We start from the raw sequence: 104,289 nt of genomic DNA, 5'->3' as shown, positions 1-104,289 counted from the left end.
AGCCAGTCAAGGGGATTCCTGTCCTCTTAAGGGGCTCACACACACATCTTCCTCCTCTCCAGTCCTGTACGTGGCAGGGGGGTTGCAGAGGAGGTGAAGGGGCTGTCCCTCAACTGCTCAGCTCTCTGCCCCTCTTTCTTTATGCCTCAAGTGGTACAGCCACCCCTATGTCCCTGGCTGCCTACTCAACCCATCCCAGCCAGAGAAGGAATACTTTGCAGAGGTCTTGTGTCCCTGGCCTTGGTGTCTGTCAATCCTCAAGCCCTTCCACCCTCACTGCAGTCGCAGTTCAACCCCTTGCCTTCCACAGTATGAGAGAGAGAAAGTCAGAGACAGAGACAGACGGAGCCTGGAGGACTTGAATCCCTGTAGGGGAAGGCAGTTGGTGATGATTTATTAGCCAGACAAGAATCAACAAACAAGTTTAACATCTGTTCTCACCAAACCATTCCTCAGACAACAGCAGCATTGGACCAGGGCCCAGACTCAAAGGCTCAGAGGGCCAAGGAAATTAGACTCCAGGAGGAGAAACCAGGACAGTGGGAGCCAGCAGGGCCCTCCTTGCACACTTTGCTGTCTTAGATCATCAAGGACTGAGCCATTGGATTCTTGGGATCTCTTAGGAGGGAGAGGCTCCACATTTGCTTCTCTGACCTCCAGGCTTCTTTGTTGGGGGTCAGGCCGGACCTGTCAGAGGGACAGAGTTAAGCCAGGATCCATAGGAGGGGACCCAGCAAGCACCCAGGCCTCCATGCAGTAGAACTCTGGAAAGTGGCCAGACTTCCTGTTTGAGGAAATCTCTGATGTTTCCTATGGACTGGAGTTTGTGGACGTGTGGTAAGGAACAGAGTACTAAATGGGGAATCAGGAAGCCTGGGTTCTAGTCCTTGATTTTGGCCAAGTCACTGTCCCTCTCAGGCTGTTTTCTTTTCTGCATAGTGAGGGAGTTGAATATGATCAGTAAGGACAAATGTAATGCTGCGCATCCTCCCGCCCTTACCCATGCCAGACATCACTAATCAATCATGTGATTTTTTTCTGCTGAGTTCAGATATAACCTTAACATCCTTTCCAATGCAGCACTCTAGGCAGCCACGACCAATGGATTGGAGTTGGCGTGCAAGATGACACCTCTTTGCCATCCTTGCAATTGATGATGGCTGAGGTCCTTTCCAGCTTTGATCAACTATGGTTTATTCCATCCACATTTCCTGAGAAGGGTGCCAGGTGTGTGTGAAGGTCTCTGGACCTTATACTCCAAGTTATCCTCACCAAGCTCAGACTTACCACCTACTGAGGAGGCCCAAGGGGGAGCCATGCCTGTCCTCTGTCCTGAAGCACCTGTCTAGAAAGATTGTGGGGGAGGGTGTGTCTCCAGGCGGGTGGGGGCTGGTGGGGCAGGGGAGGGCCTTGCCCAATCACAGAGTTCTCAGAATGCAGCTGGGAGCCACCTGTATTCTACAGAGAGAAGGACAGTTCTAGGTCACACCCTCTACCCTCTGCCTCCTAGGTGTACCTGCAGTCTCAAGACATCTGATCTGAACAGACTTTGGCTTCCAGAGAGGGTGTATAAACTCCTGTCATTCATTAATTCAACAAACATTTCCTGAGCACCTGCTCTGTGCCAGGCACTGGGCTGGGTGCTTTGGAAACAGATGGGTAAGTCCCAGCCGTCCCTTCAGGGAGCTCACACTCTAAACTAGGGAAGGGACAGAGAGAAGGAGATGGGAAGAGATAGGTGTTTCATGTGATCAGTCATGGCAGGTGTGTGTAAGGCACAGGGGGTGGCCTCTGTGGCCTCTGAGAAGGGAAAGCTGGTCTTGAAGGATGATTAGAAAATTGCCAGGCAGTGGGAGGATGAGCTTGCAGGAAGTCACTATAGGCAGAGATACTGGTGGGTGCAAACCCCAGGAGGCTTGAAACCACTTGGTTTAGAGAAATATGAATCATTCTAGGAGAATGAGAGCGGCTGGTGGTAACGCTAAGGAGGTGAGACCCCCCTCACCCAAGTGTAGAGTACATCACGGGCCAGGCAGCTGCTTCAGCAAGACCATTCTGGCTTTTTTGGTGCAGAGTGGATCAGAAGTGGCAAGTATGGTGGTTAGGAAACCAGTTAAGAAGCCCTCGGGAGCCAGGTGAGGTGGTTTGAGCCTATAATCTCAGCTGAGGCGGGAGGATCACTTGTACCCAGGAGTTCAGGTTTGCAGTGAGCTATGATTGTGCCACTACACTCCAGCCTGGGTGACAAAGCCAGACCCCAATGATGGAGGCTGGAGCTGGGGAAAGGAAAAATATACTTAGGAAGAGATCCAGCATGAATGAGTGGCTTACTGGGGGAGTGAAGAAGGAGCAGTGCTGAGGGAGCCCTGGGACTCTGACTTGGCTAGCTGGGTGGCTAGAGAGTTAGCAATCAGGACAGGAAACATGGGACCGAGCTGTGTCGAGGGTAAGGGTGAGAGTGGTGTTGGCTGTGTTGAGTTTGAAGGGCTGAGGGATGCTGGGGGGAACTCACCAGAAGCTTGGAGAGAAGTTTGGATGGAGATATGGACAGGTGACGTCAGCTCTAGGACAGCAGGCGTTGGCAGGGGTGTGGGTGAGGACAAGCAGGCTCAGGCTGAGCAGGGAGCCTGGGGCACCAGCAGGGAGGGAGGGTGGGGAAGGGTCTGAGGAGAGAGGCTGGGGAAGGGCTTTGGGAGGGCCGCAGAGGCCAAGGGAGAGGGTGGGATGGCTGCTGGGGCTAACCCATGGCATGAGGTACTGACTTGAAGGGTAGGCAAGCAGACTTAGGTCTGAGGAGAAGAAAGAGGGAGACAGGGAGTACACAGAAGGAGCTGGGAGAGCAGAGTCCCCCTCCTCTGAGTTTACTGAGATGACATAAGGGACCCCAAGTGCTCTTTTTCTCCAGGACAGCAGGGCCGTGAAGGCCAAGGGAGAGAGCCAGAGAGGCACGGGGTGGGGTCAGCCCCAGGTGCATCCGAAGAGGGTCTGCAGGACAAGATGGACACAGATCAAAAAAGCCTCGATGGGGGAGGTGAAGGGGCACCCTGCCTGGGGGGCCTCTGTTTTCTCTGTGAGGTAGGAGGGCATGGGGGCTTGACAAAGATGAGGTCTGAGTGACTCCGGGGAGAAGAGGGGGCAGTCTCTGGGCTGGAGAAGGCAGGCTGGCACCTGGATCATTCTGTCCTTCCCACATCACCTCACACCTCTGCCCCTCACCCTGCCCCAGGCATCCACTCTGAACACCTTCTTCACCTTCCCCCATCTACCTGCAGGGAGACCTTCTCGAACCCACCTTTCCCTGCACATCAGTTTACCTGGCCTCCTGGGACAGGCCTGGACCAGCTCTTCCGTAGGACAGGGTGCCCAAGGGTGGTGGGTGGGCCCTCATCTTCCACCTCCACATAGATGTTGCTGGGGGCTTCCCCAGGGCTGCCCCGGCCCATGGCGTAGAAGGCTATGGGTTCATCAGGCTCGTTGTAGATAGGATTGGAGGGCTTGGGGGGTGGGGCCGGGAGGCCTCGTGAAACAGGGCTTGTGTAAACTTCTGGGGGCAGCTGAGGTTTGGCAGGGATGGGAGGCTTGGGCCTGAGTGGCTGGGAGGACTGGGAGAGAAGGTGAGGCCAGGGAGGAGTGGGGTGAGGGAGGCAGGGTTAAAGCCCCATGGTAACTCCCAGCCTGAGCCTCTGCCCCAGCTAGGCCCCTCCTCCTCCCCGCTGCCTGCACCCCCTCGCAGGCCTGTCCTCCAGCTCCCTCATCCCCTCCAACCCAATACCTCCTTCTCCCCGGCCGCTTCTTTCTGCACTGGGACTGTGGCTTGCCCCTGTTTGATGACTGGGCTGTACTCGGGGTTTGGGTCCTGGCTTTTGCTTCCAGAGTTTGATTCTTCGGTCCTCAGGGGAAGTCCTGCAGGCTCAGGAGTCTGCTGGGAAAGAATGAGGTCTGAGGGACTTGGTGGAGCATTGGGGAGGGGGAGGGGGAGGTGATCAGGAGGACAAAATAATCCAGTCTAAGTGGAGGATGGGGGAAGGGGGAGGGGCACAGAAATTTGGCCTGGGCTGGGTTCCCTGGATGAGGAAGAGGGTATGGCGACAGCAAGGAGACCCAGGGTCGGATGGAGGCAGTGGTAAGCTCTGGTCACAGGCCATGTCTAGCATTAAAGTTTTTCTTTTTTGAGATAGAGTCTCGCTCTGTTGCCCAGGCTGAAGTGTAGTGGTGCAGTCTCAGCTCGCTGCAGCCTTGATCTCCTGGGCTCAAGATATCCTCTTGCCTCAGCCTCCCAAGTAGCTGGGACTACAGGCATGCGCCACCACCCCGGCTAACTGTGTTTTCATTTTCTGTAGAGATGGGGTCTCAGTATATTGCCCAGGCTTGGTCTTGAACTCCTGGGCTCAAATGATCCTCCCACCTCAGCCTTCCTGAGTTTTAGGATTACAGGTGTGAGCCACCACACTTGGCTGCATTAAACTTAATTTCATCTGGATCACAGGGCAAGGCCAGATTCCATTTGTGCCTGTGGTCGTGAAAATGCAATATAGCTTTACACATCTTTAGCTGAAAAATTAATGGCATGGGGACCAATCTCCATGACAGCTGTGCTTGTGTTTAATTTTGTACCGCTGGTTAATTTATGGAGATATAACCTGAAGTTTTTTGTTGTTGTTGTTTTTTTTTTTAGACCAAGTCTCATTCTGTCATCCCGGCTGGAGTGCAGTAGCACAATCTCGGCTCACTGTAACCTCCACAAGAGGTTAAGAGATTCTCCTGCCTCAGCCTCCCAAGTAGCTGGGATTACAGGCACCCACCACCACACCCAGCTAATGTTTGTATTTTTCAGTAGAGATGGGGTTTTGTCACGTTGGCCGGACTGGTCTCGAACTCTTGACCTCAGGTGATCCTCCACCTTGGCCTCCCAAAGTGCTGGGATTACAGATGTGAGCCACTGCGCCTGGCCATAAGCTAAAATTTTTAAGGGCAGAGACCACCTCAGGAGAGAGGAGCCCCATGTGGGATGGTTCCATCTCACAGACGGTGTGCTTTTAGTTCAGTGTTAGCCCTTGGTCCATGAACGCTGTCCCCATGCCTGCTGCCAGTGTAGGCTAAGGTCACAGGGCTTTTCTTGTGCTCCTGCAATCCACCAAGTGTACGTCTCCATTGGGAGGTGTACTGCAGGTGTACTATGGAATCCAAAGAATTCCTTTTCCTGCCCTAACCCCCTCCTCTGTCAGCATCTCCTTCCTGAATAAAAAGTAGCACCTCCACCCTGCTGCCGAAACGGCACCTTAGGAGTCAGCCTTGATGCCTCCACCTCCTCCCTCTCGACATGAAATCAAACACAAGTCCTGCTCCTTCCACTGTCTAAATATTGTTCACATCTGAGTACTTTTCTCCATGCACACGGCCAGCACCCTAGTTGAGGCCTCCTGACTCCTCCCCCTGCATTGTCTTGCCCTTCCAACCCACTCTCCAGTCTTCGAGCAGAGCAATCTTACAGAAACTCCCCTAGCAATCCTTGGGTGGTTACCTATTGCCCCAGGATAAGTCAGAATCCTGAGAGCTTGAGTGACAAGACTCTGTGTGACTTCAGACTTCTACAGCTCTGCCTTCAGCCTTCTCAGGTCAGCCTGGCTCCTCCTCACCCCCAGACTTCCCCATGCTCTATGAATCTCAGGTCTCTGCCTGTTCCTCACAAAACAGGCAGTGACCACAGGCACTGTCCCCACTTGTTTTAACTGACCCAAATCAAGTTCTGTGAAACTCTTCTTGTCTAGGTCACCAATGACCTTATCTGTGTCAAACCCAGTGTCCATTGCACCCTCTGCCCTCACCCGCCTTCACTCACTTTCTTCACTTGGCTTCCAGAGCATCACACTCTTCTGGCTTTTCTCCTCTCTTTCTGAGTGCTCTGTTCAATTTTCTCTGTCAATTCACCCTCATTTCTGCAACCTCTAAATGCTGGAGACTTGGGCTTCATTTCCTTCCCCCTCTACACTGACTTCTGAGTGAGATTTCACCCCTCCTAGAGGTTTTAGGGTCCCTCTGAGTGCTGGTGACTCTCAATATTTGTCTGCAGCCCATCCCTTTGTCCCGGTCCCCAGACTCTGAATTCCAGCTGCCTACTTGACATCTCCATGCTGAACTGCATGTGTAGAAAACAGAACTCCTGACCCTCCCCTCCTGCCCGGACATGTTCCTCCTAGAACTTTCCTCGTCTCAGTCAATGACAAGTCCATCTTTTCACACTCCTTATCCAATCCCGCAAAAACCCAGCAGCTCCACCTTCTAAGGAGACCCAGCCTTCACCCTCCTCATGCCTCCTGGAGGCACCCACCTCTGCTACCCTGACCCAGGCTGCCATCATTTCATGTGAAATATTGCCTCTCCTGAAACTTGCCAGGCCATGTCACCCCTCAGCTTGTAACTCTCCAGTGCCATCTCGTCTCGCTCAGAATAAAACTCCAAATGCATACAAGAGTCTACAGGGCCCCCCTCCCTCACCCCTCTGATCTCATCTCCTACTTCTCTATCCTTCAGTCACTTGATCCACCCATGCTAGCTTCCTCTCTGCTCCCATCATTCCTCAGACACAGCAAGTCTCCTCCTGCCTCAGGGCCTTTGCACCTGCTGTGCCCGCTGCTGAGAATGCCTTTCCTCCAGTTGTCTGCATGGCTCTTCTCCTATTTCATACAGGCCTCTATTCAGATGTCCGCTTACCAGAGTGACCTTCCCTGACACCCTGTGTAGAACAGCCCCAACCCTGTCATTCTTCAACAATATTTCACATGAAATGATGGCAGCCTGGGCCAGGGTATCAGAGGTGGGTGCCTCCAGGAGGCATGAGGAGGCTGGAGGCTGGGTCTGCCTAGAAGGTGGAGCTGCTGGTGGAGCTGTTTGGTTTTCTTGTCAGTGTGTACTTAACCATTACTAGACAGACTCTGTCTTCTTTGCTTGTTTTCTGTATTACTCACTTGTCTGCTTCCTCCTTCTAGAATGGAAGCTCTTGAAGGCGGAGATATTCCAGTCCTTTAAGTTCACTGCTGTTTTTCCAGTGCCCAGAAGGTTGCGTGGCACCCAGTGGTCCCTTAGCACTGCCTGAACTTGTGCACTGCTGCCTGCTAGGCTAAATGGTACCCTGTATTTCCTTCTGAATCACATTCTCCACACTGGATTTCTATTACTTGTCCATTTTTACTGCTGGAAAGTAGGCTTTGTGAGTTTGAGACCCATCTGTCTGTCTTCTTCATGGGTCTATTTTCAGGGCCTGCCAGCAGTTGGTAGGCCCTAAGTACTCCGTAAATATCTCTTTTATTAAAAACAAAAGACTAGGCTGGGCGCAGTGGCTCATGCCTGTAATCCCAGCTACTCAGGGGTCCCATTCAGGAGACCCCTGCATCCTCCCTTGGCCTCATCCTGGAAGACCAGTCTGCAGGGGCTGCTACTGCAGCAACAGGGATGGGAAAGTAGTTGGACTTCCAGATTTCAGAAGTCAAAGCTGAAAATACCAGATGGAAAATACCAGTATTCGAAGCCTTAGGGACAGAAGGATAATGGGGCCTAGAGAGGGGAAGCTGACTTAGGAGGCTGAGGCAGGAGAATCACTTGAACCCGGGAGGTGGAGTTTGCAGTGAGAAAAGATAGCGCCACTGCACTCCAGCCTGCGCGACAGATGGAGACTCTGTCTAAAACAAAACAAAACAAAAAACAAAACCCCAAATGACTCTGTGTGCCCCTGGTCTCTCCTTGCCCCTCTATCTCCCTATGGCTGGACTGGTCTCTTAAGGAGGGACCCCCCAGCACTCATATTTCTCGAAGGGCTTGCCACCCTCTCACGAAGATGAAGATGCCTGGGTAAGGGAGGCATGCCCAGGTGGTGTTTTGGGATGAGAAAGTGCCTGGTGCCACGTCCTGCGCCTGGGCTCTGAGTCGGGGGGCGGGGAGGGGCGCTGGCCTGAGACCCTGGGCTCTCTGGTCAGGGCCCGGGGCGCCTACCTGGCGGGCGAGCGGCTCGGTGAGCGTCTCCCCGTAGGGGCTGAGCGGGTGCGCCGTGTAGTGCCGCAGCAGGTCCTGCAGCCGTTCGTGGGCGCTGTCCTCGCCCAGCACCACGTGGCGCCCGTCCCCGAGCTGGGCCAGCAGGAAGTGGCGGCAGCAAGTCCGGCTCCTGGAGGGCGCCGTTAGGCATCAGACTATCTCCCACTCCTCGGCCAGGGCCACCAGCGCGAGGCGTGACCCCCACTTTCAGCAGCCCGGGGACTGAGCTAAAAGCTCGGCTCCTTCTGGGATCAGACCCAAGCCCTGCCCCTCCCGAGCCCCGCCTTCTGTCGTCTGGCACGGGGCCTCGCCCCTCACCTGTAAGTCAGCACGAAGGTCACCGCGCTCTCGCTGAACCGCACCAAGTAGCATCCCTGAGGCTTGGGCTCCAGCAGCCTCTCTGCCTCCCTGTGGGTGACGGAGAGAGGGGGCCGAAACCTACTCTGACACTTCCAGCCTCGCCTCTGTCTCCCCAGCTCTCACGAGGAACCCTTACCCCCAAGCAAGCATGCTGGAACGGCTAGAGAAAGGCTAGGGTTGAGATGGGGAGAGAGAGCATGTGGGAGCTGTTCTCCCGCTGCAGGGACTAGGTGTGGACAGGGGCCAGGGGTCCCATTCAGGAGACCCCTGTTTCCTCCCCTGGCCTCATCCTGGAAGGTAGCCTGCAGGGGCTGCTACTGCAGCAACAGAGATAGGAAAGTAGTTGGACTTCCAGATTTCAGAAGCCAAAACTGAACTGAGGAGGTGAACAAACAGGGAGAAATGAGGCTGAGAAATGGAGGAGGGAGGATCTGCAAGGGTGGAAGAAAAGAGGGCTGGGAGATAAAGATGGAGTAAGCCTGGAGGGAGAGAGAGGTGGAAAATACCAGCATTCGAGGCCTTAGGGACAGGAGGATAATGGGGCCTAGAGAGGGGAAGCTGAGGCACAGAGAGGCCTGGACTGGAGCCTCTCCAATGATCTCCCCTGGAGAGATGCCTCAGTGAAAGGCCTGGAAAACTCTGGGAGTGGGAGCCTGGAGTGGGCACCTCCATCTGCTCCAGACTGGTAGAAGTGGGAGCCTTCATCTATTCCTGGCAGGTGGCAGGACCCAGACCCAGGACTTGCCCTGCCCCTGTCTGGGCCAATTTCCTCCTCCATGACTCACCTCCGGGTGATGAAGCCATGGAACCAGGCAGGGGCTGCCCCATGCTGCAGGAGCCAGTGGGCCTGGGTCTTCTGGAACCAAGCCCGGGTCTCGGCCTGCAGGGACAGGCTTCCTTCTCCAGGCACCTCCTCTGCCCTCTCAGCATTCCCTGGGATGGAGGCAGTCTCCAGGGCCTGGGGAGATGCCTGGATCAGGGAAGAGTTCAAGGAGGGGGAAGCAGCATGATGGGTGGGCCTTCTCCTGACTTTAATCCACCTGCCACCTTCTTTTCCTCATACCTAGCCTCTCCTGTCTATTTTAGGGTACAAGTGCCCAGAAAGTCCTTCCTAAAGTCTAATTTAAATCCCTTCTTTAGCTCCAGCTGTTCTGGCTTCCAGAGACTCTCTTTCCTCTGCCCTCTGGGTCCTGAGGGCTTTTAATCCAGCAGCAGTGAGCTGTCACACTGTGATCTAGGAGGGACGGGAAAGGCAGCACAGCCTTCCAGATGGACAGAGTCATTCCCTGGCCTGGAGGATGAAGGAACATGATGCCGGAAGTCACGCTAAAGGCCAGAATGAGGGAGGGCTTACTCCACAATATGAGGGACTGAGCTAGTTCACAGAGAAAATTCTTGAGTGGGCGGGAGGGAAGGGCTGAGATGTGGAATGCACCGGGTGAATGAAGGTCACTGACACAGAGGGCAGATGCCTGCTTCCGGGACTCAATGCGCTGCATCCTGGTCACCTGCGGACTCTGCCTGAGCTTCCGGAGGGCCTAGGAGCAGCACGGGAGTGAGTGGGCAACTCAGTGCATGAAGGAGGTACTCCCCGTTTTCGTTCTCTCCCTCTGTGCCCCAGCCCGTTGGCAGACCCGGATCATTCCTGCCTTCTCTCAGCCTGGCCTTTGTCCATCTGCAAGTCCTTCCCCATGGGAGGGTGGGAGAGATGAGGGAGCTGCACCCCGCTGCCGCCCCAGGTTTCTACTCACCGCAGTGTAGCCCAGGTTCCGGCAGCTCCTGTGGGTCGTGTCCGTGGTCTGGAAGGTGCTGAAGGTTGGGATGGGGGCTTCATGACTCCCTGTGAGCACAAAGAGGGCTGCTGGGGTTTCTCAGAGGGGGACTCTGCCTCCCACCCCTCCTCCCAGGTTCAGGGGATCTGTGGGGCTGGGGCAGTCTTAATGACAGCAAAAACGCAGAAGGGCAGCAGGGGAGTTTCTCAGGCATGAGGATAAGTAGCCAAGGTGGCATGAGGGGGGCTCATGCTGCCAGAGGAGATTGTCAGGGACACCAGGTGCCTAGAAGGAGAAGATGGGAGCCAGGCTGGCCTTCGGATGGCCAGGGAGGCAGATCACTTCAGGGCAGGCCCTTCTTCTGGTCCAGGATCTTCTGCCTCCTCCTCCCTTCATCCTCCGGCTCCCTCCTCTCTCCTCTCTGAGAAGCACTCAAAAAACCCTGTCACCTTTATCCTCAGGGATGAGTGGACATGGAGCCCCAGGCAGGGTTGTGGTCGCCCAGCCTCTCAGCTTTGCCAGCTCTGGCTTAGAGTGGGGCCCCTCATCCCTGAAGTGGGAGCTCAAGCCCAGGAGGGAAGGCAGGGGGATGGGGGTCTTGGTGCCCCCTCCCACCCATATCCTCCAACTTCACACTTACCTTGGGGACATATCTGGGCCAGGGGGAACTCCATGGGGGCAGCCTGACAAGGGATCCCAGAGCAGGGTGTGTGTATGTGCTCTGGAAAGGTGTGCACACTCAGCAACTCATCATCTCTTCTTTCACCCTGGCCCCAGGGGCAGGAAATGTCGCCTTACCCACAGCCTTAGTTCTGGCAGAGGACCCACGTCATGGAAAGCCTTAAGACGATTGTCCCACCCCCGGAAGCCACGCAGCTGTAGATAGCGGTGGTATAGCAGTGAGGGGTATCTGGGTCACTCTGTGTTGAGGTGTTAGGAAGTCCTTACTGCTACCTGACCTTCATCCCTCCAGATTCTTTCTCTGCTCCCTCACCCCAAACTAGAACTTCCCTTTCTCTCTCTCTCATCTCTCTTGGCTTCTATTTCTTTCTCTCTGGAAAATCTCCCACTCTGCCTCTGGGCCTGTTCTAAGCAGTGGGAATGGGGATGTCAGCCTCAAGGATAAGCCACACAAGATGCTTATGGGTCATGCTTTGAGGAGACATGAGGAAGGGAGGGGGCAGGGCTGCAACAGGAAGGATGTGGGTTAGACTTCTGGAAGGACTTTTTGAGGACATATGAAATCTATGAGTCTGGGCATGGTGTCTCACACCTGTAATCCCAGTACTTTGGGAGGCTCAGGCGAGAGGATCGCTTAAGCCCAGGAGTTCATGATCAGCCCTGGGCAACACAGTGAGACCCCATCTCTATTTTTAAAAATTAATAATAAAAAAAGAAATTTATGAGACAAGGGGTTAGAGAGGAGGGGACTGGATTCCATCATTCGGCAGATAATGGAACTGAGTTAGAGCAAAACCAGGCAATCCTGGAGGAAGGAAGGAGAATTCCTCCAGCTAAGCTGGTCATAATTAGTATCAACACTATCAGCAGTTGCTGTTAATAACATCACTGTTGATGTCTTTTTTTTTTTTTAGACAGAGTCTAGCAGGACTACAGTGACATAATCTCAGCTCACTGCAACTTCCGCCTCCCAGGTTCAAGGGATTCTTGTGCCTCAGCCTCCCGAGTGGCTGGGATTACAGGCTTGCACCACCACGCCTGGCTAATTTTTGTATTTTTAGTAGAGACAGTGTTTCACCATGTTGGCCAGGCTGGTCTTGAACTCCTGACCTCAAGTGATCCACCCACCTTGACCTCCACAGGCGTGAGCCACTGCATTGGCCGGTGCTGATGTCTTAAACTTTCAATGTGCTTAGACTTCCCACCATACCAAAGGACCGATTCCATTTCTCTCTGAATTGATCTTCACAAACTAAGAAGGGGACAGGAACATGATCCCCATTTACCAGAAGCTCAGAGGAGTGCCTTGGCCAGGGTCTTTCAGTGGCTAAGAAGTTGGTATGAATGCTGGGACTAGAAGCTAGACTTCCTTTCACTAATTTCACTGTGATTTAGGCCAAAGGTTCATGACTATGTGCTGTGCACTGTTCTTGGCACTGAGAACTCAGAGAGGAAAAAAAATTTTGTCTCAAGACGTCAGGTGGGGGAGATGTACTTGCCAAGACTTACTGTTTTTCAAAATATTATGTACTATTTTCTTACTTTTAAAAACATGTTCTAAATTTTTAACAGTTTTTGGGGTTCAGTTGGGTTTTGGTTACACGGATAAGTTATCTGGTGGTGATTTCTGAGATTTTCATGCACCTGTCACCCAAGCAGTGTACACTGTCCCCAATGTGTAGTCTTTTATTCTTCACCCCACCTTCCCCCCAAGTCCCCAAATTCCCTTATATGACTCTCATGCCTTCGTGTCCTCATAGCTTAGCTCCCACTTATAAGTGAGAACATATGACATTTGGTTTTCCATTCCTGAGTTACTCCACTTAGAATAATGGTCTCCAGCTCCAACCAAGTTGCTGCAAAAGACATTATTTCATTCCTTTTAATGGCTGAGTAGTATTCCATGATGCAGATATACCACATTTTCTTTATCCACTCATTGGTTGATGGGCACTTAGGTTGGTTTCATATCTTTGCAGTTGCAAATTGTGCTGCTATAAACATGTGTGTGCATGTGTCTTTTTTATAGAAGGACTTCTTTTCCTTTGAATAGACACCCAGTAGTGGGATTGCTAGAAATAATGGTATTTCTACTTTTGTTTTTTAAGGAATATCCATACTATTTTTCATAGTGGTTGTACTAATTTGCATTCCCACCAGCAATGTAAAACTGTTCCCTTTTCACCACATCCATGCCAACATATTTGTGTGTGTGTGTGTCTGTGTGTCTGTGTGTCTGTGTCTGAGATGAAGTCTCACTCTGTCACCCAGGCTGAAGTACAGTGGTGCGATCTCAGCTCACTGCAACCTCTGCCTCCCAGGTTCAAGTGATTCTCCTGCCTCAGCCTCCTGAGTAGCTGGGACCACAGGTGAATGCCACCATGCCTGGCTAATTTTTGTATTTTTAGTAGAAAAAATGGGGTTTCACCATGTTGGCCGGGCTGGTCTCGAACTCCTGATCTCAGGTGATCTCCCTGCCTCAGCCTCCCAAAGTGCTGGGATCACAGGCATAAGCCACTGCACCTTGCCACATCTATTGTTTTTTGACGTTTTTAATTATGGCCATTCTTGCAGAAATAAGGTGGTGTCTCATTGTGGTTTTAATTTGCATTTCCTTGATGATTAGTGATGTTGAGCATTTTTTCATATGTTTGTTGGCTGTTTGTATACTTTCTTTTGAGAAATGTCTATTCATGTCCTTTGCTCACTTTTTAATGGGATTATTATTATTATTATTATTATTTTTTTGAGACGGAGTCTCACTCTGTCGCCCAGGCTGGAGTGCAGTGGCTGGATCTCAGCTCACTGCAAGCTCCGCCTCCCGGGTTTACGCCATTCTCCTGCCTCAGCCTCCTGAGTAGCTGGGACTATAGGTGCCCGCCACCTCGCCCTACTAATTTTTTGTATTTTTTAGTAGAGACGGGGTTTCACCGTGTTCGCCAGGATGGTCTTGATCTCCTGACCTCGTGATCTGCCCGTCTCGGCCTCCCAAAGTGCTGGGATTACAGGCTTGAGCCACCGCGCCCGGCCGGGATTATTATTTTTTATTTTTATTTAGATGGCGTTTCACTCTTGTTGCCCATGCTGGAGTACAATGGCTGGAGTACGATCTTGGCTCACTACAACCTCCGCTTCCCAGGTTCAAGTGATTCTCCTGCCTCAGCCTCCTAAGTAGCTGGGATTACAGGCATACGCCACCACGCCTGGCTAATTTTGTGTTTTTAGTAGAGATGGGGTTTCTCCATGTTGGTCAGGCTGGTCTCGAACTCCTGACTTCAGGTGATCTACCCACCTCAACCTCCCAAAGTTCTGGGATTACAGGTATGAGCCACCATGCCTGGCTTATTTGTTTTTTTTCTTGCTGATTTGAGTTCCTTGAGATTCTGGGCACTAGTCTTTGTTGGATGCAGTTTGAGAATGTTTTCTCCCACTCTGTGGGTTGTCTATTTACTCTGCTGATTACTTTTTTTGCTATTCAGAAGCTTTTTAGTTTAATTAGTTCCCCATCTATTTATTTTTGTTTCTGTTGAATTTGCTTTTGGGATCTTAGTCATGAATTATTTGCCTAAGTCAACGTTCAGAAGAGTTTTTTGGATGTTATCTTCTAGAATTTTTATGGTTTCAGGCCTTAGATTTAAGTCTTTAATCCATCTTGAGTTGATTTTATTATAAGGTGAGAAACGGGGAACCAGTTTCATTCTTCTACATGTGGCTTGCCAGTTTACTCAGAACCTTTTATTGAATAGGGTGTCCTTCCCCAATCTATTTATTTGTTTATTTTTTGAAATAGGGTCTCACTCTGTCACTCAAGCTGGAAAGCAGTGGCACGATCTCGGCTCACTGCAGCCTCAACCTCCTGGGCTCAAGCGATCCTCCCACCTTAGTCTCCCAAGTAGTTGGGACTACAGGCATGCACCACCACATAAGGCTAATTTTTGTACTTTTTGTAGAGATGGGGTTTTGCCATGTTGCCCAGGCTGGTCTCGAACTCCTGGGCTCAAGCCATCTGCCTGCCTTGGCCTCCCAAAATGCTGAGATTATAGGCACGAGCCACCACATCCAGCGCCCCCAATTTATGTTTTTGTACACTTTGTCAAAGATCAATTGACAGTATGTATTTGGCTTTATTTCTGGGTTCTCTATTCTCTTCCATTGGTCTACATGCCTATTTTTATACCAGTACCATGCAGTTTTGATAACTATAGCCTTGTAGTATAATTCGAAGTTGGATAATGTGATGCCTCCAGATTTGTTCTTTTTGCTTAGTATTGCTTTTGCTATACAGGCTTTTTTTTGGTTCCATGTGAATTTTAGGATTGTTTTTTCTAGTTCTGTGAAGAATGATGAAGGTATTTTGATGGAAATTGCATTGAATCTGTAGATTGCTTTGGGCAGTATGGTCATTTTCACAATATTGGTTTCTTACCATCCATGAGCATGGGATGTGTTTCCATTTGTTTGTGTCATCTCTGATTTCTTTCAGCAGTGTTTTCCTTATAGAGTTCCTTGTAGAGTTTTCCTTGTAGAGTTCCTTGTAGTTTTCCTTATAGAGATCTTTAACCTCCTTGGTTAAGTACATTCCTAAGTTTTTTGTTTGTTTGTTTGTTTTCACAGCTGTTGTAAAAGAGATTGAGTTCTTGATTTGATTCTTAGGTTGGTCGTTGTTGGTGTATAGCAGTGTTACTGACTTATGTACATTGATTTTGTATCCTGAGACTTTACTGAATGTATCATATCTAGGATCTTTATGGTTGAGTCTTTAGGGTTTTCTAGGTGTACCATCATATTATTGGCAAATAGCACTAGTTTGACTTCCAGTTTGATTTCCAATTTGGATGCCGTTTATTTCTTTCGCTTGTCTGATTGCTTTGGCAGGATTTTCCTAGCAGATACTTATTAAAGCTTGTAGTGGGTTAGTGGTGTAGGCTGGTGCTAAGGGAACCCTCCCCCCCAGAAGCCCCTAATTTAGCCTGGGGTGTGTGTGTGTGTGTGCGCGCGCAGGGGGTTGAGATGTCAGAAGACTTGAGATTTAGCTGAGTTGTGGAGGATGAGTAGGGTCGAAGAAGGCGGGGAAAGGTATTTCTAGAAGAGGGAGACGAAGCTCAGACTGGTGAGGAAAGGAGAAGTGCAGCAAAAAACAGATGCAAACAATGTTACTGCATTGGCTTCTTCAAAATGAGCTGCAAAGTGCAGTGACCAGTTCCTTGGCAAGCATTTCACTTGGCAAGGAGGACTTTCTTCAGACAGGGTGCAAGGTGAAATCACATGTTGGAGTAATCCACAGAAGGGAGAAAGGAGGAGCAATTTATCTGCCCGACTCCCTAGTGCTTCCCATTTCCCATTGGTCAAGGTTATCCTATAGGAACTGACATAGAGGTTTCATCCTTTGGACCTTGGTGTCCACTTGGGAAGCCAGATGCCATGGCCCATGTGTGATGTTTGATTTTAATCAGAAATAGAGGAATGACTCAGAGAGACAGCCTCAACATGTGAGTGTGAAGACCATGCATCCCTAGGACTACAGCTTTGACTCCAGGCAGCTCTGGCCACAAAAAAGGGCTCTGATAGAGATGGTGGTAGTTTGGGAGGCAGGCAGTCCTTTTGGAAATAAAGAGTCAATTAAAAGAATCTAAGGAAGCATACACAATTTGTGTCCAACACGGTCCACCCCCTGTGCCCTCTTATTATGTTCAGCTCCCAGATGATAATATTGGGCTTCAACGTGTTCTGTGCAACATTCCTAGTTCCTTACTTATTCCTCAAGAAGGGTCCCGCCAGTCACAGGGTCCCCTTCAAGGTAATAGTCAAGAGTGTTTTTCTCTCGATTGAAGCCAGGAGTTGGAGACCAGCCTGGGTAACAAAGCAAGATCCCGTCTCTACAACAAATAAAGAAAAAAAACAGCCAGGTATGGTGGTGTGCTACTTGTAGTCCCAGCTACTTGAGAGGCTGAGGTGGAAGAATCGCTTGAGCTCAAGGGTTGAAGGCTGCAGTGAGCTGTGATCCCACCATTGCACTCCAGTCTGGGTGACAGAGCAAGAGCCCATCGCTGAGGAAAAAAAGTGTTTTTCTCAAAGACCAAGGTGAAAAGATTATTTAAAAAAAAAAAAAAAAAGCTATAGCTTTCTTAGTTGTAGCTAGTGCAGAGGCTCTAATTGATATTCATCATTTCCCTCCTCCATTCCAGATGCTCCACCTTCACTTAGCACTTCATCTAGTTTGAGTTGTTTTCCTGGTAGGGTGATCCAGACCTTCACTGCCAATAGGTGTAGATCTCTAGTTGCCCTGTCCTTGTTGGTTGTGGTAGCAGCCCATTCACAGTCATCACTAGACACATGAAACTATTCAGAGATGTCCCAGAGAGTTCCTGGGTACAAGACATTCTCCCTGACTCATGGTGTGGCAGCTAATTTGCTCCTCATGGTAACCATGATTGATGATCCCAGTCGGTATAGGAACTTCCTTCCTTTGCCTGTTGGTCCACTGCATGAGGATCCCCAAGTGAAAAGGTGGTAGTTGCTGCTGCCAGTTCAATGGAATTCTTACTGTGTCAACTGGTACAATTCTTCTACCTCTGTTAACTAAGACCTCTACCCTGGAGGATCCCAAGATGATGGTGAAGGGAAGCACACATTCACAAATAAGTTGCTGGATGTAATAGTGAGAGGAGCCATTTCTGATTCCAGTCCTTGATATCCAGATCTGTGTATTCTGATCATAGGGGACACAGTACAATATTGTGCACACACCACCACATCCAGTTCAGTTTCAAGCTCCATCTTGGAGGAGAGGGCTCCAACCCCACAAAGGGTTGTTCCCCAGATGGTGCCTTCCTGAGCCTTCAACAGGCCACCCCATCATTCCATCAAGCTGACTAATTACAGGTGATGGGGAAGTACCAGTCCACCCTGTGATCGCGAGCCTGTTGTTGTGCCTCTTTGCTGTGAAATGGGTTCCTTGGTCTGAGGCACTGTGATGTGGATACCATGCTGAGAGATCAGGCATTCTGTAAGCACTTGGAGGGTGCTGCTGGAGTTTGTAATCATTCTGGTAAGGACACACGACTGCTCCCTCAAAAGAGGAAGGGGTCTGATGTCATCAACCTGTTACCTTATGGCTGGATGTTTTCTCTCCCTGCTAAGGAATAGTACCAGGTATAGGGCTCAGTGTCAATCTGCTGCCAGCAAGTTTGGTGCTTGGCTGTAGCTCTGCACCTTAGTGAGTAGGTGTTCATGATTTTGAGACCAAGAAAAGCCACCAAGTCCACTATGTTGATCAGCCCATTGTGCCAGCACTGGGGGTACAGGTGGCTGAAGGGAAAGGCTGGCTAACATCTACAGGATGAGTTATCCTGCCCAGTGGGTTGTTCACTGCCTCCCCAGTGATAGATGCTCTTTGGTGGGCATTAATGTGAGTCCCAGAGATCTGCACCCTGTGCGCCCACTTCCATAGGCCCATCTGCCACGGCTGGGCCTGGATGAGGCAAGTAGGTTCCTAGGGAGGCACTCATCCTTAGGATTGTGCAAATGCTCCCTAGTCCTGGCCCTGCCATACCCTATGTCTTTCTCAGACTTTCTTTTCTCCAGTCTTTCCATTTTATTGCTTTCAGAGCCCTGCCCAGCTGGCCAGGCCAGGTGCCACTTCCCCATAGTCAGTGTATATTCTTACCCTGGACTATCGCTTCCCATATGCAAAGTGGATGACCAGCTACATGCTTGCAGCTCTGATCCCTGGAAGGATTCTCCTTCACTATTGTTCTTCAGGGACCTCCTGAGTGGCGCCACAGTGCTGTTAGCACCAGCATATCATCCTGGCACATTTATCAGTTGGTTATATGGATCCCCACCCACCCCTGCCCAGAGGACATACATGTGGACTGAAGAAGTAGTGAAATAGAGGCAGGTGATTTAGGAGTCTGGGCCACCACCTGCTCATGCAATTTACTTATGTGTTCTGAACTAGCTTGAGCCTGGTTTGAATGTATTGCTCCCATCACGTAATGGATTGCTGCCTTAGATGTCCAATCTTATGACCCATCATTCAGCTTAGAATGGCCATCTCAGGCTGAATGGTCACTTGGTGCCCATTGGTCAGGCACTTAGTCTCTGCTAGGACTCAACAGCACACTATAGCTATTTTTCAGAGTGTAATTCTTTGTCAGAGAGAGCATGACATCTTTGTCAGAGATGATATGGGAGGGTTATTCTAGAACTCTAGGGTGTGTGCTGCAGTTCTCCCTGGGAGCTCACCAAAGACTCCATCCTTATCCACCATGGTGATTCCAGCACCACTGGACATGCTGGATCACATAACCCAGGAGGCAGAGCAGCTTGTGCCACAGCCTGAATGGTGGTAGGGACCTTTCTTTCTGTTTTCCTTTTTGAGACAGAGTTTCTCTCTTGTTGCCCAGGCTTGAGTACAATGGCGCCTCTCGGTTCACTGCAACCTCCGCCTCCCGGGTTCAAGCGATTCTCCTGCCTCAGCCTCCTGAGTAGCTGGGATTACAGGCATGTGCCACTATGCCCGGCTAATTTTGTATTTTTAGTAAAGACAGGGTTTCTCCATGTTGGCCAGGCTGGTCTCGAACTCCTGGCCTCAGGTGATCCACCTGCCTTGGCCTCCCAAAGTGGTGGGATTACAGGTATGAGCCCCTGCACCCAGCCCAGTAGGGACCTTTCTTATCCTGGGACTCGCTTGAATCAGCTGCTTGAATTCTGGCTCACCCAATAACTAGGTTGAATGAGATTCTCAAGTGCAGCATATCTTGCCTCCAAAATCCAAAGAGGCCAAATAAATGCCTTGCCCCTTTCTCAGTGCTAGGAAGCGCAGGGTGCAACATCTTGTCCTTTATAGCAAGTTCTAGGATGAAGCTTTTGGAAAGAATATGGTGATTGAGGGAATCTGAGGAGGTCTGTGTTCAATATAGCAAGAAGAATATGCACAGTGGATCATACAGATAGAGTTCTTCACTTTTTAAATCCTACTGTCTGCTTTCAGGGAACAAAACTGATGAGTTTTAATTTTTACCATCCTGCCCTTTGTGTCCAGACCTTAACAACGGCCCATCATTACCTTGTATACTCAGTTATTATTTGAGAAATAACTGCCAAGGCCTGGTCTTGCCTTATTTAAGGATTACCTGGTGCCATTTTACAGGTGAGAAAACTGAGATCATGGTCAAGAGACAAAGCTTCAGTCACACAATAAGAACATTAATCTGAACCTGGGGCTTCCAGTTTGGAACTTGTAGACCATAGAGGTGGAGAGAGATGTGCTGTCATGTCCTGCTTGCCACGGGCAAACGCTGTGCTAAGCGCTTTACCGGTCTGAACTCACCTGCCCTTATACCTGGTCCATGAAGTGGGTGCTATTATTATTCTCCCCACTTTACAGACAGGAAGTCTGAGACTTGGGGATGTTAAATGACTTGCCCAGGGTCACACAGAAAAGAAGTGGGGATTAGAACAAGATGACCTGGTGTCAGATTTTGGGTTCTCAATCAATAGCCAGTATAGCTGCCAAAGAGTTACGGACGCAACCCTCCACGGATGGGTGGGCCCTGCCAACTGCTTTTCCACGGAATGAGTTCATGGTAAAGACACCTGAGGAGAAAGGAAAAGGAGCAGGACTTTCCAAAGCCTTGAACTATTACTAGAGCAAAAGAGCTCTGCATGGAGTTGCCCTGAGAAGACCCGTTTCAAGCTTTTTTTGGTTTGTTGTTTTAAGAGCTGGGGTTTTGCTATGTTGTCCAGGTTAGACTTGAACTCTAAGTAGCTGGGGCCAGAGGCACACACCCCTGCTTCCAGTTGAGTTTCAAGCTTTAAGAAACTGGAATCCAGGATGTTTTTCTAACCACCAGCCCAAACCCTACCCTTGCAGGAACGTATGCTTTGCAGCCTTTTAAACCCAAAACATGCACTCATTTGCAGAACCATAGTATCTTTTTGCAAGTAGTTTTTCTTTCAGCAGAATGTGCTTTGCCAACATCATGAGCAATCATAACATACTCCCACAACACTACTGAAAGGAGCAGTGGGATATCTTAGATTTCGCATAATGCCTTTTCTCTGAACAGTTCTAAGCATTTGTAGAGCCAAAGCATTACTTTATAGTTACTCTTCCTGTATTTATTTAGTCAACTCAGATTCTATGCCTACAGTTCACCAAACATGCAAAAGTAAATAAAAACTCAGCTCCCTGTTTTGGAGTTCACTTCTGGGGGAAAAAAATAACTATTGCATGTTAACTTTTGCTTTATTTATTTTTTTGAGACAGGATCTCTCTCTGTCACTCAGGCTGGAGTACAGTGGCACAATCACAGCTCACTGCAGCCTTGAACCCCCAGACTCAAGCAATCCTTCCACTTCAGCTTCCCAAGGAGCTGGGACCACAGGTGCACACCACCACACCCGGTTAATTTTTATTTTTTAATTTAATTTTTTTTTTTTTTTTGAGACAGAATCTCCCTTTTTCACCCATGCTGGAGTGCAGTGGTGCTATCTTGGCTCACTGCAACCTCCACCTCCTGGGTTCTAAGGGATTCTCCTGCCTCAGCCTCCTGAGTAGCTGGGATTGCAGGTATGCACCACCATGCCTAGCTAATTTTGTATTTTTAGTAGAGATGGAGTTTCACCATGTTGGCAAGTCTAGTCTTGAACTCCTGACCTCAGGTGATCCACATGCCTTGGCCTCCCAAGGTGCTGAGATGACAGGCGTGAGCCACTGCATCTGGCCTGTTTTTTAATTTTTTTGTAGAGATGGGTCTCCCTATGTTGCCCAGGCTGGTCTTGAACTCCTGGGCTCAATTGATCCTGCCTCAGTCTTCCAAAGTGCTGGGATTAAAGGCACGAGCCACTCTGCCTGGCTGCATATTAGTGCCTCTTACTTCTAACTGAAAAATTAGGTAACAAGTGGCCGGGCTCGGTGGCTCACACCTGTAATCCCAGCACTGTGGGAGGCCAAGGCAGGTGGATCACGAGGTCAGGAGATCGAGACTATCCTGGCTAACATGGTGAAACCCCGTCTCTACTAAAAATACAAAAAATTAGCCGGGTGTAGTGGCAGGTGCCTGTAGTCCCAGCTACTCGGGAGGCTGAGGCAGGAGAATGGTGTGAACCTGGGAGGAGGAGCTTGCAGTGAGCTCAGATTGCGCCACTGCACTCCAGCCTGGGCAACAGAGCGAGACTGTCTCAAAAAAAAAAAAAAAAAAGAAAAATTAGGTAACAAAAGAAGTGAAATGGAAGCGAGAGACTATGAACCTGAAATGGTCAGCTTCTGGCCCTGACTTCAACAGCTACTTTTTCTCTGTGGGTCTGCCATGTGTCTGACTGGGTTTCTAAATCAGGCTTTATTGTAGAATTAGTGCATGAATTTATAATGAGCCAGGCCTAGTAAAATCATTCCTTGTTCTTATGAAGGTATGAAAAAAACTTATTTCACAAAATGTTATATAGTATATTAATATATCTTTTTTTTTTTTTTGAGGTGGGGGTCTATGTTGCCCAGGCTGGCCTCAAACTCCTGGGCTCAAGCGATCCTCCTGCCTCAGGCTCCCAAAGTGTTGGGATTCCAGGCATGAGCCATCACATCCAGCCTATAATATATCCAATGTTTGAAAATTATAAGGCCACTTGCAATTGTAATATTATTATTTATATTGATAAATTAGATCATTTGCTTGGTTTTTAATATATTATAGTGGGCTCAAAGATCAACTGACTTACTTGAAGAGACAATAAATCAATGACAGAAGTGATAGGTTTCGAGTTTATTTTCTTCATTTCCACTCTGAGGTGGTAACCTTGTCTTATTTATGTTGAATTCTCAGTGCCTGGTAAAATGCTGGCATGCAGGATATGCTGAATAACTATATATTGACATTTTCAGGAAAAAAAGCAAAGAAAGGAATAAAAGGAAAAAAAAAAGCAAAGAAAGGAAGAAAAAGGAAGAAAAGGAAGAAAAGGTTTAGAGGATAACAGCCCTTCCAGGGAGAGACGGCTTGTGCTGACTCCTCTTCCATGCTCCCGGCTGGGCTGCCTCACAGGCTGCCTCCATGCTTCTCTCCATGCACAGACGTGGGTCAGCCTCTGTGTGTGGCAGATAATTCTTCACTCACACGCCTGTGTATGCCACGCATGGACGAGGATGATGAGGAAGAAGGAGCTGTGGTTTACCCTTCCCTGTACGGATGACTGTGAGGCTATGGAAGGAGAGTGGTGGGAGTCAGGGTCTTTTTGAGTCTCTGCTCTGCCACCAGAAAGGCTGTGTGGCTTGTGGCAAATCCTAGAGGCCCTCTGAGCCTCAGTTTCCCCATATGTAAAATGGGAATAACCCAGACTAAGTCATTGTACGTAGGAAATGACCAGTGACTCAGTGCATTGCTTTGTCAACTGTAAAAGGCTGCTGCGGTCAGGTTGGAATTATTATCATTGTTCTATTTATCATATCCTTAGAGGAGTAATAAGAAGTGGAAGTCCATCCAGTCAGCTCATTCAAGAGTGGAGCCCTCCCTTGATGTAGCTGGCAGTGCCAGGCCCTGGGGATATAGCAGCAAACAAGATGTGCACAGCCTCGCTCTCTGGGAGCCTTTATTCTGGTAGGGGAGAGAGAAATAAACTTATGAACAAATAGGAAAAGTGATTTCAGCTCACAATAGGAGCGAATAGGAGGTATGAGGATGACAGTGTAGGGTGTTAGATGTAGGGCAGGTGATGCTTTTGGAAGGCTTCTCCATGAGGTGACAGGTGAGAAGCCAGCCATTCAAGCTCTAGGGAGAGTGTCCCAACAGGGGACAGTGGGTGCCACCACCTGGAGCACATAGCACAGCCACAGAACAAGGCTCCCCGCATCCCTTATGCCCCTCTTCAGTTCTGGGGTGGAGCAGTGCAGGACCGAAGATGGGGAGGAACTAAAAAGGCAGTGGGGAGGGCTGTGGAGTGGCTGCACAGGTCCCTCTAGCCCAGAAGTCTGCCTCCCCAGCCCAGGTTCTGCAGAGAGTTCCAGAGTCCTGGCCACCTTCAGGATCCGGCCTTTTGGACAGGGAGGCCCTTAGGGATGGACGGTCTCTCACTGGGCCCAGCTCTGGGTAGGATGACACTTTAAGGAGTAGGACTGCTTGCGCCCAAGTATCGACCCCCAGACTCAAACCAGTTGTCTTTTTCGTTTTTCCTTTTTTTGAAACAGAGTTTTGCTTTGTCACCCAGGCTGGAGTGCAGTGGCACAATCTCAGCTCACGCAACCTCCGCCTCCCAGGTTCTAAGGAATTCTCCTACCTCAGCCTCCGGAGTAGCTGGGATTACAGGTGCCCGCCACCACACCTGGCTAATTTTGTATTTTTAGTAGAGATGTGGGTTTCACCGTGTTGGCCAGGCTGGTCTTGAACTACTGACCTCAGGTGATCTACCAGCCTCGACCTCCCAAAGTGCTGGGATTGCAGGTGTGAACCACTGCGCTTGGCCCAGTTGTCTTTTTCTATCTGAAAAGGGCCAAACAAGGAGAGCAGTGAGTCTGATTGTTAGCATTCAAACACCTGATTGCCATTGTCTCCGAAGCCTGCTATCTAAGCATTCATTGCTCTTCAGGCAACAGGGCAGTCTCAGCAAAGCCCATCTGTGGCTCCGCGCCGCGTGGCCTGAACTCTGCTTTGCACAGCCCACTTCTGGAAACGTGCTTACCACTTTGATACACATTGTAATCACTGCAATACCTTTAAAATGGAATCAGTTACTCTGTGTGTGGAAGCCTGGGCCCAGGACAGCAGCTCTGTCCAACAGAGGGGGCTGTCTTGGACACTGGAACAGCTGAGCCCTCCATGACAGCATTGTCTACATGCAGCCCAGGTTACGAGACTGACAGGAATTTCCGGTGTGCCTCAACATTTCACTGGGATAGAGTTAGCTGGGAAATAGTCTCCCTTATTGTGTCTTCACCCCTCCTCCACCCTTGTGCCCAGGTGAACCTGGGCAAGTTACTTGATCTCTCCAAGCTTCAGTCGCTGTCTGGTAAATGGGGGAAGAAGACCTTTCTAGAAGAAAGTTGGGATTCTTTTTTTTTTTTTGAGACAGAGTCTTGCTCTGTTACCCAGGCTGGAGCGCAGTGGCGTGATCTCTGCTCACTGCAACCTCTGCCTCCTGGTTCAAGTGATTCTCCTGCCTTAACCTCCCGAGTAGCTGGGATTACAGGCATGTACCACCAGGTCCGGCCAATTTTTGTACTTTTAGTAGAGATGGCGTTTCGCCATGTTGGTCAGGCTGGTCTCGAACTCCTGACCTCAGGTGATCCGGCCACTTTGGCCTCCCAAAGTGCTGGGATTACAGGCGTGAGCCACTGTGCCCAGCAAGGTTCTGGGATTTTATCAGCAAATGGATGTGCCAGCCATCAGAGGCTTGGGTATTTTCTTCCTTTCTTTTCTACCAGCCCCCAGAATCCTGAAGGGAGCATTTAGCAACCTTCTTGTTCTTGCTGACTAGGGCTGAGGGTCAGACCTCAGGTCTCCTCTCTGGTTTTATCTCTCCCTTCAACCCTGCATGCTGCAGGGCCCTGAAAGGGCTCCCAAATGTCATCCTTTCTCCTCGAGGGGCTTACATCCTAGAGAGAAGGGGAGGAAACTCAAGAGAGTGCATTCTGGGGGCATTTGGGCTGGGCCTTGAGAGCTAAGCAGAATCCCAATAAGAAGTCATGGGTGGAGAGGGTGTCCCGAGCATAGGGAAGGGCTTTAGCAAGGATGTGGAGGCACGGGGGTCACTTGAAACTGTGGCAGGAGCACGCTGGGTCAGATCAGCTTGCCTTTCCCACTTCTCTCCTTCTCTCTCCTGCTGTGTGTACTTTGCTTCCAGAAGTTTCCTGAGGCTGAATTTGCAGTTAGACTGAATTGCAATGAACTGACTGGGGCAACGGTGACAGGAGGGCAGGGGGAGGAGCCCTGCAGCAGCTGTAGTCCTGTGTCAGGTGGCTGTGTGTCCAGATGGTTCTGGGTCAGAGCTGGCAGTACCTGGAGGGGGTGGAGAGGGATGGTGAAGAGAATGAGAGAGCCTGGGAATCTGGAGAGACTGGCAGAGAGAGTGCTTGGCGACTTGACAGCCAAGTTCCAGGACTGCTTGGCAGTCATCAGGGAGGGAAACTGCTTGGTATCCTGGTGGTCTCAAGGATACCAAGAGATACCCAAGAGAACCCAAGGAGGCTCCAGATGTTCTGAGCGACCCATGAAACTGAAGGTATCACAGGAACTAGAGGATGTGATGGTTAGGGCAGAAAGATGTTAGAGAGAATTGAGGATCTCACAGACTCTGAGCGCTGGAACTAGAGGGCTAGAGGGGAGGGGAGATTGAAGGGTTTTGCTCTTCCCTCCTCTGTCATGGCTGAGTGTAGACTTGGTGGCTGAGGAGGAGTCATGGCAGTCAGGCCTCCAGACTTCCTAGTGTAGCCCCAGGGACTGAGGTCCTCACATCTGGTCCCAACATCATCCCTGAGCACCTGAGGGAAGAGGCAGCTGGTCTAGCTGATACTTTGGCTCAGGGATCATGTGTCCTGAGGTACGTGGTAGATTTTCCATTTGACAGGCGACTTAACCTGAGGATTAAAGTAAATTACCAATAACTTTGCTGGAGCAAACTAAACTTAACTAGTTTTAGTTAAGTATGTTGAACCAAGATTCAGTTCAAGTCTGGCTCTCAAGGTAGTATATTTTTTCCTTTCTGTACTCTCTGCCCCTAGTTGGTTTGTTGTCATTAATTCATCAAGCATCTATTTGAAGCCTAGAATGTGCTGGAGTTTGTTATAGTTTCAAGGGATACAAAGATAAATGAGGCATGAGGGCAAGAAAGATATATAGGCAAACAAATCCAGGTCATTCGGAGTTTCACTTTGAAGCAAGGATTTGGTGGAAGGGGTGTAAGAAGGAGTGGTCTATTCTGCCTAGGATGAGATTGCAAGGGGAAGAGAAATCAGTAAGGGCTTCAGAGAGGAGGCAGCAGTTGAAAGAGCTGATTTAAAGGGGGAGTAGGTGATCCTCAAGATATATGGGAAAGGAGAGGTGGAGGAGAGTGGAAGATGCTGAGTAGCAGGAGCAAAGTGAATGAGGGCATGCAGGCTTAGAGTTGCAAAGCCTTCTGGAGGATGGTATGGATGTGAAGGGGCAGGAGGCTTGAGAAACGAAGCCTAGAGGTAGGCCTGCCTGCAAGCTATGTACTTACCTCATCAGCACTGGGGAGTCATTGAAGGATTTTCAGCAGGGAAGCATCGAGATATGAGTTTCATCATCCTCATTCCTTCATTTATGGTGCGCTCGTAGCATTTGGTTCTTGCACAGCTCTGTGAGGGTTTACCATGGTGTACTGCAATTGTTTGTCTACATATCTTCTCTCCCAGCAGACAGCACGCCCCTCAGGGCAGGGGCTTGTTCTTGCCCATCTTTGTGAGACTTCTTCACCCACTGCAGGACCTGCTATGAGTGGGTATTCAACACATCACTATTTGCTAAAGACATGTTGGTGCTGGGGCCATACAGACACCATCCTGCTCATAAGGACTTATGTCCACCCATCTCCAAAGCCCTCTTGGTCCAGAGTGGTGCATCATGTAGGCAGCGTGATATAGTGGAAAATATGTGTACCGATCTGACTTTGAATCTCAGCTCTGCTATTTATTAGTTGTGGGACTTTGAGCAAGTTATTTGGCTTCTGTAAGGCTCAGTTTCCTCATCTGTAAATGTCAGCAATAGTGTGAACTTACCAGATTGTTTTGTATGTTAAAGTGTATGTCAAGGCTGGGCATGGTGGCTCATGCCTGTAACACCCAGCACTTTGGGAGGCCGAGGCGGGGGCATCACCTGAGGTCAGGAGTTTGACACCAGTCTGGCCAACATGGTGAAACCCTGTCTCTACTAAAAATACCAAAATTAGCTGGGCATGATGGCGTACACTTGTAATCCCAGCTACTCGGGAGGCTGAGGCAGGAGAATTGCTTGACCCTGGGAGGAGGATGTTGCAGTGAGCTGAAATCGCAATACTACACTCCAGCCTGGGCAACAAGAGCAAGACTCTGTCTCAAAAAAAAGAAAAAAAAAAAAAGTATATCAAGCATAGACATGTGGTAGGTGCTCAATATATTTTAGGTATAAGAAAAATAATAGCTACCACTATGCTGGTCACTTGCTTATTGTTTCTTGGCTCTAAACCCTCCCTTCTATACTCTGCTCTGTGAGGCTGGAGCTGAAACTCTGCCAACCACACTTCCCAGACTCCTTTGCCCGCTCTGTTAGGTTCTGCCAGTAGTGGGTACTGCAGGGAGACAGGGGAGGACTCACTTCTTTCTGTTTGTTTCCTTTCAGTATTGCTGGGGTACCAGCTGGGCAGCACCACCTCCTCCTCTGAGAGACCCCACCTCTATAGGGTCCCTTTGCATTTTTAGACTCTCACAACCTCAACCTCACCTCTTTGTTCCCCCAGCCTAGGGGAGTTAGCTTCTTCCTGCAGTTATCTCTGTGTTACTTAGTGTTCTCTTTTCGCTTCTCAACGCTTTCACACCAGTAAAGTCAATCCCTTATATTCAATACTCTCTCTCTGTGGAAATACCTAGAGTGGTTTCTGTTTTCCTAAGGGGACCCCTAACACTCACACCATAGGGGACCCCTAACACTCACACCATAGCTGTGTATGGTAATAGGTATTTAGTGCCCTGTGGGCGGTATAGAGATCAGAAAGGGCATCACGGGGAAGCCACAGAGACCAAGGATGCAGAGGAGGGAATGGGGACAGATGTGAAGGCCAGTCTCAGAAGATGCAAGTCCCAGGCTTGGTGGTAGGTGACACGGTACAAGCTGTCAGGGAAGAGTCTAAACTGATTGAAACTTGGGCTTTGTATTAGGCTGGGGCATATCATGATGCTGAAAAGGCAGGTTGCAGCTAGAAGTAGAAGGCTTAAATGCCACAGCCTAGGGACAGGGAAGATGCAATTTATAACTATAGACAGAGACTGAAGGCCAAGAGAGGAAAATGCAGCTGTATTCTCAGTCCTCAAGGCAGATTGGGGTAGTGGATGTGGGCTGGACCTCCAGTAACTGGCTATGTGATCTTAGGTGAGTCATTTTGCTTCTCAGATCATTGATGCTGCCCTCTCTAAAGTAGATTTTAAAAAATCTAATTTGGAAATAGAAAACTCTTTGCCAGTGTAAGGAGTTACTGATGTTAAATGTTATTCTGACTGCCTGGGTGATAGAGACCCTGTCTCAAAAAAAAAAAAAAAACCAAAAAACCAAAAACAAACAAACAAACATAAAACACGAAACAGAACAAAAACTATTCTGGGTAGGTGGGGATGAGTGGCTCTTGGGGAGGAGATTCAGGAGTGGAGCAGGTGGTGGCGGGAAGGTTGTATTTTTAGGTTGGGAAAGAGAGAAGAGTGGGATCTCGGTGAGGAAGAATTTGAAGAAGGCCTCAAGGGGTGTGATGGTCCACACTCAGACGGGGAGGAAAGGGTGGGCAGAGAATGAGGGAAAGAATGGAAAAAGGAGGCATGCCTGGGCGATGGGCATGGAATGTGTGAGAAATGGAAGGGTGTGGGAACCCAGACTTAGGAGTTTGAGCCACTGTAGGCAGAGGCCAACCCCACAGGGTTGGGAGGGGAAGGTGCCCTCACTTTTTGTGGCCCCAAAGATCCTGTAAGCAGAGAGCTATTGGCCTCCCTTGGGGTAAGCCTAGGGTTGCTCGGAATCTCTGAGAAGTGTCTGCTTTTCTCTACTCCCCACCTGTTTTATGTCTCCTGGGGTGGAAGACATGGTAGGGCTACAAAAACATGCTGCCAATCCTGAATTCAAGAACATGGACTTTGGCACAGCCTAAAACATGGAGGAAAAAATTCTTCTTGGAGAGTATGTACGAGACAGCCTGTGATACACACCCAGGTAGTGAGGGGGCAGAGCGGGGGGCCTATAAGGCTCTGTTCACTCATCCTGAGCCCAGACCTCTGGGCAGGAAGCCTCGTTCTTTTCAAAGCAAACTGCTTGTTTTTCCCTGCATGAATAACGTATGTTCCTTAAAAAACACAAAGAGAAAATACAGAGAAGCAAAAAGAAGATATAAATCATCCACAACTCATCACCCAGATGCATATTTATGCTTCCAGATATTTTTTCTGAATCTGTACATGGAAATGTAAAAAATGGCATCATTTATATTATTTGTAACCTGCTCTTTTCACGCCACAGTTCATCGTGGCCATCTTTCCATGTCACTAAATGTACTTCTGTAATATCTTTGTAAATGATATCACAACCAGATAACAATGACAATAATTTGTATCGTGCTTTATAGCTTACAAAGCACTGGGCATCCATTATCTTATTTCAGCTCTTGGCCTTCCAGCATGAAGGTCTCTCCCCTAGGAAATTCTGCTTCCAAAAGAGGCACCCCTGCCTCCTTCACACCTGTGCCTCCCATGCCCCGGAAGTCGCCTCCATCTAGGGAGGGATGCTGGCCAGGCCCCTTCTCCCTCTTCGCTTCTTGTCTGACCCTGCTGTCAACTTCTGTCCTTTTTGTCTCATTTTCTTGAGAATCCTTCTTCATAGTCTCAGAATTTCCTCCTGGCTGCCACCCTCGTCTTCTCTGCTTCATCTATCCTCCCCTGTCTCCTCCTGCGTGTCTGCCCACCCCGCTTCTCCTGTCCAGCTCTGCTTAAGACACAGCGTGACACACCTGGGAAGCTGGGAGCCAGAGCGGGCCCCCAGGATGGGACCTGTCTCATCTCTGGAAATGACTGAGCAGAAAGTCCCCCTGTTGTTCACAAGTAGGGAGGGTTGGGGGACAGACCCACAGATATCAAAGGGGCAGGGCTGGGTAATATGTCCCGGGGTGTCCTCAGAGCTTCTACAGCTGTGCATAGGGACGTTTCTGAGTTCCTGTCTCCCTACCGCTGCCTCTCTCTTCCACACCCCACTCTGTTTCTTTCTCTCCTCATGAGCTACCTGGCATCTCCATTCTTTCTTGTCCTCCTTCTTACATCTAGAGGCCTTGGTGTTTGACAGCTACCTCCCTCTGTGTGGAAGGAGAAGGTTGGGAGAGAGACAAGAAGGAATGCCCTCTGTCCCTGAACTAGCCTCACTTTTTGGCCCTGGAACTTCAGTCCTACCTTCATCCTGTGAGTGCCTCCCTTATGCCCCTCCCTCCTCCCTCCTCTTTCATGGTGGGAGTGATGAAGCTGGGGAGAAGCTAGACTCTGCCTGCAACTCTGGGCCTGCTAAGTAGGGGAGGCCAAACCATTCAGATGTGCTGCCTTCACAGGACTGAATGAGGAGCATATTTCACAGGGCTGAATGAAGAGCATATCTAAGCTGGGGCTGGACAAGCTATGCAATTAGCCAAGATCCTGGGCAGGGGTCTAGATCTCCTGGCTTTGGAGAAGGGCAAATACTTCAGAGTTAGGGAAATCCAGATATCCACACCCAGGGATCACCCCACCCCTCACCACACCCACTCTGAACAGTTGCCCCATGGCCCGTCAGGCCACTTTTCAACAGCAAGGACATCATAACTCTGAGCCATGTGGCCCCTTTAAAGAGCGTGCTTCAGCCAGGCATCAGCTGCAGCTGAGGACTTGATCTCCAGCTCCTATCTCACCAAGTGCCCTTCCCGTCAGACTGTGCATCCGGGGCTCACCAAGCACCTTGGGCTTCAACTGTGTACCAGGGACTCACCAGGTACCTTTTGTACTATGTGCCAGGGCTCCCCAAGCACCCTTCACTTCAGCTTTGCATCCAGGGTCCAGGGGCTCACTGAGTATCATCTGCTCTAAACCCATCCCAAGCTCCGCCCACCTGGATTCCTTATTTGGCACACATTCAAGAGGATGCTACATTCCCCACCCTCTCCAGCAGTGGATGGTGCCACTCTAGTGATGACTTACTAGTGGGCCCTTGGACGAGTAACCCAGAAGGGCTCAATTTCATGGTGGATGACCAGGAGATGACCCAGGTGGTTCTAGCTCTCTGCCTCCTGTGCAAAGAAAAGGGGTGGGCAGGGAGTGTCAGCTCTTTGTCAGTTGACCTCACAGGGCTGGGAGGAGACCAAAACTTCAGTCCTACCCCTGGGAGCAGATGGTGTTGGCCTGAGGAGTTGTGCATGGGAGCCTCTGGCTGGAAGCAGGAAGACCTTCGCTGTGGGTTGGCAGTCACATACTAACATCCCATTTATCCTTAGCCCTCAACAGAAAGCGGGAGAGGATGTCAAACAGCTAATGGACCAGGGGAGGAGCTTCCACAGTGTGTCGACACTGGGCCAAGGGCAAGGTCCAAAGTGTCTGCTCCAGGACTGCCCCTTGGCTGGGCGGCTAAGACCTGGCACTCTGCTATCCAAGTTCCCGGGACTTGGAGCTTGGTATTACAGGGCGGGATAAAAGGCGTTGGTAAAATCAGGTGTCAGAAGCTGAGCTCTCATGTCCTTGTACCCCATTCTTCTTCCTACTTGGTGACAGCCAGGAACAACTCTCTGCTCCATAGCCAGAGCCTAGAGGAAGAATAACTGTGAGCCCAGAGGAAGAGGAACCTCATCTCGCTGCCACCGAGGACTGGCTCAGTGGCACAGCTCACCTGACTTCAGACCATTTCCACCTCCTCCCCCAGGCCTCTGGGCCTCTCTCCCCAGAGAACTCCAACCTGTTCTCCCTGCCCCTACAAAGATGCATCAGTTGTTCCTGAGCTTAGAGGGGGTAGGGTATGAGATCCATAGTCCCCATGGGTGGAGGATCTGCCACAGGCCACAGGGACAGTTTTGAGAGATGGATGGTAAACATGCCATTCTTTTATGCTCACCTGTCTTCTCCCAGCCAGCTACAGGTTTTTTTTTTTTTTTTTTTTTTTTTCTGGAGTTCTGTCTGAATCTGGGGAAGAGGAGGGGGACCAAGATGGGTGTTTCTGGATTTTAGTCGCTGCATTTACTGTTCTGCCTCTGTGGTAGGTGTCCATCCTTCCTTCTCCAGGTCAACCTGTTGTCTGTCTGCAACTATCTCTCAGATAGGAGACATGTCTTCCCTCCTCAAAGCTTCCCTGTAGCATTGGGAAGTCCCTCCTGAAGTCCAGCCTCCATCTATCTTGCTACCTAGTTAAATCCACTTCTTTTCTAGGACTTGGACAGTGATAGAGCTTGTTTCCTAGCATCCCTACATCCTTCCCCCAGAAGTATTTCTGGACCAGCCACCACCTGCCCATCTTTGCAGATGCAGCCCCGACAACATATTAATGAAGCCCTCTTTTCTTCGACTTCTAATCCCTTCCTTAAGCATTTCCACATCCAGACGACCAGCACTGTGAGGGTTAGGGGGCATAGGTGGTGGGGAGAGGGGTTGACCCCACTGCTGCCCTGTGGGCGTTTACAAATGCAGGCGTGCCTGTGTGCTCTGTGTGAGTGTGCAGGTCTCAGAGCCAGGGCTTGCGTGGAGTCTCTCCACCCTTCCACCCTCCTGGAGGCCTCTCAGAGACCCAGCAACAGAAGGCAGGGAAGCCCAAACTCCCCAACTTTCTCCCTTAGCTGTGGTTCTGCTGGTAACCATTAGGGGTCACTGTTGCTTCAGTCACCAACACGGGGCAGGGGAGGGGTGGGGCTCCACACAGGTGGTCCTTGCTGCCCACCCTGACCCTGTGGGTATAACAGGGTAGTTGCTGTCATAGAGACGGCCTCACGCAGACTCGTGCCCACTCCACTCTGGTATGAGGGAGCTGTGGTTTGCAGGACAGCTGCTGGCGGGCGTGAGCAAGGGTGCACAGAAGGGCTCATCTTGCCAGACCCAGAGCACGTGGCATGTGTGTGGCACAGCAGCTATACCCCAAGCCCTTGGGTGCAGGAAGCTAAAGAGTTCTGAGCCATGGGCAGCCCCTCCTGCTGCCACCCCCTTCGTCAAGGTTTGACGTCATTCTTTTGCAACCCTTCCCTCTCAAATGCCCTCATGGCACTGGCAGAAAAACCTGGGAACTGACTCTCCTGTGCAACATCCACATGCCTCAATGGTGTCTCAGATGAACACTGAGATTCTGGCCTCCCAGGATAACCACAGGGTGCCAGACGCACAGACCCTGCTCTGCTGTGTGTCCCCTGGCTTGGGTGGGGGCATCTGGCATGAACAGGTGATGTCATCAGGGCCTCTCCCCTGCCCCATGTCTGACCACTTAAAGTGTGTCCTATGACACTCCAGAAAATACCTATCCAGTGGACCGATATAATAGACATAACAAGGGATGAAATTAAGATGAGATGTTGGGGACAGGTTGGTTCTGCTTGGAGGCCAGACACAAAGGTTCCCTGCCGGGCTCAACCACTTCTGGTCCTGAGCAGGAGATAATTGCAAATTGTTCTGCCTCACTGCCATGGCAACCCTGGCTGCTCGGGTCCTCATGGAGGTGGTGTTTGACAGCAGTGTATTTATCCTGTGTCTCTGCCTTAGGGTCACCACCTCCATTCCCAGAGGAGGCAGAAAGGAAGTTCATCTAGTGTTAACACCATGTAGATGGAGAGATAATGGCTGCCTGGGACCAGGGTACAAACAGGCCTCGGCATTTATTGTGCCTTCTCCAGTCTTCCCATGAGAGGCAGGGGTGGGGGCGGGGCTGGGCGAGGGGAGGGAGGAAGACCAGGCTCTGAAAGCCTTAAGCATCAAGGGCTAATCATTGAGGGGAGGGACTGGAGAAAGGGTGACTATACTCCAAGGGATGCCCCTGGAAGAAAGGAGGAAGGAGCACCAAGCTTGGGGAGCCCTGGGCGGGGCAAGAGGAGAGGAGGAGGTGAGGGCAGGCAGGCTGGGAACCACTTCCCAGGCCCTTGGGTTCTCCCCATGCCACCTGGTCAGTGGAGCTAAGGGGAGGAGTTGAAAAGCAGCGGCAAGCAAGGGAGTCATGTGGACCCCCCACCCCGCTTCCCACACATGCATGGAGAGTGCCCCAGGCCTGCTTCTGATTGCTCATCTAATTTCAAACATGTCGATGGCCTTACCTGTCCACAGGAGACCCCAAACTGAGGGGCAGGACCTCTAGGGTGGGTGGGCCCCCTCTTCCTAGTCTGAGTGGGGTCCCTTTCTCTGAGGGCAGGACGTCTGTCCCTGGCCTGATCTCTACTCCTCCGGCTTTGACCCTGCTTGCTTTCTCCCGAGGGACTCAGAGTCTGAGAAGCTTCTATGGTGAGACCCCTCTGTCCACCCCCACAGCCTTCCCTGCTCCTGTTCTCTGCCCCACCCTCAGCCACCCCTTGCCATGGGTGGGGGTGGGGGTGAACATTCAGATATCTCAGCCACAGAGGTCGGGTCCCTTCCTCTCTCCCCATGGGAGGCCAGCCAGGGAATGGGGTGCCCCTCATTGCCCTGGACCCCCATTTTGAGGGCTGCAGTCTGATGAAGCCCCTCTTGGGGTGGGTGAGGAGTCAGGCTCTGCATCGGTGGGAGGCAGGGAGCCCCGGGCCCCCTGGCACTCCGAGCTGTAGTAGAAGGAGAGGAGGCGGAAGGAGGGCTGAAGCTCCTCCTGTATGCTGTCCAGAATGCGTGTGAAAGATGGGCGCAGGCGTGGGTTCGGCTGCCAGCAGCGGCTCATCAGCTCCTGCCTGGTGGGTGTGGGGAGCAGGGTCAGAGGCATCCGGGAGCCCCTGCCGCACTCTCAGCCTCCTGCACTGAGGGTCAGTTGGTAGGAGTGGGGATCGTGGGCCATTATGCCTGGGAGAGTGAGAAGGGATTAAATGGGAGTCGTGGGGGTTTGGAACGGGGGGCGCTAATAACTGAGGGTCAGTAGATGTCAAAGCATCAGAGGAGGTGAGCCAGAATCGTGGGGCCAGGTGGGGGAGGGTTGTAGGTAGATCAGCAATGAGGAAGGGGCAGGGGAGGTGACTCACAGCTGAAGGGGACAGCCCTCCAGCTCCTCCAGGACCCCGCCATCCATGACAAACTTGAGCACCTGCTCATTGGACAGGCCCTGGTAGGGTTGTTCAGCCAGGGTCACAATCTCCCAGAGTACCACACCGAAGGACCTGGAGGGCATGCAGGAGCGCCTGAGCCCAGCACCCTTCGTGCTGCTTGGTGCACTCCAAGGGACGGGGGTGTTCCAGGCCCCTCCCCAGATCCCACCTCCACATCCCTGGAGCCCTGTGCTCCAGCTCGGCCCCACCAGACATCCGAGTGGGTGGTGAAGATCCCATCTTTGAGGGACTCAGGGGCCATCCAGCGCACGGGCAGCAGCCCCTTCCCACCCTTGCGGTAATAGTCTGTCTCATACACGTCCCGAGTCATCCCGAAGTCTGGAAAGTGAGGGTGAGGGTGGAGGAGGTGTGGGGCATAAGAGCCACACATTTGCTCCCGCCCCTGGAATACCTCTCCCAATCTTCTCATCCTCCAGAGTCACCAAGAACCCTGGAAAGTAGGGGCTCAATGGACCTTAGAGCTCATCCCATCCAAACCCCTCTGCCCTCAGACAAGAGACTAAGATCCAGGGTGAGGGTGACTTGCCAAGGGTCTCACAGGCTGTCAGGACCAGGGCTGTGGGTTTCCTGATGCCTAGCTTAAGGGAGTCTCTCTACTTTTCAGGCTGCCCTCATCTGCCTGGCACCCTCTGTACCCCCGATCTTGACGGTGAAGTCCTGGGACACCATGCAGTTGCGGGCTGCTAGATCTCGGTGCACAAACTTGTTGGCAGCAAGGTAGGCCATGCCGTCTGCAATCTCACCAGCCATCTGGATCATTTGCCCCAATGCTGGCTGTGGGAGCCCGGGGTTGTTCTAGAGTCAAGATTGGGGGCTGGTGAGGAAGGAACCCAGAGGCTGGTCTCCTGTCCAGAGCTGGCCCCCACCTCCCACACTGTGCCCAGCCCTTCTTTCACTCCCCAGCCCCTGGGCTCAGGGTCTTCCTGTTCCCTACCTCTGCCTCAGGCCGCAAAGATCGAAGATGGCTCTTGAGGTCCCCATGGGTCATTAACTCCATGATGACCAGAGTTGGCTGGCCCTGAGACACCACACCCAGGAGACGCACCTGAGACAGACAAAGGTCCTAGCAAACCCCCTAGCTCCCATTGACCCATTTGGCCAAAAGCCTGATCTGCTATGACCACAGTCTGACTCAGACACCAAATCTGACACTAACCCCAACCATGACTATAACCTGACTCCTGACCTAACAATGACCCTGACCCTAACCCATGACCTTCATCCTATCTGATGATCATCACAATCATGAACTTGGCCCAACTTTGGCCTTGAGCCAAATCAGGACTCTAATAATGATCTGGACACCCAATATTGAGTCCCAATCATGACTGATCTCAGCCCTAGCCATGACTCTACCATGACCCTGTTTGACTCTAACCCTAACCATGACCTTCACCCCAATTAGGATCCTAACCATGGTCCCAATCTTGACCTTAATTGTGCACTAACCTCATCTCTGACCCTTTCTTTCTTACCACATGACTTTTACACTAATTATGACCCTGACAATGCCCCTGGCTCTCCCTTACCACATGGTGACACTTGAAGGCTTTCATGACAGAAGCTTCCTTGAGGAACTCAATGCGCTCCCGTGGGCTGGCCAGCTCATTCACCGTCTTCAGGGCCACAGGTGTCAACTTCTCTCCAGCCTCAAGTCCTCGTGCCAGGCCCTCATATACCATCCCAAAAGAGCCCTGGCCCAGTTCCCGGATTATCGAGATCTGCTCCCGAGGCACCTCCCACTCATCAGGGACGTACACTGCAAAGAGTTGGAGGGTCGCAAAGCAAAGATGCGCTCTCTGCCACACCTCACCCCCCAACTTCTCTTCTCCTCTTCTGAACGGTTCCGGTCCCAAGGCTATCTTCTGCAAGAAGGTCTCCTGGAAGTCTGTCTCTGCTCCTCTCCTGTTTCCCTTTCCCATACCACCTGTCCACCCACTCCCAGACCTACTATCGGAGGCGCTGAAGTACTCCGGATTCACAGAAGCATACAGGGTTCTGTTTCTGCAACGGGAGGTGAGGGTGTCAGGCTGGAAGGGTGCTCAGGAAGGAATGAGCAACATCAGAAGAAGGAAGAAGGACATTTCAAGGAGGAGGGAAGTTACTGACCACACCCCCAGCCTTGGTCAGGGTGACTGCTGGGGATCCCTAAGTACCCTCCAAGCTGGCCTTGGCCCTATTCCTGGTTCTGACAGGGAATAGGGAGGATACAAGAGTAAAGGGGCTTCCACCCTGTCAGCTAGTCCCTACAGCCAAGCTGATCAAGGTCCAGCCCCATTTTCCTCTTGCAGTCAGCCTTGGAAGGATCTGACATCAGGCATTCTGGAACACATCCCCAGGCCTCCTGCTTCTCCTCCTAATAAGGGACCAGCTTTATTATTTCTCAGCTTGCGCTGAGATTGTGGTGACCAACAATCCCAGTGTGGCTGGAATGAGGGGTTTCCTAGGATGCAGAACTTTTACTGATAAAACCAGGAAAATCCCAGGCTAACCCGGATAAGTTGGTCACCCTAGCTGAGAGGTATGTTTCCTCCATGCCACCGCAGGGGAAGAGTTACTGTCTGTATGGAAGACCTGTCTTTCTACTGTCTCATCTACCTCCCTTTGACAGACTTTATGATGAGGGCTCAGGGAGAAAAGGGGGTGGGGACTGGTGGGACTTATCATCACCTCTTCTTGCCGTAGAAGAAACCAAGGGCAGCTAGAACGATGAGCAGCGTGAGCCCCACAGGGGTGGCAGTGAGGAGGACATGCAGCCCCCCAGCATCCTCCTCCTCTGGCAGTCAGAGGGCAGCAGAGGGTAGAGTCAAAGATGTAGAAGTCAGAGAGAAGGCCATGCTTCTCTTTCCATGCTGGGAGGTGAGGATGGGGAAGGATGCAGGGGAGGGGCCTGTGGTGGGCTGGGGACCAGGTGGGGCTTTTCGGTGTTACAGGTCTGTGACAGAGGCTGCATATACCTGGGCCAAGGATGTAGAAGGCAACACTGTCTGTCCAAGAGCCATTGCCAGCCAGTGAGGTTGCCCTAACCCTGGCAGAGTAGTTTCCAGGGGGCAGCAGGGCCAGGTGGACTCCCCCAAACTTCGCATATCGAAGACGGGACACACAAAGCACTGTGGCCTCCTGAGAGTAACGCAGAACAGCTGGCTGGGAAGGCGATGTAGGCACAAAACAGGGCTGGGATGGGGATCCCACAGGCACCTACCTCTCCCAAGCGGCGGTACTTGATTTCATACTTGAGGATGAGTCCGTTGGGGTCCGGTGGCTCGAGCCAGCGCAGGAGGACACTGTTCTTGCTGGAGGCCTCCCAGGCCACCTTTCCTGGAATACCATCAGCCTCTCCTGCGGGAAGGGGCATCCAGCAGCCGGGCCAAAAGTGGTTCATCTCACTTTAGGTTCAAACCCAAGCTAAACTGGGCTGAGCTGGGAGGTGGGGAAAGCTTTGGGATTATGGAAACTGAGAGGAGCAAGCAAGGCGAGGCTCCGGGGTTAGCAAGAAGTCAAACCCCAAACCCTTGCATAGGGTCCTCGGGCTCGGTGACAGGGATAGAAGGTGTGTGTGGGGGTCACCTACTGTGGGGCATGGTGCGTGCAAAGACGAAGGTGGCGGCGCTGCAGCCCACGGTGTGCGCCGCGTGATTGCAGGCATGGATGTCGATTCGGTATTCTGTGAAGTGGCGCAGGCCGCTCAGTACCGCTCGCTCACGGGGTACCTTGTCCTCCTGGATCTCGAAATCCGAGCTGTTGCCCCCCAGCCGGAGGGGCCCAGTGGCCCGGCGGTGCCGCACGGAGTCCCTGGGGAGAGCGAGTCAGAGCCAAGGCCCAGCCCCAAAAGCCACGCCCCTCAGCACCGGCCCTAGTCCTGCTCACCTTTGGGGGCTCTTGTTGATGGACGTCACCTTCCAGGGGGATCTGGGGAGGCCAGGGGTAGCCCTATCAGGCCTGTCTGGATGCACCCCTATGCCCTCTGCAGCGCGCACTGCCTCCAAAAGCACCCACAACCCGGGCCCCGCCCACACAAGCAAGACCCCGCCCACAAACCTCACCCCTCCAGCAAGACCCGCCCCTCACAGGCCCCACCCATCAGACCGGCCCAGGCCGCGAGCGCTCTTCGCACTTGGGGATGGTGATCGCGTTGTGTAGAAAGTTTTCAAACTTCTTTTGGAACGAGGCCTCTTGCGCCTCCAGCGGGGGCAGAACCTGACCAGGAGGTGGGTGCTGGCAAGGGCAGCAGCCGGACTCCATCTCCGCCTCAGGATCTCCGTCTTCGCGGTCGAAGCGCGGGTCATTGTTGCTGGTGGGCAGCCGCAAGCCTGGCGCCGCAACGGGAAGACACTAGTAAGACAGGCGGTCTCCCTGCCCCTGATTCCCCCATCTGCCCCGGCCCTGCGCCTCCATCTCCCCTTCCCCACCCGCCCCGCGGCCGGCCTGCGCGTAGTCTCTGCCCACCGCGGTGGCAGTAGTCATTGAGATAGAGGTCGCTGTCCTCTGCCAGCCGCTGCCACAGCACCAGGTAGTAGGTGAGGTTCCCATTGCGCTGGGTCGGTGGCTTCCAGCGCACCCGGAGGTGGGAGGAGGAGTTGGACGTGGAGATGACGTCCTGGGGCACCGTGGGAGCTAGGAGTGCAAGAAGGATGCAACTCAGGGGTTGTGGGGCTTCCTCTTGAATACCGTCTAGTAATGAGCCCCTCTCTCTGGGGGTCCAACAGCCCTGTTCTCACGAAGAATAGGTGATCCTCATCTCTGCCTTCCTAGAACTCAGTGTTTTGTTTCTGTCCTCCCCTTCTCTGCCATACGCCCTTCAGTTCCCTCAGCTATTGACTCTGGACTGTTCCAATCCCAGCCCCGGAAGGACCTAGGCAGATGCCCCCTCTTCTTTCTAGGACTCAAGCATCTGGCCTCCCAGCCTCTGTGGGCCAGGTGTTCAGTGCCGCGGCTTCTCTATTTCTGATGCCTATGCTCCCCTGTTCTCATGGATGCAGGCGTCTGACTGACTCTTGCGCCCTCCAAATGCCTACCTGCAGGCAGCGTTCGGAGGTAGACGATGGGACTCTGGGCTCCTTGATGGGGGCTGTCCTCATCAGTGGTTAGCGTGATGGCCCGCACAAACACTGCGTACTGTGTCCAAGGCTTGAGGGAGGCTAGGGTCACCCCTGGCTCCTGGGTGCGGCTTAGGGGCAGCTCCACATCCAGCAGGTTCCAGCTCTGGGTTCCACAAGCATCTGGACCCACGTGCTCTGTGGCATTCTGGAATGGGCTGAACACCCATCCCCGGAGCTGAGGGGTCATTCAACCCCACCCCCAAGTTCTGGCACCTCCCCGACCCCCTCCCCCGCACTGAATCACTCCAGGACTATCATCGTCCTTCTTCCAGTACATGTGAGGGCAAAGCCATGACTCCAGCCACCTATTAGACCCTGGCAAAGGTGGGGAGGGGACGGCCTTTGATATCTGTGTCAGTGAAATTTGTAATGATGTATCTCCTCATCCTTAGCAGGGAATATCGAGCTCTAGTTTCAATGAATATTGAAAAAATCTTGCATTGTATAAATAAAACAAGAAAGTGTGTGTGAAAGAGTCCCCTCTCCTAGAAACAGCAAGCAATAAGGTTATCCTAATTCCCCTAAGTGTAACTGCTTGGAACCAGGACCTGGAGACTGCTCCCTTCCCAGTATCTTCACTTAGGCCTTTGAATTGACTTTGGAGGTTTATGAGCCTCCCAAACTATAGGGAAAGTTTTGTGCATGTGTGGTTTTCTAGAGGGTTCCTAGCTTCAACAGCTCCCAAACATGTCCATGACCCTAAAAGGCCAAGACCCATTGCCACAGGGAAATTAAGGGGCCAGAGGCAACTAGTGCTGGCTGCCCGAAGGCCAGTTTCGGGGCAGGGCTTGGGGAAGCATCACTGGCTTTAGGGTAGAAGAGGGCTCCCTGGGGGAGATGAAAGTGGGCCCCACACGGGAGATAGCAGAATAGACCACGGGAGACAATGGAACATCACACTGATGTTCATGATATTTGTTTCTTTGGTTTGGGAAGGGGGTGATGGAATTCATGTTGAGCCAGGGACAAAACTTGAGGGAGGTCAAATTGGGTGGTGATTGGGGAACTTGTGGCCCAGCTGGAAGTGCCTGCCTTTGTTGGGACCTATAAGCAGGATAGTCCAGGAGCAGCTTGGGGAGGGGTGCGTGGGGGCTCATAGTGGGTGCCATGGGAGCAGGTGTCCTGTGAGGCATGACACACTGAGCAGGTCTGGGTCTGTTTGGAGTCAGGGTTGGGCAGGATCTGCAGTGTGTGTCTCTGAGGTAGCATAGCTGCAGCCACACTGCAAGGCAGTGATGTTAGGGAAGCTTCTTGAAGGGCTCCCAAGGTTCTCTGCTCTTTGAGCCCAGAGACAGCTGTGTATAGTTGTGCAGATTGTGAAGTGCCCAAGCCAGGGAGCCAGGGGAGATTCACATTGTAGTCAGGCCAGTGCTCCATAGAGTGCAGTCCACAAACCAGCAGCTTCAGCATCTCCTAGGAGCTTATTAGACATGTGGATTCTTGGGCCCTGCTCAGGATTAACTGAATCAGAATTAGTGAGGGTGAGGCCCAGGAATTTGTATTTAACAAACTCTCCAGCTGCCCATGCTAGAGACCTTCACCTACCACTGAGACCTAGGAGAGTCTTGGCCATTTGAGTGGGTCTCCTACAACTGACTTCCTTCCTCTGTCCTCCCAAGCCAGACTCTGAGCTGGTGGTCAGCTAAGTCCTCTCCATTTTAATTCACAGGAAATGCTTCTAAGCCAGGTGGCCTCCATCTTCTATAATATCTATCAGAGAGAGAGCATGAACTCCTTACTCCTGCCCTCCCAGTCTGCATCCGAAATCCATCTCCCTCCTCTAAGGATGTCTCCTTTTGATTCCTAGCTGTGTTTTTGGAGAAGTCCTTCCTGTGGTCTAACCACTATCCTTCCTGTTAGGGTCAGTTGACTTTCGCCAAAGAAAAGAGCAGTGTGGTCCCTGGCGGCCCCTGCTCCCTCCCTTCCTAAGGCTTAAATGAAATGCTGGCAGAGCTGCTCTTAAAACTGGCCAAATTAGTGGGTGCTCCCCAAACCGCTGCTGGGGCAGGAGCTGTGGTCACTGTAGAACATTAGCATAATGAATTGAAGTTTAATGATCCAAGCCTTCCCAGCACGATGGCTCTCCTGGGCTCTCAGAAGCCCTGTCTTCTCCATTTCACTTGGTGAGGGGAAACCGAGGCACGGAGGCGTGAAGAAGGTGAGGGAAGAGAGCCAGACCTGGACCCTACCACGGAGTACAACTTGGGGGTCCTGGCTTCCTGGGTCTTCCTAGCCTCGCTGAGCTCCGCCCTCACCTGCCTGTGGTCCCTAAGAAATTGGTCTCGTCCGGCCCCGCCCCCGCTCCGGCCCCGCGCCCGGCACTCACGACTCCTTGTAGTACACGATGAAGCTGAGCAGGTCGCGGGCCTCCAGTGGCTCGTAGCGCTCCCAGCGTAGCAGGATGCGGTCTGCCTCCGTCACGTTGGACACGAAGCGCAGGGTGCGAGTCTGGCCTGGGTGGGAAGAGGGGCCTGCTTTCAACCACGCCTGACAGCTGCTTGAGCGCCCACCCTGACCCCGCGGCATCCCATTCCCAGTGAGACCGCGAAGAGAACTTCTCAGGCTGTCCCCTCAAGCACCCCTTCCCCGGGTGCGCGTGTCTAGTGTGTGGCCGCTTGTCCACGGGCACTGGGGTTGGGGTCTCACAGGCGGCGCGGTCTCCGTTGGTGCGGGGGTTGATCTCAGCTTTGTTCTGCCGACCTCGTGTGCCGGTCACCTCCTCCAGTCGGTAGATGTGCTCCAAGCAGAGGCGCGGGTTGAAAGCAAAGTAGATCTTGCCCACGGGAATGGTAAGCCCGGCGGCCACCCAGGACCCTAGCTGCTGTAGGTTCTGGTTGTCCAGCACGTAGAGAGTGTAATTCCTGGGGGAGGCCAGGAGACCTCGCTTTGCGGGGAGGTGGGGGCAGGGGGTAGGAAAGGGGATGGCTTATGGGTTCCTCCTGGAGGGGTTTTGCTGAGCCCAGGGAGGGGGGCACTCAGTGGCCGGCTCACACCAGCACACCGGGGGCATTCGTGCATACCCACTCTGTGCCACTGACCAGGAGTATGATGTCTGCCAAGTGACCCTATCTTTTGGTTTTCCTCATCAGTGAAATGGGGTCCACAGCTTCCCTGCCCCCATCCTTCCCTTGATTCTCTTTAAACTGAGCACCGGCTATGTGCCAGACTCTGGAGGCTTCCGAGACAGGAGGAGGAGTGGTGCTCAGCCTGGGCCATTCCTCTCCAGCTGAGGTGTGGACAACTCTGGGGTACATGCAATGTGTCTGGAGACATGAGAAGCCACAGGGAGCCACTAGACTAGATGGTAACTTTGTTTTTTTTCCTCACTCTGTCACCGAGGCCAGAGTGCAGTGGCCCAATTGCGGCCCACTGCCGCCTTGACCTCCCAGGCTCAGGTGATCCTCCCACCTCAGCCTCCTCAGTAGCTGAGACTACAGGCATGCACCACCACGGTTGGCTAATTTTGTATTTTTTATAGAGACTGGGTTTCACCATGTTGCCCAGGCTGGTCTCTAACTCCTGGGTTCAAGTGATCCTCCCACCTCGGCCTGCCAAAGTGCTAGGATTACAGGCGTGAGCCACCACATCTGGTCTAGATGGTTATTTATTTATGTATGTTTTGAGCCAGAGTCTCCCTCTGTCATCCAGGCTGGAGTGTGGTGGTGCGATCTCAGCTCACTGTAACCCCTGTCTCCCAGGTTCAAGCGATTCTCCTGCCTCAGCCTCCTGAGTAGCTGGGACTACAGGTGCCCACCACCACACCTGGCTAATTTTTGTATTTTTAGTAGAGATGGGGTTTCTCCATGTTGGCCAGGCTGGTCTTGAACTCCTGACGGCGTGTGATCCCCCTGCCTCACCCTCCCAAAGTGCTGGGATTATAGGCAGGAGCCACTGCGCCCGGCCTGGATGATAATTTAAAACATTCTTTTTTTTTTTTTTTTAAGATGGAGTCTCTCTCTGTAACTTAGGCCCTAGGCTGGAGTGCAGTGGCACGATTTCGGCTCACTGTAATCTCCACCTTCTGGGTTCAAGCAATTCTCCTGCCTCAGTCTCCCAAGTAGCTGGGATTAAAGTCACATGCCACCACGCCCTTCTACTTCTTTTGTATTTTTAGTAGAGATGGGGTTTCACCATGTTGGCCAGGCTGGTCTTGAATTCCTGACCTTGAGTGATCCACCTGCCTCGGCCTCCCAAGGTGCAGGGATTACAGGTGTGAGCCACCGCACCCAGCTCATTCTTTTTATTTTAAAAAATCCTGGCTACATTTTAGGTAGGTCTTGACTGGCAGGTGATAGGAATGGGTTTCAAACCCAGGCAGTCTTGCTCTGCAGTTGACAGGACCAGATGATGACAATTATAGCCAACCGTTATAGAGTTATATGTGACTGTAATTTATATTGTATATACTGTGTTCCAGGCATTGTTTTATGTGCTTTACACATAACAACTTGAGTAATATTCAAAACAGCCCTAAGAAGTAAGTAATGTTATATTAACCCTATTTTACAGATTAGAAAACTGAAGACCAGAGAAGTTAAACTACTCAGAGTCACACGGCTAGTGAGTAGCAAAATTGGTTCCAGAGCCCATTCTCTTCACCACTGTTCTGGGAGTGTTGGAGGAAGGAGTGTAATAGAAAGAGCTGGTCAGAGGCCTAACCCTTACCCATCCACCATGGCGTCTCCCCGGATTAGTTTGAGGTTCTTGAAAAAGCCCAGGGACACGAGGGCAAAGGAGTGCTTGATTTTGAGGAAGCCAGTAATGGTTTCTACCAGCCCCAGGCTGTGCTGCAGCTGCGGCTCCAGGTTGTCTAGGGATGGGAAGACAGGGCTGGAGCAGGGAAGGTGATGGGTCCGTAGGGCAAGGGGGCTGAATGGTGGACCCGCAGGACTGGGACCCAGGATGATGGAAAATCGTGCTGAGTTGGGTCATTGTAAGGGGTGTGTCTGGGAGGAAGGGTATGACCAGGAGGAGGAATGTGGCCCCAAAGTAGGTACTGACAGCCCTGGCGAAGGTTGAGGATGAGGCTTCCCTCCACATGTGTGCAGCCCACCAGATCCTGTGCCGCCTGGATGGAGTCGATGGTCTTGGTGCCTACCTTGCACTCTTTAGGGCACAGCCCCTCGCACTTGTGGCAGAATATGCTAGCAGGAGCAAGCAGATGTCCTGAGCCTTGGACCAGTTTGGGCCTCCTCAGGCCTCCTCACTGCTCCCAGGGTGCCCTCCACCCTCCCTACACTCACCTGCTGCTATTACGGGTGAAGCCAGAAGGGCACTGGGCCAGGCAACTGCCCTCATGTATGCCGAAGGTATAGGCGCGGCCGGGCACAGAGCGCAGGCTGGCACAGCGCTCAGCTGTGACACAGCGCCAGGACTCATACTGGTAGGTGCCTGGCGGGCAGGCCCACAGGCAGGCACCCTGGAAGTAGAGGTGGCGGCAAGCTACACAGGCACGAGGGTCTTCCGGCTGGCTGCAGCCCCCCAGGCATTCAGTGTGGCAGCACTCGCCCCTCGCTGTGCAAGCCAGCCCATGGGGGCAGGGGCACACTGTGGGGAGAGTGGTGTGTTAGACCTTGGCCATGCCCCCTCAGTCCTGGCTGTCCTTCCAATGCTGGCCCCACCCTGTTTCTCTTGGGATGACACTCAATCTGCACCCAGGTCCCTCCCATTCAGATGACACTGGTTGCCGACTCTGTTCCGCTCCGATGGGATTCTTGAGGACAAGGACTGTGGCCCTGTCTGTGGCTCCCCAGCTCCCACAGTGCCTAGTCGGGGGTGTCAGAGCTCAGGATAGAGCAGTGACCTTGTCCATCAGGGTTGTTGCTCTCCAGCCTGCTGTCCTGTCTATCCTGTCTAGGCCTGGTGCCCAGATCATGGCTGGGCATGGTGCCAGGGTGAGCGGGCCAGCCTCTCCTGAGCAGCTAGGCCCATGGGCCTGGGAGTGTGTGCAAGGAGGGGCCGACATCCGTCGTTTTACCCACGCTTCTGCCCATACCGCCCCCACCTCAGCTCCCCGCCCTGGGCAGGAGGTGGCTTCAAGCAGCAGTGGGAGGGTTTGGGGTTGGGGGCCCAATTGCCTAAAAACTGCACAGTGGTAGCTGGCTGGCTATGGGAACGATCTGTGGGGTAGGGGTCAGCCAGGTCGTGTTGACGCTGTACACGAGAGGATGTACAGCAGCTGTGTTTACAGCCAACAGGGAGGCATCAGGGAGGTGGGGCACAGCCGATGCAGCAGGGATCTGGTTACTCTCCCATCCACCCTGCTGCTGAGGCACTGGGGGCGAGAGGAGCTGACCTCCAGGAGCTGAGTGGAAAAAACCCCCAGGTTGGGGGACCCCAGATCTGCTCCCCACCTCTGAAAGGTTTTCCTCTCCTTTCCTATAACGTTTTGCTTCCTCCTGCACCAGCCATCCTTTTTTCTCCTTCCTCCTTTCTCTACTGCCTTTTTCCTCTCCTTGCATCATCCTAAAGGTACCACCTTACATCTTTGCTGTCACCTGTTCAGTTCTTCACTGATCATCTCCTTTCTTCTCCTGCTCACCCCAAACCTCAACCTCCCATTACAGTACTGCCAGCTGACCCCGGACCACTGTGCTGTGGCCACTCTGAGTACGAACATAGAACTGCTACCATGACCCAGGCACTCCTCTGACGCTTTGTAGAGTAACTCATTCCTCATGACACCCAATGATCATTTTACAGCTGAGGAAACTGTGGCACAGAGAGGCTAAGTGAACATAGCCAGTAAGTGGTAGAGCTGAGACTTGAACCCAGACCCTCTGCCTTTGGACTTAACCACTGCCCCACACTGCTTCTTGTGCTGCCTACTCTCCGTTCGTGCCTGCTGTTTTCCCCCCATGCCCACCTTGAACCTGTCCTTCACCTACTCCATGATGCATGCCGTCATGGGCCTACCCCTTAGCTGTCTTATGCCACATTGATTGTTTAACTTTTCTCAGCCTGTTTCCTTACCTGCCTCGTAGGATGAGTGAGGATTAAAAAACAGTGGCAGCTGAAAGTACTGACTCATACCATCCTGTGACCACCCAGCCCTATGTGACCTTGCTGTTTCTGTTCCCTACACTCATGTTCTGTGCCAGTGCCCACCTCTCTGGCAGTGGCTGGAGGTCCAGCATCTGTAGTCAGTGTGCCCGCTGAAGGTGGTCTTGGCACAGGGCTCACCAGCAGCACCCAGCACACCAGGGCACACGTCAGCACACTCCTCGCCCAGCTTGTTGCCCACAATGTGGTTGGCACCAGGTGCTGGCTGCAGCAGTCCCCAGTCAATGGTGGAGAGGTGGCAGAGTTCCTGGTTCTTCTCCACACGGACAGCCCCACGCAGCACGGCCCCAAGCGCAGGCAGTCCCACGTCACGCAGATGCGGCATCTCAAAGATGACCAGTGCGTAGCCCAGGAAGAGGCGCGTCCCGCGGATGACTGAGAGGTTGGGGAAGAGGTCGCGCAGGCTCTCCAGTCCGTAGACACGGAAGAGCAGCAGATAGTCGGTGACCTGGGTGAGGCGAGGGAAGCTGAGGCCACGGAAGTCCTCCCCGGTGGCTGTGAACATGAGCAGGATCTGCAGGTGGCCCTCCACCACGCTGCAGTTCTCCAGCCGACGAAGCTCTGCTACCTCTGAGCGAATGTCCAGGCTGGGACACACTGTGGGCATACATGGCATGCAGCATTGAGTACAGCCCAGGCCAAACTCCCCATCCAGTCCTGGCAGCTTTGGAGGGGAGCCACACCGGCAGTAGGACAGTGAGTGAGAAGCCAGGCTCTGCTCCGGGTGTGGGGTGGCCTCCTCCCTGGGCCCCAGAGGGCTCACTTGCAGCCTGCAGGGTCTCTACCAGATGAGCCACACAGGCAAAAATGAACTCCTGACCCTCTCTCCCAAGCCCATTTTCCCTTCTTAGTTAATAGCAACTTCATTCTTGCAGTCAGGCTCCCAACCTAAAGTCACTCTTAACACCTTTCTTTTTCACCTTCTATATCCTATAGGTTTATCTTTAACGTATGTCCAGAATCTGAACTGCTTGTCGACACCTTCACAGCTTCCACCATCATCTTCCCCTGGATTGACAGTAACAGCCTCCCAAACTGTCTCCCCAGTTCCACCCTTGTCCCTCTTTGGGACATTCTCCACTCTGCAGCCAGAGTGATCTCAAAACACATTGATCACGTTTCTCCTCTGCATATAACCCCTCATGACTTCCATCTGTCTTGATCTTATTACAGCCTACGGGGCCCTGCACGATTTGAGCCCCTGTAGCCTCTCTGATTTCATCCTTTTTATCTTCTTCAGCCACATTGACTTCTTTGCTATTCCTTATATATAACAGGAGCTTTACTACTATAACAAGCCAGCAAAGCTCCTTCCTCGGGGTCTTTGTCCTTCTCTTCCTTCTGGCCAGAACCCTCTTCCCTCTATATGGCTTGCTCACCTCCATAAGTCTGGCCAAATGTCCCCTTCTCAAAGAGGCCTTTTCTGACCATCCAATTTTATTTATTTATTTATTTGATATGGAGTCTTACTCTGTCATCCAGGCTAGCGTGCAGTGGCACAGTCTCAGCTCACTGCAGCCTCCATCTCCCGGGTTCAAGCGATTCTCCTGCCTTAGCCTCCCAAGTAGCTGGGATTACAGGTGCCCGCCACCACACCCAGCTAATTTTTTGCATTTTTAGTAGAGATGAGGTTTTACCATGTTGGCCAGGCTGGTCTCCAACTCGTGACCTCAATCAATCCACCCACCTTGGCCTCCCAAAGTGCTGGGATTACAGGTGTGAGCCACTACGCCCAGCCTGAACATCCTATTTAAAATTGGGATTATAGGTATTTTCACTGGTTGGGTACAGTGGCTCACATCTGTAATTCCAGCACTTTGGGAGGCCAAGGTGGGAAGGATACTTGAGCCTAGGAGTTCAAGACCAGCCTGGGCAACATGGCGAAACCCTATCTCTACAAAAATGTACAAAAAGTAGCCAGGCATGGTGGTGCACACCTATAGTCTCAGCTACTCAGGAGGTTGAGGTGGGAGGATCTCTTGAGCCCAGGAGGTCAAGGCTGCAGTGAGCCGTGATCACGCCACTGCACTCAGCCTGGGTGACAGAGTGAGACCCTGTCTAAAGATAATTATAATAAAATAAATAAAATAAAATTGTGACACTCTTTACTCCCCCTTCTGCTTTATTTTTCTCTATAATTCTTAAAACTGACTAGTGTGTGTATGTGTCTGTGTGTTTGTGTGTATGTGTTTGTGTGTGTATAATATTTTGAGACAGGGTCTCACTCTGTTGCCCAGGCTAGAGTGTAGTGGCAGGATCATAGTTCGCTGCATCCTTGAACTCCTGGCCTCTTCAAGTAATCCCTCCGCCTCAACCTTCCAAAGTGATGGGGTTATAGGTATCAACTCTCATGCCTGGCCATATACTTATTTTTAACACTGGCTAAAATATAATTTATATATTAACATGGAAATTAATTTATAGAAACAGATATTTTGTTTATTGTAAGCTTCATAAGGGCAGGGATATTTGTATAATTCATGTTGTACCCTAGTAGCTGGTATAGCTCCTGGCACAAAATTGACCCTCAATAAATATCTGATGAATGAATGAATGAGTGAATTCTGTGACTGGGAAGAAGTGATCTGAGCTTCACAGGTCCCATGTCTCTCCCAGCCTTAAGGGAGTTAGATGCCTGTTCCCTGAATTAATTTGATTACTCTTGAAGGGACATTCCATTGCTAAAGATTCAAGTTTCAGTCCCTCAGCCTGACATTGCAGGGTGTAGATAAACTGTTCCTTACTAATGCCTCCAGCCTCAGAAGGGTCCTTCAGCCTCTAGGGACACACCTACCTTCCCTGACCCTCTTGCCTGGAGTTAATCACTTCCCTTTCAGGCTCAGCTACGCTTAGTCCAGCGCCCACATCAGATTACCTGGGGGCATTGCTCCAAAATTTTTGTATACATCTCTGTCACCCCCTCCAAGGGGGGTGGGACTCTTGTCAGCTCTGCATTCCCCCAGTTGTGCCCAGTCCAGGGCTGGAACCACTGGGCACTCAGGAACCATGGACAATGGATGTCTGGATCCCAAGTCCACTCCTTCCTTGGGGACCTGGATGTGTCTGGCTTCTTCACTACAGCCCAAGCCCCACTTCCGTTTCTCTGCCTGGACTCACTTGCTCCCAAGAGGGCCTTCTGTGGCTCCCCACTGCAGAAGATTCAAGTTTGAATGTTTCAGCCTGACATTCAGCTCCTGACAATGTCTCCAGCCTCTACTTCCCTTCCCACCGAGACCTCCGGTGTTATCACAAACATCACACGCCACATGCCACGCTATCCAGGCCTCATTCCTGATAGTTTGTTAAGAGAGGTGGGCAGGCAAGGCTGGCTCCCTGGGGGTTACTTCACATCTTCTCCCCGTTGTCATTAATGGTCCTGAGCTTGGCTCTGCCCAGCAGCTGTGTGTGTGTGTGTGTGTGTGTGTGTGTGTGTCTGAGCCCACACAGGCACACACACAAAAAAGAGGGGGAGAGAATGAGAAAACACTTCTATCCCTTCCAGAGGAAAGCCAATCAGGCTCTGCCAGGCAGATGGGGGTTCTCTCAGGCGCCCACTTCCCATCATGCCCCTGCCTCTCCAGGGCTCCCCTGATGGGAGTCATTTGGAAAAACAAATCTAAAACCTTCACAGTTTAACCCCTGCCTTCCCTCAGGACCTGGCTCTATGCAGAACTGCACTGGGAACAGAACATCTGGGTCCCCTAAGCAAATACTAGCCCCTCCAAGGACGTGCTCCTGTCCTGACAACCACACTCCCAGCTGGCATCTGTCGTGCAGAAGGTGGGGGGGTTCAGTGGTTGGGGGAGTGGTGCTATGCCTTACAGACAGAGGCTCTGAGACTAGCACCCTTCAGGGGACCTCCTACCTAGCCCATCGCATCACTCTCCCGTCTCCATGGGAAGAGGAGACTTCCCTGCCCCTGGGAGCCCCCAGTCTGAGGAGCATCATAGGACCCCTGGGGCAAGCAGAGAGTCTGGATTTCTGAGCTGCTTCAGTTTGGAAGAGAATGGTGGGACTGGGGAAGGGAATACCTCTTACTCCTTCCCTTTTTGAAGCTTCCACCCTCAGCTCTTTTTCCTCTTTCTACCAAGCCCCCAGTACCTCCATGAGGGTCATTTAGTCTATAGAGTCCCCCTGCCCCTCCTCTCTAAAACATATTCGTGGGAAGTATATAGCCTGCGGGACAGGCCCTGGGGTGTTGAGGAAAAGCAATCTTTCCCCAAAACCAGCCTTCCTCCCTGTAGGGATTGGGCCCTAATAGGCGGGACACAGGACAGGGCTCTGGAGGCAGGAGCTCAGGACCCAGTCTAGATTTACCCTTAGTTTCCGGAGCTGCAGTTTCCTGTAGGCAACATTGCCTCCATTACTTAATGGTGCCTGGTTCTCAGCTACCTATCCCACCCCTGCCTCTTCCCATTTAGTGGCCCTAGAGATGACTTCTAACACTCTCATGGCCTCATTTGGGTTTTCAGGCAAGCTTCACTGGGATCGCAGTTTAACTAGTAGGGATGGAAGATATCTACTCATCCTCGCTTTGAAGCTCTTCTCACCTCTCAGGGAGCTGAGGGAAAAACACCTTTATGTGGGGAACTAACTACTTTTTCTGCTGGGTAGTTCTCTGGAGAGCTAACCCCAGCCTCCGTGTTCCAGTGCAGAGTAAGTGGATGTTCTGTGGCTGCAAGCTCAGTTGTTTGGCCTCCCAGCTGGCTGGGAGGGAGGTAGGGGTCTGGGAGCCAGTTCTGGGGACTCACCCTTTACTGTATCCAGGCCAAATCCCAACGAGAGGAAGATCACAGGCAGGCATGCTCCCCAGGGCCACAGACTAGGCACTGCCATTGTCCCAGCCCTGGCTTGTGTCCAGTCCCGGGTCTCCTCCTGGTGACCCTGGGGAGAAGGGTTTGACAAGCCCTAAGGGACACACAGACCAGGGTTCAGATAGGAGAGGGAGGGCAGGGACAGAGAGACAAGGAGTCCCACACAGAGATATCAGGAGACAGAAAAAAAGAAATGAGAGTCACAGAGACACAAAGACAGTGACAGGCAGCTGGAGACAGAGAGACTCAGCATGAGATTGAGAGATGGGGACAGAGATGCAGACAGTGACAGGGAGAGTCTCGGGCTTCCAGAGGGAGAAAATGACACAGGGTTCTGAGCAAAAGGCAGGCCCAGAGGCCAGCCAACCCTAAGGGCAGAGCAGAAGGCTGGGGACCGCTCCCAAGGAGGGCAGCCGAGGTCCTGGGGTGCGTGGGACTCCACAGGGAGAGTCTCCCTGGATCCCTCAGGGCGCACGGCCCCCCAGCCCCAGCTGACCGCGCTCACTGCGGTCTTTCCCAGGGCGGGCACGCAGGGGCCGCGCCCAGCTCCCGCCCTCCCCACCCCCCGCCGAAACAGATTGGTTCTCAGGGACCTCTCCGTTCTCTCCGCCCCTCCAGCCAAGCCAAAATATTTAGCCTGACAACTGAGGGGAGGACAGATCTGTTGGGGAAATAAGGCCAAAATACGGGGGGAAGGGTGGGCCAAGAACTGAGCTTCCTCAAATCCCGCTGCGGCTGCAGCGGGTCCCCCCAACCCTTTATCCCCACCACAGGCTTCTTCCAAGTGGGGCTGCACCGCCGGAGGGGCAGCCAGCGCCCGGGCTTCTGGGGAGAACTGTGTCTAGATTCTCCTTCCCGGTGCCTTGACACCTGCCGGGTAACTTCTGGCAGCCTCGACCCGGGAGAACGTAGACAGCCCTTGGCCTCTCGGAGCCCCTCTCAGCCTCCCAGGAGGCCTCCCTGTCCTCTTTGGAAACCCCTTAGCACCAGGCTCCGTCACCGCCTAGTCCCTTGGTTCTGACCAATATCCCGATGAAGAAGGCGATCACTGTGTGGGGCTCTGCCTCCGTCTGGTCACCTTCTTGAACTCAGGCTGCTTGGTCGGTCAGTGTGTCCCTGTCTCGGGGATTTGGGGGACCATCCGTGCTGGGGCCTTGGCGGAGAGGAGAACCGTGAGCCTCTAGGAGGCCATCCTTCGCCTGCTCCCTGGGGCTTTCCCTGTCTCCCCGCCAAGAGAGACCCCCTCTTCCTCTCGCTCTTTTCAGCTTGAGACGGATGGGTTCGTGCAGCCACAGAGGCTTGAGCGGTGGGAGGGGTTGGGACCAGCCTTCTGCTGCCCTGGGTGCTGGGGATCCCGGGGCTTTCCAGGTGCGCGGCCACCAAGGTACACGGTCCTCAGCTCCACCCGCGGGCGGCTCCCGCGTCCGAGGAGCTAAGAGATCTATTAATTTCTTCACGAATAAATCGATGCTCTTGTCAGGGAGGCGATCGATGTCAGCTCTGCCCTGCCTTACGCTATCCTGCCCCCGGGCCGCCGCTGGCTGGACGGGATCAGGGACTGAAGCTGAGACCTGGGGCGTTGCTGATTGGGGGCTGCAGATCGCACCCCCAGCCACCCAGCCCGGGCGGAGAGCTAGCTCCTTTGCGCGCGGGCTTCTCGCGCCACCCTGTGGCTTCTCTTGGAGGCGCGGTCTTGGCTCTCTGGACTCCCTTTGGCCGGATCAAGTGACCCTTCCCTTTCTCCGCCCGGTCTGTGTCTTCCTCCCCAGGTTCTGCGATTGATCTTTGGTAGTCCTTTTCCTTTTCTTCCTAGAGTTCGGAGAATGTTCTACCTAACTTACTCCAAGTGACATGCGCACTCCCCCAGGCACGCGCGCGGTGAGGATGGAGCGCTGAGGCTGGGGCTGGCTGGGATGACCTGGACAGCAACCTTTCCTCAATTCAGTCATCTTCCCTCCTCCCCAAATGTAAAAATGCAGCTGCTTTAAGCTGAGAGAAATAACGTATCAACTTCCCACCCCCGGCCTCAGCAGACACCTCCGAGTCGTTCTGCTGCGGCCCCTCTGCATCTCCCGGAGCTGGGGGGATCCTCGGGGAGAAGGCTGACGCTGGCGGCCCCCAACAAGAGAGGGGGCAGAGTTGGGGGCGTCAGAGGGGAGAGAAGGGGGTGGAGACCAGGGGCGGGGCGGAGGCGGGCGGGGGCGACTGGCTCCGCCCTTTCCTGGCGGCTGGGCCTTTAACACCGCCCAGCGCACATGTCGGGGGAGGCCTGGCAGCAGCCCCTGAGAGCGCACAGACGGCTGCCCCGCCGGAGCAAGGCGGGCGCCGCCGCGATGCTGCAAGGCGGACGGCGCGGGCAGCTTGGCTGGCACAGCTGGGCTGCGGGGCCGGGCAGCCTGCTGGCTTGGCTGATGTTGGCATCTGCGGGCGCCTCACCCTGCCCCGATGCCTGCTGCCCCCACGGCTCCTCGGGACTGCGATGCACACGGGATGGGGCCCTGGATAGCCTCCACCACCTGCCCGGCGCAGAGAACCTGACTGAGCTGTGAGTGTCCGGCGGGCGAGGGGGCGCGGGGACAGGCAGGAATTGCCATGCCCCGAGGGCTCGGACTCTCCGCTTGTTTGCTTGATCAGGCAGGGCGAGTACAGCGGAAGGCTGGCACGACGCAGCTTTCGGCGGTGCACTGGCATTCCTCCGCAGCCGCCGCTGCCCTAGCAAGCTTTAGGGTCACTACCTGGATGTCCCCTAGTGTTCAGGGCAGCTGGGCCGCCGGCTTCAGGGAGATCGAGGGGGGAATCTCCGTGGACCAGGTCTGAGAGAGCCTAGCCGTCTAGAAGCCGCTTTCTGGAGCTCATTCAGAGGCTCCTGCTCTGTCCCACAGAGAAAGGTGGTTACCAGCAGAGAAGTCCCCAGTTTCACACCCTTACTACCTTTTCCCTTTTCTAGGGGCAAGCCAGCCCCCACCCACTTCTTTGTTATGAGGAGGCAACCCCAGCTTTTATCCTGGAATTGGGGATTGAGCTGGCTGGCATTGGTGGGAGGTGGTAGGGAGCTGGGTGGTTGAGCTCTCCTCTTTCCATTTTTACCATTCCCTCCCCCAGAGCCCCTTGATTTGGATCTGGGAAATGGGACCCCCTCCTAGATTTTCTCTCCCCACTCCCATCTCCCTCTCCAACCTGGGGCGGGGAGTCAGGGCCCTTGCTGAGAGACCCTCCTCCCTTTGGTACACAAAGCTGGGAGGAATCGTCAGCATTCTGCAGGACTCTGACATTCTGCAGGAATTGGTTACAAAATACTGAAGTACTTTTTAGCAGCTGGTGAAACCTATGGGAGTATGCAGTGATGACTGGCCTGGAGGTACTCAGGCATCACATGGTGATGGCTGGAAAATACTTGAATATTACATATGGCTATCATGGCCAGCAAGACATCTAGAAGAGGGGAGGAACTGCTAGAAAATCCTCCTCCTGTGGCCTGGGGTTTACAGGGTGGACAAAGAACCCCGGCCCCGTGCAATGATGGGCTGGAAAGTATCAAGGTGAGGATCATCACTGTCTGGAAGTTACTTGAGCAGCTTGCAATAATTGGCACTGAGTTACTCGGGTATCTCATGGTAATCAACGGGAAGGTACTCAATATCTCTCTCTAATAGCTCCAGGGAGACCAGGAGTAGAGGAGATGGCCTTGTCTTGGTCTGGCCTTGTCTTGATCTGGGCCTACGTCTCTGCATGATGGGAGGGGGCATGAGAGACAGGCTGCCAGTCCTAGTCCAGTTCTCTCATCACCCTGGGCCTTCACACTGGGGTCCAGACTCCTGAGTGCTTGCCATCAGGGCTTGCATTTCCCAACTCCTTCCAAGTCCCAAGTGGGTCCAGCAGGGTAGGGATGGGAGTGGTAGGGGAAGTGGACAGGCCAGGACTGGGGACTAGGAGGCATGCAGGGTGGTAAGCTGAGATGTCCCCCTGGGTGGGGTTGCAGCCTGACACCCCCTCCTCACTGCCTGCACAGCCCCTCCCTCCTCCCTCACCCGCAGAGCTAACGAGGAGATAATGGACTCGAATAGACAGATTGATTATGAATCCAAACGAATGAGGCAGCTTTGAGCACGCTGGCCTGACAGCTCACACACACCCTGCCAGCCCACTGCATTCTCACTCCCTCCCTGGGTCCCTACAGTTTGAAACCTTCTGGGCAGGGGCTGGGGGATGGGTAGAATAGGGACCTGGCCTCCCTTGTAGTCAGTGGAGGTTACTTTCTAGGTCTCCACTAAGTCCACAGGGAAACTTAGGATCTGATCCTGGCTGTCCTGGTGGGGCCAAGGCTGGAAAGGGAGGAAAGGAGGAAGGGAGGGGTCACTTAGGCTGGTCCTGGTTCCTATAAGGTAGGGAAAGTTAGAGGGTAGAGGGGGAGAGTTCCGAGAACCGGCAGTGAGTCAGGGGCCCCTGGCATGTGTTTTGTGGGGTGGGGGGGGCACACTAACGTGTCACTGCAGGGCAGCTGAATTCTCAGGAACTCCCTGGTACGTCAGATCCAGCAGTCAGGCAGGGCCCAGGGCATCAGCCGTCCCCTAGACCTGAATGCCTACTCATTCTTCTTTCGTTCTTGTCTGTCTTGCTTTCTGTAGCTAGCTATCTGTCCTTATCTATCTGTCTCGCTGTCTCCCTTCCCTTATCTGTCTTCCTTCTTACTTGTCACTATCTCTCTGACAGTCTCTTCCTGTCAGTTTCTTTTTCAGTGTCTCTGTTTCACTCTCTCTTTGTTTTTCTGCCCTTCTGCCCCCACCCTCCTCATTGAACCTTTCCATCTTTCTGCCTCTCTCTCTCTCTGTCTTGCTGTCTCTCTCTCGCTGTGTAAGTCAGCCAGTCTGTGCCTCTTCTCCCCTCCCCAACACTCTGACTGCATCCTCTCATTGCTCCTCTCCTCTTTCCTGGGTCCCTCCTTGGGGTCCCTGACTGATAGCCTCTAAGCCTCTTGCTTGATCTGCTGAAAAGGTGGTAGGGGAGGTTTCAGTGGAGTAAGGGTTGCTGCTTGGGTGTGGAGAGGGGCCAGAGGCTATGGGGGTGCAGAGATGTTTGTATGTGTATATGTGTGTGTGTGTTTGTGGAGTGCAGGTGAGCCCGGGCAGTGGCCCTTGGGCGGGCACGTTTGGGAACATGCATTTGCATGAGCACAGGCTTTGTCTGTGCTGGGTGGGGTAGCGGCAGGGATGAGCCTTGACTCTTTGTGGTAGCAAGTGTTTCAGTATAACCTCCCATTGGTGAGCGTGTGCCAGGCACGCCTGATATAAAAGCAGAACAACAATGTGAGAATAGACTTGTGTGTGTGCACGTGAGAGATGGATGTGAGCTGTGTTTCTGTGTGTCCATGTGTGAGCCTCTTCCTGCAGGCACATGTGCATGTGCATGGCGTCATCTGTGCAGATGCTTATGCCTCTGCGTGTGTGCATGTGCATACCTGGGTGTGTGCATGTGTGCAAGAGGTATGTGAGAGTGTGCATATGTGTGAGTGTCTGGGAATCCATACGTGTGTGCGCTTGTGTGTTCGTGCTCACACATGTGCATGTGCATATGTATGCATTCGTGTGTGCATGCCATGTAACTGTGTATGCAGGTCTGAGCAGGTGCATATGCGTGTGCCTGTGATGTGCATGTGGCATGTGCCTGTGTCTTGTGAGGGAGCAGGTGGGTTGGCATGGGAACTCAAGTGTGGGCCTGAGCCCTGTGACTCCCATCCCCTCTCCCCACAGCTACATCGAGAACCAGCAGCATCTGCAGCATCTGGAGCTCCGTGACCTGAGGGGCCTGGGGGAGCTGAGAAACCTGTGAGGAAAACGGGGACTGTGGGTGTGGAGCTCAGCATGGGCCTGGGGGAGACCAGAAGGTCAGGGAGGGCTCAAGAGTCCGAGTGCCTGGGAGGACCTGAGAGGCTGAGGACTGAGGAACTGGGAGAGGTCAGGAAGCTCAGGGCTTTGAGGGGTCTAGGGTAGTTGAGGAAACAATGAGGGGCCTGAGGAGGGGTAGGAGTTCAGCACAGGGGACTGGGAGGCTGGGATGGGCAGGGAGGGCCAGGGGCCCAGAGTAGCTGAGACCTGGGGACTGATCCTCCTGCACCCCTCCCCAGCACCATCGTGAAGAGTGGTCTCCGTTTGGTGGCGCCAGATGCCTTCCATTTCACTCCTCGGCTCAGTCACCTGTGAGTGTGGCCAGTGCTGGGCAGTGGGGATTGGGGAGGACACCCAGACTCGGGCTGCTAATGGGCTTGGCTCTCCCCGGGGAATGATTGCGAGGGGCCCAAGCCTGGTCAGGGAAGTCACCTCACCCGTTCTCCTGGGGCTTCCTCCCATCTCCCTCAGGGATGGCATGCTCTTGCTCCCGCCAGCTAGAGGTCCTCCTTGCCATCTCACTTCCATGGTCCATGCTGCAAGGATACGTCTCATACATGCCTGCCCTATCTTTCTTCCCAGGGCTCAGATACACACCAGTGCAAAGGGAGCAAGCATCAGGAGCAGGACTCCTGTGTTCTGGCTTGGACTCCATTTCCCAGGGACGCATTGACTTGGCTCCTAGGACATCCTGGGAGCTGGGGTGTTAGGTCTGCCACTTGTCACCCTCCTCATTCTTGGGAGTCATAGCTATCCCTCCTGTAGAGCAGCGGACCCCAACTTTTTTGGCACCAGAGACTGGTTTCATGGAAGACAATTTTACCACAGATGGTGCGGGAGGGGAGGATGATTTCAGGATGAAGCTGTTCCACCTCAGATTATGAGGCATTAGTTAGATTCTCAAAAGGAGCGCACAACCTAGATCCTTCGCATGCGCAGTAGTTCACAGAATCTAATGCCGCTGTTGATGTGACAGGAGGCGGAGCTCAGGCGGTAATGCTCACTCACCGCTGCTCACCTCACGCTATGCGGCCTGGTTCCTAACAGACCACATATTTACCCTGTTTATAGCCCCTCTTCCTTGCTGTCCCTCTCTTTTTCTTTATTTTTTAAGAGTCAGGATCTCCCTCTGTTGCTCAGGCTGGAGAACAGTGGCACTATTTACCCTTCTGTGGCCTGAGAATTGAGGACCCCTGCTGTAGGATAGAGAGGGTCATGGGATGGGCAGGAGAGACCATCAGAGTCCCCTGCAGCCCCTCCAGCTGGCCTTCTGAGGGCGGGAGTTCAGCTCCCCTGTCCCCCAACACGAGCAGGCGGAGAGATGGGAAGGATGGTGGGGGCTGATATTCATGGAGTTATGCGGGGTCCTCTACACTCTGCTGTGTCCAGCAATTTAACAAAGCAAAATAAAGTGATGTCATATCACCATCTATGCACCGGGGCTTCAGTTAAAAACGTGTTCAATGACACTTCACGATACTTATGTCAGTGAATCTTCACAGTCAACCTGGTGAGAGAGAGAGTGTTCTTGCCCCCATTTCATAGATGAGAATTCTGGGAATCAGAGAGGTTGAGTTTCTGGACTGAGGTCACACAGCTGTAAGTGGCAGGATAGAACTTACACCCACTCTATCTGGCTCTAGAGTGGGTTGTGTCTTTGGTCCCTACGTGTTGGTACCTCTCCAACCCAGCCACCACAAATTCTAGGTTGACTAGGAAAAGAGAGGGGTCAGGATAGGCCCCTCAGAGGCAGAGGGTCCCAGCAGCAGCAGCCTGGCAAAGGGCACAGGGCACTGGGGTTCCTACATCATTTTCCTGTGTGGCCAGGCCCCTGCTGGGCTCACTTTTTCCATCCCTACAACGAGGGGGCTGGGGGTGTGGGTCCTTTCCTGCCTGACCTTTTAGTCCCCAAGGAGGGCCTGGAAGGAGGAGGTGGAGGGGACCTGAGGAAGTGCGTTGAGTTCCTTGTGGTCAGGTAGGGTCAAGGGAGTGTGGCAACCTCAATCCTCCCCCTCTTCCTCTGGCCCTGTCCTGGGCTCTGTGGGGAGGGGAGCACAGATGGAGCCCTTCCCCCAGCTGTGGTCTCAGCACTTTGCCAGCTGGGGCCAAAGCAGTGGGGGAGGGAAGAGCGGCTGTTCCCTCAGATCCCCCTCCCTGGGGTCTGGAGAGGGGGCTAAGTAGGGTTAACCCTTGTTGTCCCAGGGAAAGGAGTGGGACTCAAAAAGCTCTCCACCACGCCCCCCCCCCCTCCCCGCCCCATCCATCCACACACACTGCCTTCCAGGGCTTGTTCTGGCTGCCTAGACTGGGGAGGGGGAGCCAGATGTCAACTTCTTTCTCGGCTCCTCCCCTCCCTCACCCTGGGTCAGAGTGAGGTCGGGTCATTCAAGGGGTCTGTCTTGCTGTGTCTCCACGCCCGTAGGAACCTCTCCTTCAATGCTCTGGAGTCTCTCTCCTGGAAAACTGTGCAGGGCCTCTCCTTACAGGAACTGTGAGTGGGGGCACTTCCAGGGACAAGAGCACCAAGTGTGTGTGTGCCTACGTGCAGTTGGGTCTGTGGGATGGCATTGGGTCACTGTGTCTGTGTGGCACTGCTGGGGGGTCTCTTTGGGGACTATGTGCATGTCAGTGAAACCCCCATCAAAGCAGGGGCTGCAGGACCACCCGTAAAGGGGGCTACTGCCCGGGGGAGCTGGCCTGGATGACTGTGTGTGTGCTGGGCCTGGCTGAGCAGATCATAGGCCCACTGTGTGTCCACGGCACATCTGACAACATTCCCAGGGCACCCTGCACAGGGGTGAGTGGGGCAGCAGGGGTCCATGTGTACCTGGTGGGCAGTTAAGGCCTCTGGGTCACTCTGGGAGGCTGTGCCCTTCCCTCCTTGTCACCATGCTGAGAGCCCTTGCCTGGTTTCTCATCCTGGGGAGCCTGGGGTGAGGGAGCCCCATGCATCCCTCAGCTATCAGCTGTCTTGTCTTCCACTTTCTGCGTTCAATTTCTTTCATTTTTACATTATTTTTTCTTTTTGTGGAGTTGGGGTTTTGCCATGTTGCCCAGGCTGATCTTGAACTCCTGGGCTCAAGCTGTCTTCTGCCTCAGCCTCCCAAAGTGCCGGGATAACAGGTGTGACTCACTATGCCTGGCCTATATCTTTTCTCTCTTTCTTTCTCTCTCTCTTTCTTTCTTTCTTTCTTTCTTTTTCTTTCTTTCTTTCTTCTTTCTTTCTTTCTTTCTTTCTTCTTTCTGTCTCTCTCTCTTTCTCCCTCCCCCCTCCCTCTCTCTCTCCCCCCCTCCCTCCCTCCCTCCCTCTCTTTCTTTCTTTCCTTTCTTTTTCTGAGAAGGAGTCTTGCTTTGTCATCCAGGCTGGAGTGCAGTGGCGCAATCTCAGCTCACTGCAAGCTCCGCCTCCTGGGTTCACACCATTCTCTTGCCTCAGCCTCCTGAGTAGCTGGGACTACAGGTGCCTGCTGCCACGTGGTCCTGGCTAATTTTTTGTATTTTTAGTAGAGACGGTATTTCACCGTGTTAGCCAGGATGGTGTTGATCTCCTGACCTCATGATCCGCCTGTCTTGGCCTCCCAACGGCCTATTTCTTTGAATAACATCCTGTTACTGGAGTCAGACGGAAAGACCTCTGTAGACCGTCCTCCTTGCTGCCTAACTGCTCTCTCATCCCTGTGATCCCTCAGGCCCCTTCCTTGACTCACTTGGTGTCCCCCATGCCCACCAGGGTCCTGTCGGGGAACCCTCTGCACTGTTCCTGTGCCCTGCGCTGGCTACAGCGCTGGGAGGAGGAGGGACTGGGCGGAGTGCATGAACAGAAGCTGCAGTGTCATGGGCAAGGGCCCCTGGCCCATATGCCCAATGCCAGCTGTGGTAGGTGCTGGGTGAGGGAGATGGTGTAAGGGGGCTGGGAAAGAGACCTACCTGCCTGGGGGAGAGGGCACTGAGCAAGCACTGAAAAGGCCTGGGGAATGGGCATTGGCAAAGGCTGGGGGATACTGCCTGGAGTGACATTGCTTGGGCTCCAGGTCACTGAGGAGGGTGGGGGAAGGAGCAGCCCTGCAGTAGAATTCTGAGGCCACTCCCAGCTCTAACACCCCTTGGCCCTCGGGCATCCTGGGTGGCCAGGTGTGCCTATGCTGAAGGTCCAGGTGCCCAACGCCTCCGTGGATGTGGGGGACGATGTGCTGCTGTGGTGCCAGGTGGAGGGGCGGGGCCTGGAGCAGGCCGGCTGGATCCTCACGGAGCTGGAGCAGTCAGCCACAGTGATGGTGAGAAGCCCTTCGCCCGCAGCCCCCAAGAGGTCCAGGCAGAGCACAGGGGACAAAGATGGGGAAAGAGAGACACACTGTGGAGGAAAGAGACAACAAGTAAAGAGCACACTGAGGCTGAGGGATGGACAGAGATGGTTTAGACCCACAGGGGTCAAGCCTATGCTGTAGGGCAGTCCAGGGCATGCACACCCTCGGGGTGGGCACTGACCCAGCAGGGACCCCAGGCTACACTTGAAGCCCCAGGACTTAGGACCCCTTTCTGGGAACATGGTGTTGGCTGCAAGGGAGAGGGTCACAGAAATCTTACATATTGGAGCTGAGAGGAACCCAACAGACTATCTCTCCCGTACATCCATTTTCTTTTTCTTTCTTTCTTTTTTTTTTTTGAGATGGAGTCTTGCTCTGTTGCCCAAGCTGGAGCGCAGCGCAGTGGCGCGACCTTGACTTACTGCAACCTCCGCCTCTCGGGTTCAAGTGATTCTGCGATTCTCCTGCCTCAGCCTCCCGAGTAGCTGGGAGTACAGGCACGCACTACCACGCCCAGCTAATTTTTGCATTTTTAGTAGAGACGGAGTTTCACTACGTTGGCCACACTGGTCTCCAACTCCTGAACTCGTGATCCACCTGCCTCTGCCTCCTAAATTGCTGGGATTACAGGCGTGAGCCACTGTGCTTGGCTGATCACTTTTCTATATAATGAAACTGGGACCCAGGGAGGAGGCATAATATCAGTTGTACTGCATCTGGGATGAGTTCTTGGGGGCCTCGTGGTCTTTTTTTTCTGGAGATTCTGGAAGGAGCATCCTCTTGGGCATGTGACGAACGCATTAGTAAGGGAGGCATAGGTCTGGCTCCAGCTCTCTCACTAATTAATTCTGGGAGTGACTTTCAGAAAAATCCCTTAATCTGCCTGTACTTTGGTTTTCTTATCTGTAAGCTGAGAAGGTGGACATGATGGCCTTCTGATGTCCTGCCTGCCCCTGGGCGTTCTCTGGCCTCTATCTCTGTTATCCAGACATGTCTTTGGACACCTTCCCAGGCCTTACTCTTTGTCCTTAGGCTGGCGATGGGCAGATGAGAGTAGCGACAGGGAACTCAGTTGGCCTTGCTGATGAGGTCGACAGCAGCTGACAATGGGCTGTGCCCACCCAAAAAGCTGGCTCCACCTGGGCAGGAGGAGTGGATATGAAGGGACCAGGAATGTGTGCCTAGAGGGCTGGGAGTGTGGTGTTTAGTTGGGGAGCCTTCACTTTGGTGGGAGAGTCAACCCCAGAATTGTTGGAGGCCCCTGGAACCATGTTGAGGGAGGAGCCACTGGGCGCTGAGCAGGAGACTTCAGACATGGTGGAGGGACCACTAGCCACTGAGCGGATCCTCTCCCTCCAGACAGCAAAGCTGCCTAGAGTGAGTAAAAGAAAGGGGACCAGGCAGAGGCCATGCCCCTGCATGGAGAGACCTTAGATCAACTCTCTGTTTGGGGCGATTCCAGGATTTGCTTTCTCTTTGGGAGTCTTACATGTTTGCTACCATTTGTGTTTTCTAGAAACTATCTATACAAAAGTCACTCCCTACTGGGCACAGTGGCCCATACCTGTAATCCCAGCACTTTGGGAGGCCAAGGAGGGAGAATCACTTGAGACCAGGAGTTTGAGACCAGGCTGGGCAACAAAGCAAGACCCTATCTCTTAAAAAAAATTGCACCCTAACTGGGTTAAATGGAGGGGAAGAGAGGCTGCTCTCCCTCAGTTAGGAGGATAAGGGTGGCAGAGCATCTCAAGAGGAAGAGTTATTGGCCTCACAGTAAGTGGAGGGGATGGGACAGCCAAGGGAAGCAGAGGGCAAGGCAGGGCTTCCCCTCAAGGTGGCTGGAACTCAAAGCTTGCACAAAAGGCTGGAAACTCTACTGGAGCCTTTGAACTTACGTATTCCATTGGAAGCCTGGGGAAACCATACCTCCTCTGGCATGTGGTCAGAGGATTCCACATTTATGAAGTTTTCAGATAAATGAGATTTATCCACCGCTTCATTATTTCATCATTTTGTGAAAATCACTTTCTAAAATGTCAGAAGATAATTTGTCCACCTCTTCAGCTTACAAAACAAACAAACAAACAAAAAAAAACCCATGGTTCAGCAAGACGAAGAATTGTCGTAAGATCATGTAACTTACACATGACAAATCCAGTTTCTTAGGAAGAGAAACTCAATCTGATTCAATCCTGACGACGATTCAGAATCAAGTCACTTTGCCTGTCTAACCTCGCCCATGGTCCTCATCTGCTGCAGAAGGCGACGCTGCTGCTGTTGTTTCTAACTGCGTGACATCCTTTAGCTGCTCAGATGGCTGGTCTTAGTTTCAGTTTGGGATATTTTGTGCCTATTTTGAGGTTATTGGTTATATTTTAAATTTTTTACATAATTAAATATGTGATCCAGGCGGGGCACAGTGGCTCATGCCTGTAATCCCAGCACTTTCGGAGGCTGGGGTGGGAGGATCACTTGAGGCCCTGTTCAAGACCAGCCTGGGCAGAACAGTAAGACCCCGTCGCTACAAAAATAAAACATAAAATTAAAAAAAAAGTGATCCAAGAGATAGTCAATGAACAAACCTAAGGAGGAAGGACATTCTCTGCTACATTCTCTCCCATCCCTCTCTCCCTCCTCTTCCCTCCCAGCCCTCCTCTCCTATCCATCTGGAGTCAGAGGGGCTTTCCAAAGACATCAGCCCCAGCCCCGAGCTGGCTAAAGCTCCTTCTGATTTCCACCTCTCTTTCCTGATCTAGAAATCTGGGGCTCTGCCGTCCCTGGGGCTGACCCTGGCCAATGTCACCAGTGATCTCAACAGGAAGAACGTGACGTGCTGGGCAGAGAATGATGTAGGCCGGGCAGAGGTCTCTGTTCAGGTCAACGTCTCCTGTGAGTCTCAGTGGCAGCCCCTGCACCCAGCCCCTACTCATCTCTTCTTCCCTCAAAAGAGGATGTAGGGTGGGGGCTGGAGGAAAGGGTGGGATGTGTGTCTCCACAGCTGCTCCCTCCCAGCTGTTTCCAGATTCCCATGAAAACCTGATCCTTTGGGGGAAGTCCTGGGGCTCGTCAAGGCCAGAGGGACGGAGATGGATTTCTTTCTGGCCCCCTGCCCAAGCCTTGCTACCTGAGGCCCTCAACACCAGATGCCCGGCTGTTCCCACTGCTCCGAAGTATTTTTTCATGCCCGTCCCTCATCGGGTCCTTCTTCCCGCATCCTAGTTTCAAAAGAGGAAATTCTCCTCCTGAGTTCCTCTTTAGGCTCGCTGCCTAATTTCTCTAGGTCAGCCAACAAATTACCTTAAACCTTCTACTTTACATCAGTTTTCTTCTTTTATTGTGAAATGTACATAGAAATGTGCAAACAATATATATACTTTAAACAATAACTACTCTTACCAGCACCATGGAAGACCTCCCCGCTGCCACCCAACACCTCTCCCTATTCCCAATCCCATTCCACTCTCCCATCTCATGTTGACTTTTGTCAGGACAACCATTTCCTTGCTTTTAAAAATAATTTTTCTCGAATATGCTTTCCTATCAGTATCGTTTAGTTTTGCCTGTTCTTGTACATTATATAAACGGAATCATACTGCATGTATTATTTTGTATCTGATTTCTTTCACTCAACATTATATTTATAAGATTCATTCATGCTAATGGGAGTCGCTGTATGTAGCTCATGCAGTTCATTGCTAAATAGTATTCCTGTGTATGAATGCTATATTGTATATATGTATGTATTTATTTATGCATACATACACTTTTTTTCTATCATTGAGGGGCTTTTGCTGTTACCAGATTGGGTCTATTTCAAACCCATATCTTTTTTCAAAAAGTGTGTGTCTGTGTGTATGTCTGTGTGTGTGTATGTTTGAAGAGATGGGGTCTCAGCCTGTTGCCCAGGCTGGAATGCTTTGGGATCATAACTCACCACAGCCTTGAACTCCTGGCCTGAAGCGATCCTTCCACCTCAGCCCCCTGAGTAGCTGGGATTACAGGAGCAAGTCACTGTGCCTGGCTTTTCCCCCAAATTTAACTGTGTATGCTTTTAGCTTGTTTGATTGTTAGGTCCCCTGACCCCTCCTCTTCAGCTTGGTTACACTGACTTTTTCTAGATTCCTTACACCAAAGACTCCATGTTTAATTGTCATAAGCTGGTACCCCACTTCTGTGGGGCTGTGACTTATTTATGACCCACCACTTACGTTCTTTAAGCCTCTGCATTTCATATGCCTGCTGCCTGATTTATTTGACATGTATTATCAACTTTCTTCAAAACGTCTCTCCTTGGTGAATTTCCTAGGGCCTGCTGACCTGTTTTTCCCAGGCCGGCCCTTTGATTTCGGATTCTACTTGCTTTGCCCATGGACTTGTCAGGTGTGTGCTGGGCTTCCTCCAGCTGCGCCCTGACCTCCTGCTGTTGCTCTTTCTGGCCCACAGTCCCGGCCAGTGTGCAGCTGCACACGGCGGTGGAAATGCACCACTGGTGCATCCCCTTCTCTGTGGATGGGCAGCCGGCACCGTCTCTGCGCTGGCTCTTCAATGGCTCCGTGCTCAATGAGACCAGCTTCATCTTCACCGAGTTCCTGGAGCCGGCGGCCAATGAGACTGTGCGGCACGGGTGTCTGCGCCTCAACCAGCCCACCCACGTCAACAACGGCAACTACACACTGCTGGCTGCCAACCCCTTCGGCCAGGCCTCCGCCTCCATCATGGCTGCCTTCATGGACAACCCTTTCGAGTTCAACCCCGAGGACCCCATCCCTGGTGTGAGGGCTATCCTGAACCCTGCTCCCACTTCTGGGTTCCACCTGGGTTAGAGCCAACTTCCTGCTATAGCCATTACCCCAGAAATTGGAGTGCCTGGTTCGGGACAGAAAGGAGTCTGGAGTCCTGGTGTCCAGCTGTTCTGGCCTCCTTACCCTCTCCCCAAGCCAGGACTCCTGAACTCCTGAGCTAGTCCACCCTTGTAGGCTGGCTGAGGAGACAGCCATGCAGCAGGGCATCATGGCCCAGCTGGAAAAGGGTCACATGCATTTTCTCCCTTGAGGCCCAGCAGCCCACCTCCATCCCCCGTCACCCCATGAAGGAATGAGTCCCAGAATAGGTAGGGGACTCACTGTTTTCCTTCTCCCTCTGACTGCTTTCTCTCCTCCCTCCTGCTGCAGTCTCCTTCTCGCCAGTGGGTGAGTAGCCCAAGGTGGAGGGCAGGTTCTGCCTGGTCTCTGGAGCCGAGGCTAGGGCAAAGGGTACAGCTGACCTGATCCCTGAAAGGCCAGCTGGGGCCAGGGTTGGGGGGTTACTGGAGGTGACTGTGTGCACCAAGGCTCACCCTTCCTGCCTTGTGTCCCCACAGATACTAACAGCACATCTGGGGACCCGGTGGAGAAGAAGGATGAAACACCTTTTGGGGTGAGATAGGAAGTAGAAGCTTGTGCAGACTTTGGGACCGGAAGGCTAGGTACAGGCTCATCTGCACGTCATTTCTGGTCAGAGCAGGGAGGTCACTACCATCTGGCCTGAATTCTGACTGCCACCCTCACAGCCACTGCAGGGGTCCCCAGGGGAGGATGAGGCAGGTCTGGAGGCCTGGTTCTGGGCTCCCATGCAGGATGAAAAAATGGCTTGCTACGGGCGGCTCTGAGAGTGCAGAAGCAGCCCCTGGATCTAACCACCCCTGCCTCCCACCAGGTCTCGGTGGCTGTGGGCCTGGCCGTCTTTGCCTGCCTCTTCCTTTCTATGCTGCTCCTTGTGCTCAACAAATGCGGAAGGAGAAACAAGTTTGGGATCAACCGTGAGTCGAGGCTGCAGAGGGCTGTCTGTCTGTCTGTTCTCCTGGCTTTGTTTCCTACTGGCTCTTCTTCACTCTGTCTCTGTCTGGGGGGCTGTGCACATGGGAGTTCCCGGGCGTGTGAGTGTGTTTGGGGTATAAATGAAGGCCTGGTTGTGAGGCTTGTGTGAGTGTGTGTCGGGCTGGTGTTGAGGTAGTTTCAGAGGCGGCAGCTGCTAATTGGTGGCTGGATTGTAGTCAAGCACTAAGTGGGTCTGGGAGGTCTGGGCTCTGTGGGGCGGGGGAGTTCTTTGGTGCCCATGGGGCCACGGATGGGACAGGAGCCAGCACAGGGAGAGGCGGTGGTGCCCTCTTCCCCCTGCCTGCTGTCTCGCTCCTAGCTCCTCAGTCTCTCCTCTGCAAGTTACAAGGTGGGGATAACCAGGCATCCTGCAGGCAAGGGTGGGCAGGGCCAAGATGTGGGCAAACTTCTCCATGTGGCTGTGTCTCCTCCCTAGGCCCGGCTGTCCTGGCTCCAGAGGACGGGCTGGCCATGTCCCTGCATTTCATGACATTGGGTGGCAGCTCCCTGTCCCCCACCGAGGGCAAAGGCTCTGGGCTCCAAGGCCACATCATCGAGAACCCGCAATACTTCAGTGATGCCTGTGAGGGGCTATGCTGGGTCAAGGGCAGGGGCGAGTGTGTGTGTGTGTGTGTGTGTGTGTAGAAGCCCCTAGGCCATCGCCCTTACCGACCGAGGCCTGAACGATCCCTCCCTTTCTCCCACCCCTCCCCAGCCCTATTCCAGCCATAAGCCCTGTCATATTATTCTCAGGCTGAGTCCAGCCCCGCTCTTAGCTGCAGCCCCTCTCCGGAGTCACAGCTAGCTCACACCTTGTCCTGTCTGGGCAGATGCAGCCCCATACTATGACCTGGGGCTTGGTGAAGGGGCACAGGTTGAATTTCAGCCCCCATGCAGCCCCTTGTCTGGGCAGCCTTGTGCAACACACAGCCCTGCCAAAACAGTCCTCCCCTACAACCCCAGCCCTCCCAAGATTGGGGTTCCCGTCTGACTCTGCAAGCCCCCTCAGGTGTTCACCACATCAAGCGCCGGGACATCGTGCTCAAGTGGGAGCTGGGGGAGGGCGCCTTTGGGAAGGTCTTCCTTGCTGAGTGCCACAACCTTCTGCCTGAGCAGGACAAGATGCTGGTGGCTGTCAAGGTGAGACCCTGCCCAGGGGGCACTGCTGGACTGGGTCCCACCCCCAGGAGCTCCATCACATCAGGACAGATTGGGGGAAGATGCAGAGGGCTGAGATGGCTGGAGGCTGGGGTGAGCGGGCTGCCCTGGATGAACAGCAGTGAGAGCTGGGCCCCCACTCAGTCCTGTCCCTGCCCCTTCCATCCAGGCACTGAAGGAGGTGTCGGAGAGTGCTCGGCAGGACTTCCAGCGCGAGGCCGAGCTGCTCACCATGCTGCAGCACCAGCACATTGTGCGCTTCTTCGGCGTCTGCACCGAGGGCCGCCCCCTGCTCATGGTCTTTGAGTATATGCGGCATGGGGACCTCAACCGCTTCCTCCGGTACCAGCACCTGGCCTCAGCGCTGGCCCCTGCCTCTGGGCCCCGTCATCCCTTCCCTATAGACATCCCTGCTTGTCTTTCGAACCAAGGGGAGACACCGAGAAAGATCAGGAAGGCACATTCCCGTCCCCAAGGAGCTCTGAGATGGTAGAGGAGACAGACGTGTGAATGTGGGGGCGACTCTTGCAAAGGACAAGTGTCAGTAGTCAGGGAGGTTGTGATGACAAAGGCCATGAGCTAAAATGTTGGGGTGGGTGGGCTTTGCAGAGGATGTATGTGCATTTGTGTGTGGCACACAAAGGCCAGGCCTCTAAGGGTGGCAGTTTAGATAACGACACTAACAACAGTAATGAACATTTATCAGATACCTTCTATGTTCCTGTTCCAGGTGCTATGCTATATACTTTATAATTTATTGTTAATATATTTTAATGTATTTATTAGCGTTATTGTTTTAGAGATGGGGTCTTGCTCTGTTGTCTAGGCTGGAGTGCGGCTGTGGTGTAATAATAGCTCACTGCAGCCTCAAACTCCTGGGCTCAAGCAGTTGTCCCACCTTGGCCTCCCCGGTAGCTGGGACTACAGGTGCACACCACTGCACCTGACTCTATGATTCGTTCTTATTATGATTCTATGTGCTGGGACATATATATCTTGTACAGTAATATAAATATGTATTTATTCTTTATGGCCTCCAAGCATATATTGCAATCTATACTTGAAGCAAGTTACAAAAAATTCCTTTATTTGACTTCGGACAGAACAACTCTGATATGTTTATCTATTTGTGCCAATTTTAATAACTTCGAGAAATGTGCCTGTTTCACAGATAAGGCTTAGAGAGGTTCAGTGACTTGCCCAAGGGTACGCAGGTAGTGAATGGCCCAGGGGTGATGTGACCCCAGGCAGAGCCCCTGCTCTCAACCCCTGATGTGATGGGCACATGTTCCCTCGGTCTAGTCCCTTGATCATCTTCTGATGAGATCGTCCCTGGGAGGATGGGGCAGTGTTTGCAAGGCAGGGAGAAGACCAGGGTTTGGAATCAGCTGCCATTTACGAGCTGAGCCTTCTTTGCCAAGTAGCTTTCCTCTCTGACCTCACTTTCCTCACCAGTAAGAGGGACAGTGGAGGGCTGTGGTTCTGGATGAGCAAGCGCTGTGTGGTTGTCCAGCTGATGGTCATGATCTGGTCCCCAAACATCCCCTTGGGAGTGATGGGTCATTTATGCAGTCAGGTGGCAGGACTCAGCTAGGAGAGACCCCTGAGTCTTGGGCTTATCGTGTGGACCAGGAGGGAGCCCATGCAGGGTGTGGAGCAGGAGGCGAGGCCAGACCCAAGGTTAAGTGTGGAGGAGGATCGGCATAGAGGAGCCCGAGAAGGCCAGGGAGGAGCCTATCTCTTTGCTCCCAGATATGGCATAGGCTCAGTGCTGGTCTTGAGGACACAGGCTAGGGAGATACCACCATCTGGGGCCCAGGCTGTGGGAGACGAGGCTCTAACTGCTGGATGGAACACTGGGGGTATCAATGGAGGGAATCATTAATGCTCAGAGATGAGTCTGGAAGACTTCCCCTAGGAGGGACCATCTGTTCCTTCTCCCCTCCAGGCCTTTGTACTTCCAGTTCCCTCTGCCTGTGGTACTGGGCCTCCCTCCCTCCATAGACAGACACACAGACTCTACCCGTCCCTGCCTCAGCCCCCTTCGAATGGCTTCAGGAGCTGAGTCTCAGTTTAGGTGTCCCTTCCTCTAGGAAGCCTTCCCTGGCTTTTTCCATTCCCACCCGTGCCTGCCAGGTGCCCCTCACACTACACTGCCATGACCTGCTTATCTGCATCATACTCTGCGCTGTAGCCCCGGTGCTTGGCACGTTGGAAATGTTTAACAAATGCCTCAACTAAACGAATGAGGAGAAGATTGGCTAGTAGGAAAGGGCATTCTTGGCAAAGTGATCGGTTCACGCAAAGGTTCAGGAGAAGGAACATTGGGGAATACAGATGAGTGACTAAGACTGACCCGAGTGTTCGCTGTGGGGAGAAGGCAGGCATCCTGGACACCTTCAAAAGGAAGGAAGATCCTGTAGGAATGGCTGGTCACTGAGGGCAAAGGGGAGAGAGACAGGACAATGAAGGACTCCCTGGTTTCAGAGTCTGCCTGGGTGGGGAGGGTCCCTTCCCTGAGGCAGGGTCAGGCTCAGGGAAAGACACTGAGCTACAGTTGGCAAGGGCTGAGTCTGACGTGCCTATGGCAAGGGATGTAGGGGCCAGTGGGCATCTGGAATTCAAGGAGCTGCCAGAGGGGAAGGCATGGATGTGGGAACCGTGAGCTGTCTCTGGTGGAAGCTCTGGAGGTGGGCACGCCTGTTCTGCTCCTCCATCCTGCCCCTCTGGACAGCTGCCTCTACTGTTCTCTCAATCCTCCACTACTAGGCCCCTAGTCTCCTCTCCCATCACACCCGGCTGCTGGGGATCGCCTTCCTCAGCAGCCGCTCCTGGGGGTTCTGTCCTCCCAGCCTACCCCACTCCTTTTCTTGTTCACAGATCCCATGGGCCTGATGCCAAGCTGCTGGTTGGTGGGGAGGATGTGGCTCCAGGCCCCCTGGGTCTGGGGCAGCTGCTGGCCGTGGCTAGCCAGGTCGCTGCGGGGATGGTGTACCTGGCAGGTCTGCATTTTGTGCACCGGGACCTGGCCACACGCAACTGTCTGGTGGGCCAAGGACTGGTGGTCAAGATTGGTGATTTCGGCATGAGCAGGGATATCTACAGCACCGACTATTACCGTGTAAGGGTCCTTTGTCCCCAACGCCTTCCCCTGACTCCAAATTGTAGACTCCCTGGATCCCAAGACCACTGAGAGCCTGCCCTTGCTAGGATGCCTGCACGGGTCTGAGATTGACTGGCTCTAGTTTTCAGCCTACCTCCTCGGCCCCCAGTGGTGGGGATTCTGTCTCCTTTGCTATCCTGGTCGGAAACAGCACCCTTCGGTTTTTGCCTCTTAGCACTGAGAGGCACATCTGTTTGTTTATTTATTTAATTTTTTTTTTTTTTGAGACGGAGTCTCACTCTGTCGCCGGGCTGGAGTGCAGTGGCACAATCTCGGCTCACTGCAATCTCCGACTCCCTGGTTCAATCGATTCTCCTGCCTCAGCCTCCCGACTAGCTGGGATTACAGGCGCACACCATCACGCCCAACTAATTTTTGTATTTTTAGTAGAGATGGGGTTTCACCATGTTGGCCAGGATGGTCTCAATCTCCTGACTTCGGCCTCCCAAAGTGCTGGGATTACAGGCGTGAGCCACCGCGCCTGGCATATTTATTTTTAATAATGGGGCAGGGGTGAGCTGTGCCTTGACGGGCAGTCCCAGGCGCCCCTGGAGTTGACGCAGCGCCCGCCCACGGCAGGTGGGAGGCCGCACCATGCTGCCCATCCGCTGGATGCCGCCTGAGAGCATCCTCTACCGCAAGTTCACCACCGAGAGTGACGTGTGGAGCTTCGGCGTGGTGCTCTGGGAGATCTTCACCTACGGCAAACAGCCCTGGTACCAGCTCTCCAACACTGAGGTCAGCCCCGGCCCATGGTCGCCCTTTGCTGGCTTCCCCCTCCCATGCCCCTTCAGGTCCCTTTTTCAGGGAACTCGGTTCCCCTTCTGCCCCTCCGCCACAGCCTGTTGGGGGTCCCTTTCCAGCGCCATGCCGACACTGTGTCCCCTCCACCCCGGCTCTGTTCTTCTCTTCATCCTCTATTCTTGCCTTCACCTACTGTCCTAAGCCCAGGCCCAGTTGGCCCCTGGGGGAACTTCAAAGTGCTTTGTACATGGAGCCCAGACCCCCATCTCTAGCTGCATTTTGTAGACCTAAGCAGGTATTATCAGAGTGGAAGGGACCAGCACGGGAAGAGGAGCCCAGCACAAGAAGGCCCAACGCTGCAGCAGGACGGCTGGAGGTCAGACTGTCAGAAGGACAGTCCTACCCCCTCCTCCTGCCCTCCTAGCTAGTCACAGCCAGAGCAGGCCCCAGGTGTTCTGTCTCCCAGAGCAGCTGCCCCCACCCCCTCCTTGGCTCGCAGCTGTCAGTTTCCATTTCTCCTCCTAATGCAGTCTGCTCCCTGGAGGCTGGTGGGGTGGGGGAGAGGGTTATAGATTTTAATTTTCTCAAGCACTGAGAGAAGAAATGGAATTAGTGCCGCCCATAACCCAAGTCCTCTAATAGGGAGGGGGAAAGAAGGGGAAAAGAGGCTCCAGGCCCCTTCTCCAATCACTCCCTGCCACCCTTTCTCCTTCTTTGGATTCCTGAACTGCTTTAGCAGTTATTCCTAGAGTCTAACTTTGATCTTTCTTGCTGCAGTTTCTTTTTGGGAGAGCTAGTCCCACAGAGTGGTATCCACAGAAGAGAGAAGAAGTGGGGATTGCCCTCTTCTTTAAAATGAAAGCCAGCTATTTTTCAAGGCCTTTAACTGCAATTCTGCTCTATTTTCTTTTCTTTCTCTGGAACTGAGAGTCAGAGGGCCTTTCTCCTCCTCCTTTCAGCCCCCGACACTAAACTGATGGATTTGATAAATACCTCAGCCCCTCCCCTTCCTCAACCCACCTGGCAAGTCTTCTTAGCATCTGATCCCAGATTTCTGGAAGCAATCCTACCCCAGCCCAAGCTTCCCAGAGTCAAGCCTTAATCCTTCTCACTTCTCAGTGTCAGAGCAGAAATGAATCTTGGGGTTCACTGTGTCCATTCAGGTTATTAGCGGCTAAGAAGCCCAGATGAGTGGTATGAGCTGCCTTGGGAACCTCAGTGAGGGCACTGGGGCTGGCCTCACTCTCTTGCCCCCAGCCTAGTGTGCTTTCTCCTGTCTCTCCGGTGGCCCCAGGCAATCGACTGCATCACGCAGGGACGTGAGTTGGAGCGGCCACGTGCCTGCCCACCAGAGGTCTACGCCATCATGCGGGGCTGCTGGCAGCGGGAGCCCCAGCAACGCCACAGCATCAAGGACGTGCACGCCCGGCTGCAAGCCCTGGCCCAGGCACCTCCGGTCTACCTGGACGTCCTGGGCTAGGGGGCCGGCCCAGGGGCTGGAGTGGTTAGCCGGAATACTGGGGCCTGCCCTCAGCATCCCCCATAGCCCCCAGCAGTCCCAGGGTGATCTCAAAGCATCTAACTCACCCTCAGCATGCGGGAGGGGACAGGTGGGGGCTGGGAGTAGAGGATGTTCCTGCTTCTCTAGGCAAGGTTCCGTCATAGCAATTATATTTATTATCCCTTGGCTGTGTCTCTTGCCAATTCTTGGGATGACGTCGTTCCAGGAGGGAGGCATTGGGATTCAGGTAAGGGGACAGCTCTCTGGGATCCTTCCCCACTCAGGTTCCCTTCAGTTGCCTACCCCTACTCCATGGTCCTGTCACTCTCACCTTTGACTATAGGTTGGATTCCAGTCCCATGGTCACCTGGCTCACCTGCTGTTGAGGCAGCCTCTGGTCAAACTTCCCAGACCATGAGAGCCTAACTGCCGATCTTTGTAGTTCATGTTCAGGAAGGCTGGTGCTACAGTGGAAGGGGTGGAAGTTAGATGTACTGGTAGACAGGATGGGAGCATTGATGGGGTGTCTTTCTTGTATTGGTGTATCCAGGACAGAGCAAGCACGCAGCAGCAGATGAGAGAGAAACGTGTGTGTGTGTGACAGGAACAGGGAGGGAGCTGGACTAAGGATTGATGGAGGCAGGACCCCTTATTCCTGTCCCTCTGTTACTCTTCTTAGCGCTAGGTGCTTTGATTAGCATCTGGGGGCCAGGAACTGTGTAAAGTGGCTATTTCCTAAGGACAAAGCTATCTCCCTGTCCCATTCTGTCCAAGGGAGTAGGTGAAGTCTCCCCTCTCCTCTGTCTCTTGGAACACCACTGGCCTTAACTGAGTGGTCTGAGGCTCTGTCAGCAGCACTGAGACTGGGCCCCATCAGGTCAGGGCGTCTGGGCCCTGTCTCCACCTTCCCTAACGCAAAGGCTTGCATTCCACCCAGAGCCAGGGAGGAGCAGCTTCCCCGCCACCCTCAGCCCTATCACTTCCAATCACCTGTCCAGTTCCTGCAAGAACACAAGCTTCCCATGGCTCCTCAGGGCTAATCGCATGGCTGTCTCATGTCCCTGGGTGCCAGTTCCACCCCACCCCCACCCCCATGATTCAATCTGTGTCTTATCACCTCTAGGCCTAGCCCGGTGGTGTGTCTGTCTCTTGTCCAGGCTGGTTAGTGCTAATGGAGGACTGACCCAGGGCTACAGGCTGATCGATGGGGGGATTAGGTTGTGTGTGTGCGGTTGGCCCCTAAGGGCCAAGTTCACAGGCCTTCCTCTCCTGCCGGGTATGGGTGGGGCTGGTGCCGCATCACCCCTATGAGGGAGGGCACTTACAACAGGTGGGGCCATTGGGAGGAAAGGGCTTGGGAACATGGTGAGGGATGCAGAGTTGGGGGATCAGATCCAACAGGTGAGCCCAGGGACAGATGCAAAGGGAGAGACAGTGCAGAGAGAGACAGGGACAGGACATACAGACATGGCGACATAGAGAGAGACTGCAGAGGGAGACGTAAAGACTGAGACATGCAGATAGAGAGAAAGATGGAGACAGACACACAGACATAGCCGGACACACAGAGAGAGAGGGTGAAACCAATGCGGCAAACAGACACAGGTAGGGCCTTGGCTCAATCGCAGGAAGCCCAGGAGGAAATCATGGACTCCCCAAGGGGCTTTCCACCTCACCTGCCCCCTCACCTCTGCTCTTGGAGCCTCTCTGCAGGGGCTAGGAGAGGATGGGACACCCGGACTTGGAGGCTCTGTGGGTAGAGACAAGAGGGGACCTGAGGTTTGCCCCATATAGAGCAGGATTGGGGCATCACTAAAGAGCTGGTTTGGAGGTCAGGTAGTACCAGGGAGCTGCCAGGGCATGTGAACCATTTTCAAGGTTATCAGGCCTCAGGCGTGAGGACATCAGAGGCTCTTAAACCATAACCAGAGGTATTGCTGGAAAAGCTGGGCAGGTGAGGTGAGGGATTCTGGGAATAAGGTTTGGACAGGGAAGGGAGAAGGAACTGGATATCTTTCATTGATCTGGGAGCAGGAGCTGGAGCCTGCCACTCTAATCCCTTCAGGTAGATCTGGACATGGGGCTTTGTCTTGATTGGTGAGGAGGGGGCTTGTACCCATATTTCCCTCCCCTGAAAGCACCCCATTCTCTCCCCTTCACTGATGGACACAGAAGTGCGCATCTGTGTCCTAGCTGGCCTACCCCCACACAGCCTAGACACACATGTGCCAACACAGACACATGCACACACATACACAGACACAGAGCTCCCTCCCCAATCACTCATAGCTGTTGGATTCCACTGTCATTAACAGTGCCCCCCTCCACCCCTCTGTGGCCCTTGCCCCCTCCCTGTTAATTACCTCCTGGCTGTGCCAAGTCCATTAGCGGCCCCCACCCTGACATACCCCAGAGGCTGAGCACCAGCTGAGATGGATTGCTGCTGGGGGATCGATGGAATGGGGCCCCAAGGACCCCATTGGGGGCTGGGACCAGGACAACAACCTGAAGCTGTAAAGATTGGACATTTGGGTTCCCCCCAACCTGGCCCAGGTCCCTTCCTTTTCAGAGAGGGCTGTCTTGGTTGAAAGACAGAGGCTCGGCCGGGCGCGGTGGCTCAAGCCTGTAAGCCCAGCACTTTGGGAGGCCAAGACGGGCGGATCACGAGGTCAGGAGATCGAGACCATCCTGGCGAACACGGTGAAACCCCGTCTCTACTAAAAAATACAAAAAACTAGCCGGGCGAGGTGGCGGGCGCCTGTAGTCCCAGCTACTCGGGAGGCTGAGGCAGGAGAATGGCGTGAACCCGGGAGGCGGAGCTTGCCGTGAGCTGAGATCCAGTCACTGCACTCCAGCCCCGGCGACAGAGCGAGACTCCGTCTCAAAAAAAAAAAAAAAAGAAAGAAAGACAGAGGCTCAGAAAGGGTCGTGGGCACCCCAGGAACACCCGCATTGAAGAAAGGAGCTGGAACTCTCCCGTCTAAGCAAGCCTCTGCCAGCTCCTCTGCATTTACTCTAGAAGGAAAGACTCAGTGGTGCAGAGAGCAGAGGGGCTCCCCAGGGGCCTCCAGCACTGGGATGGGGTCTCTAAAGAACCCAGGGGTGCAAGCCACCCTCAACCCCTTCAGCCTTCCTCAGGAGCTTCTGCCTCCTTCCTGCCCTGCTCCCACAGGGGCTGGTTTCCTGACAGAAGAGCAGAGCATCTGTCCAGGCTTCCAGGAAAAGGACAGGCAGAGTGCTAGGACAGCTCTGGTGAAGAATGACCCAGCCTGTGCCCCCTTGGATCCCCAGGCCAAAGATAGAACCTAGATAGAATTCCAGACGACAGAGGCCCTGGCCTTTCTAAGTACCAGCTGCAGAGAGCCTGTCTTGCTAAATTCCTGAAGCAGCATTGGACAAGCTCCCAGCAGAGGTAGGAAAGGGGGATTCCAATGGTAGGAGCCAGGACCCAGGAATCCAGACTTTCAGCCCGCTGCTTACTGAACTGCCAGGCGACCCAGGCACCCCTGGGATGCTGGGGAGTGAGGTGTCCCCATTGCTCTAAACAACAGTGCCCTCCCAGACTGTCTCTGTCTTCCACTCCCACCCCATTGCTGACGGACTCCCGTGCTAAGATGGAAAGTTTGAGCAGCAGTGGCTCTAGAGTGGTGGGCAGGAGAGAGATCTGGAGGCAGGAAAGATAGACAAGACAGGCCAGAGCTGCAGGAGGAGCCCACACGGCGGGGCAAGGAGGGGCGGAGAGGAGAGGCAACCCAGACCCATGCAGGGACTCAGCCCTGCATGTGCAGGGAACAGAGAAGAAGGCAGAGAGCCTGAGATACAGGACAGAACCCAAGAGCCATGGAAGCAGAGCCTCAGAGGCCATGCGCTTTCCATGAGCCCTGCTTCTAGTCCAGCCCCGGGGAAGAGAGGCTTTTGAGCCCACCTCCCACTGAATTGGGCCCCCTTCCTCTTCTGAAAGGGCTATGTTTCCTGGTGGTTAAGCCTCTAGACTCTGGAATCTGGTTGTGCCATTTACTAGCTGTGTGACATTGGGCAAGTTACTCAACCTTTCTGTACTTTGGTCTCCTCCTCTGCAAAATGAGGATAATAATAGCAATAACCTCGCAGGACTGTTATGAGGTTTAAACAAGTCTCATGTGGAAAGCTTTCCCTGTAGGGCCTGGCCTTAGTAGCTGTTATGTAAAAACACTCTTTCCCCCTCCTTCCTTCCCTCCCTATTCTTCCTCCTCCTCTCTATCCTGCCAGCCCAGGCCCTAGCCCTGGTGTGTGGGCGGTGAGGCAGGTTGTATGTTTTGAAGGGATAGTGCTTGCAGAAGAGAAGCTCTTATTCCCTGATCCCAACCACTCGCTTTAACTGCAAGTCCCCTGCTGCAGAGAGTGTGAGGTGAGGAAGGGGCTTCTCCCTCCCTGTGACACCGTGTGGGCTCTGGGTCCCTGCACTGATCCAGAAGGCCTTGATGCAGGAAAAGCCTCCAGCCTCCTCTGCCCCGTGGCTCTCATTTACTCTTCTCCTACTCTCTGATTTTCCCTTGTGAGAATTTCTCTCTCAGCTCACCGCCTCTGGGCAGCCCTCAGGGATTGGACAGGGATCTTTGTACCCTTGAAGGGTGCTTCTGAGGGCACAAATCCTCGTAGACCCTGAGACAGGTCTCCAAGAGTATGGACCTGGGAGCGGGAAACATGCCTCCAAAGCTTTGTATCCCTTATCCCTGTGGCTTCCCGTTCCTGAGTGCCAGGAAGTCCTTCCTTACAGTCTACCCTCCGGCTTCCCACCTGGATCTGAAGGGGTTACTCAGCTCCAGGCCCGCCCACGGCAGGTCCCAGCTGCCTGGGGCCTGTGGTCAGAGCTAATGCAGACGAGAGTTGGAGGACAAGAGGGGATAAAGTTATTAGCGTCTTCATCTTTGAGGAATATCGATCGCCAGGTCTCCAGGCTCACTTGGTCTTATAACGGGGCTCACGGGGGTGTTGGGAGGGGCTCAGAAAACTCTCATAAAGCCCCTTACCCATATCCTGGAGTGGGCACTGGGCTACCAATGTCTGCTGAAAGGAAGACAGGCAGAGACACAGTTTGGGAGGCGAGTGGCCTGGGAGGCAGGAGTGAGGCAGGGCTGAGAGGGGAGTCAGGGCTTGGCGCCCTGGGCAAGCAGCAGACTGAAATGGGCTTGATTTCAGTTTACTACACTTTACTTTAAGGTTGAGTGTGTGTGTGTGTGTCACACACAGAAAGACAGAAAGAGAGAGAAAGTGAGAGAGAGAGGGGGAGAGAGAGAAAGAGAGGGAGAGCTTTTGTAATTGAGTTAGAGAGGTCCATGATGGCCACCCAAGAGGGAGGAAGGATTCCCTCCCGCCAGACTCATGTACACAGGCTGGCCCCACCAACCCCACCCTCCTGCCTGCTCCTCCAGCCACTTGGCTGCTCTGAAACACCTTCCCTGCCCTCTCCAGGCAGCTGTCTGGTGCTCCTTTGAATGGGATGTTCTTGATGTGATTACATGTGTGATGGTGAAGGGCACCTCACAGTGGAGCGTGTCACCCTTTCCCACCCAGGGTGATTCTGGTCACAGTGTGTCTGGTTTTGTGTTTGTGTGTGACAGTCCTTGTGCGAAGGTCTGTGTAAACTCAGCTCTCTGCATGGGTCTGTGCAAATTCATGCTCCTAATCTGAAATCAGAAGGGATGTAGGCTGGAGACAGGGCTCAGGGATCTGGCTGTCCAACCCCTCCAGGGAGGTCCCCCTATGGGTGTTTCCCGCCAGAAGTTTCCAGCTCCTGGTTAACCATCTCCAGGGTTGGGGACGGAGCTTAGACTGTAGAAAGACCCTGAGGGGAGAGCAGCAGTGTCTGGGAACCGAGAGGCACAACTCCCCCCTACCCCTTCCCTCCCTCCCTCCCTCCCTCCCTCTCTCCCTCCTTCCTTCCTTCCTTCCTTCCCTCCTTCCTTCCACTTCTGTTCTTCCTCTCTTCCTCCCTTTTTCTTCGGAAGCAGGGAGGAAGGAGTAGGGGAGGCTTCTCTGGCCAGGGGGGTCAGAATCTCTGGCTCTTTGGCCAGGAGGAGCTGGCGTCCCCTCTGCTGGGCTGGGAGAGGAGGTAATTAAAGACAAGGAGGCCGGGAGGGGTGAGTGCTCAGGGCTAATGTTGGTATTAATCAGGAGCTGGTCCCCAGTGAGGGATAGGATTCAGCTGGGGCACTGTGTGTGTGTTGGGGGTGATGGGGGACCAGGACCTTCTGCCTCATGCCATCAGCCTCCTTCCCTCCCCAGTGGCCCCACCGCATCCAGCCCTCTTGCTCCTGCCCCTTGCCCTCATTTTTTTTTTTTCTGGAGGTCCCTCCTGCTGTGTCCTTCAACCTCTTGCTGAGGGAGGGGCAGATCCCTCCTCAAATCCAAGTCCATCCAGGCCACCCCCTCCCCACAAACCCCTCACCAGCCCTTCCTGCGGGCAGGCACATTAGGTGATTCCTGAGGCTGTCAGCCCTGCTAATTGCCTCTCAACCTTCCCCTCATCACCAGGGCGGCCCCCCACGAACTCCATTAGCCCCCCCCCTCCCCTGATAGCCCCTAAATCAGCCCCAATTATTCACAGGAGGGGGAGGTCTGGGCTGAACTGTGATTACAGCTAGAGTGGGGGGTGGTAGTGAGGGATGGGAGTTTGAGTGCCAGGCAGGCTGGCGGGCAGGCCAGAGGCAGAGCTGGGAGTGGGAGAGGAGAGTGCGGGTTGGGACCTTATGGGCAGATTCAGACCAGGGACCACCCAGGGGCAGGGACCTGAGAGCCTGAGAAGGAAGGGGAGGCCAGGCTGGAAGGTGGGCAGCTAGGGGGTCCTGGCTTGTATTTCAGGGACCACCCCCTCCACACACACACTCTAAGACCCAGGAGGGTAAGGGAGGGGTCAGATGGGCACAGGCCCTGTGAGTGGGCCAGGTCCACCGCTGTCATCGGCACCATTGCCAGGCATTTCTGCCAAGCTTGGTGGAGAGGAAAGGAGAGCCGCAAGAATGCGCTATCCCTGTGGGACTCCCCTGAGACAACCTCACTGCTCCTTGCAGCCCCTCCCCAGGCCAGCCACCCACCTGTGCCATGTGTGGGCAGAGGCCACTCCCTGCCCCTGTCTGTGTGTTCTGGCTAGAGCATCCCTGCAGCACTGTGGGTGAGACATGGAGTGGCGTGCAGGGTGTGCGCCAACATTCGACCTGCTGGGGTGAGTGTGTGCAGGAGATGAGACCAACCTCCTGCTCACCCTCAGCTACAGCCTCAGGGAGCCCTCTCCGGCCCCTTCCAGGAGCCTAGGACTCATCACAACCTCCTTCCCACCCCGGAGGGAAGAGGCACCCCCACCCTGACCCCAGCTGCCCTCTGTGAGCCCTTGTGATGTGCTGTGCCCCCTCCTCGGTACCTCCACTGGCCCAGCCACCAGGCTGCTCACCTGCGTTAGTGCTGCGGCCCATTCACTGGTCTCCCCATTTCCACTGTTGCTCCCCAGAGCCTATTCTCAAAACAGCAATCATTCTCTTAAAATCTGAGTTGGATCATGTCTCTCTTCTGCTTGAAATCCTCTCATGGCTTCCATCTCACGCAAAGCACAATCGAATCGGCTTACCACGGCCTAGGAGGGCCTGAAGGATTCGACCCCCATTAAACCTCTGTCTTCAATGTCTGCCACCATGATCTCCATCACTCACTCGGCTCCACGCTCCAAAGAGAGCTGCTATTGCTGTTCTTTGAATATGGCACACACTCTGGCCTCGGGGCATTTGTACTTGCTGTTTCTTGCTCTTCCCCCAGAAATCTGCATGGCTCCTGCCTTCATCTCCTTTACCTGGAGGTTACCTTTTCAATGACATCTTCCGTAACCACCTTTCCAAGAATTGCACCCCCAGCACTCCCTATTCTCTTCCCTGTTTTCTCTAGTTTAAATGATAGTTCTTTTAATAATCTAATATGTCATGATTTTCCTGATTTAGCATCTTTACCATCCCTTCCCCACTACCACTAACAGAATGTTAGCTTCATTTTTTTTTCCACTTTGTATAGTTAGGCAGAAAATCTTACCTATTTTGTTCATAGCTGTAGCCCCAATGTCTGCATATAGTAGGTGCTCAGTAAATCTTTATTCAATGAATAATTGACTCTTTCCCCAATTCACATGTGAGCTCTTTGAGGGCAGGAAACTCTTATTTATTGCTGAAATAAGTTATTAAATAAAGGTTTAAAATAGTACCTGGTAATCAGTAGGAGTTAGGTTAGGAGGAGGAGTTAAGTTAAATCAGTAGGAGGGTGGCACACCAGCATCCCCCACCCCAAAGTTAGTAGTTGCTATCGTCATCATCATGGTCATCATCAATGTCATTTCCTCTGTGTCCTGAGTACTAGGCAGACACAAAATGGTGTTTATTGGATGGGTGAATGAATGAGAACCTCGAGCCTGCATCTGCCTTCCTGGCAGGCCTCAGGGGACGTCCATCCTTTTAGCGATATGTAGGGCTAGGCCCAGTAGGCAGAGCTGGCGGGCAGGGAGCTGGAAGAGCACTGCACAAGGTGGCAGTTTATTGAGCACTTACTTTGTTCCAGGTCCTGGGAGCATAAAGATGATTTTGACCTGGCCCCAGTCCTTGAAGAATTCAGTCCCTAGGGAGAGAGACATGCGTGTGTTAAACATTTCATGTCAGAGTGTGGAAGGATGAGAACAAGAGGGCCAGGCAAAGGAAGGGAAGACTGCCTGTTCCTCTTCCTTTTCGGGCCTCAGTCGCCCACTCTGCTCCTTGAAGGTGCTGGATCAGGTGACTTTCAAGGTCCCTCTGGCCTCTGATAGTCTGCAACTCCATGATCTTTGGCCACCGGCCCTTGAGCTGTCCTATGGTTTCTGCTGCCCTCTGCTGGAGGCTCTTGGTGACACTGAAGTCCTAAAAAGCCGCCTTGAACCTTTCATTCTTCCCTTTCTTCCCCAAAGCCCCAAAGCCAACAGCACCATCCAGTTGCCCACCCCCACACACCTCTCATCCCTTACAACACCAATTAAACATCTCTTGCTTGTCTCTGACATCGAAGTTTCCCAGACAAAAGTATTTTCAGTTATACATTTTAGACCACCTGAAACTAGAATACGTAAAAAATTCGTAACTGTTATGATCCAGCAGTCCCATTCCTAAGCAGCAATCAAGAGAAATGAAAGCATACATATCCACTTGAGACTTGTACAAGAATGTTCATAGTAGTTTCACTCATAGTAGTCCCAAACTGGAAAAGACCCGGTGCCCATCAGCTGGGGTAGGGGTAAGACAAGGTTGATCCATACAGTGGAATTCTACTCATGGTGAGAAGGAGTGGACTTTTGAAAAGCTCTGTGGTAAGTGAAAGAAACCAAAGGAAAGCAAGCACACATTGTGCAAGTCCGTTTATATGGAAATTCTAGAACAAATACACCTACAGTGACAGAAAACACATGGGGGATTTCTTTCCTTCCTTCCTTCCTTCCTTCCTTCCTTCCTTCCTTCCTTCCTTCCTTCCTTCCTTCCTTCCTTCCTCCCTCCCTCCCTCCCTCCCTCCCTCCCTTCCCTCCCCCTTCCTTCCTTCTTTCCTTTTCTTTCTTTTCTTTCTTACAGAGTCTCACTCTGTCGCCCAGGCTGGAGTGCAATGGTGGTGCGATCTTGGCTCACTGCAACGTTCACCTCCCGGGTTTAAGCGATTCTCCTGACTCAGCCTCCTGAGTAGCTGAGATTACAGGCACCCGCCACCACGCCTGGCTAATTTTTGTATTTTCAGTAGAGACGGGGTTTCACCAAGTTAGCCAGGCTGGTCTTGAACTCCCCACCTCTGCCTGCCTCGGTCTCCCTAAACGCTGGGATTACTGGCATGAGCCACCGTGCTCAGCCTAGCAGATCAGAGATTTGACAGGGTTTGGGTTGAGGAGTGAGAATGGAATTTGGGGACATTATCTGTAAAGCGGAACAGGCAAACTTTGGAGGAGATGGAAATTTAAAAACTTTTTTTTTTTATTGGGCTGGTTGTTAAAACAGATGCACACACATACAAAAAATTCATCGAGCTAATATTATGCTAAGTGAAATAAGCCAGACACAAAAGTACAAGTATTCACTATTTCACTTATTTGAGGTACCTAGAACAGACAAATTTATAGAGACAGAAAGTGGAATAGTGGTTACCAGGGGCTGGGGGCAGGAGGAATGGAAGTTACTGTTTAATCGATACAGAGTTGCAGTTTGGGATGATGAAAAAGGTCTGACCTTTTCAGCGGAAAAGGAGATGAATAACACGATGGTTCCACACTGTGATGTACTTATGCCACTGAACTGTACACTTGAAAATGTTTCCGGCAGGGCGCGGTGGCTCAAGCCTGTAATCCCAGCATTTTGGGAGGCCGAGACGGGCGGATCACGAGGTCAGGAGATCGAGTCCATCCTGGCTAACACGGTGAAACCTCGTCTCTACTGAAAAATACAAAAAACTAGCTGGGCGAGGTGGCGGGCGCCTGTTGTCCCAGCTACACGGGAGGCTGAGGCAGGAGAATGGCGTAAACCTGGGAGGCGGAGCTTGCAGTGAGCTGAGATCCGGCCACTGCACTCCAGCCTAGGCGACAGAGCGAGACTCCGTTTCAAAAAAAAAAAAAAAAGAAAGAAAATGTTTCAAATGATACATTTCATAGTATTTATATTTTACCCCAATTTAAAAAAGTCTAAAACACAAAACTCATCAAATTGTACTCTTTAAGTAGGTACATTTTTTATTGTATGTCAATTATACCTCAATACAGTTGATTTTTAGAAGTCTCCCAGGAGAGATGATCCTGCTTTGCTCCTCCTCAACTAAGCTTACTCTGTGGCTCTCTGTGTGAGGAGGTGGAGCGTGAGCCCTGGAATCAGCGGACCACTGACCTCGGTTCAAATCTTGCTTCTAAGCCGGGCGCGGTGGCTCAGGTCTGTAATCCAAACACTATGGGAGGCCATGGCAGGCGGATCGCCTGAGCCCAGGAAGTTGAGACCAGCCTGGGCAACATGGTGAAACACCATCTCTACTAAAAATACAAAAATTAGCCGGGCATGTTGGCGCGCGCCTGTAATCCCAGCCAGTCGGGAGGCTGAGGCGGGAGAATCGGTTGAACCCGGGAGCCGAAGGTTGCAGTGAGCCGAGATCGCGCCTGGGCCGCAGAGCAAGACTCCGTCTCAAAACCAAACCAAATAGTGCTTCTGCTACTGATTAGTGTCCTAAGCCCCTCGGAACGTCGGTTTGGCCATATGTAAAAGGACGTAATAATGAAGCCAATCTCGAGTGAAGGATTCAATGAGGCAATACGCCTGAAGGGCTAACGATGGCGAAAGCTAATATTCATTGACATCAGGCGAGGAAGGGCTCCCAGGTCTGGTCCCCCGGCTATGGGGCGCTGGGAAACCGGTGCTGGCCGCGAGGTGGCGCTCGCACTGGCCTGAGTGGGCTCAGGAGCTGCTTGCACGCAGCGGGGCGTGGGCCTGAAAGGGGGCGGGCAGAGGTGGAGACTGCACCGGAGACTGCTTCCCAGGGTCACACTCTCCCGCAGTGTGACTTTTTTTTTTTTTTTAAAGATAGCGTCTCGCTCTGTCTGTCGCCCAGGCTGGAGTGGAGTGAAGGGATTTTGGCTCACTGCAGTCTCGACCTCCCAGGCTCAAACGATCCTCCCTCTTCAGCCTCCCCAGTAAGCTGAGACCGCAGGTGCGCACCGCCACACCTGGCGCGTTTTTTGTTTGTTTTGGTTTTTGTTTGTTTGACGGAGTCTTGCTCTGTCGCCCAGGCTGGTGTGCAGTGGTGTGATCTCGGCTCACTGCAACCTTCGTCTCCTGGGTTCAAGCGATTCTTCTGCCTCAGCCTGCCCCTGTAGCTGGGATTACAGGCGCCCACCACAACGCCCAGCCGATTTTTTTGTACTCTTAGTAGAGACGGGGTTTCACCATGTTGGCCAGGTTGGTCTCGAACTCCTGACCTCAAAGGATCCGCCCTCCTCGGCCTCCCAAACTGCTGGGATTACAGGCTTGAGCCAAGGCGCCCGGTCTTAATTTTTGTATTTTTAGCAGAGACAGGATTTCGCCATGTTGGCCAGGCTGGTCTCCAACTCTGGGCTCCACGATCCGCCGGTGTCGGCCTCCCAAAGTGCTAGGATTACAGGCATGAGCCACCGCGCCCGGCTTTCCGCAGCGTGATTAGGGGCGGCAGGAGGAGAGGAGGGGCCTCGCCCTGTCAGCCTCTCCGAGACTAGTGGGATGCGGTGCCCGGGCGGGGTCTTAATAAGATCACGGTTGCTGGGCAGCACTGGACAGCGCCCTACGTAGGCGATCTCACTGATTCCTTCCCACAACCCCACTTTGCAGATAGGAAAGCTGAGGCACGAGAGGTTAAGTAACCCAGGCCGCATAACGAGGGGAAGCTAGGGAGGGACTCGGGCCCTGGGTCCCTGAGCTGACCTCCTCTCCTCATCCCTCTCTGCTTCTGGCCCAGGCCGCGCAGAGTCAGCCTCTGTGATCCCACCCTGAACACAGTTTTCCCTCCCGGGCGCCTGGATCTCCCCTCCCCCGGCTCCTGTTTCCTTGTCAAAACTTCCTGCCTTGGCGAGGGCCCGAGTTCCCACCCCCTTCCTGCCCCCCGCCCCTCCGCGCCCCTCCCGGCCCTGCGATCAGCAACGTCCCGCCTCCCCGCCGCTCCCGCAGTCAGGCTGGGGCTTGAAGCGGGGACCCTCGCCCCGTCCTCGGTTGTCCAGTCCTCCTCCTCGCAGACCCCAGCAGTTCCCACCCGAGGCCACAGGAGAGACGGGGTCCCCAGGCAGGTGAGTGACTGCGCGCCCCCCGGCAGGGGAGGCCTGGGTGGTGGGGCCCGGAGACCACCCTGCCCCAGGGAAAGAGCGTGCGGCCCCGAGGTCCCCCTCCTCGACTAGAGTCTGAGGCCCCAGACCCAGGAGTGTAGAAAAGAGGGACTGATAAGGAGGGGAAGGGGGCAGTGGAGGGGGCCAGAGAGGATGGATTGGGGGTTCCCTTCCGTAATGAACATGTAAGTGAGATGAAATGCTAGCGAGGTTGTTCCCTGAGCCCCTGGTCCCCGGACTTTGGGAGTCAGGGGCAGCCTGGCTCCCTGCCCCCTCCCAGGGCTGGGAAGAGAAGACTGGGTGCTGTCCTTGGCCGGCACCGGGTGCTGTCCTTGGCTTTTAAGGGAAGTGTAGCCACAAGAGCATCGACACTGGAGCCAAGACTGCCTAAGTGTCACCCTCCACTCTGCTGCTGTCTGTGGGGTCTTGGTCAAGAGACCTGACCTCTGTGCCTCAGTTTCTCATTTCCAAAGGAGAATAATATGGGTTGTGAGGCTTAAGTGAGCAAAAACGTGTCTCCTGCTTTGAATAACACTAGATAAACAGATGATCAGTGTCGTCTCTATGCCCACCGGGGAGAAATGTTTGACGGAGGATGTAGAAGGACCCAAGTTTGCAGGTTCCTGGCTCTTACATCTTTGCCAGTTGTGAGGACTGGGGGTTCGGTTTGAGGTCTTGGGCATCTGGATCCTCAGAAAACTTGGCAGGCTGATAATCTGAGGTTGTGCTAAGAGCCAGGTGGGTGTGTGGGGGGCCCAGGAGCCCAGGCCCCATCAAGGCCACCCTTCACCCCTGCTGCCGTCTCCAGCCTCCAGTAGCTGCTCTCCACTCCCCTGTTCTGGCCTGTTATGAGTGGCCTCTCCTGGGGCTGGGCTGTGACCCTAGTCCCCTGGGACAGGAACAGCTTGTACTAGCCTGAGGTTCCCAGGCTCAGCCAGGCCTCAGCTCGGGCAGGATTAGGCCGGGTGTCAGCTCTCAACCCTGGCCTAAGCTGGCCTTGTGCTAGGGGGATGGTTAGAGACCAGGGAGCTCATCTCTGAACCCCACTCAAACCCAGCTCATGGTATAGGGCCTGTTGTGTGTGCTGGTGAGCCAGTCATAAGCCAGGGTGTGGGCGCAGCCCTCCTGTCTCCTGTGTCTCCTCCCTGCTGTGTGGCCTCTCCCACTCTTGAGGCCTCTGAAGGTCCACCCACCATGTTCCCCACTGCAGGTGGGGCTGCCATCTCTAGGAGCTGAGTTGGCCAGACTCACTTCTCTGCCTTCCTCTCTCTCCACTGGAGGGTAAAGCTAAGAGTTGGCATCTGTTCCTTCACCCTCTGTCCCCCCTCAACATCTCCTATCAGACTCTCCCAGAAGAGGAAACTCATGCTCCAGGCAGACCCATCCACCAGTCGGAAACCTGGAGAGAGATAGAAGGTCATGGGGCTGCTGTGTGCCTCCCCCCACCCGACACACACTGCTGGGGAGGAGACTGAGGCCAGGTGGAGCCTCTACCACGGTGCTCCCCAAGCCTCTCCTCTGAGGAGCCTTGGGAGCCTTGAGAAAGAGGCCTCCCAGGACTCATGGGGGACCCTGGGGTGCCATCCTAGCTCTGGGGAGGATGTTGGCTCCTGTCACCTAACCTACAGTGGAGAAACCAGAAGGACAGGGCAGAGAAGACAGGGAAGGAGAGAGAAACACAAAGACAGAGATAGAGACAGATATAAATATGGAAACAGAGGCTGACAGATGCAGAGACACAGCAGAGGCATAGACTCATTACAACAAAATGCCTGGAGGGAGAAAAGCAGGCCTGGAAAAATAGAGCAGAGACCTAGGGATAGAACAAAAAGGAGGCGGAGACTGAGGGAGAGGAGGAGAAAGTCAGAAGACCAAAGAGAAACTATGAGGTTAGAAAGCAGCACACTGGAGGCTGGGTGCGGTGGCTCATGCCTGTAATCCCAGCACTTTGGGAGGCTGAGATGGGCGGATCATGAGGTCAGGAGATCGAGACTTCTGGCTGACACGGTGAAACCCCGTCTCCACTAAAAATACAAAAAAAAAAAAATTAGCAGGCGTGGTGGCCGGTGCCTGTAGTCCCAGCTGCTCCAGAGGCTGAGGCAGGAGAATGGTGTGAACCCGGGAGGCGGAGCTTGCAGTGAGCTGAGATCACACCACTGCACTCCAACCTGGGCGACAAAGCGAGACTCTGTCTCAAAAAAAAAGAAAAAGAAAGCAGCACACTGGAAACACCAGGTGAGGCGGCTCACGCCAGTAATCCCAGCACTTTGGGAGGCCAAGGCATGAGGATCTCTGGAGGCCAGGAGTTCAAGACCGGCCTGTTCAACACAATGAGACTGCATCCGTACAGTTTTTTTTTTTTTTTTTTAAAATTAGCTGGGCATGGTGGTGCCCGCCTGTGGGCCCAACTACTCAGGAGTCTGAGGTGGGAGGATCGCTTGAGCCCAGGAGGTTGAGGCTGCAGTGAGCCATGATCATGCCACTGCATTCCAGCCTGGGCACACAGTGAAACTCTGTCTCAAAACAAAACAAAACAAAAAGAAAGCAGCACAGGCTTTGGGATGAGATAGACCTGGCCCAAATCCCTGCTCTGGCTTCAGTTGCCTGTGTGGCCTAGGACAAATCACTGAACCTTTCTGGGATATTTCTTCATAAAATGGGAGGCATAATAGTGCTTACTTTATAGGATTGCTGGGAGAACTAAAAGACAGGATCTAGCCACAGTACACATTTAACGAGGCACGGTAATTAGTATTACAGCACCCATGTGCGGCAAGACGGGAGTCCTGAGAGAAACAGCATGTGGGTGGGCCCTGGGGCATGGCCTGCTCACTGCTGGTGGGTGCTCATGCCCTCCTGCTTTTGCCCTCCGTCCTACCCCCATGAAGTGGCTCCTGGGGCCCAGTCCCTCTGTGTAGCAGGAGATGTGTGCAGTGGACAGTGAGCGGGTGTTGGCCCTGGAAGGGGAGGCACAGGATGAGGGCTTATGCGGTGTGGGCATGCCCCTCCACCTCCAGGTGACTCAGGGCCTGGCGCTACTGTGCACTCATTCCATAGGAACTTGGAGGCCGGCCCTGAGGAATTCCTGCCGGAGGTCAGGAGGGCAAGTCTGGAGCCGCCTTTTGCTTTGTAACGTTGAAAAGTTCTTTCTGCATTCCATGTTCCATCATCTCATCAAACACGCACCTCACTGTGTCTTGAGGGCCCCGGGACAAGGGCCCAGCTCTACTGTCTGGAGTATGGGGAGACGCCACAGCCGCTGAACATCTCTCCCTCTCTCCCATGCCCAGGAAAGTCAAGGCGTATTGGAGTCAGAAAGATTTCAGGGTGTATCAGTCCATCCACTCCACACAAATGTTTAGTTATTGCCTGTTGGGTGCCAGGCATCCTGGGTGTAGGTGCTGGCCAGTGCTGGGGTTATAGTGGTGAGGAAGGCAGAGAAGTACCCTGTCCCCAGGGAGCTCCAGTTCAGTGAGGCAGACTAACTTTAATAAAAACATAATGACTCATAGGATGGGAGCTGCGAGGAAACACCCAGGAGGCACCCAGGCCCGCTCACAGAGCCTTGGAGAGGAGTAAGATTTGAGAGAGTCCAGCCTGGTGGGGAAAACAGACTCACAAACCAGCAGTCACAGAACGGGTATCCATCAGCCTAATCAGCCCAGCAGACTTGGAGTATTTCGGGGGCTGTGAACCCCTGGATTGGCCTGGGTGAGTTCCACTTGCCTCCAGAGGAGGTACACTGGTGCCAGGATTTTGGTTGAGGTTTGGGGAGGCGTGGACCCTCCAGGGACAGATGCATGTCCAGCCGGGAGCCGGCCTCAGGGCATTCAGGGGAGAAGAGCAACCCCAGCCTCCTTGAAGCCATGAGGGTCTGTGGTGACTGTGCTGAGAGCCTGCAGGAAGGCCTGGAGAGTAGGGAGGAGTGCGTGAGGCCAGAGCCACTGAGGGGCTTCTTGGAAGAGGCTGGCCTTGAGACTGTGTAGAACTGGGCATTTCAGGGGTGGCCTGAGCCACGGTGGCGGTATGGTGAGAGGCATGTGGGGTCAGCGGCTGTCCAGTGTGATGGGAGCGCAGGGGTAGAGGCAATGAAGCTGGACCCCCTGGTAGGGGCTGGCCCCCTGGGTGTTCTTTATTGGGGTGTAGGGAGCCACAGAGAGTGGGAGAGAGGGGCAGTGGCCAGAGTACTTTCTGAATGTAATCTTGGGGTGGCGATGAGCAGGGTGGGCCTGAGGGGGTGCTGCTCCCTAGCCTATGTCACCCCAGGGGTTACCTCCCCACACAGCTTTGTCCTTTGAAGCAGATTGGAATCCTGCTCTTGCCCCTGGCAGCCAGACAGCCCTTGGCAAGGCATTTTACCTGAGACCCTCCACTGTGCTGCCTACAAAATGGGGATGACAATTACCAGCACCTTCCAGGGTGGCAGCGAGGGTTGGGACGGGCACTGGTGACAGCCTCCAGGAGGTGTGCGATAGATGTGTGAATCGGGGTCCTTGCAGCTGTCCCATTTCCTGATTAGTAAACAGGTCGGACCTAGGACCCTCTAGCTTCTGTTTCCTGAGTCACAGAGAACACAAGTCCAGCCCCTCACCCCTGCCCCTTTCCCGCCCAGCCTCTGGCGCACTCTGGTCGCACACGCAGGCTTCCTGTTTCTCCATCCGGCAGACATGCCTGGCGTGCCGAGGGCCTGGCCAGGCTGGATATAGGCGGCGTTCTGTGCTTCAGTGTGCAAGTGTGTACATGGGTGTACTGGGTAGCCGGTGGAGTGCAGCAAGCTGCTGCGGGAGCTCCCTGTGTTGGGAGGGAGAGGAGAAGTCTTTGGACTGGGATCTCACTGCTGGGTGGGAAAGACTAAGTGATTCTGTCTCCATGGCAAAGATAGGTTAGAAAAGGCCACAGAGAAACAGACACAAAGACAGGGAGACAGACAGAAAGACAAGAGAGATACAGGGCAAGACAACCTCAGCACCAAGCTAAGACGCATGGCTTTAGTGAGTGGATCGTAGCTGGAGTTCAGCTTCCACTCTGAAAGTGGAAAGCCCTTGAAAGTGGATGCTGTTGTACAGTACATACACCGTGCAACTGTACATGACAGCCTTAGTATAGAAAGGGAAGAAGAGAGGCAGGAAGACAGAGACCAAGAAGCTGACGAAGGAAGCGGGTGGGGAAAGGTAGACAGCAGAGTTTCTGATGGAGAACAAGACAAAAGTCAAAAAGGAAGAGGCAGAAACCCTGGAGCTTGGAGGATTCTGTTTTGCATCAACACACATCCACGGAGCAGGCTCTAGTCTGAGGTCTGAGGTTCTGTTCCAGAATGGTCACTGGAACCAGCAGTTCCAACGTTTGCAGGACCCTGAGAGATGGCGGGGAGTGATAGTCTCCCATTTTACAGATGAGGAGATGAAGGATCAGAGGACTCAAGTGATATATTATAACTCAGGTTACACAGCTTGTAAGTAACAGAGATAGGACTAGAAGCTTTGTACTCCAGGATGGGAAGTGGTGAGAGAGAGAAAGAGGGAGATGGAGAAGAGAGGAGGGGGCAGTCGGACAGAGCAAGGAACTAGGGTTGGTGCTCAGGCCCAGGTCCAGGGGAAGCAGAATTCAGGCATTCTGCCTTGTCAACTGCGTCTGGCTTGAAGATGCACCTGGCGGGCAGCCCATTGTTTTGGGGGATCAGGTTCTCAGGGGAGCCTGGCCCCCTCCCGCCCCCACTTCCTTTCTCTCTGTCAGCATTTGCGGCCCCATTCCCATTCCCGGATCATCCTGGGGGTTCTTCAGAAAACACAAGAACGTTTTTCCTGGAATTAATACCCAAAGGCGCCAAGGGGAGGGCGGATGGGGGCCACATTGGGTGCAGGAGGAGGAGTGGGACTGAGGACGCTATCATGGAGACAGTTAACATTAACTGAGCATATTAGGTACTGGCTCTTACCGCTTTATCTAGAACAACTCATTTAGTCTGCCCAACGGCCCTACAAAGGAAGTGCTAATCTCATCCCCATTTTATAGGTGAGGGAACTGCAGGCTGGGATTCACACCCAGACTTGAACTTGGGCAGGGGCTGGGGGTGCAGAGCTGAGGGGTTATCCTTTGCTACATGATTTCCCAGAGAAGCTGGAAGGGAGCCCGTGGGGAAGTCCCTTCTGCTGTCTCACTTCCATTGCCCTTACTCTCTGCTTTCTATAGAAATGGATCCTCCTGTCCACCAGGAACTCTAATCACCCCCTACCCCTGCTCCCCCAAAGCCCACTCTCAATTCCTTCATCCTAGGAGGGGCTGGGGCACAGTGAGGATAGGGGTGCTCCCCACCAGAGGGAACCAGCTGAGCTGGAGTTTGGGGAAGCCCAGGGAGGGTGATCCGGTCTTCTGTGTGGGCTCGGAGGCTGAGAGGGCAGGGATGCTGGGCTGTGCAGGCGGGACTGGGATCTCAGGGGCTGGCCAGGAGCCCAGCTGATTTACATCTTGAGGTGGAGGAGAGAGAAGTGTCAGCTCATTCTTGACTGTAAACACATCTCAGTTCCCACGCTTCTGATCATGTTCTTGTGGCAGCCCCCACCCCCATCCCCTTCTCCTGTCCAACCCCCTGCCAGCTCCCCCACCCCCATAAGAGAGGCTTTGAAAAAGAAGATACAGAGCCCCTGGGCTTCCCATCTGGGCTCCGGAAAGAATGGAATCATGGGGAGTCCTCTGCCAGCAGCCTGGATTTGGATCCCAGCTCTGCCACTCCTGGTTGTGTGGTCCTGGTCAGGTTTCTTACCCTCTCTGTGCCTGCTTCCTCATCTCTGAAGTGGGCCATAACACCTACCACGGGGGTTAATGTGAACTTTAAATGTGATGATCCGTGTAAATCTCTCAACACCCTGCCTGTCTCAGCTCAGTGAACGATACATGGGGTCACATTATGATTCTTGGGAGGGAAGGTGTTTGAGTCCCTCAAACCAGAGGCTTGGAAGGTGAAGGTTGAGTAGGGGAACAGGAGGGGGCCTCTGCATGACGAAGAAGCAAGCCTGCAGCGGGGGTGCTCCAGGGTCCCCCTCAGTGAATGCAATGTGGACCCCCAGGGCAGGGCAGGGGCCCAGGAGTGGTCTGATTTCACCCCCTTGAGGGGTGTGTGCAATCTCTTGGGGCCCAGCGTTGCTGTGGCTGGGAGGGGTTGGGGGAGCATGGGCCAAGCTCAGGTGCCCTGCCCCTTAGGGACAAAGGCTTAGATGGGAACAAGCCTGGAGGCCAGGCTGGGGTTCTGGGCTCCTGGTCTGGCCTGTGTTCCCTTCTCAGAGGCAGAGGATGGTCAAGCCAAACCCTTGCTCTTCCTGCCAGGACCCCCACCCCATCTGTCCCCTCCCTGGGCCACCCACTGATCTCCCCTGACCCCACCCTGGCTTCCAGCCCCTGGGCTGACCAGCTGATGCCTCCTCCGCACTCCGGCCCTACCCTGAGGACCTTTGGGAAAACAGAACCTACCCACCCCTCCAGCCAGCTAACCTCCCAGCCAGCCAGAAGTGGGTGGGGATTAGAGTCAGCCCCTCCTCATGCTCCTCTGTCCTTCAGTCCATCTCAAAGCCACCCAGGTGAACCGTGTCCTCTAGAAGTTGGCTGAGAGGAGGTGACAGGGACAGGACCTGGGTGGGTGGGGGCTGACGGGAATGGGAGGAAGGACCTTTTCTAGGCCCAACAACAGCTCAACCTATACGGCACTTCCTCCCTGGGCCTTAACTCGGGTCCTTCCTGCAACAGATTTTGTCCATGCCACCACGCCTGGGCAGGGGGATGGCTGGAGAATCCCTGTGCGTCTCAGGAGATGAGGCTCACCCAGGGACAAGGGTGATGAGCCTGGCTTCAGACAGACTGAGCTGCAGTTGGAGCACAGGGGCCCCACACCAGGGCCAGAGCTGAGGGTCCAGGAAGAGGGGAGTGTGGAGACTGAGAGATGAGGCAGAGGTGTATGGAGGACTCGGGGTCCTGCCCATGGCCCTGGCTGCCAACCACACTGAGGGAGAGGTGGGGAGAAGGTTAGCTGGGGCCAGGCAGAGCGAGCCCTGGAGTGGGTATTGGGCCTGGGAAGATGACTGGAGCAGGACAGGCTGGGAGGGGATGGTTTGGGGACATTAGGAGAAGGAATGACTCTGTCTGGGAGTGGGGATGTGTCTGAGTGATGTGGGGGTGGAGCGCTGGGACAGACTCTGAGGAGTGTCTCTAGGGCACTCCTGACTGTGGCCTCTCGCCTTCAGAGGGGGCCACAGTGTCAGTTCTGGAGATAAGCCGCCAGAAAGAGGCTTCTGGTCATGGCTCTCCTGTATGTTACCCACTGCGTTCAGGATGGTGGGAGGACGGAGCCACCCCCGTCACGCTCCCTGATGTCCCTCTTCCTAGCCAGGCTCTGTTTCCTGTTTTCAGGCTTCATATCCTGAATGCTGGGATCTCCCAGGACATTCCCTGGCCCTCAAGCCCCAGGCCCCAGGACCCAGGGCTGAGCTGTGGGCAGGCCCTACCTGGTGAGTTACTTGGCTACTGAGGATGGATGGGAGGAAGCACAGAAGAGGCTAGAGGCTGAGATTCGCCCTGCGGGAGGTGTGATGGGGCATGCGGCTGAGCTGCACTGGAGGGGTGGGTAGACGCTGGCACTGGGAGGGGAGGTGGGCCAGCATCCTGGATGAAAGGCTGGAGATTTGGCTGCTGGAGGGTTAAAGGTGAAGGAGGAACACGGCAGTTGAGATAGGGTTAAGTTAGGAGCCTAGACCTGGGGGGAAGGAGGGGCCACCCTCCTTGGGGCTGAGAGCGGCTGTGGGGACCCTGGGAGTGTGTGGGTGTGGGGTGTGAGGTGGGGCCAGGCAGCAACATTCCAGAGATACTCGGGGGGTAAGGGGCCAGCAACCGCGACCTTTCTCTCATCTCAGAAAAATTATAAGCAGATGTGGGCGCCTCGGGGAGGCATAGAGCAGGGAGCCAGAGCAAGTTTTGGGAACACGGAGCGCAGAACCTGAAGCCGGCTGCGGGGATGGGCACTGTGGGAGCTCAGCCTCTCCCGAGCTCAGGAGCTGAGGCAGCAGAGTCGTCTGAAGTCCTGGGAGCCAGGGGCGGTGGGGATGGAGAGGACCCCATTTCCAAATGGCTGACAGGGCGGTCTGAGGGAGGCAGGAGCTTTTCCTTAAATGTAAGACCAGGTTGGTGATCTCGTCAGGTGATAACACCTAGAGCTGGGTGTTGTGGTGTGCTGGCTGAGGTGTCACAGCTGACTCCAGGAGGGAGACTGGCCTTGGGTTTTAGTGTTTGCTAGTTTGTCTAGTGTCAATAATCCCCATGCCTGATTTCAAGCTACTCATGTGACATCATTGAACATGTTGCTAGGAAGAGATGCATACAGTTGGCTCTCTGGGCCCGTATGAGCTGGCTCCAGCACACCACTGGTTGGGAGGTCACCTGGACCCAGCCCCACTCCACCTCATAGAGCAGGAAACCCCTGACAGCATTTCATCAGGCTGGTTTTGGCTTCCGCCTGCATATATATCCAGTGACGGGGAACTCACCACCTGAGGTAGCCTATTTCATTCCTGAGCCACTCTGACTGTTGGAAAGTTCTTCCTCTGACTGAGCCCAAGGCTGCGTCCTTCATCACTTCCCCTCACTGGTTCCAGTCTCACACCTTGGTACAAATATCAAAGTGCCCTGGGTAGGGCCTGGGCTGGGGACTGGGGATTCAGAAATGAAAGGCACTGGGTCCCTGCCTCTGGAGGTCATGGTCAGGGAGCAGGCACTGGAACAGTGGGGTGGGAGTGAATGGTACTGGGACCCCCAGAAGGAATGAGTGGGGTTGTCTGCCAATGAGGATCAGGAAGTGGCACCTGAACTAGACCTTGAAAGATAGAACTCCGGGTGAAGAATGAGACGTGAGTGTGTCTAAGCAAACTATGAGCAAAGACCGGAGGCGTGGAAGTGACTGCAGCTCAGGAGTGAGGTGTGGGGGAGCTAGAGCCCAGAGCAAGGGGCCAGAGGACAGGGGGCCGCAGCCTGGTCTCTTCTGCATGCCCACGGCTCAGGTCTCTGCAGACAGGTCCTCCAGGCTGCTGGCTGCAGTGGCCCTGCCCGCTCTGTGCCGACCCTGCTGCAGGCCTCTGCAATGTCACCGCCTCTGTGTTCCCTCCTTCTCCTGGCCGTGGGCCTGAGGCTGGCTGGAACTCTCAACCCCAGTGATCCCAACACCTGCAGCTTCTGGGAAAGGTGAGAGGGCCCCTGCTGCACCTTGAGGGCACGAAGCCCTAGCTCCCGATTGTCCTTATTGTCCCTACGGGAGTTCTCTTCCTGGTCCTCCTTTAACCTCCTTCCTTCCCTCCAGTCTCTCCCCTCCTGCCTATTTCTCTGTTTCTGCTCTCTCTACTCCTCTGTATGGGTTGCCTTTGACTCCAGCCCCATTTCTGACCTTGTCTCAGTCTCTGAGCCATCCTTCCTCTGTCCCTGTCCCTTAGTTCCTGTGGGAGGCCAACTTTGGAACAGAGCACAGAGTGGGAGTCATTCATTGTGGAGCAAGCAGAGGGGCTGGCCCAGGAGGAGCAAAGGAAACAGGGCGGGGAGAAAAGACCCAGGGCAAAATATAGCCGGAAATGCTTCAGCCCATCTCTGCCAGCTGGACCCAAGAGTCAGTTCTCTCTTACCCTTTCCATACAGTGAGGGGAGGGCAGGGAGAGAAAAATGGAAGGCTCTGGTCCAATAGAGTGGGAAGGGGCCTCTGATGGAGGGTATCCCAGGAACTTTCCAGTTCTGGGAGACACCCTCCAGATTTGAGAGGTGAGACAGAATGGGGGTCCCATCCTAGGCTTGGGGAGCCAGCCCCAGTGTTGGGCTGTGGATTCCCCACTGTGGCCAAGCCCTCATGGCCGTTTTCCCATTGCGGCCGCTCAGGCCTCCTCCTGCCCTCGGTCCTGACCCTGTTCCCTGTCTTGCAGCTTCACTACCACTACCAAGGAGTCCCACTCCCGCCCCTTCAGCCTGCTCCCCTCAGAGCCCTGCGAGCGGCCCTGGGAGGGCCCCCATACTTGCCCCCAGCCCACGTGAGTGCTCCTCATCCTCCATGGGTGGATGGGCTGCCTGAGTCTCTGCCTCAGCCTGGCCCCTGGCTCTCTGTACCTGTTTGCTTCTCAGAAACTCAGAGGAAACTCCTGGCTTCTAGGGACTCATTCTGCATGGTCTGTGTCTGGTGTGTGTGTATGGGATGTATATGTGAATGCGTGTGTGTGTGTTTAGGGTACACACGCATGTTACAGTATATGCCTGTGGGGCTGGGGTGGGGGCAAGAAGGGAATGCTCTTTCTTTCTTTTTTTAATAGACAGGGTCTCACTGTGTCACCCAGGCTGGAGTGCAGTGGCGAGATCGTAGTGCACTGCAACCTCAAACAGGGAATGCCCTTTCTATGCGCCCTCAGCCCAGAGTGTCAAGTGGTGCCCCCACCCTGGCCACACTGTGGTGAGTGCGGACAGCAGAGGGGGCTGAGGGCTGCCTTCCTGGCCTCCGCAGGGTTGTATACCGGACCGTGTACCGTCAGGTGGTGAAGACAGACCACCGCCAGCGCCTGCAGTGCTGCCATGGCTTCTACGAGAGCAGGGGGTTCTGTGTCCGTGAGTCCAGGGTTGGGTTAGGGAGCGGGGTGGGGCAATGGAATGGCAGGAGCTTAGCCTTAGCCTTAGGACTTAACCTTCTGAGTCCCTCCGGCCCCCGCTAGAATGGGGTCACTCCTCTGCCCTTTTGGGTTCCCCCTCCTCTCCTCTCCCTGGCCTTGTCCCCAGGATGTGGATCAGCACTTCCCTCTCCGTCGCCACTTCACACCCTTCTCTCCAGCCGGCCCCATGTGTCTCCCACCCCATCTCTCCATGTCCCTCAACGGTGTCTCTGCATCGCTCTCTGCCCTAGAGCTCTCGTTCTGTCTTTGGGCTGTCTCTGGGCTGTCTCTGTGTCTCTGTCAACTTGGTGTCTGGGTCTGCCTCTGTCTCTTCCTGTCCCTGACTCTCTGTTGCTATTGGTCTCTGACTTGTCATTATCTAGTCTCTCCTGCCCACTACACCCCGCACCCAGCACTCTAATGACTGGAGCTTGTCTTCCTCTTCCTCCCACTTCCCTCAGCCACTGCCCATCACTAGCCTCTGCAAACACTGCTTTCCAGAGAACCCCGGCCCTCACCCGCCCTCTCTCTGGACAGTGTCCATGTCCAGACCCCCTCTGAGATTCTTCCCCGAAGCATTTTCCCAACAAGGTGCTCAGACAATTTCACAAAAAGGAACAGGGGAACCCAGAATGCTGGCATCTTGCTAAGTTCTCCCCCTGAGTTGCTGCCCCTCAGTCTTGATCTTAGAGGCAAAACTGGGGCTTGGAGAACTTCAGGTCCCTGATTTTGGAAGAAGGTGGGGTTAGGCTTTGCAGGATAAAAGCTGGGTAGGGACAGGGGTGGACACATCTCACCACACCCATCTCTGTCCCAGCGCTCTGTGCCCAGGAGTGTGTCCATGGCCGTTGTGTGGCACCCAATCAGTGCCAATGTGTGCCAGGCTGGCGGGGCGATGACTGTTCCAGTGGTGAGTGGCTACTGACCCCAGGGAGTGGCCTCTTGTGCCTTCAGGGCCACAGGACCCTCAGGTACACCCTCCCTACCAGGGTACAGGGGCTTAGGACCCCAGGGCTATTACCCGCCAGAGCCCCATTGCTTTTCTGGAGATGTGGAAGACAGGGCGGGCATGTGAGGGCTGGGAGACAGAGACGGGGAGGCTGCGGATGGACTAGACCCCCGGTGACCCTTCCTGCCTCCTTATCCCACAGGATGTGCCCCAGGAATGTGGGGGCCACAGTGTGACAGGCCCTGCAGCTGCGGCAACAACAGCTCATGTGATCCCAAGAGTGGGGAATGTTCTTGCCCTTCGGGTCTGCAGCCCCCAAACTGCCTTCAGCCCTGTACCCCTGGCTACTATGGCCCTGCCTGCCAGTTCCGCTGCCAGTGCCACGGGGCACGCTGCGATCCCCAGACTGGAGCCTGCTTCTGCCCTGCAGAGAGAACTGGGCCCAGGTGTGTAATGGGGGGAATGACACTTTAACAAAGTCACAGACACAAGGCCACACAGACCTATGTGGGGAAATGAGGCAACTCAGAAAAGGCCCCAAGTGTGGGGATGGTGTGGAGGCCAAGATCCTGGTCCCAGCGGATCCTGTGCCACCTCACTAGTGGAGTGACCTTGAGCAAATCATTGACTCTTCGTGGGCTTGTTTCCTGTCTGTAAAATGGGAATAGTATTGTTTACATGGAAGGGTGGCAGTGAAGATAACATGAGGTAGCACGTGTGTGAAGACATGCTGTAAAGTGAGGCTGGGACAAGGACCCAGAGAACCCTGTTGCAAGGCAGGGTACAGGGGGAGCTGGGGAGTCCCAGGAGGAAGAAGGTAGAACTAGGTGGAAATCAGGATCAAGCTTTGTGGAGGCGCTCGTGGACCTGAGCCTATTACAGTAGCACAGATGTTCCCCAAGAGAGAACAAGCCCAGCCAAGGTGAGGAGGTGGGGGCGCCCAAAAGGCAGACATGCCACCCGTGGCTCTTTGCTCACCCCCACCTGCTGGGTGTCCCTGCCATTTCCAGTCCTGGAAACCTTTGCTTTCTGACTCGACAGTCCCCAGCAGGGAAGAGCAAATGTGAATCACTAAGTCCTGAGGTGGGGGTTGTGGGGGCAGTCCTTGGAGGCAAGAGGGGAAGCAGTTATTGCTTGTTTGCACATTGACTCCATCCGCTCTGTCCTGCAGCTGTGACGTGTCCTGTTCCCAGGGCACTTCTGGCTTCTTCTGTCCCAGTACCCATCCTTGCCAAAATGGAGGCGTCTTCCAAGCCCCACAGGGCTCCTGCAGCTGCCCTCCTGGATGGATGGTACGGAGGCTGGGGCCTATGGGCATGGGGTGTGGGTCTGGGGAGAATTCTGTGGTTGGTGCTAAGCAGGCCTCCAAGGAGGGTGTGAATGAAGGGGGTGAGCTCTGTGGTTATGGGGGTGTCAAGGGGTCCTGTGGCCTTGGGGAGGAGGCTGGGTGCCTGGGGCCCTGTTGACCTCTCATCCCCACAGGGCACCATCTGCTCCCTGCCCTGCCCAGAGGGCTTTCATGGACCCAACTGCTCCCAGGAATGTCGCTGCCACAACGGAGGCCTCTGTGACCGATTCACTGGGCAGTGCCGCTGCGCTCCGGGTTACACTGGGGATCGGTGAGTGGCGTGGGGAGGGCGGGAGGCGGGAGGGAGGAGGTGGGGCGGCGCCAGGCTCACTCAGCTAGGTGCCCAGGTGCCGGGAGGAGTGCCCGGTGGGCCGCTTTGGGCAGGACTGTGCTGAGACGTGCGACTGCGCTCCGGACGCCCGTTGCTTCCCGGCCAATGGCGCATGTCTGTGCGAACACGGCTTCACTGGAGACCGCTGCACCGAGCGCCTCTGCCCCGACGGCTTCTACGGTCTCAGCTGCCAGACCCCCTGCACCTGCGACCCGGAGCACAGCCTCAGGTGGGCCGCGGGACGAGTCAAAGGATCAAGAGGCCAATGGGGAGGTCTTCGGGGCCGAAGTCACCACAGCGCCAGGGCCATATCCAGGAGGGACAGGTGTCACAGAAGGGGAAAGGGAGGGTCCTCGGGGGCCAGGAGGGGCCTGGGGTACCGCTACTTGTCCCAACCCCGTTTTCAGAATAGCGCGGAGCCTCCCTAGTGGCCCCCTTACCCCAGCGTTGTGCGAATCCCACCCACCACGCGGAGGGGTCGAGGAAGGAAGCTGGCCTGCCCCGGCCCAGCTCAGACCGCGCCCCGCCCCGCCTCTGCCCCCAGCTGCCACCCGATGAACGGGGAGTGCTCCTGCCTGCCGGGCTGGGCGGGCCTTCACTGCAACGAGAGCTGCCCGCAGGACACGCACGGGCCGGGGTGCCAGGAACACTGTCTCTGCCTGCACGGTGGCGTCTGCCAGGCTACCAGCGGCCTCTGTCAGTGCGCGCCGGGCTACACGGTGAGGCGCGCCTCGCTGCAAGGAAGCGAGGCAGGTGGAGAGGCCAAGGAATGGGCCGCCCCTCTCACCCGCTCACCCTCTTTCAGGGCCCTCACTGTGCTAGTCTTTGTCCTCCCGACACCTACGGTGTCAACTGTTCCGCACGCTGCTCATGTGAAAATGCCATCGCCTGCTCACCCATCGACGGCGAGTGCGTCTGCAAGGAAGGTAATAGGACGGAGTTTCCCAGAGAGAAGACTTGAGTGATAGCCAAGGGAAGAAGGGAGATCCAGGAGGATGGGTAGGCCAAGGGCAGGGGAGCAGCTGCAGGGTAAGGGTGGAGGGGCAGCACCTGGACACAGGGAAAGTATCCAGGCTACTTCCTTCCTGGAAAATCCACTTTGCTTTTCTTCAAAAACAAAGATCCTACCTGTCCTTAAAGGCCGAGGCCAAAAGACACCTCACTGGTGAACATCCCTCACGCTCAGTCATACAGAAATACAATTACCACCCTGGGAAGGGCCTCATACCTGCCAGAGTGACACGTTGGCAACCTTTAGGCTGGATTTTGATACAGTTGTGTTTTGTTTGGCTACCTCTCTATTAACAAGTCTCCCATCTGCAGTCCCCACTACTCCCTATTGTCTGGCACATCCTCTGTATAAGTCATTTAGTTACCTGATGGAGCTCTTGTAAACATTTGGATTTACTGCCATCCCCTTTATCTTGCAGAAGGCACCCCAGACCCAGAATGGGGTGGTACCTCACTGAAAGGCAGTTAGCCTTCTGCTCAGCATCAAATAGTTCATAAGCTTTTCTCCTGTATAGTGCCATGAACACCCCCACCCGCCCCAGCTCATAGCATAGAACCTGGCCCAGCCAGCTTCCACTGTGTGCTTGCTCAGGAGGGGAGCTGAGTCCCCATACCTACCTACCAGGCCCCTCCTCCAGGTTGGCAGCGTGGTAACTGCTCTGTGCCCTGCCCACCTGGAACCTGGGGCTTCGGTTGCAATGCCAGCTGCCAGTGTGCCCATGAGGCAGTCTGCAGCCCCCAAACTGGAGCTTGTACCTGCACCCCTGGGTGGCATGGGGCCCACTGCCAGCTGCCTTGT

At 53.8% G+C, this 104,289-nt stretch overlaps 4 protein-coding genes and 1 long non-coding RNA gene across 33 annotated transcripts in view; 2 read left to right on the top strand and 3 right to left on the bottom strand.

Moving 5' to 3' along the window:
* Positions 1–363: 363 nt before the first annotated feature.
* On the bottom strand, positions 364–10,972 carry SH2D2A (SH2 domain containing 2A). Of its 16 annotated transcripts, none has more exons than XM_033200664.1 (10): positions 10,798–10,971; positions 10,137–10,243; positions 9,843–9,923; positions 9,171–9,355; positions 8,344–8,433; positions 7,987–8,155; positions 3,773–3,922; positions 3,315–3,602; positions 1,288–1,345; positions 364–687 (listed from the first exon to the last, which is right to left on the bottom strand). In XM_033200664.1, exons 1-10 carry the CDS (start codon positions 10,829–10,831, stop codon positions 677–679), a joined length of 1,173 nt encoding a protein of 390 aa, XP_033056555.1. In that variant the 5' UTR covers positions 10,832–10,971; the 3' UTR covers positions 364–676. The 16 variants fall into 16 exon arrangements, with proteins under 16 accessions (XP_033056555.1, XP_033056545.1, XP_033056546.1 ...); XM_033200654.1 differs by having other exon boundaries at positions 1,288–1,458; positions 10,798–10,970; XM_033200655.1 differs by having other exon boundaries at positions 1,288–1,458; positions 3,773–3,919; positions 10,798–10,967.
* A 14,149-nt stretch (positions 10,973–25,121) lies between these two features.
* On the bottom strand, positions 25,122–30,862 carry LOC117076786. 2 transcript variants are annotated; one of them, XR_004434476.1, is made up of 4 exons: positions 30,794–30,862; positions 29,731–29,864; positions 27,027–27,277; positions 25,122–25,825 (listed from the first exon to the last, which is right to left on the bottom strand). It is a non-coding gene; the product is annotated as an uncharacterized LOC117076786 (long non-coding RNA). The 2 variants fall into 2 exon arrangements; XR_004434475.1 differs by lacking the exon at positions 25,122–25,825 and adding an exon at positions 26,183–26,403.
* Positions 30,863–34,354: 3,492 nt separating this feature from the next.
* INSRR (insulin receptor related receptor) lies at positions 34,355–53,267 on the bottom strand. Its single transcript, XM_033200648.1, has 22 exons — positions 52,687–53,267; positions 47,981–48,532; positions 46,117–46,420; positions 45,875–46,017; positions 45,539–45,683; positions 43,520–43,734; positions 43,200–43,326; positions 40,790–41,028; positions 40,221–40,388; positions 39,889–40,084; positions 39,642–39,683; positions 39,346–39,566; positions 38,977–39,113; positions 38,732–38,894; positions 38,445–38,550; positions 37,726–37,778; positions 37,304–37,533; positions 36,709–36,819; positions 36,410–36,569; positions 35,963–36,092; positions 35,691–35,825; positions 34,355–35,405 (listed from the first exon to the last, which is right to left on the bottom strand). Exons 1-22 carry the CDS (start codon positions 52,769–52,771, stop codon positions 35,162–35,164), a joined length of 3,906 nt encoding a protein of 1,301 aa, XP_033056539.1. The 5' UTR covers positions 52,772–53,267; the 3' UTR covers positions 34,355–35,161.
* Positions 53,268–54,962: 1,695 nt separating this feature from the next.
* Positions 54,963–75,542, top strand: NTRK1 (neurotrophic receptor tyrosine kinase 1). The gene is made up of 16 exons (XM_033200649.1): positions 54,963–55,294; positions 58,497–58,571; positions 58,871–58,942; positions 61,054–61,122; positions 62,362–62,507; positions 62,763–62,905; positions 65,692–65,824; positions 67,379–67,705; positions 68,295–68,350; positions 68,630–68,732; positions 69,227–69,373; positions 69,800–69,930; positions 70,118–70,290; positions 72,829–73,069; positions 73,691–73,849; positions 75,150–75,542. Exons 1-16 carry the CDS (start codon positions 55,005–55,007, stop codon positions 75,333–75,335), a joined length of 2,451 nt encoding a protein of 816 aa, XP_033056540.1. The 5' UTR covers positions 54,963–55,004; the 3' UTR covers positions 75,336–75,542.
* Positions 75,543–88,000: 12,458 nt separating this feature from the next.
* The window catches only part of PEAR1 (platelet endothelial aggregation receptor 1), a 22,728-nt gene continuing 6,439 nt past the window's right edge, over positions 88,001–104,289 (top strand). For 2 of the 13 annotated variants that reach the window (XM_033196781.1, XM_033196770.1), the window contains exons 1-13: positions 88,001–88,164; positions 96,598–96,695; positions 98,248–98,418; positions 99,141–99,245; positions 99,710–99,810; positions 100,669–100,761; positions 101,003–101,246; positions 101,972–102,092; positions 102,283–102,419; positions 102,496–102,804; positions 103,024–103,198; positions 103,285–103,405; positions 104,129–104,289. The exon at positions 104,129–104,289 is cut by the window's right edge and continues 3 nt beyond it. In XM_033196781.1, the coding sequence (XP_033052672.1) occupies positions 98,318–98,418; positions 99,141–99,245; positions 99,710–99,810; positions 100,669–100,761; positions 101,003–101,246; positions 101,972–102,092; positions 102,283–102,419; positions 102,496–102,804; positions 103,024–103,198; positions 103,285–103,405; positions 104,129–104,289 (1,668 nt within the window). In that variant the 5' untranslated portion in view covers positions 88,001–88,164; positions 96,598–96,695; positions 98,248–98,317. The other 11 variants (XM_033196774.1, XM_033196777.1, XM_033196776.1 and 8 more) reach the window with 11 other exon arrangements.

The sequence above is a fragment of the Trachypithecus francoisi genome, unplaced genomic scaffold (assembly GCF_009764315.1).
Source record: "Trachypithecus francoisi isolate TF-2019V2 unplaced genomic scaffold, Tfra_2.0 Lachesis_group5, whole genome shotgun sequence".
NCBI lineage: Eukaryota > Metazoa > Chordata > Mammalia > Primates > Cercopithecidae > Trachypithecus > Trachypithecus francoisi.
This window is presented reverse-complemented; position numbering and strand designations above follow the sequence as displayed.

What these genes read in the sequence shown, in the direction of transcription:
- SH2D2A (XM_033200650.1), bottom strand. Translation starts at nt 10,831, where the DNA reads ATGGAGTTCCCCCTGGCCCAGATATGTCCCCAAG. An exon ending in GGCCCAGATATGTCCCCAAG is followed by an intron (nt 10,244 to 10,797) that starts GTAAGTGTGAAG and finishes AAACCCCAGCAG; the next exon opens with CCCTCTTTGTGCTCACAGGG. An exon ending in GGAACCTGGGCTACACTGCG is followed by an intron (nt 9,924 to 10,136) that starts GTGAGTAGAAAC and finishes TGCTGCTCCTAG; the next exon opens with GCCCTCCGGAAGCTCAGGCA.
- INSRR (XM_033200648.1), bottom strand. Translation starts at nt 52,771, where the DNA reads ATGGCAGTGCCTAGTCTGTGGCCCTGGGGAGCATGCCTGCCTGTGATC. An exon ending in CCTCCGAACGCTGCCTGCAG is followed by an intron (nt 40,389 to 40,789) that starts GTAGGCATTTGG and finishes TTGCACTCCTAG; the next exon opens with CTCCCACGGTGCCCCAGGAC. An exon ending in AACGCGATCACCATCCCCAA is followed by an intron (nt 39,684 to 39,888) that starts GTGCGAAGAGCG and finishes TGGCCTCCCCAG; the next exon opens with ATCCCCCTGGAAGGTGACGT.
- NTRK1 (XM_033200649.1), top strand. Translation starts at nt 55,005, where the DNA reads ATGTCGGGGGAGGCCTGGCAGCAGCCCCTGAGAGCGCACAGACGGCTG. An exon ending in ACTCCTCGGCTCAGTCACCT is followed by an intron (nt 58,943 to 61,053) that starts GTGAGTGTGGCC and finishes CCACGCCCGTAG; the next exon opens with GAACCTCTCCTTCAATGCTC. An exon ending in AGGATGAAACACCTTTTGGG is followed by an intron (nt 68,351 to 68,629) that starts GTGAGATAGGAA and finishes GCCTCCCACCAG; the next exon opens with GTCTCGGTGGCTGTGGGCCT.